General features: G+C 39.7%; 1 protein-coding gene across 4 annotated transcripts; it reads right to left on the reverse strand.

Moving 5' to 3' along the window:
* Positions 1 to 2,521: 2,521 nt before the first annotated feature.
* DMXL2 (Dmx like 2) lies at positions 2,522 to 107,150 on the reverse strand. 4 transcript variants are annotated; one of them, XM_037911706.2, is made up of 44 exons: positions 107,016 to 107,150; positions 93,970 to 94,095; positions 90,196 to 90,267; positions 89,255 to 89,333; positions 84,895 to 85,054; positions 81,074 to 81,140; positions 78,710 to 78,888; positions 76,763 to 76,946; positions 74,853 to 75,027; positions 72,576 to 72,812; positions 66,354 to 66,631; positions 65,450 to 66,146; positions 62,765 to 62,886; positions 59,804 to 59,893; positions 57,881 to 57,998; positions 52,759 to 52,878; positions 51,801 to 52,028; positions 49,501 to 51,183; positions 49,038 to 49,148; positions 47,146 to 47,315; positions 40,841 to 40,938; positions 39,438 to 39,603; positions 38,602 to 38,866; positions 36,234 to 37,342; positions 35,294 to 35,485; positions 33,298 to 33,374; positions 32,294 to 32,424; positions 30,748 to 30,996; positions 27,111 to 27,292; positions 26,480 to 26,613; positions 25,266 to 25,351; positions 24,628 to 24,829; positions 20,613 to 20,730; positions 19,699 to 19,761; positions 19,212 to 19,298; positions 18,983 to 19,104; positions 17,507 to 17,645; positions 16,314 to 16,374; positions 16,061 to 16,188; positions 10,828 to 10,905; positions 10,026 to 10,117; positions 8,502 to 8,554; positions 6,151 to 6,368; positions 2,522 to 4,016 (listed from the first exon to the last, which is right to left on the reverse strand). In XM_037911706.2, the coding sequence occupies exons 1-44, from the start codon at positions 107,100 to 107,102 to the stop codon at positions 3,807 to 3,809; spliced, it is 9,243 nt and encodes a 3,080-aa protein (XP_037767634.1). In that variant the 5' UTR covers positions 107,103 to 107,150; the 3' UTR covers positions 2,522 to 3,806. The 4 variants fall into 4 exon arrangements, with proteins under 4 accessions (XP_037767634.1, XP_037767635.1, XP_037767636.1 ...); XM_037911707.2 differs by lacking the exon at positions 19,699 to 19,761; XM_037911708.2 differs by lacking the exon at positions 10,828 to 10,905.
* Between the last annotated feature and the right edge of the window lie 37,029 nt (positions 107,151 to 144,179).

Here is a 144,179-nt window from a genome sequence, read left to right on the forward strand (position 1 = left end):
GTGCTTAAGGCAAATAGGCCAGAGTTTCAATTTCCATGTGTTCGGCAGCACTGTGTGAAGGAATTTAATTAACTTCAGATCCATTGGTATCTTTACAAGCGGATAAAAACAAATCAACAGTTCCCAGGAACTGCTGTACCGGCCAGCTGCTAGAGCATATCTCATTAAAAAAAAGCAAAGCACACTGAATATGATTATCAGACCTATACTATGTTAAACTGAGAATTTGGCCTAAAATGCATTACAGGATGGAAACCTCCCCCAGCAATGCAGCCACCTGCGCAGGCAGGTGACCCTCACTAGCAATTTGCCCCTGCCCATCTCAACTCCCACACACTGAAAAGAAGTCAGCACCAACCTTTCAAATTAAATACCAGGCAAAGGAACATTGTTGAATGGGTTATGTTGTCAGTATCACTCATATTTTTAGAGTCATCACAAAATAGGGATATGCCATCTACAATATCTCTTACTCTCTACAGTAGGGTATTTATTCGCGACAGCTTTCTGTGATGATTTGGGGAAATTTTCTGTGGACAACAAATGAATTCTGTTGAAATTATGAACATCTGTTTGTATCAGCCTGCAGACACTATTTTGAATGTGGGGGTTGGGTGCTTTCTTTCTCTGATGTCCTTTTACCACCATGTTTTCCAAGGGGGGGGTAGTAGCACAGGGCTAACAATGTACGGATGTTAAATATTGATAGTTCTCGTTAAATAGGAGGATCCTAGACAAAAGGCTGACTTCTACCAGAAGTTAGTTTATCAGGGGCATCACCTGGTAGAGGTCTATGCTCACCTGTTGAGAGTGATCAGGAAGTCACATGACACAGGAGACTGGTAGTTTATAAAAGGACAGGAGGGCGGTCCTCTGGGTTTTTTTGTTGGTCATTTTTCACCACCTCAAGCTGTTGGAAGCTGTTTCAGGAGCTTAAGGAGGCCAGAGCTCACTGACACAGTTGGACCCCACCAAAGACTTCCAAGGTAAAGGTGAACTAGAGTGAAGGGCACTGTAGCTGGAGTACTTGTTCTCTCTGTGTACTCCTGTACTTTCTCTCTTAAGAATTGAATTGTGACTATGTAAACAACTAACTTTTTTTTAAAAAGGGAGCACAAAAATTAAATACAAGTGGGCAGAGTAATGAGCATTTCTACTCACGAATAACACCCTATGAATTGCTGGCTATCTCAATTCCATATAAGTACATTCTTCCCCTGTTTCTAATCTATTATATCAGCATAGCTACCACAATGTTTCCTCCTTAACTGCATCAATGACTGATTTCCAAATGGTGGGAGGAACAGATCTCTATAGTTTAAAGCACATTTTAATCTTTCTGAATGAAGACTATATATAATCTGTTGTTAAACTTCACTCAAAGTTCCTTCGTCTTTATGGGTTTCAGCTGAAAGTTCATCTTCACATAACCATAGTAAAAATAATTATCCAGAGACAGAGTGGGGGATCTTGCATATAACATTTTCCCCCTCCAACCCAACAAAAAGTGTGATCTTAATGGGAAGGTTGCTCAGTGTATTTGCTGTGAACATAATCACTAAACCATAGGCAGTGAAAACAAAGTAGGTGTACTAAGGATGCATTTCCACCTGAAGTTTGATTTTCTGATGATTGTAAGTTGAAGTCAGATGCTTTGATATCGTTTGAAAGTGTTGTGTGTAACTGGATACGTAACTAAACTGCTTTGAGTTATATTAACCCTTTTCAAAATATGTAGTGGTTAGATGAAGCAGGAACTGCTGCCAGTAACAATATCAGAAGCATTAAATATCATTGTCATTTGCTGCACTATATTTTAATTCATTTTTGTGAGTAACATCCTCCTTAAGTTGCAAGTTCAATATATTAAAAAGAATCACATATACTGAATCTACTTAATTTAGCTTTAGGCTGTTAAACTACAAATAATTTAGAACGTTTTTGTTTTGCTCATTTTGACTACATAAGATACTTATTTTAAATTTCACATTTTAGAGCTGGGATTTATTACCAGTACTACTGTAATTAAAAACTGACTGAGGAGACACTGGCTAGGAAAAATAGCAGTAGGATTAGGAAACCTTTCACCTTTAGGACAAATTTAATGCAGGCTGGAAAGGGAAACTTTTCTGATCTGAGGCATGTCAAATGAACTAGGGGGGTCTCAGACCAATTACTGTTTCCATCAAATTGACACCACTGTGGGCAACCTTATCAGAGAGCCCAAGGACTGAACAAGCAGGAAGGCGAATTAATTCACCCAAGTGACCGGATCCGTGCTGGCAGGATGATGTAAGAAGAGAGTGTAGTGCAGCTGCCTGTGCTGTAGAAAGTGAACTTCAGTTCTGTTAATCTTGCACCCCTTGGGAGCAGCGAAACCCAAGAGGAAGTCTGATGGCAAACCTCTTTTCTTGCCAATGACAATTTTGGCTCTAATGGTGACTACAGATCTAATCATGATACTGAAGTTTCAACAAGTCTGTTTAAGTGCAAGACAAAAGACTGCATAGGAACTAACCTGTTCCATGAAATAAAAGGAATTTATTTAACTTAAAGGTAAAACTAACAAATGACACTTCCTTTTCTTTCATATCCGTACTTCACAACCTGCAATTAAAATCCCCTTTGGAGAAAGGTACATTTTATCCCATTATATTTTACATTGCAGCACAGACACCAAAATTCTCATTGAAGAAGTAGGACAATTAGTTAACATTTAAATACACAGACATCCATTCCAATATCTTATTAAGAACATGGTTTTTGTTTACACAGAAAAATACATCTAAATATGACAACAGTGGCTAGTATATTACAAGCAAACAATACTGAACTCTGCATAGTTTATATAATATGCTGTGGTAATAACTTAAATTACCAGTTTTATCAACTATTTATTAGCTGGCCACATAAAGCCTGACATTTATCTGAAATGTGGCATTGTATGTTACATTGGTTTTCTCTTTTATAGCTTCATTTAAGGAAGTCTTTGTTTTCCCTGGACAAATATAAGAGTTTCAAAACTAAAAGCTAACTAAAAACATGTTTCTCTTCACTACAAACATTTAATGTTCACATTACATTTCTAATGTAAAGGCAGATCTCCAAAATATAAAACAGCCATCAAAGAAAAAGTAATGTGCAAATAAAGAAAACACTGCATTTTAAAAATGTGTTCATGTGCAATGTAGAGTATCAACTGTGTATTTAATACTACCTGGTAAAAATATCAGCATAAAACGATACATGTGTCTCATAGTACTTTCTTCATTGCACATTGTTCCACAGCTTTTGCATCTATTACACTTTCCTGGCCTACAAATTCTTCCATACTCTGAATACCCTTCATTACAACAGGCTATTTTTTAAATGAGTGGTTGTAGACATGCTTCAATTAGTGGCAAGAACTGGAAGAAAAATAAAACCTGAATCACATTACACACTGCTTATTGACTTTATTTAGCCACAGTGCTTGTATATGTCTGCGGCTACTGCTAGAATCTGTGTAAGATACTTACTAAGGGAGGCTTGCTGTAGGTTATTGAGCACTAACCTACCTATGACTTCAATGGGTTTTATTCTTTGTTTTTTACAATGCACAACATGCATTTCCATTCCCACCAACCTATGTATGCAGTGCTCAAGAACCCTGCTTTAAAAGTCAGTCTTTTTGTGTTTCATATAATATGTAATGCTGCAGTAATTGCTCTGAAAGCAATGTACGATAATTCCTTTCATTAATGCATATTACTGCATTGTAGCTATTTAACGGAACTGTATAGAAAACAGGCCTAAACAGCGTAAATCTACAGAACGTCAAAAATGCCTGCAGGGATGTTGAAAGCATTAGGTAGAACTCTCATTTTCAGTGTGCCATCTGCTCCACAGGAGAAGATGCGATTGTCTTGCACAGTTTCAATCTGCATGACTCCAGCACCAATATTCCTGAATATGGACTGTTTGGCATGTTCGTTTTTAAAGGAATGAATTAACCCATAGCCTGTGAGTCCCCAGACCTATATTGAGAGAATGACAGACAAGACAGAATGAGGTTAAAATGTGCCCTTTCTATTGAGAATCTGGATCAAAACCTTTGCTGCATCAAAACCCATTCAGCACAGAAGAAGGGAGAGAAAATATGGATGGTCAGAGAGGAAGTTGTACAGCTCCAGGATTCTCATGATGCTCTTTTACTGGCATAAATTAGAGCAGCCTAGGGGCTGCTTTAATGGATGACAGCTGTCCACAGTCTCTTTAAGCGACCATACACCAACTGTGAATTCATGTAGTGAAGCTGAGCTCCCCTCCACCTCATCCTGGCCTTCTCTGTTACCTGCATGCCCCACCCTATGCCCCCACTTCTGATTTATCCCATATGATGGGGGTGGAGATGGGAGGGGTGTCTGGCATACAAACTGCTTTTATGCCAGCTAAGAATGCCCCTCTGCTGGAATAGGGGCACAGAATCTGGCTCAAATTTCATTAACACTGGTGCATAATGAGTTTCCGACTTGGGACCCAGTTCTGCAAAGTGTGGAGAGTCCTCAAGCTCAGTGATGTAGGTTTAGGCCATTAGGAGGCACAGGTTCTCTTATCTGACTAAAAGAAAAGGAGTACTTGTGGCACCTTAGAGACTAACCAATTTATTTGAGCATAAGCTTTCGTGAGCTACAGCTTACTTCATCGGATGCATACTGTGGAAAGTACAGAAGATCTTTTTATACACACAAAGCATGAAAAAATGGGTGTTTACCACTACAAAAGGTTTTCTCTCCCCCCACCCCACTCTCCTGCTGGTAATAGCTTATCTAAAGTGATCACTCTCCTTAAAATGTGTATGATAATCAAGTTGGGCCATTTCCAGCACAAATCCAGGGTTTAACAAGAACGTCTGGGGGGTGGGGGTAGGAAAAAACAAGGGGAAATAGGCTTGAATAGAGACTGGGAGTGGCTAAGTCATTATGCAAGGTAACCTAAGTTAATTGTATCCAATTTGCAAATGAATTCCAATTCAACAGTCTCTCGCTGGAGTCTGGTTTTGAAGTTTTTTTTGTTGTAATATCGCAACTTTCATGTCTGTAATCGCGTGACCAGAGAGATTGAAGTGTTCTCCGACTGGTTTATGAATGTTATAATTCTTGACATCTGATTTGTGTCCATTTATTCTTTTACGTAGAGACTGTCCAGTTTGACCAATGTACATGGCAGAGGGGCATTGCTGGCACATGATGGCATATATCACATTGGTGGATGTGCAGGTGAACGAGCCTCTGATAGTGTGGCTGATGTTATTAGGCCCTGTAATGGTGTCCCCTGAATAGATATGTGGGCACAGTTGGCAACGGGCTTTGTTGCAAGGATAGGTTCCTGGGTTAGTGGTTCTGTTGTGTGGTATGTGGTTGCTGGTGAGTATTTGCTTCGGGTTGGGGGGCTGTCTGTAGGCAAGGACTGGCCTGTCTCCCAAGATTTGTGAGAGTGGGGTGGGGGGGAGAGAAAACCTTTTGTAGTGGTAAACACCCGTTTTTTTCATGCTTTGTGTGTATAAAAAGATCTTCTATACTCTCCACAGTATGCATCCGATGAAGTGAGCTGTAGCTCACGAAAGCTTATGCTCAAGTAAATTGGTTAGTCTCTAAGGTGCCACAAGTACTCCTTTTCTTTTTGCGAATACAGACTAACACGGCTGTTACTCTGAAACCTGTCTTATCTGACTATAAAACATACTGCACCTCTATAGCATGGTTTAGCTAAGGCAAAGCTTCTGCACGCTCTCTCTCTGTTGCATTCACCTATTGTCTTTCCTCTTGTATTCAGATTGCAAACACTGCGGGACAGGGAGTGTGCTTTTGCAGTGTCTAAGCAGAACTGGGTACTGGCCCACGACTGGAGTTCCTAGGCACTACCCCAATACAACTAGTTAAAATTCTTATTTAGAATTTGACGTTATACAGCTACCGTGACTACCCTATAGATCAAACTGGCTGTTTTTTAACAATTACTATAGCACTGTTGCAGGAAAAAGAAATCCAAAGGAAAACAAGAACATATTCAGAAAGGAAGACCATAATAAATTAAGATAAATCAGCATAATGCACTGTGCTTTCTCCATGTAAAATTCATATAAAAATTGAGCCACTTCAATAATCTTACCTTCATGTTACCTTCTGCTGAGCCTGTTGCAAAGTATTCTTCAGAAGGATCTAGCGAAAGAGCCTTAATAGCAGAGTCATGCGCTTGGAAGGTATGCAGGATTTGTCTCTGTCTGATGTCAAAGATGCAGACACATCCTTTTCTGCCTCCAGAAATCAACAGTTGCTGCTTAGGTGCATACTGAAGCACTGTGGCACCATGATCATGACAAGTGAAGGCTGAGACACATTGTAAGATTGTTACAGATCTGTAGTCTTGTGTAGTCTTCAATTTTGAAGTACAGTTCTATTCTGAAAGGTGACTGGCAGTTTTTTACTCCATAGATATGCTCCTTTTGAGGGTGTGTGTATACAGTCATATCTGCTACATGAATGACAATAACTCTTTACGCTCATTAGAGCTGCAGAGCCAGCAGAATTAAGAGTGAGATGGATTCTATTATTCCTTTAATCAGTTAATTTTGATTTATAGTTTAAACACACATCCCTGGTTGAAATTATAAAAATTGAGAAAATATAAAATTCATACTGTATGTTAAATTACATTAAAAAACTCTAATAAAAATATGGAAGTCGTAAAGCGGAGCACTCAATTAGAAAATGCCAAAAAAGGTTGTGCAAACTTAATTCGGCCATCTTGTGTGCATGCATTATGATAATCTTCAGTTATGGGATCAAACGCTATTTTCTCCACAGGACCTCTGCTTTGTTCATTTTCTCTTAAAACTGAGATCCAATACTTCTGTGACATCGTACAGAAACTAACTACATTTTACAGCCCATATTTTTTAAATATGCGTTAAAAAATTTGCCTGTAACTCGCATGTATAGCTGCTTGAGCAAATGCAGTGATTACTAGCTACATGCATACTTATTAAAAAATTATGTTTTAAGACAAGAAAATTTAAGCACAAGTTCAATTCTGAGTTGTTGAAGTAAAAGATGAAAGTACTCGACAGAGGCAAATACATTCATGAAACAAAAACATCTGTTAAAAAAACACCGGGTTAACCACAAACGCTAAATTAGATTTGCTTTGTTGTACCAATATACACTCATGGTATTCCAAGATGCGTCTATGAGCACAATACTCAGAGCTGTCCTTCACAATCAGAGCTGGCTTGCTAATGTGGCACCAGAAGACGGACTCTACAATGTCTGGCAGCCAATAACATAATTCCTTTCTAAACTTGGACCCAGCCTGGGTTATAAGATGGCTGGCAGGTGGCTAAGCACTCACCATATCAGGCACAGTCAAGTCTATCAGCCTCTTTCTACTGTATGTGGCATATAAAAAGACTCCAGCCCCAAAGGTCTTCATTCCCCAACAAGCAGAATAAAGAAAAGGGGGCAAGTCCAAGGCAGTTACCTTTACTGGTCATGTGGATAAGAACACCAATGGAGGAGCTGATGATGGTCTAAAACAAGGCCCCACTCTGAGCCCTTCACTCTTCAGCTGATCAACATCAAGTAGCACAGGGAGCAATATCCTGACATCAGAATCCCCTTTCAGACTATTACATTTTCTCTTTCTCTGCGTGTCCTTCCCTCATGCTGCTCCTTTCCCACAATCACAACTCCTCTGTTGCTGGACTTTCCCCCCTTTTCACCGTAATCACTCTATCTAATCTTTCCCATCCTTGCAGCTTCCCTCACTCCAAAGACCTCAAAAATACATCCTCTTCGGTCACAATTTATATTAACATGAAGAGGAAAAAATCCGTCACGGAACATTCTATACCATCAAGATAGATACACACACAACTTCCCAACCACACAATCTTTCCTGTAACTCTTGTGTCCATCCTTGACCTTGTTTGTTAAACTTAAGTGGGCATCATGCCTGAATTAGACTGTAAAGCTCTTTGGGACAGGCCCTGTAACTTCTTAGTCACAACCACCAACATACAGCTCCCCTGCTTCAAGGCAATGCTGAAAGCTATAATTAACTGCCAGTTTCAGGAGAGGTCTACATGCAGACTTATGGACCTGTTAATGATGACTAAAAAGTTTGAACATTTGGTGCCAAAACCAAACAGTTGCATTCAAATATTTAACCCTTTATAAACACCTTCACAAGATGGCCTTGCATGTGACCTTTTCTGATGCTCCTCTTTTTTTTTTTTTTTTTTTTTTTTACACACTTTGGTATGTACAAAAGTAGACTCATGTTGGAGGCCATAAAATCTACCGTTTCAAGACACTCAGCAGTATTGGTATTGCACTGATTAACTTGTAATACAGCTGTTTAGTCTAGCCCCATATGAAATTTTCCTCTCAAAATCCACGCACAAATCCCACTTGCTTCTTTAACCATTAAAAAACCAAAATATGTTTTACTGCAGTACTTACCGTGAATGAGACTGTTACCAGGGGATACCAAAGTGTCCCACAAGCACACATTTCTGGTGGAAAAACAAAACAAGTCATGATGGCAACTTGCTAAATGATCCCTGGGCTAGTATGGGTCACTTAGAAGATGAGGAGGACTTGTGCAGGACCTTTGCAGTCACAGGGGGAAAACATGCAAAAGCACAAATGACAGTTAAGAGCCTAACTCCAGTTGATTGAGTCATTCAAGTCTTTGAAAAACTTTGAAATCCCCACTGGGGACTATGCTTGACTCTGCCTTCCTTGAAGGCTAAGGGCTTCTCTACACAGTGCTTTGGTCTGCACTGGAGAGGTTTAAATTTTAGTCTGCATTACCGTGTTGTGCACTGACTGGCCCATGTGGACCCTGATCCTGCACACTACGAGTTCTCTAGTGCACATCAACATAGTACAATTTGAAACAGGACTACATTGATATGCAACAGGGAACTTTTAGTGTGCACCAGGTGTTAGTGCACAACACACTAGTGTGGACTAAAGCACATGTAGACAAGCCCTTGTTGTTAGTCTTACAGGAAGGCTGGGAAACGTACACGCCCTTCAATATCACAACAAGGACTGCCTCCTGCATTTACTAAATAAGCTCCTCCCCAACCCAGTACAAATGTACCCGTCAGAACGAGTTGCAGTTGGGATGTCTGGAGACCACTGAGTAATGATAAAGACAGCCACATTAGAAATGAAACCAGAAGAGATAATAAAATAAAACAAAAAGAGGTGCTCAGTCAAAAACCCTTGGATCCAGGCAGTAGATCTCAATAATATGTATTTAATTAAAGGAGGAAAAAGGATAATTTTAGCACTTAGTGATAAGGAACTTTGAGAAGCCAACAGAATAAGGGGAACCAGTCTGCAGAAGGAAAGTAACTGAAGGAGTGACACACAAGCAGGGTGCCATGCACATACAGCTGGTAAGGGAATTCAACAGCGTTTAGAACACTGGGCTTCAAAATTCTGGCTTCAAGATCCAAAGATCTGTTACAGGTAGCTTTGCTGAAAGACTTTCACCTCTCAGCCTAGATATTTTTATCTATTTTTGACTGCATACCGTGGAAGCAAAAAAGTAAGAAAATAAGGTGGGTCTGAGGGTAGATGTTTTTACTAATTGAGAAATTAAGAAAGAAAAAAACCCTAACAACGCGAGAGTTGTAGAAGACGCTGTTTTCGCTTCTACTTTTAAATGCTGTTTTTGCCTCTACTTTTAGCTGATAAGGATGGAATACTGCTTTAGGCAGAAACCTTGAAATAAGGTAGCGTCCGGAGGGAGTTTGTATAAACAAACTGACAACCGTTAGCCATTGATGTACGTAACAGGAAGGTATAAATACTTGTCTTATACTGCTTGTAGGGGGAAGGTCTGTCTAAGTTCAGGGGAACCCCTGTCCGACCACAGTCTTCCCTGGCAATTGCTCATAATAAATGGCCTCTGGCTTGTTGCTAACAAATGCAGAGTAAGGACTTGTTTTCTTCCACAATTTACCACACCTGTTATCGTTGGACTGCCCGGATGTAGCCACTAGACTTGAAGAGGTAATGAACGCGAAGTCACTTGTGGTTTTACTGTGACACTGCCAACTCTATCAAATGAAACAAACTATTACCAAGATGCAATCTTATCACCTATACATCAAAGTTTCTAACAACTTAAAATATATTTAGTCATATGTATTTCTACTAATGGCATATCACTAGCAAGGACTTGAAATACAAACCCTGATTACTTTGATTCATTACTAAAATCCCTATAGGAAGCAACACTGAAAGTGCAGAGAACAAAAAGATAAATTTTTATTAGAAATTCTCGTATTAAGAAAAATTCAAAAATAATTCACTATGTAATTAAACTGTGACAAATACAGAGTACAGTATGTTTTATCAATTTGAATTCACAATTAAGTGCTGGCTTTGTGTGCTGTATAATTAACAGCAAAGAATTGAGAAGAGTGAAGTGTGGGTTTTTTTTTTTTTTTTTTTTTTTTAAAGCTTGATGTGCACTACAATAGATTTCAGTCTTAGTAAATTAAAGGACAATACTTAGGTTATATCTGTCATCACATTACAGCTTGTTGTTTACTCCTGAAATGAATTCTTCAAAGCTGTGTCCATCAAATGCTATACTTGTTTTGATGGTCTGCCAATTAGCACAGCAGAGAAAAACATTAATCAAGAATCTGAACATTATCTGAACCTGCTTTTGACCTGTTTGAAGCTTTGTAAAGTAAGAGACACTCAGTCTTGGTTCCTAAACATTTCTCCTATAAAAAGAAAGAATGATTTTATTACGTACCAGATATGGTTTAGGATTAGATACAATTTGGTTGACTTGCCAAATACTTAAATATCCCTCTCCATCCGCCACGCCACACTACAAGAAAAAAATTTCATTTATTCTATAAACCGCTGAAAAGGTCTCCAGTGGCCAGTCTTACCTTTTCATCACTTTTGTGATATTTAACAAGAAGCTGAAATAGCTGCATGTATATTTAAATACAGTGGGTAAAAATCTGAAAGGCACCTATGTGATTCAAGACTCTAAGTTTCATTTTCAAAAGTGACTTGGGCACTTAGGCACCTAAATCCTTTTGTGGCTTTAGGCCTAAGTCCAAAATTTAGAACCTCAAAAACTCTGCTCAGCCGGTGCCTAAACTTCTATCCGTGAGCGTGCAAAAAGCCAGCTACATCCTGATGCTGCTGAGTGGCTCAATGCTTAAACCCTAGAAGGATTCATAAACTAGGCCTTTCCCGCCGGCAACCCAAACCAGGTTCAAATCCCCACTCTGCCGGATTTGAAATAGGGACTTCAACTCAGATTTCCAATCGCTCAGGTGAATGCCCTGCCACTGAGCTAGAGGATATTCTGGGGTGCCTGTCCCACAATCTCTCCCGTTGAAGCTGTTCCTCTTTGTATAAATACTTAAATATTCATTGGGCCAGAGAGTGTGTGACAATAAAGCTATAGCCAAGTTGTTAGCACATTCACATGGGAGTCTGGTTCGAGTCCCAGCGCTAGGCCAAAGCACACTATGGAACTACTAGTGTGCGGTGGCAAGGTCCACACAGCCATTTAGTGCGCAGCAAGCTAGTGCTCTGTATGTCCAAACACCGGCTTGCCACACACCAACAGGCAAGCCCTAAGTCTCTTTGAAATGTTCCTATACGATGCAGCCGCCTTTTGAAACTGGGACTCTGGTACTTTTGAAAAAATTTTCCTATATGTTTGAAGTAGATTTTTAAATTTTTAATTTTGAATATCTCAGCATATGTTAGACCTGATACTCCAACATGCTAATGAGACCAGCTTAATTAAAAAAAACCAAACACACATGATGTCCTATAAAAATGATTTAGGAATGATTATACAATAACTGCATTGTACTATGTGTGGCAAAGCCACAGGGAGCTCTGCAGATCAACACAAATGAGTAGCAATTAACCTTTAGACCACACTTTGGTACACTGTATGTGCTTCACATAGTGTTTTAAAGAACATTTAAAATATTTCACTGATACTATTCAAATCCCTGTACCTGTAAAGTCAGGCTTCATTAGTTCCATGATGTGGTTTTATGTTTCTAGCTGTCCCTAAATGTGGGGCTTGTCCGGGATTCTGGGATGACCCTTTTTGTTGTCCTGTAACTGGCTTAGAGGGATGCCAAAACATCCCTAATTCACAGCAAGTCACTTTTATTCACTTAAGGTTGTAATAAGGTTAATCAAAGTCAAACAAAGTTAGTCTGTCTTCACATACACAGTAAAATATACAGAACCAGTCCTGAAAAATCAGAAGATATGGCTATTGCGGGAAACAAAAAAGAGGGTTGGCAAATGCCTCTTCACTGCTTGGCAACTTCTTTCTTATAACTGGGCATCTGTTTCCTGCTGAGTCACTTCCTCCCTCCTGAGCTTAATCCTCTGGAGTCCCTCCACCCCCACAGACTTGCTTCCAGGGGAGCTCCATTTACATTACTTTCCTCCTCCCATCCTCTCCCCTGTTCCACTGTGTACGGTGGGGCCAGACAGGACTCCTATTCTCTGAATGGCTCCACAGTGGGCTCAACCCCAAGCATCTTCCTCCTTTGAACAGGAGGGTTTAATATATTTGTTAGGTATTGTGAGGTGTTTCAAAGACTTAAGCTTATCCAGGAAGCAGAGCAGGAGATGCCAGCTGGCAATTACTCTAGTTTGAATCAATCCCACTTCTGCAAGATGGCCAGCAGGAAAGAATCAGTGAATGAACACTTACTCTTTTTTAATCTTATATTAAAACGATGGCGAAGAGGAATCCGCCTACTTCAGAACAGGGAAGCAGGCAGAAATTGGTGTGTGTAATAAACATAAATGGGTCAGATAAATGAAGGATTTTGGTTGAATTTGGAGGCTGTTCAAAAGAAATTGTTCAGGATACACAAGACTTCTAACCTAGCCCTATGTTTGTGGGGAGATCACACAAGCTGGAGGGACTCCAGTGAGTTCCATTTTCAGGCAGGGGATTCTTTGGCCAGACTTGGTCCAGGCTAAGGGGAAGGAGCTCTAGCTATTCACTAGCATCAACTTCTTTTCAGCTGTCCCTCTGCCATTCCAGCTGTCCAGCCAGGACCAAATATACATCTACAGCTCTCTCCATTAGCCTAAACCCCACACTGGGCACCCTTGTGGTCATTCACTCACAAAGCCCTTGTCCTAAAATCTGTCACCATCTGTCACTGGTCCAGATGGGCAGCAAGACTGAGTGCTGCCCATCTTGCATGTCAGCCCAATTAAATTTTAGAAGAATTTTGAGATGGAGAAGGAAATGTATAGTGGCTTAAAAGAGTGACAGCTTTTTGGAAGTTGCTTGCAGGTTGGCAATGGAATTGGTAGTCCCAGTGGCAATGGATTTGTGGGAAGAACATACAGATGAGGCAGTCAAGGGTGCACAACTATCTGACCTGCAAATCATTATCACTTCAGAGCAGAGCTGACTGTGACTTTGACCGACTTTTTTTTTTTTTTTTTTTTAAATGGAAAATGCTGAGTTTGTTGACACTTTTTTTGCAGGAACATGTCTCAGGTCCAGAATGGAATTTCTAGTCCGCACCAGAGAGACACCCACTCCAGAACAGCCAACAGAATGGTGTTTAGGACACTCACCTGGGTTGTGGGAGACCAGGTTCAAGTTGGGGCAAGTCTGATTCAGAGCAGGGACTTGCAACTGGGTCTCCCACATCCATGTTAAGTGCCCTAATCATGAGGCTCCCGGCTGTTCTGGGTTGGGTGTCACTCTGTTTTTTTGGGAAAAATGTTGAAAGTTCTCTGTTCTGTCCTAATGCACAATGGGAATTTTTTTGAAATCTCAAAACATTTCTGTGGGACATTTTCTCAAAGAGCTCTACTTAGGTGTATAATCAGTTACCATCACTTTGTAATTTCTATTAAATTATTCCTTAGGATCACTGTCACCTTACAGGAAAAACTTTCAAAACCAGTTCTGTTAGTCCAGTATATCTTCTGTTTTCTCTTCCTTTTTTTTTTTATCAGTACAGATATTTGAATGAAATCCAGAATATGTCTCCTGTCTAGAGGCTCCTCTGCTCTTGATGTTCTTTCCCTACCTGAAATACTAATCCTCAGTCTGTAACATCATCTCTTCCACAACAATCAACTGCAATGTCACAAAGAGGGGATTATTTCTTTGTGTGAGGACAAACAGGAGACACATTCTTCAATAAAATCCTGTTTTTATTCCTACCTGTGAAACACAGGGGAGGAGAGTACAGAACTGATTTCTGTTAATTTCTCTAGCTTTATGCCAGTATGATTCCACAGGAATCAATGGCATTACACAGGCAGAAACTGATAAACCAGAGGGGAGAGTTCATCTCAATGTTTATTCAAAGTCTTCCATAAACATCAAAAAATTAGTTGCTCTGGTAATGGTTAGGTCAGCAAAAGCACTTTGACTTGAAGCAGTAAGACACAGCAGATGAACACTTCAGAAATAAATCATGTACCAGATTCACTGGCACACTACAGCTACCTTGAACTGGAGATGCAAATCTATTTTAAATAAATAGCTAAGTAAGTGTGGTTTACACTGTCAGGGTGCCACAAAGCAAGTGGAGAGTATGAATGAATCTGGGCCCTAGTTTTCACAAAAATGTCTATTAGTAAGAATGAGGGGAAAATCCAGAAATAATAGTTTTGAAACTGAGAGCCAGATTTCTTGGTCCAGACACTTTGTGCAAGACGATTGTGAGTGACAAGGAAGTGGGGGAGAAGGAGACTTTAAAGCCACTGTTATGCTCCCCAATTCTTGGGCTGTCTGGGCAAGGACTGAGTCCACCAATACAAGTTACAGCAGCCCGAAGTCTGCTTTAAGTAATGTCTGGTGGCTCATGGGACCTCAGAGCCATTCTGGTAGCTGGGCATCCTAACAACATAGACCGGTACAGGAAGTGAAGTACGTGTCACAATGGTGGCTCTGTGCATTGTAGGATTCCCCAAGGTGGAGGAGAATTAAAGGATGTTTACAGCTTCTTTGTTCCAGTGGAGCAGCACAAAGCAGACAGACAGCACTACTGAATCAAGCCCAAATGATTTTTAAAGTTTGAGCCATCTGCATCTCTCTATATCACAGAAATAACAAAAATATATTTGTAATTATACTACAGCTTTTCTGCTGAGACTTTTTTGCAAAATGTGCTCACTATAAGAAGAAAATACAAATCTAGTAATTGTATTTATGCCACTCTCCTAAAAATCTTATGATTCTAAACTGAACACTTTAATACTAGTGCTAACATCTCTCTGCACTTAAACTGCAAGGTGGAATAGCCTCAATATTGAGCTTGACTGACTACAGTGGAGGTATAAATCAGAGGTGTGTGGGTTTTTTTTTTTTTTTTGGACGCGTTTCTGTACAGTACTATGAGGATATATGCTGCCATAATATTCCATATTTGTTTTGTAATACTCAATCATTGACAACGTGGCCATCTCCCAGGTTGGTTGCCCTTCATCAAAATCCTATTTAAGGTCAAAATGTTGAACCCATTACTCATATTTAGATGAGTAATTGTTCACCACTGAGAGCAAGGAGTTGACAGCTTGGCTCCTGCTAAATGAGGCTGTATGCATCTAAATAAGGGCCTGTTTCTACAAAAAATTACTACTAAGTGAGTAGCTCCAGTGACTTAAAGTTGGATTACTCATGGTAATAACTATTTCTAGGACTAGTCAAAGTAGTTAGTCTCTACAATGGTCATTAATATGAATAGTGAAAGTTGCTTATTCAATACAGCAGTAAATGTATATTTGAAGAGTGTCTGACCTTAAATATCCACATGTAGCTTTAACAATTTGTGTTTGCTAGATTGTATTCTGTGTTTTATATGTGTTGAACCAAATCTCTTCTACATTCTAACACATTCTAGACATTTTTGTGCTCCCCTAGTTTAAAAACTGGCTAAGGTGTCCACAGTACAATCAAATGTTCATTTAAAAAGAAGAGGCGGAAAAACCCATATTTGGGGAGGACTAACCTTATTGCCCTGGGAATTGAAATACATTCTAGTAACCCTTGCGTTGCCAGCTTGTCGGAAGCATAACAGCTGCTGTGGCCTTGTCCATTCAAACATTCGAACGCTACCATCTTGGGCTCCTGTGAGATCTGGGGAAAGGGAAATATAGTTGATTTATTAATCAACAGGAAAATATCATAACATTTATTCTGTATTATGTTTTGAAAAACAAATACATTTTTCACTTTCACATTGTTAAATAGAAATTACTTACAATACTGATGGACTGGATGTGAAGCCATTCTCTTGACATTATTCAGATTTCTTTTAATGAGCTTCATATAAAAGAAATATCACATTCAATTTGTGAACTTCAAAGATTAACTACTTTTGAACAAGTTTGGAAAACATAAATGAACTCAGGATATTGTATATATTACTACACAATGAACTGTCTCTTTGTCCTCTACCTATAGATTGTTAATTGTTAACCATACTCTGATCCAGTTACTTTTAGTTGCAACACAACAACTAAGGACTGAATTCAGCAAAGGATTCCTAGTCAGGACAGCACTTAAGCATGCACTCAACTTTAGGCATGTCCCATTGAAGGACCCTGTACTTAAATGCTTTTCAGATTTGAGGTCTGAAACAAAAGTTACGTATTACCTTTCAATTGGCATTTTAAAAACAAAGAAATCTGTCACGGAGAAAGATAATAATGGTAGGGTATTAATTTAAACCAGGGGTGGCCAGCCTGAGAAGGAGCCAGAATTTACCAATGTACATTGCCAAAGAGCCACAATAATACATCATCAGCCCCTCATGAGCTTTCCTGCCCCCTCCCACGCACTGGCAGCCCCACCAATCAGTGCCTCCCCCTTCATCCCCACACCTCCCAATCAGCTGTTTCATGGAATGCAGGAGGTGGGGAGGGGGAGGAGCGAGGGCACAGCGGGCTCAGGGAAGGGAACGGGAGGGGGTGGAGTGGGGGAAGAACCTGTGGCAGAGCCGGGGTTGAACAATGAGCACCCCCCAGCACATTGGAAAGTTGGCACCTGTAGCTCCAGCCCCAGAGTCGGTGCCTATACAAGGAGCTGCATATTAACTTCTGAAGAGCTGCATGTGGCTCTGAAGCCACAGGTTGGCCACCCCTGATTTAAACAATCAAAATACATGTAGGAATACAGTAGATTAATCTATTGTGCAAGAAAAAAAAACTTTTGGAGATTTTCTAAGAAGTGTGGCAACATAGTTTATACTATTCATTGATTGATGAAACAAGTAAGTTATAGGTATGCCAACCCAAAATTATTAATGTAAGAGAATATTTAATTAGTTTGGCATTATTTTGCCAGCTGATGATTATCCTATGACCATCCAATGAAATAAAATGAAAGCGTGCTTCTGAGTGTAGATCTTTCTATTAACTAACTATATACATAGCAAACAAAACAAACTGCATACCACACCAGCTCCAGTGCTAGTTTGTCCACTACCTAACCATGGCATAGGTGAAGATGGCTGCATCTGATTCACTCCAAATGATGGTGCACTTGACTGAGTGAGTGTTGTGGTAGAACCACGAAAGTCAAGGTCATCTGAACTGTAAAAAAAATACCATTGTAACACTTTATTACTGTTACATTTTGCTGTTCATCTTTTTTTTTTAAGTAATAGTGGCTGTGACAGATTGCAACTGCATGCTATGTCTTCAGAGATCATATTATATTAAGTTTACAAATGGTTTATGTATCATTGTGGGCCAGGGACTGTATGCAACTCCAGAGGGGAGGGCTACCACAGTGCCTCTAGGTGGTGGTGGTGGGGGGGGGATGGTAATTAATCATTCAGGTTGTAAACTCCTCCAGAGAGGTTTGCATATACTGGTTCAAATGGGATTTTCAGAGACCAGCAGTCAGAGAAAGTCTTTTGGTGTAAAAAGGTTGAGTTTAAATTGTCATGGGGCCTTCATTTTGATTCAGCAAATGGACAGACCTTCTGTCCAACGGGGGCCCCAAACCCATGTGGAAGGGTTGGAAGGACTTCAGCTTACTAAGACCCCCAAAGCCTGATGGGTGACTGTTGGTAAGCATTTAGCACGCGTACAGGAACTTTAGATGTTTTCTCTGTAACGCTTTTACCCTAAAAATAAATGTATTTTGCTTTAAGGGTGGTTGGTAATTGGTGTACACCATTGTAGCCCCTAGAAAAAAGTTAACCACAGATGCTGGACCCTAGTCAGACCTGCTGGGGAAATCACAAGGGACAAAAAGCCTCAATATTCTGTTTGCAGGGGAAAGATGCAGGTCACCACTACGTGGAGCTGTGACAGATGGGACCCTGAAATGGGTGGGTGAAAGCGGGTGCCCTCCAGGAAGACCAGGAAAGTCCAAAGGTGCAGTTAATCTTGACACTGTGACAGGTCTGCCGACAGCAATTCCAGGCTTCAGGGCCAGCGCCGTCCCTACAGGGATGCAGGGCCTGAGGCGGAAGTGACACATCTGTCACTTCCGGGACTGACTGTGCTGGCCAATCGCACCAGCCCTCGGGGGCCCCCCAAAGTGCGGGGCCCAGAGCAGTAGCGCGCACCTAGAAGCCCTGCGGCCTGCCTGCTATTTAAAAGGGCCCAGGGCTTCCAGCCACCATGGGCCCCTGGGCCTTTTTAAATTGCCTGCCCCCTTTGCCCCTGTCAGTGGGCCTGCTGTGAACAAACTGTGTGACCTTGGGCAAGTCACTCAAAACTTTGTGCCTCCATTTCCCCATCTGTAAAATGAGGATAATGGTACTTAGCTGCCTTTAAAGTGCTTTGAGATCTATGGAAGAAGTGTATATGTTTTATTATTGACGACAACAACAAAAATGTGAACTATCTGCACTTGTGTCTGTACTGTCAAAGTAAAAAGTTACCTTAAATACACTTGCAAAGAAAGAAAAACTAACCTTTTAGATTCTCTGTCATATTCTTCCCCAATCCATATAAATGACTGAGCAGCCAACAGAGCTGAAACATCAAGTTCTTGCACATCATGTGTAGATGCTAAAACAATTTCACTGCTGTTTGCCTGCAGAATACAAACAGATAACATACACTAATTTTAATTAAGAACTTAGAGCAACACAAACACAACGATTTAATAAAACAGTTAGTAGTAATGTTATTGGCTTTTACCTTATTAACTGCAAATGCCATTATCATATCAGACTCTTTGTGAATTATTTTTGCTTTTCCCCCTGGGTAGCCGAGATCTGCTTCAACCTACAAAACATTGACAGGTAATTTTAATTGGTGTATAACAATGTTTTGTAGTGGTATGGACAGACCGCAAAATCTATAGAAATTCATGCAAGAAAAGTTCAGTGGCCTCAGCATTGGTTAGGAAGCTAAACTTTAGACTTTTTGCACTCACTGGTGTTCTAAAAGCCAAAAATTGTGTATATTAAAGTTTAAAAACCCCCCACAAGTTGTGTGAGTAACACAATTTACAAGGGGTTCACTTATCCCAATCATAGGACATCCAAAGTTAATGCACTGATTAAGAGTCTGCCACACAGAGACTACATAGAACATTTAGCTTCTGTCAGTCATATTAGAAAAGAACAGCCAGTCCCACAGAACTTTTAAGAATGTGCTAAAGGTTTGGGAGAAGGGATACTACCTTGTTTTTGTGATCTTCTGCTACGCAGTTTTGTTTGACCTGCTCCACACGATCTTCTACAGACTACATAACACCACACAGTCACAAACACAAAACACATGCACAAACAAATATAAAAAAAGAATGAAACATTCCAAACTAGCTTTAAAAGGCCACCCCTCTCAGTAAATGATGACAAATGTGTTTGTAATTTTTTATAAAAGGCACAGAAACTAAGACAGGAATCTAAACAAACTCACTTAATGTAATGCCTCCTAGATGAACACAAAATGTATGGTATAAAAAGTACTTATCCCACAATTTTATTAGACTTGCAAATAAATTTATATCCTTTTCTTTTAAAAAATGTATGACAATAAATAAAAGGAGGAGCAACACACACAAACTTCATACTTACAGGAAGTTTTAAGACAGTAAGTAGTACACTTGTTTCCAGTTTGTTACACATCAAAGTTTTTAAATTTAATTGCAACTAATTTCAGTTGTAATTATGATAGTCATAAATATCAATATTATATATCACTATATAATATTATGTATATGTATATATTACACATGCATATATACATATATTATAATGAGAAATTATTTTGTTTAAATATATTATGACAAGCCATAGAGATTCAACAATATTCAATTAATTTATTACTGTTATCCTATAGCAAAATAAAATGTTTTTAAATATATATACTGCATTGTAAACTCAGCTATGCCTTGTCCAAGAATATACATTTTTAGTTAATTTGTACTTTTAAAATCACCATGATAGCATGCTGTTTATTAAACATTGCTGAAGTGAAAAACAGGAAACTGAAATGCCAACCAAAATGAAAATATTAAAACAAAAATTAGAATGGAGACACTTAAAGATTGAGGAAATGTAAAAAAGCCTTTTAATTATTAGTTTTGTTTACCTCACTTTGCTTTCTTTTCTTAGTGAATATATATCTTATGAAGGTCTCCTGAAGAAGTTCTTGTTTCACAAGAAAATGCCATAGTCTTTTAACTGGAAGTGATGAATAATCCCTTGATCTGAAAGAAAAAATGTTTTGTTTTTGTTTTTTTTTAAATATAATTTTCAATATAAAATTCATCATGGTCATAATATAATTAAATGTGGACAAAGAAATGTGAAGAGACTCCAAACCATTTTAGATGCAATTCAGTGTGAAACAAAATGATGGATTTGTATGCTCTGTGTTCTATCCAAGACAAGTCATAAGGAATAAAAACTTTCCTGGACTTCCTCTGTGATACCACATCACACAGAGTTACTGAATTCAAAGGGATTGTGGGCCAGAACTTGTTTCCTTGATTCACAAACACTAATATATTTACACTGTGCTGAAGTTACTCATATATTACAATTGTGGCACCAGGATGACATAAATAAATCATGTAAAATGCTTTTACATATTTCTTCTAATATTCAAAAGGTGTTTGGCAATTCTCCAAAATGGGCCATATTTTTGGAGTGTAATGTACGCGCCCTCCTCACGTGCACACACATCATATATCATTTGAAGCCTTATTTTATATACATTTAAATGAGGTACGATGTGGAGCTGTCAAATTCTGCTGCAAGACTGTAAATAAGCCTGTGAAACAACAGTATTCAAAATGAGTGTGTCCTTTTTTGCAGTTCCATAAACACTGCAAATTACTATGACTACAGTTTTTACTGTTTAAGTTAATTTAAACACTTTAATGTGGTGTTTATTGGTCAAAGCTATCAAATGGCAAAGTAAGATTTTTATTGCTTTTTCATGAGCAAATATTTTTTTCAGAAATGATGGAGCTATTTAGCTTGTGACAAAAATGGCAAATATCATTTGCAATATACTAAAATGAAATGTTTTCATATTGCATATTCTTAATTGTCAAAGTATCTCATAAGTGACTAATAGATATAAATAAGTATATGTGGATTCTTAATGTTTTTTTAATTTGTACGTTTTTGAATATATAATGTAGCATCTAATCTGCCTGGTAGAAGGTTTTAATTTGTAATTGCCTATGCATACAGTACTAGCCTTTGCTATATTCTAGAAACTAGCTTTTTAATTCAGTGACCCTATGCACAAGTCAGTATTAGAGATGGCAGTATACAGCTTCATATTGGGGGTTCAAGCAATCAAAATGCTCACTAAACAAAAATAGTATCAAAATTGCCAACGTATAGATCTAATTCATATCTATTTTAGCACAAGTCTATACACTTGTATAAACTGAAAAATAATGATGGTGGTGGTAATGCTAACAATATACTCTGGGAATTTTACCATTACCACTAAAGTTACAGTATGTGGGAGGATACAAGCCCCTTAAAGCTTACAGCAAAGAGACAGACTCAACACAAACACATTTTTCATAGTTTGGGAAAAGAAAATCAAAAATACAAAACTGTTAAAAACTACCAGTGCTGGACAGAATTCTGTGGTGTTTGCAGCAGAAGCCAGGAGAGATTAATTATATTGGCAGCTACTAGATGAGTTTTCTATTTTAGAAGAGGTGCCACCGATACTCTATCACAGGAATTGCTTCAGAAATATACAAGTTGAATTTGGGACATGTCAGAGTTGTATAGAACCCAGGAAAGAAAACAGACTCTGAATCTGATCGAAGTGCATCATGTTCACCTGCTTCTATAGCTATCAGAGGAAGCACATCTTCTAGAGACTAGTCCCATTGATATTATTTGCTTGAGAAAAACATAAGGAAGACTAGAAACTTCATAAAATAGAAACATTTGAGAGAGCAACCAATCTAAAGGAGGCAGCACTTCAAGGAGGAGATGACATGTTGCGCGGAATATTTGTGAAAAACTTCATCTTTAGGTATGTTGAATGATAGACTTGATTGCTTTCTTCCTACTTGAGTAAAATGAATTTTAAAGAAAAACCGCCTAGTTACACTGCAACAGTCACCTTATGACATTGCATTTTATCACCTGATTGAAGAGACAGACAACGATCTAATGCAAAGATATAAAGTCCTACTTAACTCAGATGTGGAAACTGTAAACTATTCCAGGCAAGATTAGAAAAACTCCATGACTCTGCAATTTCATTCCATGCGCAGCATGGACAAGGCAAGCCTACCATTGTTCTATGCAGTGCAATAATAGCTAATGCTATCCAAGCTGCAAGTAATCTGTAGTAGGAATTAAGTCATCTATAAATGTTTTTTGGATCTACTTCTCTTGAGTGAGCCTGTTTAACTGCTTTCAAATGAACAAGTGATTTTGTATAATGCCACTTCAATCCTTTGCCAAAATAAAAGCCTCAGATTATTATTCAAAGCAAGATGATTGTAGTTTACAGAGGTCAGCTACTTTTGTGCCCTAAATGGGGCAGGAGTTTGTCCTTTCCTTGATACATAAAGAAGCATACAATTCAGCCAGCAATGAGAATCCTCATTCAGAACAGATTCAAAGAAGGTGCCTCTCAACTGTGGAGTGAATAGTATTAAACAGTTCCAAAATGATCTTACCACCACACACAAGCTTTGCTGCACAGCTATACCTTGATTTTGTGTGTCTCAATTTAATTGACATACTACACCTTCATGGATTCTGCATCAATTTTGATGAGCTGAGGGGATTCATCCTAGTGCTGCAAAACCTGAAGTAGAAAGACTCCAGGAAGGTGTGTTCATTCCAGTTTTGAAGAGCATCTTGGCAAACAAAGATTTGGATGCCTTCACTCAAAGGTAAACAGGATATTGGATCACTATTGTAATATGGATGTAAAACTGTGCATGATGAACTACTTGCTTTAATTTTATAGGGTGCACAGTGTCATCTGAACTTCTACAAGACCTTATTTGTGCCTTTACCAGTAGAGATCACTGAACAATGCATCTGATGAAGTGAGCTGTAGCTCACGAAAGCTTATGCTCAAATAAATTGGTTAGTCTCTAAGGTGCCACAAGTACTCCTTTTCTATTTGCGAATACAGACTAACACGGCTGCTACTCTGAAACCTGAACAATCAACTGTCTGTAGTCAGAACTATCTTTCCTGCACAGAATTGTGTGTGCACCAAGGCAATGAAGACTGGTAACCCACACGCTCTCGACAAATATCATAATGATGAACAAGACTATGATAACGATGTTGACTAGAAATGTCATCAGTGCTACTACATTTTAGTGATTTTTTTTTTGTTGTGATGCTTTCAGGTCACAAAGAAACACAATTTTGTGTCTTGAAATACACAGAAATGTATGCATTTCCTAGTGGTCATTTTATCGTGTTGATGGTATCACTGTTTATCCCCATTGCTATGGTAGTGGCACCACTTGACAGTTCCACATCAAACTTTGTCTTAAAGTACACATAATAAGCCTTCAAATGAGCATGTGTGTAGAGAAGGTACATTAAGTCAACCAAATCGGTGGGTCCACTGCTGGCCTATAAGGGTTTAATCAGATCACATAAGAACCAAAATGAAATCCAATGCTTCACATTTTTGAATAAGTGGCCCTTAATGCATGTTTGTAACAGTAGAAAGGAAATTGTGAACAAAAATCTGTAGCAGTATCAACTACACAATTGTTCTATTAAATAGTGCATGAAAAAGCAGAAATAAATAAAGTATGTGTAGAATAAAAATGCAAGTAAAACAGTGGGAAGAAGTTATCCAAAGACTAATAAAAGGACTTAAGCACCTGAATACCACTGTATTTGTAACAGTATTTATAACAATTAAACATAATCATCAGTAAAGATAGGCACCGTATTATGCTGCATTCATTAAGGTACAACTGTAAAGCCACTGTAGGTTAGGTTTTATTTCGCTTAACCAACTCACCGTTTTCTTTTAACTAAAAAAATCCACTAGATAGTTATGACTGTTTCTGCACAAAAGGTGCATATATCAAGTTATAATAAAGTTTGGATAGCAGTTTATTGAAAGCTTTTCTTACTTGAATGGTGTGTTTTCAGGTTCAAGCATTGCTTTGTTGCGGAGAACAGCTGATCCAGCTCCCACTCCAGTGTCACTGGGATAGGTATTGATGTAGTTCGGTGGTGGGCCTTCAAACTGATCCACTCTCTCTTGAAGGATCTGTTCCCAGTTTTCCAAATTTTTAATCACAGCAATACCCAATGGTGATGTCACAGGCAGATCTAAAGTGAACACAAAGGTTTAATACCAATATAAAACCCCTATACTATTAATAGCAATAAATGAATCCTGAAGTAAAATGCAGACACAATATTATGAATTTTTTTTTTTTTTAAAGAATATAGCAGCCCAGGGCAGAATTTATTCAGATACCAAAAACAACTAAGTAAAACTAAAAACAAACAAAAAAAATTCACAACCATAATCTGACATCGTATTCTACTGCTTACGTTTAATAAGCATAAGGAAGATGTGTGTGCTTCCACAGAACTTACAGAAAAAGATAAAAAAAATTGGATGAGTGCATTTAAAAAACCTGAAATAAAACACAATTCCATCTGTTAGCAATTGTGCAAAACAACTTTTCATATATAAATGCCAATACTTTACTAACTCACATATAGAGCAAAGTAAAATAGAAGTCAGAATTTAACTCACCAAAGAATTCCAAACCAGCAATGGGAAAAAAGTTCTTTATGTTGTACAGAGCTAGTTTTACTATCACCAAATGTATGAGAGCCCAGCTGTAGAAAAAGAACAGTTTCCATTTTGTAAAGTACAATGTAAATTCAGTTATCTGCAGGACACAGTTTAGCTTCTCTCACCAAACCATGTAGATATATGAGAAAGGTATTTATAACAAATCACAGAAGATTAGGTTTGGAAGAGACCTCAGGAGGTCATCTAGTCCAACCACCTGCTAAAATAATGAATAGTGCTTACTGAGTGAGTTTTCCATACTGCAATGCAAGGTAAGATCCTTATATCTTAAACATGTTAAGTGTCTCTCCTTGGAGCCCAGAAGATTCCCCTCCCTCTTTTCCAAACCCCAGATCATCATCCTCTGCCCTCTAGCAGAGGGCACCTGGACATAGATCCCTTGGTGTGAAAGAGGGAAGCATATGTAAAGTCAGGAATCAAATATTAATCTCATGGCAATGCCAATGAAAGTCCACATTACAAAACTTTCCATGACATCAAAATGAATGAAAAGGAATCATTGTTATGATATAAATCAAAGATTTTTTTTTTCCACTCTCGTATAGTACAACGAAATAGTTCCATTTATAGTCTACTGGATTTGGAAAGACATGATACAATGTAGGTGGAAGACCTTTTGTTTTCATCCACTTTCATAATGGATGTGACTCATTAATTTATGCCATCCTATGCTTGTGACATTTTTTTAAAGTGTTCTTTCTAATCCACATAAAAAAGGAAATTAACACAGAAAATTCAAATTACACTTAAAATTGGTCTCTACTCTGAAAAGTAACGCTAAACCTGGCATCAAGGGATGTTCATTGTGTCTCAATGACTGAAATACAATTTGCTCAGTTTATTTGCTCAGGTGAATGCAAAAGGGAAAAAAACCTAGCTGCTACACTTGCAAACTCAATCGGAACTTAAAGTCAAGGTGAATTATTTCCTTTTTGCACATCAGTGTCAGTAATTTAAGATTATTCACGCCAGTTTCTTATCTCAGTAATGCCTCTGCAAACCCATAGCTGTTAAATAAATAGATACTGTAAAATGTACCTCACAGCAGAAAAGAGGCCCAATGATATCATCTTTTGCTTTGGACGAAAAGCTGAACACAAAACACGTTCATAAGTAAGTTTGTTTTTAACTATGGTATAGTCTCCACTAACCTGTAAGAATTGGCATTTTTGTGTTCCTGGATCTGTGTGTCAGAAAGGAAAGCACCATCATCGTCCTCTTCATCACTGTGAATGCTTTCATCAGAATCATATATAACACCACTATCTGATAAAGGAAGAAATGGCTGCAATGCAAGACAAAAACCTGTTATAACAACTCTTCAGAGTTGTCAATATTTTAAACATTTAAGATGTCACTTAAATAACTTAGTGAAACAGAGCAGCTTGATATGTAAATCTATAAATATACCTAAATTGTAAGTTAGATGTTCCCTTCAAAAATAAGTGTGTAGCAAGGATCAAAAAGCTTATTTCCACTATTTTTTGCTTGGCAGAAGAGTGCTAGATTGATAAGTAGATTGATATTTTGGAACTCATATAGCAGATATGTAACTGTTTCATCTTTTCTGGGGGGAAAGCAACCTGCAAACTTTTTTTTTTTTTTTTTTTTTACAGGTTGTGAGGCACATTCATGAAAACACTTCTTGAAATTTTATTTTTGTCCTTTAGAACAGGAAAAAAAAGTGCATGTGTTCTGTACAAAGTATTTAATTTTATATTTTCAAATTTTAGAAGTCAGACGTTCTTGTGATACCACTATGTTCAACCCAGAATGCCCTACCTTTGCCATAAAATAGTCCCACATGCTGAGTTCTGGAGGAATGAATTTTTCTTTGTAAGAAGGCCTTTCTGCAGGCACAGGTGGAGGTACAACACTATCTTTTACTGGTCTCCCTGGTACAAGCATTCTCATATTAAATCGACGACGATGCTTATCCATTTCTTCTGAAGGAACGGGAGGTGCTAAATTGAAAGAATTTAGATAGCTAAAACCATAGTAAGAAACAAATGCTATCCATAATTTATTTTTAGAAATGGATTAATTTTAGAATTTAAATGAAGTCACCAAAACCATGAATTTTGGTTAAGGTTTTTGGATAACAAAATCTGGTAGGTTTAAAACAAATTCAAAGCTAAACTACATTTCAGGTACTATTCCTTAAATGTGTCTGTAAATAAAGTAAGTGTAATCCTATAAATAGTCCAACTACAATAAATCCAAGTAGAGTTACTATTCTTTGCCACATGCATTAGGAAAACAAACTGTAATATCTTTTAAAACCTGTAGCTCCTGAAAACTTATAAGTTTTAGACCAATTCCTGCTTGAAACCATATTGAGAATGTTTTCTCCTTTAGAAAAATCCATGTTTTTGTTTGACATTTTCAGAAATGTAAACAAGGAAATCTAGACGATTTACCCTGGCATTTTAGGAAAATCTATGGGGGAGGACTGATTTTAACATTTTTTTAATGTAATCAAACACAATATGAATGTGGACTTTGAAAATGAGCTGTTCTGGATAGGCATAACTGAAGATTTACACTTACTTTATTATAAAGATAGAGATTTAAAAATACTGTCCTCTTTTAAAGCACACTAACATCCATCTACACTGCAAATCTTTACAAACCTTCATTACTGTCCTTTGAAACATCAGAAACTGCAGCAGCAGCTAGTAGGTTTAAAGAAAACAGAATCTATCTTGAATGAAAGCCTTTGACTGTACAACCAGGAATATTTTTCTAGCTATTGCAAAAGTTAAGCAGTATAAATAAGATCATTACCGCATTTCCCTACCCAACATAGACTTTTTATTATTTAATTCAATAAAAAAATCAATTTAAAATATGTAATCGCTGCAAAACTTGAAGAGTTATTAGCAAGCTTCAAAAACTAGTAGAGGATAAAAATACTGATCAGAAAAGTTTCACCCAAAATGTCTGAATTCAAATTACTTTTCAGAGTTACTTCTTCCACAATTTAATAGTAAATATGAAACTCAGTTACAAAGGAAAGACAATCCCAGTTAAAATAAAACCAGTTTTTAAAATTCATGCCTTATGCCAACATTTTTTTTAAACATTTCTACTGGAAAATACACAGCAATCCGCATATAAGCTGCTCACCAATCTTCTGGGGTAAATATTCTTTGTCACAGCCAGCAGCAACTGCAGTGCTATTTGGCAAGGTTATTTGGTGTGATGAGTAGCACCCACTTGTTAACAGTATTTTATTTTGTCTTGCTGTCTGAGCATTTTGTTTTACCAGAATTAGGTAGAGTAGGAGACTGATTATTCACTGACTGTTCCAGTGTAGTTTTAGAAAGAGAGAATGATTTTCAAGGAAAGGTGCATCTACTTGGGAGGATAATTACAAGTATGTATCCAAAGTGGCAGCCAAAGTCCATCATCAAAAGTGATCACCTTTAGAGTTCCAGTAGAGTCTAGCTCCAACTCTAGTAGTTCTTGTTATATTTTACCAATAGTAAAATATCTATCAGTTGACAAATGAAATTTTAAGTTACATGGTTGATTTCCATGATTTATTAAGAGCCTAACTTGTGCAATATAAAACATTTTTAAAATTCAATTACAAAAGCTTCAAAACTGAGGTTCTACCTTAATTAGTTAAAAGACTCTTCTTTTAAACAAACCCGTTTAATTCAGTACAGAATATAAATAAAAATAAAATGTGTAGACTGCTTGCCAATATCCTCAGACTGGGTCTATTTGCCGTATGTGTCCATTGTGCCATTAAAATTTTATAAAGCTAGATTTGTTTAACGTTTACATAATTTATATCAGAGCAGTTTTAAAATTGATGTCACACACATAAAATGACTTCCTGCTTAATTCAACTTCACTTAAATACATTTTTCATTCCTTTAATTTTCTCAAAATGAATTAGCAATTAATTAAAAGCTGGAGAAGAGTTTAGATGAGTAAGGGGCAGTGTTTGCCAAAATAAAATTAATGATATTTCCCCAATTACTAGCTGAGACACACAACCACAAATTCATCAGAATGGTATGCATACTGTAGCACGTATTACCTCATACCTGGGACTCATATCTACAATCTACTTAAACTGTATGATCTTTGAGGTAGGTACTGACTTTTCATGATAATTATGTGCAGTGTTTAGCACAATGTGGCCCCATGGTATTTCCACAACCCAGATATTAATAACTATCTTTTAGTGCTCCAACAAATGGAAACTATCCATGTTACAGCTCTGAGAGTACTCAGAACCTTTATGAACGACAAATTGTGTGTTCTCTTCTTGTTCAAAAATCAGATCAAGTGTCTGCTTCTGAATCCATCACGCATGCAGGGCAGAGGCTGGGGATGGGGGAGCTAGAGGATCCACTGCACTAGGACAAGGGTGGTGTCTGAGTTAATGCTAAGAGTGCATCTGCCATTTGTCACAAAACCAGTATCTCATACTCTATACAAGGATTTGGGACACTCCAAAAAGCAAAAGCGCTATGTAGAATAAAATTATATTCTACAGCTGAGAACTGCTTCATTCATGAGCATAAATAATTGCTTATTTGGCCCATTCTTGCTTAGCCTTTAATGAAGGAAAATTGGATGACTGTTTCAGTATGTTCCGTTTTAAATCAATGATCAGGTGTCCTTACTTAAGCCAAGCAGACACTCAAACCTCATATGTAATAGCTAGAAAACTGAACAGACTAGGACACACACCTGATGATCAGTAATGATGGTAAACAGAGCTGCAGATACTGGCGAGCCTTTAATATGACTTGGACTAGCAGTGATAACTGGCTGAAAACCATTAGCCACGAATGACTTTTCCCTAGAAGGCTGTATTAGGAGTCCTGTAAGTTTACAGATAAAATCAGCTAGAAGAGTTAAAATTAAGTTTTGGGAGATTTGAAACCCTGTCTCATCAAACTTACCATTTTTCATGCAGACAAAAGGATAACAAATATGCCAGAGAGCAGTAAAGAGTTTAGACTTTACTATGCCAATTGCTCAACTGCTTTTTTCACTAAGTCAATAACTCTAATATTTGTATCATATTTAACGACCCACTATGTGTTATGTGGAACATATGAAGACAATGCCGACCTCCAAGAGCTTTTTTCCCCCTCTTCTAAATTAAATAATCTTGGCTAAAAGTTGTATTCTTGCCAATACATACTGATCAAGAATTCTAAGATTCCCATTAATTCCTTCAGTATGATTATGCAAGTCCTAAAAATACCTTTACCCTGGAGGAGGTTAAGAACTGATGATATCAGACACATACTATCAAACATGATGAATTTAAAAGTTTATTTTTAAACAATGTTCCTGAACCTAAAAGAAGGAAATTAAATTCTTCTCTTTCCCCAAAATTATACAAATGCACATTATTGGTCTGAAATTGAATCAACACAAAAAGTACCTGGAATATTTTCAGATTGTCTTCGGGGTTTCACAACAAGTTTCACTCCTCCCCCAAAGACAGCAGCCCACATTCGACCGTTCAGGGGATGGGCTGCTAGCCGAAACAATTCATTGCAAGAATTAGTAGCAAGGGCATGTATCAGGAGACTTAGGTAAACAGCTACAACAGCTTCACAGAGTAAAATGTTTAACTTTGGTTGGTCCTCATCCTGGGCTGAATTTAAGAGATTTATAAGTGAGCTCACACCTGCAAGAAGAAAAAAGAAAAGATGTAACTTTAAGAAGTTTGCAGAAGTACGAAAAGCATTTTTCTTACATTCATTTCATGCTAAACAAAGAATTCTATGAGTGGCCATTTAGTACTTTGATCTAAATTAAGTTTATTACCCCTATTTCTGAATAGATTATAAAATTTGTTTCTTGATGATTTTCCTTTCCAAGACAGACCTTTCCCTGAGAGCATTCTCTGTCTCAGGTGTGTGGCTGAATGGGTCTTGCTTAGATGTTCAGGATGTGAGGTCAGGAAGAAATCTTTTCCCAGGTCAGGGTGGCATTGACCCTTGGTTTTTTTCATCTTCCTCTGTAGCATGTGCCTGTGGGTCACTTGCCAGGATTATCTGTGTATATCTCACTTAAGCATACCTCTGCTATTGCAGGGGCCTTGGGCACTGGTGCATCACGGTCCCTCCTCTCTGCTTGTGGCAGATAATGATCTAATCTCCAGTGGGCTGTAATACTTTGATCTAATTTAATTTTTTGGGTTTAGTGTGTGGGTGCTGGATGGTGTTGGTGGCCTGTGATATACAAGAGGTCAGACCAGGTGGATCTGGTGGTCCCTTCTGGCCTTAAACTCTCTGGCACTCTATAATGCCATCTAAGACTTTTTTGCAACTGTACCTCTTTTCCTGCAGTTACTACAGGCAGTTCAGATTTATCCATGAGGCTCTAGGAGTAGGTCTCATCTCCTTTACTCTTGCACCATATGAGTATTTCCAAGATTGTATGTAAACACCAAATTCTTATTAGATTATAATGCCTTGTGCAACTTTACAAAATACATATCTAAAACCTGAGGCGGCCATGGCCAAAATACTTGAAGAACTTCTCTTGGATGGGATAGATTAGGGGAATGGCCATTCCCAGAAAAGAAATAATCAGGTAACCAAGTGTACATTCTGGATCCTGATCTTTCTCTCATTAAAGATATCTGGGGCACGGTGAGCATCTCTCTGTTCGAATAGGTGAACCATAAGTTAAATGCAAATGGAGTTCACCCAAGAGTTAAAAAGAAGCAAGAATGCAAAATAGATTTTTCTATAAGGGAAGCATATCTGATAATATCTGCATCTTCAGCTGACTAACGTATGCTATCAATATTCTTGTTGGCTTGAACATTAAGCCCGGTGCGCATTTGTAGATGTCACTGCATGTTCTGAGTCACAAGAAAAAAATCAAGAAATTAAGTGAGAAACAGATTGTGTGGGGACATCTGAAAAAAGTGTTCTTGGCATGCTGTTGTGAAAAATAACTTAGTTTTTTCTCACCAGGCCATTGAGCAGGAGTTGAATTTGGTGTTGCATGTTCTTCAATGCTTTCTGTCCTCAGCCTGCGTCGATCACTCAAAAGCAGTCCTTGATAAACCATTCCTGTAAACTGATTTGTTTCTGTTTGACTGCTAAACACAAATCAATTTTTTTCTAATGAGAAAGGATTTTAGAATATTCTTGTAATGTAGTATATATGGCAAGTTATTTTCATTTGAGTCTTTAATTTTTCAGAAAATACATTTGAAATTCTGTATAGCATGTAGGAGCGGTTTTAGAAGAGTAAAGTCATTATATTTTTACAATGTAAAAAATAGTTAACTTTTAGTGCTAAAAATCTTAGTCTGCATGCAATGTTTTACATTCCAGTCTGTCTGTTTCTGGGCAAGAGAAAAAGATTCACTTTCAAAGATTTTAGTAATCAGAAAATGTGTTGTGAAAATTGCTAAATGCCCTCACATCTGTAGGCGTATTTATTCTCTACTCTTTTCAGAGATGGCCATATAACTATCAATCTGAAACTTGCTCATCTGTCAGGTACAAGAAGAAATTGCTCCTATATATCAATGTGTCCACTGTGGAAAATTGCCCTTTTAGTGTTTTCCTTCTATTAGAGCCTCACAGAGCCTCAATCATAGATTGAGTAACTAGAGATTTTTATTTTTTATTCTGTGCCGTAAAATCTACTAAACAATTTTTGGTATTAAATTTAATTCATGTAAAACTGTCTGGGCAAATGGAAGGCGCCCATATAGTTTTTGAAAATGTTACGAGAATGTAACTGTAGCTTCATTCACATTACAATTTCTTCATAGTGCATTAATTGCATTATATACATGAGTGCACATTGAACTTAGGCCTGGCTGTGTATACACACGAGTATATATGTGCTTATTTCAAAATGTTAGTTCTTTATGCATTTATTTAAAAATGTGAAAGTTTACTCTTACATGAAAACCAAAAACACATTTTAAACGTAACTGTAAGAAGAGCTCAATTTTTACCTGTAGCTGTGGCTGTCACATAAAGCTTGGTAAATAGACGCAGAAAGTGAAGCTGCTAATGAATGAAGTGTATGCACCTAAAACAAAACCAGCCAATATTAAATTTTATATGAAAAGTTGTAGGAAATTGCAATTTTTTCTTAAAATCACAGTGAACTAATTGAGACTGACTAGTGAGAAAATCTGAATGTTAAACACAAATGTTGAGTTAACTAGTTATACATCACATGAAGAAAGGAATTGTTAGTTGTGATTTATTTTATTCATGAAATATATTAGTTTAAAAATTATATCCCAATTGTTTTAACTAAATTAAAATTTAGCTATACACAGGATTCTGTTGCATTTACTATTGCAATCAAAACTCTTCTCCCCAACATGCCTAAGACTGATGGTCTAATTAAATAAATGTCAAAATAATTTAGATTACACTGAAATAGAATTACCACCATCAGTGAGTGCAAAGTAAATAACTGCAATTTTCTGTTATGCAATATGCTGACCATTCTGATTGGTTCTAGGCTTCTGATCTACATCATCAATGATATACAGTTATTTCTCAATATCTGTAAAATAAATCCCTATACTCTGACTGGCTAGTAATAGCTGTTAGCCAAGAGTACAAAGAGCTGCATAATCACTGTATGGTTATTTTGCAATTCTGCAATAACTGTACTGTGTGTATATGTACATCTCTACTCTCACAACTACAATCACCCTTCTCTAACAGTTTCCTCGCCTAATTTTCTAGCCGTCTGCCAGCAAGGACAATACTTCGGCTTCTCGTTGCCTTCAGTGGAGGCAGAAATCTTCGAATATTTACATAAAAGAATTAAAAATGGAGTCCAAAAAGCAAAGAAAATGGTGCTGTTAAAGTGCTGGAGGTTTTATTTTATTTAAAAAACCTTTAACTTATTTCCATCTCCCCTTCCATCATTCCTCTTGCCCTCAGAATAACTGTTATACTATTTATACTATTGGTTGGAAAATACCATCTTTTCTTTCTCAATTCAGTTTTGAAATAAAATGCATGCAAAAACTTCAGTTATTATGGGGGAAAAGACTGGCTGAGCTGTAGTGCAGAAAGGAAGGCATGAAGAAGGGAGCTAAACAGAGAGAAAGGAGGAAAATGATGGAGAGAATGAGAGATGATCGGCTGGAGAGGGAAATGCCAGAAAGGTGTGTTTGTTTTTTTTTAAATTGTCTTTCAACAATTTGACAACCCATTCGATTTTCCAGTGTTGTTTTTTTTTCATTTAAATGTCAATATTGAATTAAAATTTGCAGTATAAAAATCTGAAAGTAACTCCTGTTAACTCACCAGTAAACCACGTCTTTGTCTATTAAACACTTTGGGATTTTTGTCATCTGTGTTTACTTACTCTGAACACATTGGCCTTTAGCTTCAGAGTTTCTTCAGCTCAGAATATGGGGCCAGATTTTCAGTGTGTGTAAATCAACAATTCAATTTATGGCAATTTTATCAGGCCCAGGGTTTATACCTGAGCTAAGAGGATGCACTTTCAAGTCAGAATACATTTTAAGACTTACTACACTATATAATTGTCATTTAATTCCACCCCAGGCATTGTTGGTGGTCAGTTCTGCAACAATTTATTTTATTGATCAACATAAACACTGGGATTCAATGATGTAGCAAAGGTCCAGATTTAGGACTGGCTTTTTGGTCACTCATGCTCTGGGTTAAAAGGCTTTTGCACTAGTGAATGGATGGGAGGGAAACAGCCAAGTGTCAAGATATCAACATTTACCCAGATTACAGGAGAACACATATATCGCCACAAAGTTTAAAAGTGAGTTTGATTTTTTTCTTGAGTCCACCTGTATTGTTCAACTTAAGAGTCATCACTTATGAGTAACGTGGCCGTCTGAAATGCATATATCATGCTGTGTCACATTCCCTTCTCACCATGTACAAACATACAAATACCTATGACATCTCAATTTCAAATTCAGAGAGAACTTTTTGTCTTACCTTTACATCTTCGATATTAGGATGGGGTGGAAATTTCATCTGCACTATGGTGTAAAGAATGTCATGGATGTGGTTATTTAAGTACAGCACAGGGTTGGCTATTACAGTTTTTGTTGAAGCAATACTTGCAGAAAGCAGTGGTAGCGTTGTGGGTAATGGAAGGGGAGACTGAAGTTGCTTTACTGTAGTTTCCTGTTTAAAAGAAAATACAGTAGGTAAAATGGTCACATAACTGAGAACAGAAATAGAGCAAACATTTACAACCTTAATGATTAAACAGAATAATCTTTCTTCATTCTTTCTTCATTCATTCATTTTTTCATTCTAGCATGAAATAAATACAAAAAATACCAGACAGTGCACTATATTGTTTGATTTTGTCTTTTGGATGACACACAAATCAAGCCCAATCACTTGTAGTCTCATGGCATTATTTGCAAGAGTTGGGGGGTATTAGATCTTGTCAAATTCCAACTGGAACCACATAGGTGGACAAAATGTAATTACCAAAACTGGAATGTGCATAGAATACTGAGTCTTAACACTTGGATACCAGCTTAAATGCTATGCTGGTAGGTGCCTTAGTACACTCTAAACTTGAAAATAATGAAATAGGATCTTTAATAATCATAGATGGCCAGGATCCAGATTTAAGATTTATGCAAAAGCAGCATCCCAAAATACCAGACTGTGCCCCCTAATTCCACCTGAGAAGTTAAACTTTATAGTCTTAGAGAGAAGAGTACCATGTACTGACTTACCAACCCGACTGCAGTACCCTAGAAATGTCTGATCTAAGTACTACCCTGGCCCGACCTTGTTAGGGTGAGTGATTTGACAAAAATCAGTCTGATAAGCTGTGGTTGCAAGACTACTAAAATTCCTAAACTACTTAAAATGAACTAATCTCAATTTAAAGTCATTTAAAAGATTGTCTTACCTGCTGAGACTCTTGCAACAAAAACTTGAGCTCCATTCTTACAGATGCTAGACCACCACCTTGTGCCCCATGAAGGCTACAGTAACTTAGGAAAACTCTCAGGAGAGCTTGATTCTTTTGCAGCCACCACTTTCGTCTTTCAGCATGCTCTCGTTTCGCCTGCAACCTACGTCTTTCTATCTGGTGACGTTCATATGAGCCAATATCTGGCTTATCCACAATTTCTTCATGATCAAGTCGGTCACCATCTACTTTAGTATATGTTTCACAATAGTCTTTACTACCTGCTTCATGGTTACATATTTCATGCATAGCAGCAATTTCTTTTTCCAGCCAATTGTACAGTTGAAATCTAAGCTTCCCTCCGTCTACCTCATACCCTGTAGCCAAAGTCCTCAGTTCGGTCATTAGGATCTTCAAACAGGCTCTGAACTTCAGTTGTTCGGCAATTACATCAACCTCAGTGTCACCTGCATCAGAGTCCTCCCCTTGAGGTGTCTGTAGTATATTAGTGTGTGCATTCTTCTCATCTAGTTTTCCATTTTTAGAGTCCAATTTCGAACCTTTCATTGTTAAACCAACATCATCTTTCTCTTCCTCTGAGCCATCTTTGTCTTCACCCCAGTCAAGAGTAAGAGACTCCTCTTCGAATTTTACTGCTGGCTGACTCCAATCAAATTGTGCTGAAGAACTAGTGCTACTTTCCAAGGCAGATGAAGCTGAAAATGGCTTTGACCAGTCTATATTACTACTTTCAGCACCATCACTCTCAGTGTTTGACTCTAGAATCACATCAGTTTTTCTAGTAGGACTTGAACTGGATTGATCTCTCTCGGTAGAAATGCTGGACTTTTTACTTATTTTTGGAATTTTGGAAAGAACTTCAAGAGCTAAAACAGGGCATCCCACTTTAAAATGAGCATTTGCAGTGGTGAAGAATAATTTTCTCTCTATAAGATTAATTTTATCAACAAAACTTTTCTCAGTTTTTATGCCTAAAGTAGCCAGAGTCCCTTCTGGTGATCTGAAATATCTTCGGATGAGCAAAGGGTGGGTCCGAAGGTAATTGTAAAAACTAAACACCACAGGATTGCAGGACTTGATGATAACTAGAGGAATTAAACAAATATGACTTCTACGAAACATATCTACAAATGAGTATTATTTTAAGGTTGTTTTGCACCCCTGTAATTGCCACTTTACAAAACCTTACCAAAACAGTCTAGCATATTTGTAAAAATAAAAAGTAATCACATCCCACAAGAAAAGTGATAACATGAACTCATTATGGAAAGAATAAAAAGTTGCCTCTGTTTCTTCTGCTTTATGGCACTCAGGCAACTCAAATAAAGAGGAAAGCTGGCTTGGCTACAGAAACAGCTGCCTGAAGGTTACTATAGCTGGGCACAAATTAGAGCAGTCTCAAGGATGCTCTAACCGGCAATGCAGATTGAACCTGTCCCCAGGATAAGGGAAGGGGATGTAAAGTGTGGCACCTTTGTTTCCACCCTTTCTGGTCTTACAAAGATTGGCTGGTGGATCCTAGGAATGAGCCCAATGTTTACTGACAGAAAAAAAATTGTAAATTGAGTTACTCTTTAAAAAAAAAAAAAAAATCAGCTTTCTTTTTTTAAAAAGTGTGAATATTCCACTCCCCAAGCAACATGAGTTACACTGACATAGGCATTTGTGTGTACAGTGCTATGTTGGCGGGAGAGGTGGTATTTTTTTTATGCTGACAGGAGATCTCTCTCCACTTCACTGGACACACTGTAGCAGCACAGCTGTGCCACTGCAGCGCTGTCCGTGAGACGTGGCCTAAAGGTTCAGTTCTGCAGAGATCCAGAACAACAGTGCTCAGGTTGGGGAAATGGGATGCTGTACCCTGGAAGTCCAGTCAAAAGGTGGGTGAATCTCAGGATTCCATTCTGATTAGTGCAGGTGTAGGCCTATCACTTGAAGGAAGTGCCCACAGGGAGACAGAGATCACAGGTATCACTCATTCATGAACGGCAACAAGAAGCATTTGTAAAAATGAAATAACTATACTCTAATAAGCTTATGGTAACAGTACACTGTAGCTACTGCACACTTCATATAACTACAACACAATGGAGAATGAAGCAGATTTTTAACAGATATTAGCTTCTGTTTGTTGAAACCTTTTGTAAAGGTTTCTAACTGAGAATTATTGCATTAATGAATTACAACTACAGTACCAGCTACTTTAACTATTTTTACTGCCTTTTTCATATTTAAGGATCTGTTTTTACTTCTAAATGCTTAATTATTATATTTATTATGGAAGGATCTATAAATCCTAACGCTAAAATATATTTGAAAATTACAACACTGATATTTCCCCTACCTGGATTTTCATCATCTTCCTTAGGTGTTTGTTCCAATAAAGTGTCAAGTGCTCTAGTGTAGTTTTTCATTATCCAGTAGGCAAGACTTCGCAGGAAGGGATCAGGATGCAATTTAGTACATCTGAATCCAGTTCCATCTTTCTGGCAACCCAAAATTTTTTCATAAAGAATGGATGTATAAGTGAGGGAGGTCTCAAATTCCGATTCATATAAACGAGCAATAACAATGGCCAGCTGAATATCTTCCATTTTTTCAAGACACACCTGTGGCATAAAGCATGACAAGCAAGCTGCTGGATTAGGAAAGCCTCGCTCTCAGAGAATGAATGAATTAAATAACCACCCACATTTAGAATAAAGAGTAATTTTCCCATCATGTAAAAAGTTTAAAAGGTACATCAAATTTTGGGGTCAGAAACCTGTATCCAAGTATATTTTCTCCCTCTGTTTGGTCAGAAATGTGCTGATTTTTTTTCAGATTTATATAAAATTCTGGTTTATTTAGTAGTGTATCAATGTATCAATAATCGAATAGAAGATTTTTTTTTCTTCAGGCTTACGCACAAATTTTCAGCCTTAATTACACGAACATTAGTTTTTTGGATGTTTTTTGGTACTGAACCGTATGAAGAATTATATCTGATATCATGTACTAAAGACTCCTGTAATATGTACACACACACAGAGGCAGCAATAACGTTGCATAACCCTGACTTTTCGTTGCTCCACTGTACAACTTTCTTTGCCACAGCTTTTGTGAAATGATTAACAAACAACAATGTTCATCAGTGTAACTCTCAAGTTCAGTTCTGAAACTCCACAGTACTTTATATACCTCTATAGCATCTTTCAGGGAACCAGCCAGTAAGAAAAAAGCAGCAGACTGTTCAAAGCGTTGTTTTCCCAACAAAGCAAAAGCATTTTTCAAAGCTGCTTTGCGCCACCTATCTTCACTGAAATTGTGGCTGAAAAATGTGGTCATCTTTTCATCGTACTGAGACCTGTGTTAAAAAAACAAACAAAAAACTCACACAGAGTACTTAGTTATAACTTAAATTTTGGGCTGTCAAGTGATTACAAAAATTAATCATGATTAATCGCGCTGTTAACAATAGAATACCATTTTATTTTAAATATTTTTGGATGTTTCCAAATTTTCAAATATACTGATTTCAATTACAACACAGAATACAAAGTAAAGTGCTCACTTTACATTTTTTATTACAATACTTGCACTGTAAAAAACAAAATGGTATTTTTCAATTCACCTCATTACAAGTACTGTAGTGCAATCTCTTCATCATGAAAGTTGAACTGACAAATGTAGAATTCTGTACAAAAAACTGTATTCAAAAATAAAACTATGTAGAACTTTAGAGTCTATAAGTCCACTCAGCCCTACTTCTTGGTCAGCCAATCGCTCAGACAAATAAGGTTGGTACAATTTGCAGGAGATAATGCTGCCTGCTTCTCGTTTACAATGTCACCTGAAAGTGAGAACAGGTGTTCGCATGGAACTGTTGTAGCTGGCGTTACAAGATATTTACGTGCCAGATGAAATGCTATGAATGTTTAGCACATCTGGCACGTAAATACCTTGCAACGCCGGCTGCAAAAGTGCCATGCGAACGACTGTTCTCACTTTCAGGTAACACTGTAAATAAGAAGCAGGCAGCAGTATCCCCTGTCAATGTAAACAAACTTGTTTGTCTTTGACTGGCAGAATAAGACATAGGACTTAATGGACTTGTAGGAGCTAAAGTTTTACATAGTTTTGGTTTTGAGTGCAGTTATGTAACCAAAAAAAAAAATCTGCATTTGTTATACTTTCATGATAGAGATTGTACTTCAGTACTTGTATGAGGTGAACCGAAAAATACTATTTTTTTTGTTTATCATTTGTACAGCGCATATATTTGTAATCTAATAATATAAAGTCATGACTGTGCACTTTGTATTCTGTGTTGTAATTGAAATCAATATTGAAAAATGTAAAGAACTTCCAAAAATATTTAATAAATTTCAATTGGTATTCTATTGTTTAAGAGCGATTAATCATGATTAATTTTTTGAGTTAATCGTGTGAGTTAACTGCAATTAATTGACAACCCTACTTAAATTATATCTTTTAATCTTTTGATCCAAGATAAGTTGAAATGACAAGTTGAAAAAGAGTTCTTCTTTACACTATTAGTTTTATTCTTACTACTTTTAAAGTCAAAGGCTAACGGAACTCACCTAAACAGACCCCACACCACTGCTTTTTTCTTCATAGCCAGGTAAAAAATTGCAGCATCCAAGGCATCATTGTTCCTTTGAAATGAAGCTTTTGCAACCTACAGTAGTAAATGGAGAGCGAACAGAATTATTGCAAAAAAGCTGCCTTCAGTTAAAAAATACACAAACTCTGCTGGAAAGGACAGCATGGAGTTTTTGTGTGTGTGTTTCTATAAAGCTGTAAAAGTGCCTTCTGAATATTTTGCAAAAGACACTATTTATACAGTTTGGGAGCAGATAACACTGTAAATGTTAGTTTTTCTTAAGGCCTTTGGAAAATATAATACTGATGCATATATTTAAAAACATAACGTGAAGTTACAGAAAGGCAAATAAAAATCTTTCATCCCTCAATCTTGATGAGATACTTTTCATTTGGCAATGCATGTTGTGGTATCCTCTTCCACTGAGGATACCTCTCTGAGGGAGGGAACTCCAGTTATTAGGAAGAAACGATTAGTAATGGATGATTCTATCACTAGAAACATAGATAGCTGGGTTTGCGATGACCAGGAGAACTGCATGGTGACTTGCCTGCCTGGTGTGAAGGTTGCAGTTATCTTGAGACAGCTAGATAGACTTGTGTTGTGCTGGGCAGGAGATGGTGGTCGTGGTACATGTAGGTACCAATGACCTAGGGAAGGATAGGAGAGAGGTCCTGGAGGCCAAATTTAGGCTGCAAGGTAAGAGACTGAAGTCCAGGACCTTTATCGGAGCATTCTATGAAATGCTTCCAGTTCCACATGCAGGGCCAGTTAGACAGGCAGAACTGCAGGGTCTTAATGCGTGGATGAGACGATGGTATAGGGGGGAGGGGTTTAGATTTATTAGGAACTGGGGAAACTTTTGGGAAAGGGGGAGCCTATATAGGAAGGATGGGCTCCATCTAAACCAAAATGGAACCAGATTTCTGGCACTTTAAAAACTGCTCTATGACCTTTTAAATTTTAACTAAGGGCTGGGGGAAAGCCGACAGGTGCAGAGGAGCATGTGGTCTGGACAGAGACATCCCTTAGGGGAGGATCTATTAATGGAGATTCTCTATGTCACAGTAAGTAGGAGAAGATGGAAGATGATAAAATACAGGTAGGATCTGATGAGAAACAGTCAAATGAAAAAAAGTCCCATTCAATTACATCATGTAATGGCAGACAGCTTAAAAAGTGACAAGCTTTTAAAGTGCTTAAATATAAATGCTAGAAGTCTAAATAATAAGATGGGTGAACAAGAGTGCCTCATATTAAATATAACAGGCATCACAGAAATTTGGTGAATGAGGATAATCAATGTGACACAGTACTACCAAGCTACAAAATATATCGGAAGGACAGAACAGGTTGTGCTGGTGTGTGAGTGGCACTCTATGTGAAAGAAAGCGTAGAATCAAATGCAGTAAAAATCTTAAATGAACCAAACTGTACCACAGAATCTCTATGAATAGTAATTTCATGCTTGAATAATAAGAATATAGCAGTAGGGATATATTAATGACCACCTGACAAGGATGGTGATACTGTGAAATGCTCAGGAAGATTAGAGAGGCTATAAAAATAAAAAACTCAGTAATAATAGGGGATTTCAACTATCCCTATATTGACTGGGTACATGTCACCTCAGGACGGGATACAGAGATAAAGGTTCTTGACACCTTAAATGACTGCTTCTTGGAGCAGCTAGTCCTGAAACCCACAAGAGGAGAGGCAATTCTTGATTTGGTCCTAAGTGGAGCACAGGATCAGGTCCAAGAGGTGAATATAGCTGGACCGCTTGGTAATAGTGACCATAATATAACTAAATTTAACATCCCTGTGGTGGGGAAAACACTACAGCAGCCCAACTCTGTAGCATTTAATTGCAGAATGGGGGACTACACAAAAATGAGGTAGTTAGTGAAACAGAAATCAAAAGATACAGTGCCAAAAGTGAAATCCCTGAAAGCTGCATGGAAACTTTTTAAAGACCACATAATAGAGGCTCAACTTAAACATATAACCCAATTAAAAACATAGTAAGAGAACCAAAAAAGTGCCACCGTGGCTAAACAACAAAGTAAAAGAAGCAGTGAGGCAAAAAGGCATCCTTTAAAAAGTGGAAGTTAAATCCTAGTGAGGAAAATAGAAAGGAGCATAAACTCTGGCAAATGAAGTGTAAAAATATAATTAGGAAAGCCAAAAAAGAATTTGAAGAACAGCTATCCAAAGACAAAAAAAAATTGCTATTACTTTTGGAAAGCAGGAAGCCTGCTAAACAACCAGCGGGGCCACTGGACGATCGAGATGCTAAAGGAGCACTCAAGGAAAATAAGGCCATTGCAGAGAAACTAAATGAATTCTGTGCATCGGTCTCCATGGCTGAGGATGTGAGGGAGATTCCCAAAGCTGAGCCATTCTTTTTAGGTGACAAATCTGAGGAAAAAGAACAGGAGTACTTGTGGCACCTTAGAGATTAACAAATTTATTTGAGCATAAGCTTGCGTGGGCTAAAACCCACTTCATCCGGTGCACGCAGTGGAAAATACAGTAGGAAGAGATAGATACACACACACACACACTATAACAGGAGTGATCAGTTAAGGTGAGCTATTACCAGCAGGAGAGAAGAAAAAACCTTTTGTAGTGATAATCAATGCTTCCTCAGCTCTCGTCCCATAATGCCCCTACTCGCACTACACTGATGACATCTGCATCATCTGGAACCATGGAAAAGAAGCCCTTGAGGAATTCCATCATGATTTCAACAATTTCCATCCCACCATTAACCTCAGCCTGGACCAGTCCACACAAGAGATCCACTTCCTGGACACTACAGTGCTAATAAGTGATGGTCACATAACCACCACCCTATACCGGAAACCTACTGACCGCTATACTTACCTACATGCCTCTAGCTTTCATCCAGACCATACCACACGGTCCATTGTCTACAGCCAAGCTCTACGATAAAACCACATTTGCTCCAACCCCTCAGACAGAGACAAACACCTACAAGATCTCTATCAAGCACTCTTACAACTACAATAGCCACCTGCTGAAGTGAAGAAACAAATGGACAGAGCCAGGAGAGTGCCCAGAAGTCACCTACTACAGGACAGGCCCAACAAAGAAAGTAACAGAACGCCACTAGCCATCACCTTCAGCCCCCAACTAAAACCTCTCCAGTGCATCATCAAGGATCTACAACCTATCCTGAAGGACACACGCTCAGATCTTGGGAGACAGGCCAGTCCTTGTTTACAGACAGCCCCCCAGCCTGAAGCAAATACTCACCAGCAACAACATACCACACAACAGAACCACTAACCCAGGAACCTATCCTTGCAACAAAGCCCGTTACCAACTGTGTCCACTGATCTATTCAGGGGACACCATCACAGGGCTTAATCACATCAGCCACACTATCAGAGACTCATTCACCTGCACATCTACCAATGTGATATGCCATCATGTGCCAGCAATGCCCCTCTGCCACGTACATTGGCCATACTGGACAGTCTCTACGTAAAAGAATAAATGGACACAAATCAGACACCAAGAATAATAACATTTAAAAACCAGTTGGAGAACACTTCAATCGCCCTTGTCACTCGATTACAGACCTAAAAGTCACAATATTACAACAAAAAAAGTCTAAAACAGACTCCAGCGAGAGACTGCTGAATTGGAATTAATTTACAAACTGGACACCATTAAATTAGGCTTGAATAAAGACTGGGAGTGGATGTGTCATTACACAAAGTAAAACTATTTCCCCATGTTTATTTCCCCCCCTACTGTTCCTCACACGTTCTTGTCAACTGCTGGACATGGCCCATCTTGATTATCACTACAAAAGGTTTTTTTCCTCTCCTGCTGGTAATAGCTCACCTTAACTGATCATCTCCCCACTGTATTTTCCACTTCATGCATCCAATGAAGTGAGCTGTAGCTCACGAAAGCTTATGCTCAAATAAATTCGTTAGTCTCTAAGGTGCCACAAGTACTCCTGTTCTTTTTGCAGATACAGCCTAACATGGCTGCTACTCTGAAATCTGAGGAACTGTCCCAGATTGAGGTGTCATTAGAGGAGGTTTTGGAACAAACTGATAAACTAAACAGTAATAAATCACCAGTACCTCACCCAAGAGGCCTGAAAGAACTCAAATGTGAAATTGCAGAACTACTAACTGTAGTTTGTAACCTATCATTTAAATCATCTTCTGTACCAAATGACTGGAGGATAGCTAATGTGACACCAATTTTTAAAAAGGGCTCCATTGGTGATCCCCGCTATGACAGGCTGGTAAGCCTATCTTCAGTTAGGGGCAAACTGGTTGAAACTATAATAATGAACAAAACTGTCAGACACTTAGATGAACATAATTTGTTGGGGAAGAGTCAACATGGTTTTTGTAAAGGGAAATCATGCTTCACGAATCTACTAGAATTCTTTGAAGGGTTCAACGAACATGTGGATAAGGGAGATCCAGTGGATATAGTGTAATTAGATTTTCAGAAAGCATTTGACAAGCCTCATCAAAGGCTATTAAGCCAGGTAAGCTGTCATGGGATAAGAGAGAAGATCCTCTTATGGATTGGTAACCGGTGAAAAGATAGGAAACAAAGGGTAAGAATAAATGGTCAGTTTTCAGAATGGAGAGAGGTAAATAGTTGTGTCCCCCAGGGGTCTCTACTGGGCCCAGTCCTATTCAACATATTCATAAATGATCTGGAAAAAGGGGTAAAGAGTGAGACGGCAAAATTTGCAGATGATACAAAACTACTCAAGATAGTCAAGTCCCCGGTAGACTGCAAAGAGCTACAAAAGGATCTCTCAAAACTGGGTGACTGGGCAACAACATGGCAGATGAAATTCAATGCTGATAAATGCAAAGTAATGCACACTGGAAAACTGTAATCCCAACTATACATATAAAATGATGGGTTCTAAATTAGCTGTTACCACTTAAGAAAGCTATCTTGGAGTCATTGTGGATAGTTCTCTGAAAACATCCACTCAATGTGCAGTGGCAGTCAAAAAAGCAAACAATGTTGGGAATCATTAAGAAAGGGATAGATAATGAGACAGAAAATATCATATTGCCTCTATATAAATCCATGGTATGCCCACATCTTTAATACTGCATGCAGATGTGGTTGCCCCGTCTCAAAAAAGATATACTGAAATTGGAAAAGTTTCAGAAAAGACTGCCACCTGAGAGATTAATAAGACTGGGACTTTTCAGCTTGGAAAAGAGACGACAAACGTGGGATATGATAGAGGTCTATAAAATCATGACTGGTGTGGAGAAAGTAAATAAGGAAGTGTTTTTACTCCTTCTCTTAACACAAGAACTAGGGGTCACCAAATGAAATTAATAGGCAGCAGATTTAAAACAAACAAAAGGAAGTGTTTTTTCACACAATGCACAATCAACCTGTGGAACTCCTTGCCAGAGGATGTTGTGAAGGCCAAGACTGTAACAGGGGCTATAAAAGAACTAGGTAAGTTCATGGAGGATAGGTCCATCAATAGCTATTAGCAGGGATGGACAGGGATGGTGGCCCTAGCCTCTGTTTGCCAGAAGCTGGGATTGGGTGACAGGGCATGGATCACTTGATAACTTGTCTGTTCATTCCCTTTGGGGCACCTGCCATTGGCCACTGTCAGAAGACAGGATACTGGGCTAGATGGACCTTTGGTCTAACCCAATATGGCCATTCTTGTGTTTTTATTATTATGTCATGAGGTTCCTATCAGCCCTACGCTTCTGTGAATCTATGATCTTGGGCTCCACTGGTGCTCCATTAGAATTCACAACTATTTATTCACTACCATATCACATGCCATTTAATGTTGTGAGTGGGTTTTCATTTAGACCCAAGGATCTGTCCACATGGATCTAATTCTAGGATCAGGGACTTAAGTTACAAAGCTGGGAGATTCAATGGGTAAAATTCTGATCCCACTGAAGGCAATGCGAGTTTTGCCTTTTGTTTGAGATTAAAAAAATCACTGGTTTATAGATTTAAGAAAAAGATTAAGAAAAAAGTATTTTCTAAAGAGAAAAATCAGCAACTTCTTTTAACTTATTGTTGACCTTAGAGTACTTTTTCAATACATCTTTTCAGTTACTGACAAAAGATGTAACACATGCTGAAGATCTTAACACTAACCTTCATCATGGATTTCTGTTCTGAATGGCGTATCTAATACATATCTTGCTATAATTTATTTCTTAAATTATATAAAACATAGCATAAAGTTTTAACGTAAGTGATTCAAACTACCTTCTCAATGCACCTTCGGAGTGTGTTAATATTCCTGACCCACCAACCTATACCCATTGCTCTTAGTTCCGACCACTGTGGATCTCCTCTCTGGATAGCAGGAATCATGTTGATCAACTCTTCCTCAGCCTCAGAATGAAAAGCCCAGGCAAAATGGCAGGTAGATACACCTAAATAGTGACATGGGACAATTAATATTCAGCAAATAAAAGGTTGTTAATAAACAAATGAAAAATAGGAGGGAGACTGCATATGGGCCACATCACATGAATTTATCATTGAGTCTAAATTTTTACTTATGATAAAGTGTTTACAATATTGCATCCTGGGGCAAATTTTTTTCTTTTTTTAAATCATGAATGCAAATTAGCAAAACAGAGGTGGGATTCCCAGCTGAGGAGTGGGGTGCTCTTAGACAGGTCATTCCCAACAGGAGGAAGTGGTGTTGCTGACCAGGTTACTAATGGTGGTGCACACTCCAGATAGAGAGGGTCCTGCTTTGAACACACATTGCTATGCATGTACAAAATTGTATTATGTCAGTAAATGTAGTGATTGTAGACTGCAATTATTTCAGTAAATCCCCAAAAGATTCTAACAAGTATCTTTCTTTTTCTTTAAAGCATTTAATTCATAATCCAATTCTTATTTTCCAGACTTTGCCTGAACTTTCTGGTTGCAGCAGGGCTTTGAAGGGTAGTAGTGTGATGGAGGACTGCAAAGCAATGCCCAGGGAGCAAACAGGCAGTGAACTCAGCTCTGCTGGGAACTCACCTGAGATAAGGCTTTTTTTCTGCCCCTCTTTCTCCCCCCACAAGGTCCTAATTTGGGAGGCAACTGCAATGGGCAGAGTCTAAAGGCTATTGCGTGTACACCGCAAAGCTTACAAGCAGCTGTGAGGGCAGGTGTGATACAAGGAAGAAGACACATGCTTGCTGCTTTAAGAGTCAAAAGGAATAGCGTGTCCTAACCCAAGAGGCCTAAATTCCTTCCTCCTGCTGACTCTCCCTCAGTAGCAGCTCCCCTTGATCACTGGCTCCACTTGCTACATTTCTCTTAACGTATCTGCCAAGTCTGCGGAGAGAAGTGAGCATACACATGCCACTGTCGGGACCGAAAAGCCAGGAAGGGATATGTGCGGTACAGCAACACAGCCAAAGGATATTGGGAAAAACAATATGCTGCCTGACCCACTTCTCAAGCTCTTGAAATGACTGATGGCAAACTGTGTACGAAACACCATTACTTCCTGCTCCTGACTCCAACTGCAGCCTGAAGATTTTGGTGCTCAATGCAGCAGCCTTAGTGCTTTCAACATTCCTTTCCCACACATGCTGGAATACTAGGGTGAGAAGCAGAGACAAAGGGAAAATACCCTGTTGTCACATGTCCCTTCAGAGGCTGGGAATCTGTCTGCTCCTCAGGTGCTGCCTGCTCTCCTACCCCAGATTCAGAACAGCATCGCTCAGCCCCTGCTTCAACCAGAAAGCAGATAGCTGGGATGAAAATTACAAATTATAGCTTAGGAAAAATAAACAGTCTTATTTTTATTTCTTCTGCAAAGGAGATTTAAAAAAAACAACTTAATTTTGTTGGGGAAAATACCCAAACTTCAACAGACAAGCCATAATCTCTTTACCACACTTTCCAACTCATGACTTTTCTATAGCTCTCCTTCCATTACCCTGGTCATAGACTGTATCAAAGAACTTATGAAGTCAATGGTCCTATTCACAGTGGATGAAGGTAAACATATGCGTAAGTCTTTGCAGGATCATGACTTAAGTGAACACACATCATAAAAATTCCTAAATGGGATAATACAGATATTGAAGATAATGCTGAAACATTTTCTGTCTGCTCATACGAACATAAAACATTGCAAGGCTTACCTTGATGAAGCAGCTGACCTCGATATAAAGGTGGGAGTGATGTCAGAAGGCATGTATGCAAGCGCATAGCCAACAAATACCGCAAGCCACATTCATCTAATGTGTCTCTGCCTGCAAAATAAAAAAATTGATTTGAGTACTTGTGAATACATACAATTTACACCCCACTGATATTTTCATAAGGGGGTCAAGAACTGAATAGATATGGAGATTGACTTCATCCCTCTACTTACTAACAGATCAGGATTGAGGCACACTGAGCAAGAGCATGAGGGGAAAGCCTACCCTACCCTTGCTTCTGCTGTATCTTGTCGAATCGATGGTTTTAGATACCAGCTCTGTCAATTCAACACCTTTTTATGAGTACTAAGTTCCCCTAAACACTATGATTAGTCATTATGCATAATTCTATTTTTCAGTTGAAATACATGGGAGTTAATTAGAATTCACACTCACTACTAACCTGAGTAAGTCTTATCTCTGTTCTCATCAAGTTCAGTGCTTGTTGTAGCCACAGTGTCTGCCAAAGCAACCAGAAACATCTGCTCCAAGCGAGTGAGGCCTGGCAAACTTGAGTGCATCAGATGACTTGAGAGGACACTAGCGTGTTCTCGGCCAAAGTAAGATGGCCCGTATTGAGAGAGGTTAATTACTTTGGATTTACTCTCTCTCTTTTCCATCTCAAAATCAATGAAGTCATCAGTTGTAACAGGCTGCATCTGGAATAAATTTGAGTATTGATCCTCTGTTTTTCTTTTAGTGTGATCTTCAAATCCTTTAGGTACTTTAGAAGTTTCTTCAGAAATTTTGTATGTGGTATCTTGATCAGCAGCAAGCAATGCATACAATGGCAGTGGTGGAATAGAATCTATCTCAGTATAGTCTCGAGTACCATCTTTTCCAGCAGCGATTGTGTCCTTTGCAGTACTACCGCTTACGCTAATGGTACGAGAAAGATGACGTTTAGGTCCACCACCTTCCCCAGCTTCTGCATCTCTAACTATTGCAACTTCTCCTGCAATACATTTAACTAAATGGGACAGAATGGCTTTAGCTCGGCGAACTTTACCTAAGTCCATCAATTCTAACAGCTGGGTTGGATGATACTGTGGAAGTGTAGGGGAAAGGACATGAGCAGCTTCAAAAAGGCCTCCATCTTGAATTACAGTTGGAGTGCCAAAGACATCATCTACAACACCTGCTCCATCAATTACACTGGTCTTCTTTGCTAGCAAACTTGTTTTTAATGGATCTTGAGTTGCTGAGTCTTCAGCAGTAAAAACATCACTTTCGCCATCACCAAATTTGACAGCATGTTTCCATTGTGCATACACATGCATTTCACAGTCCATTCCCACTACCAGTATACCATCTCGTACCCAAGAGAGAGAAACTGGCAATGAAGGAGTGCCATCTACAGAGGACACCAAGTCAATAGATCTCAGCAGTACCCATTTGGACTTTATACCTTGTTTTATGCTACCACCTAGTGGTAAAGTAATAATAGCTACTCCATCCTTACTGTTTGTTTGCTCGGTCACAATTCCTGAAAGTCGTCCATACATAAATATATTGGCACCCACCCCAACTGTAAGTATATGTGAGCCATCTTCTTTTGATACCCAATCCAAATGTACCAAATGCTTGATATTGGGCATAAGGTATTTGTCCTTGTTTAAAAATACATCTGATTTACTATATACAAACAAATTACTATCTACACTGACCCTTGAATCAAGTACACTCCCAACCTTAACTAAGTCATCCAGATGAACTGTCTGTTCCAAAACCCATTCTGATCCTCCTGTAGACTCACATTCAAATATACAAACATGCATAGAAAATTCTTTGGAAACAAAACCGTTATGCTGTAAAGGTTGTTTGTATGCCACAGCAAGACGTCCTGTGTAAGAACAGCTAACAGCAACTGGCCTTCCTATTATGCGTACTGTACTGCTGTTGTCTTCCCCCTCATCGTTCATTAAAGGCCATTTTCTCCAATGATATGTCTCCCTCACTTCTTTTCCACTATTTAGATCCATCTCTACAGTGCATCTCCAGAACCGCACTTTGTTGTCTGAACAGGATGTTACTACCAAATAAGGCGCAAGGCATACTGGGTATATTGATGATGAGCTCAGGTGACCTAAAGTAAGATCAAACAGAATTCACTATTAGTAATATAAAATATAATAGATGCATGAATAAAATATACCATTACTATTTGCTGTGGTTTAGATTAGGAATATTAGGACAGATTTTCAAATTATTGGGATTTTCTTAATTTGGTTACATATGGGGTGAAATGATACCAAAGCAATTATGGGACTTAAACATTATGCTAGACCACTAGACGGAGCTTTCCTCGTTCTTTCAGACATACACACAGCATGTACTATTCCAGTCTTCTGAAGGTGCTGGGGAACATTTGAAACTATCGGGGGGAAAACAGTATTTGGGTAAAGCTGGAAATTTGATCTATTGACTAACCCAACTTTAACAAACAGTTTTATAAATTAGTATTAAAGGGGTCATAAAAACTAGTGTAGTCTTTTGAAAAGGTCAACTGCCACTCTCTCTAGTCTACTGGGGTACCAAGAGTGCAGATCCTCAAATTCAGAACATAGTTTATCGTGGAAGGACATATATGTCAGTTAGCCAGAAGTTCGGCAAAATGAGGTTGTACAACACAGTACTTACTACTAACTAGAAGTCAATTTGTTGCCAAAACTTGGAAGACTGCATAGAACAATATGGTTTTACCTGCTGAAGGGGTTGCTCTTATTACTTCTACACCAGTTGGAAGATCAAGTGGATAGCTATATACAAGTCTAGAACTCAGAATGAGTTTACTGGCAGTCTGAAGATTAGCAATTGATGAAGAACGTGGCATAGGAGTTGAGCCAGGTGAGGTATCTGGAGAAGACTCCACAGTCTTTTGTTCAGGTACACAAAGTTGATTCTCTGATGAAGTAACTTCAGGTTTTTTTGCTTGAAAGAAGCATTAGAAACGGTATTATAAATAATTGTGTGTACAGCCAACTTTTAGATATCCTATAGACAAAGTATTGTTTTCTTAGGAGTGCATTAGTCACATAGAACAGGCACATAGCATACTTCTGGGTTGCTCTTGTTCTACTTGGAAATAGTTTAGATTATTAGTCCTTGTTTTCACATGATCATAACTTTCTCAAACGTTCACATTTTTAAGATAAAACATGCTTGAAAATGTCACTTGTCCCTGTAACAAAAATACTATTTTATGACTGGCACAGAGTGGATTTAATTTTCCTTAAAACTTCGGTAAGCAGCAGTCATTCAGCTGCATCAAACTTTTCCATTGATCTTACAAGTTAGTCTAAAATTTCCAGTGCTTTATTTGTAGTAAAATTCAACCATCTGACCAACACTGTGATATAACTGAAATTGAGCTGTGCAAGTATAGTGGTCTTCTATGTTTTATACATATAAATATACTATAAAAATTGAAGTTATTGTGTAACAAAGTCATGTGATAAATTCCACTAACGTTACTTAAATGTCCTCCAGAATTTAAAGTGAAAATCTAAAAATTTAGTAAAACTGAACTGATTGCTTGGATGCTGCTCATCTGTTTACTAATGAGGAAATCTGTTTTTTAAAAAACTAACTAGCTTAAAATCAATTGTGCAACGTTTAAGGTAAATACATGTCCATCTCTGAGAAAATACAAATCACTCACCTAAACATGCTTGCACAGATTTAAGATGAAGATGCCACATGTGAAGAACTGAGCAGCCATTCCTGTCTTTTTCAATTACTACAAGATAGAATTTTTCTGAGAAAGGTGGTGGACGATACCCTGTTATTTAAACCGAACACATAATTATGAAGTTAATGGTTCAATAAAAATGGTTTAAATAATAAACAATTTTTGTGAAAACCTCTGATACCTAAAGAACTATGTGGCTGGGGGAGAGGGTGTCTTTTTAAGTTTTCCAAAATGTTGCTTTGGTTGATTATTAAGTTATAAGAATACAAAAACTAAATATATACACCACAAAAAAAAAAGTGGTTTTTAGCAAGGTTATATATTGTACCCTCATTTTATGTAAGAAATACGTTCTTCTTGGTTTGAAGTGTATGTCAGGATGACAATATCAAAGATTACCGAAAAACATTAAAGCTGATGCCACTCAAGTTGGGAGAGGAGCGGGAAGTGATGAACAAGAGGGAGGGATAGCTCAGTTGTTTAAGCATTGTCCTGCTAAACCCAGGGTTGTGAGTTCAATCTTTGAGGGGGCCATTTAGGGATCTGGGGCAAAAATTGAGGATTGGTCCTGCTTTGAGCATGGGGTTGGACTAGATGACCTCCTGAGGTCCCTTCCAACTCTGATATTCTATGAGTTCTTCCCAAAGGGTCTTCTGATTCTCTGCCCAAGCCCCAACCAAACACAAATTAAAGAAGCCTGGGGGTTACTCTAACTTTCACCAGCTGGTTATGTTCACCAAAGGTCCATATCCCAGTTGGGGAAAGGAGGAACAGAATGCATCCATTTCTACTCCCCACTCCTTCTCCTGCATCATGGTTAGCGACAAGGGAGACATAGGAGGTAGATGTGCCAACTGTTCACCACCAGGGGACTCTCCAGCAGGGCTTGCACATAGCTTCTGCTCCATTTGTGCTACTTGAGAGGCACAAAGGGAACAAAACAAGGCACAGAGCTCCCCAATGTACTGATTGCGGCCTCCTGACCTTTTTGAAACATTGAGTGAAACCCTGCTCCATTGGAGTTAACAGCAAAACCCCCCTTGACTTCAGTGGGGCTTCCAGGAGGACACTGATGTCAAGGTTGAACACCACTGTTTGCTTAACCACAAAACTGGAATGATCAAAAAGTCTGACTGCAGGAGAATTTTATTTTCATTGAGGAAATTAATGCTCTGCAATGTAAATTTTCCTGCAGTTTTATTTTTGTGTCCTTGTGGCAAAACAAGTGTTGCACCACACCCACAACTGTTTGTGGCATTGTAATAGCCGTACCTGAGCTTCCCGCAGGCCTCCTTTGGCCTGTTTCAGCCTCCAGCCATGCCAGGTAACAGAGTCCCAACATTTTGCAGAACCTCACAGTCCTGCTCTTAAAGTCCAGCGGAAAATAACAAAACAAAAGAATTTTCAGGCCGGATGGGCTCAGCTGGTAGCAGCTGCCTTTGCAGGCTAGCCCCAGCTTCAAACCATCCCAACACCAACCCAAGCTCCTAAGTTTCTCTCCCACTGCTTGGTGGCTGTCCTATTCCCCCTAACCAGGCTTTCAGGCCAGCTGCAGTCTCTGGATAGCCCATCTCTAGTCAGACTTCCAACTCAAGGCTCAGACTCCCAGACTTCTTTTAGCCCTCAGCCCAAGAAAGCAAGCTCCAAGCTACCTCTTTCCTGGGCATCTTCCCGAGGTCCTCTCACAGCAGCCCTTTGCTCCTTCCTTAATGAAGACCTAGCCCCCTCCCTAGCTGGATTTGATCACAGTTATGCCGAACAGCCCTCTAGGAGCAGCCCAATAGGTTAACTGGCTTCTCAAGCCACTTTAGCCCTTCCATCACCTTTGGGGGGTATATACCCCATCACCTACCCTCCCACTCAGGACAGCATCCCACCCAGTTGCTAGGGTCTTGCCATAGTAGGGGCAGGAAGGTGTTGACCTTGTCCAGCTTCTCACCCTTGTTATACCATAATGTCAATAAATAATCTCTTTCCCCAGCCCAGAGGGCTTCCAGCCAGCTGTCCAATGAACCTCTCATATCCTCTACGTCAGGAGCTCCATCTGGAATTCTACCCCACTTTTTCCTTTTCTAGGTTTGCCTATTCTCAATAGGCCTCCTGCAAAGCCTGATCCACCTTCACCAGCTTTTCTTGCAGCCTTGCTGCTGTTACCATTTACTCCATCTGCTGCCCCTCTACTGTAGAGGGGGTTTTGATGGCTTCTACCGGAGGAAGGGAGGGGATGGGTCTGCATCTCCACAGTATATTGTTCTGGCTCAACTTTGGGCCCTTGCTTTGTGGCATTTTTTGCCACCTGAAGCAGAGACAGTTCTGTTGCTTTTTGTCCTCCAACTCCACTTTTATCTGGACCCTGTCCTGTTCTAATTTTTCTACCCATCTTATAATTTTCTACTGGGACGTACATACTTCAGCCAAGTCCCATTGAGCTTCCTGTAATTATTCCTGCAAGCTGTGAAGATGTCTCAGTTTCCTCTTTAGTTCTCTCAGTGGTCTCCAGATGATCTAACAAGTCCTTCCAATCCTCTTATGTGTGCCCAAAAGGCCCAAGTAACCCTGAGCGTAGTTCCGGAACATGGGTAGGTTTCTCCGCGGCTGGCTCAGGTACCATTCCATACTCCATCAGGGCTGTGAAACTTTGTCAGTCTCTGCCCAGGATCACAGGCCACAGAAGGCACCTCAACATTCCGATTCTCACTTGGCCACACTGGCTCTGTATCTCCAACTCCACCAATGCCATTGGGTATACTCTACTCTCGCCACGCACATGAGATATGTGGACTGGAATGTGCTGGTCTATCTTGCCAGGTAGAAGACAGTTTCCCCTAATAAGAATTTGCCTGGAAGCCTGAGTCTATCAGGCCCTTCTCTCCCTATTTCCCCTACTTGATGGACACCACATATGGTGGCATCTCATCCCGCCTAAGGAGCCACCCAAACCACAAACTTTTATATCATCATCATCATCTCGGGTTATCACACTCTATCAGGGATGGCCACACCTGAAACACCTGTCCGGGTTTCCCTGGCTATCGCCCAGGGTACTCCTGTTGATCTGAAGAAATGACTGGAAAGGGGGTCGAATGTGAACGTAGGTCTGCCCATTACTCTTCCTCCTAGTGTGTTTTCTCCAGCCTCTGAAGATCAGGGTTTGACTTCTTCCTACCTTTTTCAGGGTGGTGATCTTGATCTGGCCCACCATTCAGCTCATCTGCTTCCAAAGAGGCCTCTCTTCTTTCCACTACAGTGCTGCTGTAAACTAGATGAAACTGCCAGCCCCAACTTTGGGCCCCAGCTTGTAGTACCTGCAGACATTGTTATAAGATGATGTGTTCCAAAATTTTCTCTAGAGAACTCATCTCTGGGCACACCATGATGCCATGTCTCAGAACTACTGAACACCCCCTCCCTGGACCATGCTTCTTGGGGGGAACTGTTCCATTGTAAAACAGCGTCAATAGGCTTCAGGTGTCAGCCCCATAAGATATGATTTTGCTCGTTCATTAGATAGGGCCCTGTGTGCCGTTTGGGCCTCTCATGACAGAAATGAGACCACCCGGGCCACCCAGAATGATTGTCCATCCTGCTGCACTAGCCACCTGTTTAGAAGTACATAAAAGAACCTCTGGTTCATTGTCCAGCCCCCAGTTTCGAAAGCCTGGGACTGACCTGCTGGGACCTTCTTCCCCAAGAGATGCTTGATTTCCTGAGGTTCATTTCTCCACACACTGCAGCAAATGCTCCTGCTGCAGCTGAAGGATTTCCCACTGATTTTGCTGTTCTTGCAGTAGCTGAAGGAAGAGAGACTGGGTCTGATCCTGCTGTTCCCACCAACATGTGAACTACTTCCTCCATTTTGCAGCTTTTCTGTTATTCTTCCCTTTTCAGAGGGAGTAGCTGTAGATTCCGGATGAGCTCCCACGTGGCAAACCCCTGGTAGCTGATGCAGCACCACAAAGCCGTGCTTCAGTTTTCCCGTGCCTTCTTTGGCCATTGGCATGACCTGACTCTCCAGCCAAGCCAGGTAACAGAGTCCTATCAGGTATAGCTCAATAAGTTAACTGGATTTTCAGGCCACTTTATTCCTTTCAGGGCCAGTGTGGGGTACATATGCCATCACAGTGCTCTATTCTGAATCTGTGTCAAACACTGTTCCCCATATTCAGGTTTTGGTAGCTTGAAAGTTATTTTCCACTAAAATTCTCTTTGTCAATCCAAAGGACAAAAACACTTGGCCTTTCTGTGCTTTATTAAACTGCTTGAAAGATGGACATGTACGTAGTACCTACGCCATCTCCACCAAACAACAGAGGCTATAATTTTTAAAATTTCACAGTCAATTCTTTTCAGGATTTTATAACTTTTTGTACCTTACAGAGGTTATAGAGAATTGATTTTTACTGAGAATATCGTTAGGTGTTGAACATCCAAAGGGGATTTTCAGAATATTTCAATATTGTACTTGTTTTACTTCTCCTATACCTGGGTGCAAGGAGATGGAATGATCTTAATGCATCCCAAAACACAACCAGTAAATCTAATTTTCAGGCTTTTTTGCCTTCACAGTACCCTCTTTAAACATCTCTGCTGGGTCTTATAGTCTATTCCCCCCCTCCCTTTTTATTTTTTACTAGCAAACTCTTCAGTCATGTTCTAGAGAAATAGCTGGCAAGTCAGAAACACTCATCCTATGAGCCAGAACTAATTATTGCTAATTCTTAGCTTTTTACCATTCCCCTTTCCAAATTAAATACAAAATGTACCCTTAAAATATTCTATATAAACAAGTTCATGTATGACATCAGAACCGGTTCTATTTTCATACAAATGATAAAAAATTGAACAAATGAACTGGAGTGTACAACTCTTATTATGCAAATTGGAAATGGTTCTACTTTGTGCAAATTAGAACACATTTAATGTTACTATAGTATAAATAATTGTTTAAAATACATGCTACCTATGTTGTATTGCACCTTAAAGAGCCTATATTTAAAAATAAATCTGTTCAATTTATGCATGAGAGGTTTCAGTGTTCTTCATGAACACTTTAGACACCTACTTCATATTGCTTACTATTTTTATACTGTACCTTGTGACGGTTTGAAAAATGTTTCTGTTTCCTTCCCTTCCACATCTTCCTTATGTGGTTTGTATCCCAAAATGAAATCTTCTTGAAAGACATGAAGCAACTGTGTATTTGAGCCACACTGGAAACATTGTAGAACAGTAGTTACAATTTCAAAATAGTCATACAAAACATCTTTCAATACTAGTATAATTCCTTTTTCGTTAGTATTGTTATAGACCAAAGTCACCCACTGCCATTCTTTAATAAGTAATGGCAGGACATTTATATACTTAAAAGATGTGGAAAAACAAATAATCATTGTGAGATCTACTATGCTAGACTAATTTTCTAGCCCAAATGACATTTGTGAAAGTTAAGTGGCAAATTAGCACTACCAGAAAGATCCTTTATGCGCGGGCAAATTTTTAATGGATGCCAATTGACTGGTGGAGACCTAAGATTATTTTCTTTAAGACGTTAAATTTCTAGCTCTCTCTTCCTTGGGAAGACAGCCTCCAGAATGTAGTAAACAAATTGTTAGGAAAGGCTGTTAAGACAGGAAGAAATCAGAATTTCCTCCTTCCAGATACATTCAATGCTATGCTCTCCAACCAGCTATAGATGCTTCTGCAATACCACCCCAGAGAAGGAAGGTCACTGGCAAGTCACAGAAAATTCTCAAACCCTCCCCCCACACAACTGAAGTTCAAGTTACAGATCAGTAATAACGACAAAAACTACAAAACCCCTGCGAAGATATGGAATCTTACTAAAGAGTTCCAAAAGACTTCCTTCATTACGCTGTACGTCTAATCAGGAATTGGTAAAATACATCTTTTTTGCTGGATGGGACACTGCTGTAAAGAGCACAGGAGTTGGTGCAATCATGATAAAAAGTACAATTAAGACCAAGGCATTCTAATGATTATACTCAGGATAAGATAAAATTTATGGATAGACAGTTTGTTTGGTCTGTTCTATAAAGGCAGAGTTAATCATATGGGTACCCTTTGCTATGCATGTCTACAATTTTGAATGTCTGGGTTAATTTTAAGTTAAGGTTAAACTCTGAATTCCCTGGTATTCTAACGGTGGTTGGTTTTTTTTTTGTTTGTTCTTAATCTTAATTCCATTTTTACTAAAATGTATGTCTAGGAATAAATGTTACAGGATGAGTTTAATTACACAGTTCCCATTAACTAAGGACAGTTGAATGGCTAAAGTGTTCAACATACTGCTAAATTAGCAAACAGTCATTAATGGGGAAAAATGAAACCCAATTAGCCCAGGTTAATTCCTTGAAATTCTGTTACAAATTCTCTACAAAAACAGACAGATTTTCAGATTTCCTTTAATTACACAGGCAAAGAAAAAAACAACATTTGATTGATTAGTCTCATTAGGGATTGGCACCACCCCAGCTAGAACATTATAGCTGTAAGTAAATTATCTCAAAGGGTGGTATTCTTAAAAGATTTTGGAGTAGCAGTAATAGAAAATCCTTCTCAATTTTTTTTAAAAGCGTCAAGGAAATAAGCATTCGGTTATTACTAAAAACTTAGAAAAATTCAAAAATTACATTGAGGTATTACTTTTATTTTAAACATAAGCTATTTTAGAGCTACATAAAACACTGTAGCTACATAATCAATATACACGAAAAATGTAGTATACCTTTAACTTTTCTTGGAAATGTGGTATATTCACGTTAACATGTTAAGATTAAAAGGAGACATTCTCTCAAGATAATTTAATCATGTGGAAACAGAAAGAAAGTAATCTTTAATGGGCTTATTAGGATTGGAGAGAAAGGTCCTCTGTTTTACCTGTTAACTAGCATTACTTTGAAAAAATATTTTATCTTTTCAGTAGATTAGGTTAATTATCAGCCAAAACCATTAAACACTTCTATATGCCACCATTAATGGTCAGCCAGTTATTTACTTGGTTTGTTATTGCATCAAGTTCAATAATGCATCCTGGTCGAGCAGTAGATTGTTGGCTCACAATGTTAAACACTTCCCCAATGAGTTTCTGAAACAGAGCAAAAGGAGATAATAATTAGTACATTATTCATTCAAAGAGCAGCAATCCCAATTAGCTGAAAATATAATCATGTACAGTAGTTGGATGCTTCTAATTTTCCTTGTTGGCGTAAACAGTCATGCTTTTCTTACTGGTTTCATTTTGATATTTATGAACAATGCAGCATTAAGCATGAAATTAACATTGTTGTACTAGATCTATCCATGTGTATGCCTTAACACTTCTTGGTACATTAATTTTTATGGACACTTTGTGTTCATTGTTCAAGGATTTCTTCTTTGATTATGCCCATTTTTATAATGAGTCGTCATGTTTTTTAAACACAATGCTGTCCAATCCATTGCTTCATTCCTGCTTAATTTCAAATTTTGTCACGGTGTAGAAAAACAGTAATCTACTGCAAGGCCTGTTTTTCATAAATGACTCTGTTCTATGCACAACCTAAACTTGGGTAGGTGGAAAGGAGGGATCTACATTAGAGGCATGTAAAGAGAAGAAAAGGCTGTGAATGGTGGTTCACAGGTTGCCGGGTTTACTGTTTTCAGATCTAACCTGTCTTATACCTCTCAAAGGCAAGGAGAGATATGCAGTTAGGACAAGTATCACAGAAATTGTGTTAGCATGCAGTCCAGGGGTGGCCAACCTGAGCCTGAGAAGGAGCCAGAATTTACCAATGTACACTGCCAAAGAGCCACAGTAATACATCAGCAGCCTCCCCTCAGCTCCCCCCCCTCAGCGCCTCCCACCCACCAGCAGCCAATCAGTTGTTTCGTGGCATGCAGGAGGCTCGGGGAGGGGGAGGAGTGAGGGCATGGCAGGCTCAGGGGAGGGCATGGGAGGGGGTGGAGTGGGGTAGAGCTGGTGGCAGAGCTGGGGGTTGAGCAATGAGCACCCCCCAGCACACTGGAAAGTTGGAGCCTGTAGCTCCAGCCCCGGAGTCAGTGCCGCATATTAACTTCTGAAGAGCCGCATGTGGCTCTGGAGCCACAGGCTGGCCACCCCTGGTGTAGTCTGTGTAACTGAGGCTAAACAGAGGGTTTGGCAAGCAGGATAGGGAAGAGCCTGTTTATGGTATTAAAGTTGGGGGATGTGACTCGGATAGAGATGAGGATGTTCATTCTTTGGGGTTTGAACCAAACACCAGAGAACATTCTGGAGTCCAGCGTCTCTGCAGAAAAGTTAGAGAAGCCAGGGGATAGGTATATGTTGATGCAGCAGCAACCCCAGTGTAGCAATGAGACATCCAGTGAATCTTGTAGGTGGTGAGACTGTTTGGGGAGAGACCCAGTGAATCCTTTTTCAGAGTAACAGCCGTGTTAGTCTGTATTCGCAAAAAGAAAAGGAGTACTTGTGGCACCTTAGAGACTAACCAATTTATTTGAGCATAAGCTTTCGTGAGCTACAGCTCACTTCATCGGTTGCATCCGATGAAGTGAGCTGTAGCTCACGAAAGCTTATGCTCAAATAAATTGGTTAGTCTCTAACGTGCCACAAGTACTCCTTTTCTTCTAGTGAATCCTGCAGGTGGCAGTACGGTTGCCAGTTTTGGCTAGATATATTCCTGGAGATTTCATTTTATGACCATCTTAATTAAAGATTAGTCTTTAATTCCTGGAGACTCTAGGACAATCCTGGACGGTTGGCAACTCTAAGTGGTAGGACTGTATGTGCTGGGGTGGGAGACCGCTAACCCACTCCCTTAATATTTAGGCTTCAAATCCTGAAAATAGGCACATTAGTATGGACCACTGACCATGCACAGAACCCCAGTCAATGGTATGTGAGGTGGAACCAATTGTCCATACTAGCACATCGATTGGAAAACCGGGGTGCAGTTTGTAAAGTTTTTCTGATTTTGGGCAGGGGATTTTAGTCTTGGAGTTTCAATACACCACCCTTCTCCCTCACGCCCCTCCCCCACAATTACAACTTACAAGAGTGTCCATATCCTCCTTTGTATATCAATAGGGAAAAAGTTTTCATTGCCACATAGGATTTCAATAAAACGAACTGTTCAAGCATGCAGGGTGCCCCTTCTGCATTCCCACAGCCAAGTCGCAATATTACACATCCAGTAGAGCTCCAGGAAAGGACAGGGCTTTGTCTACAGTGCAGGTTGACCGCCATACAGCCTCTCTCCCTGCCATTCCCAGGCACGTGGCATGCAGCAGAAAGAAGGCAGTGGGTGCTATGGCAGTGTCAATGCCCCAGCAGGGGAGGTTCGGGGGATAGTGGGGAATCGAGCTATAGAAAGGGAAGCAGGAGTGAAGAGAAGGGGTGCAATGAGCTAGTGGGAAAAGAGGGGAAGTGGGGACAGGACTACCAGAGGAAGCTAAAGAGGAGCAGGAGCTAAGGGAAGGACAAGGGCTAATACGGGGACAGAATGGGGATGACAGAAGCCAGTGGAAGTGCAGGATAGGTCAGGAGCTGGAGGTGCGGGGGGGCTAGGGAAGCCAGTGGTGACCCTTAGCACTCCCTCTTCCACCTTTCAGGTTCTGTCCTGCCCAACAACCCCACTCTGCTCTCCTCTGAAAGCTCATTTTCCCTTAGATTCTCCCAAGTTGCTGGCTTGCCACATGCCTTTGCCTCTCTCTTTAGGCATAAGGCACATCTGCTGCTACTGTTTGGGGAACCCGGTCGCAGAAATCTAGTCTTAGCCTTTCACTAATACTAAATCCAGTGTTTTCAAAACTAATGATTATGGACACATGCAAACTAAGTAAAAATTACATGACATCACATGGACCTGCACAAAATTTGGCAGCTATGAGAAAAGTGAAGCTTTTGGAACAAAAATAATATGTTAAACTTTTGCCTTTTACATTTCAAGTCTCTCAAATAAACTGTATGTAAACTTACAGAACATTCAGGGTCAGACAATTCATCTAGAAGTTTTCGTGCATCTACCACTGCTTGATAAAGCCTCAGATTTTTGCCATCAGATGCTACAAAGCAAGCACTAGCAGAATTGCAGTATGTACCTGAATCAAAACACCAAATACAAATTTTAGCATATAAACAGATTATGATACCATTTTCCTCTCAATTATTGGCTGAAGTGACATTACGTAGCCAATTAGAATCTATTTTATTGCATGAAACTATATTTAATTATCAGACTAGTATTGTCGAAATATTGGCAAATGTCATGAAAATGTGTAAGTTAAATATAATAATGTAATATTGAAGTAATGTCTTAATTTACATTTTATGATAAATTTTAGTTATACAAAACAATCTAAGTAGACACAAAATCCAGGAGCAGAATTAACATATAAATGAATGTTTATAAACAAACAAATCTTTGCAAGTGAGCAAAGACCAACAGGTACCATATCCAGCTGAATAATATCCTTCCTATTATGTCCATGACCTGGAAAATATAAACTCCTAATGTTAAAAGTAGCAATACAGGGGAAGAGGACAAATTTTTGTATTATGTGTACAGATGTATACATTCAAGTGACCTGTAATGGTTTGCGTCCTTTTGGCTTCTCTAAGATGTATAAAATAGGTCTGATGCAATGGATTTAGTTTTTGTTTTTGAATTATTTTTCTGCTTAGCTTCCTACATTAGAAATATCAGGTCATGACTCAGCTCTTTTTGGCTGCAGAATGCCTTAAAAGGACTGAAGAACTTAATGAGATTATGGCAGCACAGAAGACTGAAACTTGATCAGGAAGGGATATTTAATCAGAGCATTAAACATTTGGGGAGGGGCTTGTTGTTTTTGTTAAAATCTATTTAACTCCAAGTCTTGAAAAACTCTTTTTCTTGACTCCTCTAGCAAAAATATGGAGGAAGCTTTTGTTGTTTGCTTTGCAGTTCATTTTTAAGGTCTGGGAAGATGAGAAGAAAAAAAAAAAAAAAAAAACCTCAGCTACCAAAAGAGCCAATATTCCTTAATTACAGTTTTAAGAAATATGCCTATGCATATCAGTGTTGTGATTCAGTAATTTAATTTATCTTTAATTAGTGTTTAGCATTTTCAAGCTTAGTCTGAACACGGTTATTGAATTTAATAAGTATATAGTTAAATACTATACATTTGCTATGCAGATGAAACTTTCCAGCACAGTACGCAAAGACTACAGATATGGCATGGTAAAGCTGTTTATGGTATTTTGGAAGGTAAAAATTGAGTGACTGAAAAGGCTTAAAAAATTTTATACGGAAGATTTTCTTGGTAGTAATATTAGAAAACACTAAAATTAAATCCAAGAATTAAAGAATTTATTAAACCTGATGCTCTAGTGTCATAGCACAAAACTATGACCTACCATAATGGTGTCCCCTCCCACATCAATCCTCTGCCCCTCCAAAACCTTATGTCTTCAGCATTAAAAAGTCAATGTACCTGATTATTAAAACTTATTCAGCTTTAGAAACAGGCTTCTTTAAAACAGAAAAAGGTGGAAAGAAGTCTGTTATATATGAAAGCTCCCAACATAGAGGGCATTAAGCAGTTTATGGAAGGGTTGAGCAGGTTTAAGTGTCAGTTTAAAAATATTCCCTATATAAAAGGATACAATTATAACACAGATGTTGCCACTGTCAGAGACATTTTGCCATTTATACAGACCCTGTCACAGCACATTCATAGTTTGTTAGTTCGCTTTGATCTAGTCCCATTTCAGAAGGCTATATCTGAGCAAACTAATGAACTGTTAATGCACAGCAGCTGATCAAATCCAACAAATTCTTTAAAAAAGAAAAGGAGTACTTGTGGCACCTTCTTTTTGCAACTACAGACTAACACAGCTGCTACTCTGAAACAAATTCTTTGTGAGAATCCTGTGCATGTTAACAGTTTGTTATTTAGTTCTCTTTGAAATGCGACTAGATCAAAGCAAAAGAACAAACTGTTAATGCGTGGTAGCTGACAATTTTTTGTTGCTGTGACCACAGTGTGAAATTATCTATATTTTACCTTGGCTGTGCCATGAATTATGCATAATTTTACCATGACAAAAATCCTATCCATACCTATATATTAAAGTGATGATTTAAAACAAATTGATTGCTGGAGTATATAGTAAATCAATTTTGCAACTATATTCTTAAATCAAAAAAGTTAGTGTTATTTTTCTTCCATAATAGGTTAGTTGAAGTCAGCTCTTTGAAGGAAGCTCCCAGAAGCTGGACAGATCAGGTCTCATCTCTTTCATGAATTCATTCCACTCAAAGCCCAAAGTTTTGAGCTATTTCACAATAAAGATAACCTTTTTCCAAAGGACAGTGGAAGATGTAACACATTGTTAGAACAGTTGGTGTAATTACCTATACAACATTTTAAGTTTCCTATTTTAGTACAAGGTATGCTTCGATAATACAAGTCAAAAAATTAACCAAAAAAATTAGTTTTCATTTAATGAGGTGTTCAAAGCAATGGGAGTTTCTTGAAAAAAACTAGGAAGGATAATGAAATTATATAATGTATAACAAAACAGATAATTACGATACACGACTAAAATAAATTATAAATATTTTGTTTGAACAGATTACATGCAATTGTTATGTAAAAAAAAGTACAACACACTCACCAAGACAATAGCTGGGAATAAGAGTTGGAAGCCAGGCCACATTAGAGAAGGCAGACGTATGAAGCGAGTTAATTCGAGCCAATTCAGATACTCCTCCAGTGTATGACAAAGGTCCAATGGGGTCTACACGCCACAGAATCAGCTCACTGTATATTGCATTTGGGTCATGGAATGTACAAGTTGCTGCATTTCTAAGATGTTGCCTAGAAGAACCTTTTAAATGTTTAATAGGATCCATTATTTTGCTTAATCTATCAGCGTCCCATGGATGATCTGATTCAGGAGTTAACAGAGCATTATGATGAGAAGATGTTAATAACAAAGGTAAAACAGAATGGCAAGCCAGGTCATTGAGATGAAATCGGTGACCACAGTACCTAAATTTATGTGATACAGTAAGCACTGTGGTAAAAGCAGATTTATCAGCAAAAGTAACTGCCCACTGATTTAGGGATCCATCTATATGTTTGGAAACCATCATCACGATAGGAGCCATTATATTCACATTTGGGCTACCCTGGGAAGAGCTTGGTCCATTAATTCCTAGAGTGCTATCTGGAATGTTAGTTGTCTTCTGATGCACAGCACTACTGACATCTTTTGTAGAGGTAGTGCAAGCGTACATCATGATGTTTTTACTAAGGGAGCTGGCATCTCCTGATGGAAATGCAACAGGAATCCGAGAAGAAAATGAAATCTAAAAAAAAAAAAAAAGCCCAAAATAATGAAAAGTTTAGTTAAAATATAACATTTTAAACACAAGCCCACCATAAATGTTTATGTTTTTGCTGTTTTAGATTATATTTGTTTTACAGATTAAATTAATATTTACATATGTTTCAATAACAAGTATACAGCGAATATCTGTTAAAATAAGAAATAATTACGTTTTCCAGCATCGTACCTGAACTTGTCTAAATATTCCTGGATTGTACTCATCCAAATATTTCACATGCCACACTAAAAAGGTACCATCAATGGGGTGGATAGTAAAAAGCATATCTGGATTCCTGTTCCATTCAGTAAGAAGCATTTCAATTTTCCGATCTAACAAAACTGTAGGAAGTGGCATACGTGGGCTGGCTGATGGAGATGTTTTGGGGCTCCCCTCTCTTTCTCCATCTTCATGTTCTGAAGAGCCTGTAGCTGTTCCTGTCTCAGATTCTCTATCGATAGATAATTCTGAAACAGATAAACACAAACCGTCTTATACTACAGCAGAAATTTCCTTGCCATAATTTATAAGCAAAACAAAAAAGATCAATTAAGGTGCTAAATAACAATGTTTATCACACTAAGCCTTTTGGGGGTAGAAACTATCTTTTTGCTCTTTGTTTGTACAATGCCTAGCACAACAGGGTAATGGTTTATGACTGAGTTTCCTAGGCACTAATGACAAATCATCATCTACAAAACCCACACACACACACACAGGTCCCAAATTAATACAATCCTTTCAGATAAGGTGATTGTCATGAAATGTGTGGTGTTTTACAGTTGATAGGGAAAAGGTATTGTGTGCATACTGTAAGAATTGTGATGCCCTTAACTACTTATTTCCTTGTGTTTAAGGACCTGGGGTGTTTTTTTTTTTTTTTTTTTTTTTTTTTTTTATAAATCACGTGATAGGTCAGGCTGTTGTCATGAATTAACCTTACTTGGTTTTTGAAACAAAGATTTTTGGTTTTAGAGTTTCCCAGGTGATTTTTCCCCTTTAGCTTGTGTAGCTAAAAAAATATACTTTTTTTGAAATTTTAAATAAATGGAAGTAGCACCAGAGAACTAATTAAAGGTACTGACCAAACTAATAATGGCTCCTGCCTTAAATCACAGTGCACCTGACAAAATACACATTCTTATTATGTATCTAAGTTAACTACAGTATAAATGCACAGTGCAGTCTTCATTCATTTAGAATAGTGATGAAAAGCATAAGAAGTCTAAAGACTTTAACTGGTAAATGTCAGTAAACATCAATTTCACCATTCCCCCCCAAACCAATGAAAAAATATCTCCACTGAAACTAACAGAAATTTCGATAGGCAAAAAAAGAAAAATGCTGCTTGAGAACTTATGAGAGTCCCACCTTAATGTGCATAAAACATATTGTAACACGAGCATTAACAGACCTGGAACAGTGACACCATTTAGGTAGCTTTAATTTTTTGAATCTCAACCTGTCTCTTATGTCTCTATTCCATGTGGAACACAGGGTCTTCACCACAGCCTTCCACCCTTGCCGGTCTCCTGCTGCAGTCTTAGCTTCTTCCCATATCATTTTAATAGCTTTCAATTCTGCTATCATGTCTTTCCACGTGATCCTGGATCTACCTTGTTGCCTCTTGCCCTGGGAGTTGCAGTCCAATGTCTCTCTTGTTATATTATTCAGGTCTTTCCTCTGTGTGTGCCCTGGACATCTCCATTTTCACTCCATAATTTCCTATCCTGTCAGTTTGTTTTGTCCTCCCCCAGAGTTCTTCATTTGTGATTTTTATTGGCCATCTGATCATGAGGATTTATCTAAGACAGGTGTTTGTGAAAATTTAAAAGTTTAGATAGCAAGGTCAAGTCTCCTAGTTTCAGTGTCACATAGTAAGACCGAGTTTATAATGGTGTTAAATATTTCAAGTTTAGTTTGGAGGGCAAGATTTCTGTTTCCAGACTGGCTTTAGAGTCACAAAGGCACATCTGGCTTTTGATATTTTGGCTTTAATGTCTTTGTCTGTTCCACCTGTTGTACTTACAGTGCTGTGAAGTGTAATAAAAGCTTCTGATGTGAAATATCAGACCTTTTCTATGTCCGTCCCAGATAGGTATGTTATTGGTATGTTCTGTTGTGTGTTGAACATCTGTCATTAAATAATTTTCTGGCACAAAAACACATAATTTCCCACAACCGTGAACACATAAATTCAGATAAATCTAAAAAACACCTTAAAATAAACACTGATATTATCAATTGAAATCATATATAAAAAGGCAAAATCAAATTCTGCCAACCCTAAAGACAGGGCACCAGGCAGCTCCCAAGTGAAAGTGGGGGGCAAAAGATGGCAGAGACCAATTTAATGCTACTCTGAGCGGCTTTAAAAACAATCCGATAGATTTTTTCCACTAGAAAATCCTCTGGTTTGACAGTGGCAATTGGTGTCTAAAGGGTGGTGCCCAATCTCAACCCCATACTCCAGAAATTATGCAAAACCTCAACTGTACATAACCTGAGTGTAAGGGCTTTCATTGTCTTGGGGAAAACAATGCCGTATGCTTGAAATGGCTCAGGACTTGAACTCGAAAAAAGAAACTGGCACTCGGCTAAATTCTGCTCACGAGACGCTTCTCACAGTAGAGTGTGCAGATACTCAAGATATGACCATGCCTTCTCTGCTGGGTTCCTCAAGCTCGATGTCCCCTCAGTGAGGTTCAAAAATGTATCCACAGACAGGGCCATATTAAAACCCAGGTCATGAGCATAGGGTCCTGTCATAAATATAAAGGGAAGGGTAAACCCCTTTAAAATCCCTCCTGGACAGAGGAAAAATCCTCTCACCTGTAAAGGGTTAAGAAGCTAAAGGTAACTTCGCTGGCACCTGACCAAAATGACCAATGAGGAGACAAGATACTTTCAAAAGCTGGGAGGAGGGAGAGAAACAAAGGGTCTGTGTCTGTGTCTGTCTGTATGCTGCTTTTGCCAGGGACAGAACAGGAATGGAGTCTTAGAACTTTTAATAAGTAATCTAGCTAGGTATGTGTTAGATTATGATTTCTTTAAATGGCTGAGAAAAGAACTGTGCTGAATAGAATGACTATCCCTGTCTGTGTGTCTTTTTTGTAACTTAGAGAATCCCTCTAGGCAAAACCTTATGTTTTGAATCTAATTACCCTGTAAGGTATCTACCATCCTGATCTTACAGAGGTGATTCCTTTACTTCTATTAAAAGTCTTCTTGTAAGAAAACTGAATGCTTTTTCATTGTTCTCAGATCCAAAGGTTTGGGTCTGTGGTCACCTATGCAAATTGGTGAGGATTTTTACCAAACCTTCCCCAGGAAGTGGGGTGGAAGGGTTGGGAGGATTTTGGGGGGAAAGATGTGTCCAAACTACGTTTCCAAGTAAACCCAGTTAAAGTTTGGTGGTGGCAGTGGAAATTCCAAGGGCAAAGGGTAAAATTAATTTGTACCTTGGGGAAGTTTTAACCTAAGCTGGTAAAAGTAAGCTTAGGAGGTTTTCATGCAGGTCCCCACATGTGTACCCTAGAGTTCAGAGTGGGGGAGGAACCTTGACAGGTCCCAGCTAGCTGACTCATGTGATGTCATCAGAATCTCAGGGTTTGTTTGTTTTTTTAAAATATGTTTCAAGCCTTCATTGTTGCAAAGAATGGCTGAAAAAGTGAACTGTGTATAACTGACCTAGTGATGTCTGCCTGAGCCTGCATATGACCTACAACAAATGGAAGAGCCAAGAAGTCAACTGACCCTCCCAGCTCTGAGTGGGTTGGTCTGAATGGGGTGTGTGGCTTGCATGCACTGCTGGGTCTGACAGAATTGGCTGCATGTGATGGGGTGTATCAACTTCAAATGCCAAAAAGATGTTAATTGACGCCTGAGAGCTTATTAGCCCCACCTTGTTACACCTAACAGCTGTGCCAGGTTCAGGGAGCAGTTAAAACGAAGCAGTTCAGTGCAATTTGGGTGGAAGGGAGAATTTAGGAAAGATGTGGTTTGGAGTCCCCTCTCTGCAGGAAGGGCCTGACAAAAAACAGGTAGAAGAACTACTGTGAGATAAGCTAAAGAGCAGAGTTATCTAGTGTGGTGGGCCTTGAAAAAGGGGCAAGATGCTGGGTAGGGAGCCCTGTTGCTTGGTGTTTTGCAGAAGGACAGAGAACTGGGGAGAACCTAAAGCTATGTCTACACTACAGCTTATGCCAGCATAATTTTTGTCACTCAGGGGTGGATATAAACCAAGCCCAAGTGACAAATTATGCCGACATAAGCACTTGTGCGCAGCGCTATGTTAGCAGGAGACCTTCTCCCACTGATGTAGCTTTTGCCACTCGCAGAGTTTGCTCTCCCTTCAGCACAGAGAGCGTCTACACCACACGCGCTGCAGCTGCGCAGATGTATCAGTACAGCTACGCTGCTGTACATACAGACATGGCTGAAAACTGACTAAAAGCTCAACTGGGAGGGGCAGAAGTTGCTTAGTTTGTATTTTCATTTCATTGTTTGTTTTAATTTTGCTGAGAGACTCCAGGAAAAGCCCTGTAAGCCACTACTGTTCTGGAAGAGGAGAAACTGAAGAGGAGCCTAGGAGGGGTGTAAGACATTGTGCTGATTGCCATTATTTTGTTGGACACTATTTGTTTTGGACACTGAAACCCCCAAAGACGTGCAACTATAGTGTGGCGTGGCTGGAGGGCCCACTCACCCTGGTACCCAACCACTGAAGCCTTGAAGAGGATAGCAAGAGAGTTGCGGAAATGCTATGCCATTTAACAAGGGGGTGCTCTGGAATGGTAAGTTGATGATGTGCCCCCTCAGTGGGGCTCAGATGAACCGCTGCGCTTCGTTCCTTTCCTAGGTGACCTTTTAGCTCCATGGGGGGAAAGTAGTAGTGGTGTTCTCAAGCATCATTCATTCATGGTAGCAAAATGAAATGTTACTTTCCAAACAGGCAGAAATTCATAATATGCTTGTCCCTGTCCTCTCTGACAGTGGTGAAACCTTCTTCTTCTTCCCCTTTCCCAGCTAATTGGGGTTAGGTCACTAGATCAGTCTTTTCCTTACTTGCCAGTCCAACGCTCACTCCATATCCACTCCGTCCTGCTGTACACAGTCTATCCACTATTTTCTTGGCTGTCCTTCTCTGCCCACAAACTTAAATCTCAAGTGCCTCCTGTACAGAATTCCCTTCATTCATCCTTCACACGTCTATACCATCTCAGCTTCCTCTCTTGCAGCTTCTCACTGATACCACAAACCTTCATCTCACTTCTGATAACATCATTCTGCATTTGGTCCAGCAACATCACCCACTCACACATCTCATTTCCATGGCTACAAGTTTTCTCAGGTGCCTCTCTTTGGTTGCCCATCTCTCTGATCCCTCTTCCATGGCTTTGTATAATTGTCCCTTTAAGTAGTCTGGGCATCCATTTATCATAAATCATTCCACATATCTTGTGCCATTACATCAGTGGTGGACAATGAACAATATTAACATATGAAATACCACTGGGCATCGGAGTTAACGCCAGTGGTGTTAACATGGGTCAGTTCACACCTCCCAGAGATACTCTTACAGGCTGTGCGCATCTGGTAGACATCACTGCACTGCACTTACTTCACATTTTCAAGATTGTCTTCACAACTATATGGGGGATAGCCTTAGTATTTTATTTATGAAAGCTGAGATTCCGAGAAACTAGATGGGATGGCCCTAATGACCCAATGTGAAGCAGTCCAGTTCAGATTTTGGATACCACTACCAACTTCCTTCCATTTGTGCTTGCCTGCTACAGGTCAATGACCCGATGTGAAGCAGTCCAGTTCATATCTTGGTTACCACTACCAACTTCCTTTCATTTGTGCTTGCCTGCCACATTTGGCTATAATTTGTACTTATCTTCTCCTTTGCATATAGTAAAGGGAATGACCCAAAATTAGCAACCTTTTATTATTGTGTGCAAATGTCACTTTCTCTAGGCTAAGGAAAGAGATAATTATGCATTAATATCCAGTAGACATTTTAACAGAAAAGCATACTTGAAGTTAAATATATAGTTTCCTCAATGAGAATCTAAATGAATGTAAGAGAATAATCAACCACCGATATGCAAACAGACATACAACAATATTCAGTATAAACCCCTTTAAATATAAAACCTAGGTTTTCACTATAATCTATAAAAAAAAAAAAAAATGGAGAGAGAGTCTTCACAACCTTCCGAAAGAAAGACTGTTAAACCTGTTTCATGCAGGAGATTATTGTGCCCACTAGCGGTTGCAGCCTACAGCACATGAAACCTAAACTATAAATGCCTATATTTGTGATGTGTGACATCATATGTACTATGTTCGCCAGAGTAATTTTAATATAGACATTATAAAATAATAACCTGGATTACCAACCATGATCTAGTTTCATATGTAAGCCTCTCTCTTTCTCCTCCATTTCCTCCTCCTCTTCACCATCAGCATCATCAGCATCTTGTTCTGGTTGCTGTTCAGCAAGTTTTCTTAGATGCTTCATAAATACTTCAATTGAGGATGTAAAATTAAATTCTTTATTATTCAGCCAATGAACCACAAAGCCTCCATTTCCTTCATCTACATTAAAAGCTGTTCCAGCTAACACTGATGGAATATCTGTGGAAATAAAATTTAATTTGAAAAATCGCCACCAAAACCACAACATAAATATATGCAAATTAACTACCTAAAATACAGAACTTCGTAAATTTATACCTGTAAGCTAAAACAAGTTATACACACACGAGACAGTGGATAATTTACAGATACTAATGGAAATGGGTTGTTATAAGGTGAAGAAAGAAAATTAGTTTTGTTCCATAAACAAAAACCAGTTACAATAACAAAAGTTATGGTTCTCTACATGAAAAACATTGTAGTTATGTATAAAAGTATTCATAAAACCAAACCATTTAAAGACAAGTGTAATAAATCTTATGCTGCCCACAAACACTCTTACCAAATATTAATCATAACATAGCCCTAACTCTGATAATAAGTTATTCTTAAAACTTATTCTTTGTTTTCATATCTATATGTTTCTTTTAGGGACAGTGTCAAATGGAAAATAGTCAGTTAATATATTTATCAACTGTTAATTTTTCAGTATAATACTTATGTGCGCTTTCAAATTAATAGAATAAAGCTGTACATGTAGTTTAATAAAAAAGTGTAGATTAATTGGTAAAATTATACACGTATTGCTGACTTGCACTTGAGACTCAATGTGCTACATTAATGTATAAATATAAACTTTTATAATTTCTTTCTTTTTCAAAAGTATTTTGTTTTGTATTTATAGTTTGAGATTATGGGTGTAAGAATATAATGTATTTTGGGTCAGAGTTAAGATTGTTGTGTTGCGATCAAATGTGCATTTCTTTATACTTGACAAGAACAACCTATTTGTTTATTATGTGGACAGGGTATAATTTATGTCCTTAACTATTTATACCCTTTAAGTGCCAGGGTTTTGTAAATATGATAAGTGACTACATTGCTATTGGTTAACAACTTCTTTAATTAAAAGAAGGTTTTTTTTAATTTAAAAAAAAGAAGCTTGTTTTGGGAATTTCACAAGGTTTTGTTAATGCTTTATTTTTAAAATTATGTATAGTTAAAGAGACTCTTATTTAACAAATAGGATAAGACATATCACCAGATGGAAGGAGGGAGTGGTGGCTGGCTAAAGACTTGTACAGAATTCTCTCATTCAACGTACACCACGGAGGATGCATATGTTCCATGGGTACCTATATTAGGCTGCGTTTGTAAGTGGACATGACTATCTTCAGAAGTGCTCAAAAACTATAGTAAATTGAAGTAAAACTAAAGACCAGAACCAATGTAACTTGATTCCACTGCTAAAGACAAACCCGACAGGCCACAGTGCCTCCCAGGCATGTCCCTGAACCTTTGTGCACATTTCTCCCAAAGCACCTATCGTTATCGTACCTAAAGGTATGTCTACACTGGAGCTGGAGGTGAAATTCCCAGCTTGGGTAGGCATACCTGCACTAGCTCTGATTGAACAAGGGTGCTAAACATCGCAGTGTAGCCGTGGGTGCACAGGCAGCAGGACAGGTTTGCCACCCCCAAGTATGTACCTAGGGTTGCAGACAGGATTGTGCACAGCGCGGCTAGTCTGTCCTGCTGCCCATATGGCTGTATCTACCCTGCTATTTTTAGCATGCTAGCTCAATCACAGCTAGCAAACATACATCTACCTGAGCTGGAAATTATACTCCAGTGTCAGTGTGGACATACTTTAAGTGCCACTTATTGCCCCCAAAACATTAAGAGATCCGCAAAGGACCTTCCCCGTCAAACCCAAGAACAAACCAAACTTGAGTTTGTGCCTTTTTTGCTTCTTTATTATGTACAAAGATGACCCAAACGTTTTGTTTTTCATCCAAAAAAAAAAAAAAAAAAAATGGGGGGAGAGTTTTAGTTTTTACATTGGAAATTCAGGTGCTGTCTGTCCTGCAAGACTCTATGATAATTAGAGACTACTGAAATGACATCTTTGCTATGGACAGTACTCAAGAAAGCAGATCAAACCATGAGCACTACACCAATACCATCTCCCTAACATTTCTATTTTGGATAAATTATTATTGGGCATTTAAAGGGGAAAAAAAAGAAGAGTATTTTCACCTGTGGTAGGGTTGATGCTTGCTGCTATATGAAAGTGACAGAGTGCATTAGCATGATGTGAAATATGACGCTGAACTTCATGCGAGCCCTGTTGATCAGGCAATAATTCTGTGTGAGTAATAAGAACTGAAGATCTTCTTTGTCCTTTTCTCATATTTTTCAAGTGATGAAGTGTCTGAAGTAAAGAGAAAAATCATATTTAAATCTAAAAGAAAACAACGCATTGTGAAGTTGATCATGAGAATATATCTATGCAAATCCTAATACCTAAGATGTGAAGACCCTGCATGCAGATTGTTTGAGGTTGTTAAACTGTGCACATTTTTTCTGATCAAAGCCACGTTTCAAAGTCTTCAAGTCTCTGCTCTAATCAAAAAAATATTATTTTGTGATAGCATTTGTATAGAGACAGAGCAGTCACAACTTTTGTCTACCAGCAGGGTAAGCATGTCTTAGTATGAAAGCTGACATTCCAAAAGTTGTCACAGCTATTAGTCTGATAAAGCAATGGATCTCAGCCTTTCCAGATTACTGTACCCCTTTTGGGAGTCTGATTTGTCTTATGTACCCCAAGTTTCACCTCACTTAAAAACTCATGTTTTGGCTTCAGCCCCACACGGCCTGGCAACCCATTAAAACGAACTCTCAACCCTCTTTGGGGGCGCAACCCACTGTTTGAGAACCGCTGAAAATGTAGAATAGCAAACAAGTCACTGGCTGAATGAAATTTTAGTTTGTACTTACTTTGCTAGTGCTTTTTATGCAGCCTATTGTAAAACTAGGCAAATTTCTGGATGAGTTGATGTACCCCTTGGAAGACCTCTGAGTACCGCTATGGGTACGTGTACCCCTGGTTGAGAACCACTGTGATAAAGGATCCTTGAGCCAATGACCTTCCAGGGGTATCATACTTTGTAACACACTTTGGATTTGTATTATTTTTATATTACTGTATATAATCTTCACACTTGTCTTGATTAATTCATAAAAGTCTTCAGCTTTCAGGAGTGGCACAAATATAACTGAGGCCATAATTTAAAAACAATGGCTTCTAAAAGCTCAACTGAGGGCATAATTTGTCCTGCTACATATTTGTTACTGGTGATATGCCAGAAGGGAAGAGCCCAGTATGATTTTCGTACACCAGGATGAGTTTTCAAAACTGGCAGTTTCTTCCCTCTAAACTAAAAATTTGATACAGATACCACCGAGACTCAAACATGAAATACCACAATGCCATCTTTGCAAAGACATTTTTCAAAGCGGAACAGCCCTTTAAAGACATTAACCAGACCAAACCACTTAGAGATGGAAAGAAAAGGTTTGTATTGATAGCATACATTTTACCTGGAGGGAGCTGAAAAACCTCCCCTGTACTGAAACTGTCTTCTTAGTAAACAATGCAATGAAAACCAAATGAACAGGAAATTTGATATTTTAAGAATAAGTCTCAGTTATATGCTAATATCTAATCTTCTTAAGGGGTAAGAATATTTTCCTTACATACGTCCAAGAGAATGTTTCAATTCTTGGTTTCCATGGATGTTGTCACAAGTATGGAATCTCATTCGCCAACCAGAATGAAATTACCACTTACTGTGCAGTATTTAACATCATGTGCTCCTAACAACTCTACACTCAGCTGAGGAGGAAGCAGATTCATTCCATTTTTCATCTAAGTCTTAAGGGTTTTATTCTCAAGTCTGCAAAAATAAATTCTCTTTTTCTTCTTGAATGATTTGTTGTAAACTGAGTATGTGAAACAACTCAGACTGCTACACTCTGATCTACTGTATACTAGAGGCTAGACAGCATGTGGTTTCAGTTTTCCAAATCCCTTAAATTTTACCTACCCAAAATTTTAACTACTGAAATAAAAAATAATTAGCAACATAAATATTTAACAGTACCTCTAGAGCATGCTGTATTCTGTCTTTTTGCCTTCCAGAATGCAACAGGCTGCTGCTACTGCTGGAAGTGCTAGTCTCACAGATCTGCTCACCCAGAAGACTATCTTCTGGTAATAAAGTCTCTGCCCACAGCCGACAGATACCATCATGGCATGAAGTAAGTAACACGTTACAGACAGACCCCCTGAAAATAAACATGTCAGGATTACCTCAGGTAACTAAATGAAGTACAGTTACACAACTGAAAATACAAAAACATACAAGTGTTACGCAGTTATGATCTGCTTCTTGGAAGGTTTTTGGAACTGAAACATGTTTATAATAGTCGTAACAATTTAAATATGCTAGCTAATGGCAAATTGTAGATTACTAACAAAAGTGCATCTGATAGTAACATCAATTCAGATGAATTAACTGAACACTACTATAAGCAAGTTTATAGTTACAGTTATAATTATCTGGTTTGCTGGGTTGTGTAAAGTATGAGCATGTATACTGCATCACTACAGGAGTGAAAATGAAATCGTAAGCTACTACATCTATCATGTCTGCTTGAGAAAGGAGTTTGTTAATTATTAACAATTTACACAGATTTTCCTTCCAATGCCTGAAGAATTCCTTCCATTTCCTGAAGAAAAGATTTATACTTGTGCTTCCTACACTTAATTTACTAAAGTTTAGATCAGATTTTATAGCACTACTGATGTCAATAGGTAAACTGAGTAAATGTTCACCAATGTAATAAGCGTTGCATAACTTCACCCTTCAAAATACAGTGCTCCCTCTGTAATAGCTGATGACATTACTAACACATACAGTAGTTACCATAAAAAAAAAAAAGCAACCCTTTTAATGGTGACCACTCTAAAACAAGCCAAGGAGCTATATTCCCCAGCGCTCTTGGGTGCAATGTCAACTTAATATTTAGGGCCCTGAATTCAGGTCCTAGAAAGTAAGTGAAAAAAATCATTCTAAAATATTTTGAAATGTAATTTAAGATCTACATTTAAAATCTATATATAGTTTCTTATAATTTTATAAGGGTTCCAAAAAAAAAAAAAAAAAAAAAAAAAGTAGCTCTGGCTACTTCGTGCCCTTTTGGTCCCCAGGTGGCCCAGGACTGGTGGAGCAAAAGGTGGCTTGAACGTCTTCGCAACACCCTCCTTTCCCCACACAAACATTAGGTGCAGCTAAGAAACTGGCCTGACAGCTTTTCAGCTCCCTTTATTAGATCTTCTTATATTTGTATGGAATTCTGTGACTGACAGTGGTTGTCTAAACATTCGGAAACCTACAATCATGGTTCGCTACTATTTGAAATGTATAGAAAAGTTGATACTTTTCAAATAGTAGTAAGGGATTGCTAAAGGGTGACCTATGCTCCAGTCCTGCCATTACTTATACACATGCTTACCTTGAAGCATACAAGTAGTCCCAATGAAGTCAATGGGACTAGGCACATGTTTAAAGTGCAGAGAGAGCACAGTATCTTGAACTCAGGTCTTGTCACCTTTTAATAAATTATAGATGTATATGTATATAAGTATTTGCAGAACTGGGGCCCTACAATTCAATGAAAATGCGTGTTAGTTCCAAAAGAAGTAGGGAAAATACTAGATTATTGGATTAAATAACCATCATAACAAACAGAAGCTTAAATTATATGTGCACATCCTTAAGCATTACATCTTCAGTATAATACGTAAGTGTATTTAAACTATCATGAAGACAAGGGCCAAAATTATTAAATTTGGATGTCTAAAATTAAGGTGCCTAAATTTAGATGTAGGTACGATAATGGACGTGGTCTAATTTAGAAATGGCCCAAAAAGTGAATGAGAAACTGCTGAAAATGAAGTTTTTTATTCATGTACCTATTTAAGAGCCTAAGTTTAAGCACCCACACTTGAAAATTTTGATCAAAATTTCTTACAGGAACTTTCTAACCTGGGCATGTACTTGCTAGTTTTACGCCATGAAAATCCTGTCACCGCTCGAGGATGTGCCAAATAAACAAAGGAAAAGTGAACAATTGCTGAGCTTTTTTTCTTTTCTTCACTCTCTCTAGGTAGAAGAGATGACTTCCATCCAGTCATTGGATACCACACCTTTAAGAGACAATCATCCTGGGCAAAGAAACAAACATATATACAAATGTCACAAAAAGGAAACCCAAAAGTATGGATGAAGTTAGCTTGGTGGTATACATCTAGTGACGTAGTTAATTAAAATCAAGTTGAAATGTTGATATAGCATCACCACCAATACCAAGAGGTAACTTATTAAAAATGTATATTTTTAATGTGTGTGGAGAATTAATTTACAGTAGCAGATTAAAGTTCATGTTTTAAAATTGCCAAAAGTTATATAACAGTACAACTATATGGTGGACAGCAAATATCAAAACTGCATGAGCAAAAAAAATGACTGACAGCTTTTATTTGTGATCAAGCATTTGTGAGAGTGCAGGAAACTGATGTAATGTCTGGCAGAAAGAAAGATCTAGCTGGTGTAATTCACCAATTTACACCAACTATGAATCTGGCCCCACATACATAGCACCATAAATGTAGAGCTCATTTCCTAGTAAGAAATACTCCCTAAGTCAGACAAAATAAGATGCGGCACACTATTAAGCTAAGAGGGAGAGAGAACAAAGGAAAAAATTTCTATTAGATGTTAATTTTATAAAGGGATTTGGAGGACAGTGAAAGCAGTTGTAGCACAAACAGAAGACCACCGCCACATATAGGAATAGTATGAATGAAGGCCTGAAAATGACAACGGAAGAAACATGAAGAGAGCAGTAAAGAGATGATTACAGAGAATGAAGGAAAAAGTGTGGAAGCCAGAAGAAAGACTACTTATGCATGGTCTGGGAAAACACAGATAAGCTTGCATAGTGTCTTTAAGGTAAGGACATGGTGGATGAATTGGAAGGGATAAGAAACTGGAAGCCAGTGAAGAGGCAAGCATGGAAATGTGTTAAAAGTAGCATGAGAGAGAATTTTAGCAGTAGTCTTTTTGGCCTTTTGAATAGATGGAAGAACATTATTCTTCCATGCTACCTTACTCTTTGTCCAAATCTTAAATTCTCCTAGGAATTCTTTCTATCTCATTCTCTTCATTAATCTGTCCTCGCCGCTGTTTAGAATCTCTGGCTTCATGACTCAAGCAGATAGTACCAGAAATAAAACTACAAGCCAATTTCTTCCTTTGCTCCCCTTTTGACCCTTTTCAGGTTCTTTTCACCAGATTTTCAGTAGGTTAGATTGACATACACCTGCATTAGTGTGCGCTAAGAGATGCCTAGGTGCCCAGTAATTATCAGTGTAAATACCATTATACAACGGTAGGAAAATAGCTCTCGGAGTTGCAGGACTGACTGAGATAGGGAGTAGAAAATGGAAGGAAATCAAGTTTAAAAAAAAAAAAAATCTATTACAGACCTCTCACAGCCCAGCTAAAAGATAAAATTCCCACAAAGAGATCACAAGATTTGCTTGACCACAGATCCTACAAGCAGGACTAACAAAAATGCTCAGCAGGCAGCAGTGTTAAGAGTTATGATTACAGCTATACATCTGATAGAGCTATATGTTGCAACCTAAATGGAAGCCTCTTCTGACACAGAGACAGAGAATGGGCTTCTGGTACCATTTGCTACAATTATCTAGTCAGGGAATCTTATCTGTATAAATGTATATGCACAGAAGATGGAGATATGCAAAGAATAAGACTTTCAAAGCCTAGCTTTTGGTCACTTTCTAACCACAAGGATCTTAAGATGTAGTACCTAGCCACAATACTACAGTGGGCACATTCCTAGTGAATCTAACACACACACACACACGTCTGTAACAGCAACATAAGCACCATGCCGGTGACTCAAGGTAACCATTAAGGAGAAGAGTTGCGGTAAATAAAAAAATTAGTTCCTCAAACTCATCTTTTCCCTTAGTGGAATTAGTGGTATGACTAACAAAAGCTGAACTATCGGAATGTAAACTCAAGATCACTCAAGTGACAGGACTTTAGATGAAATAAAAACGTATTGTTACATGAAAATTTAATCCCAAAAGCAGTTTGAGAAAGATACGAGAAACTGAAATGGAGGTAAGAATGGAAGTTGAAACTCAGTCTTCAGTATACATTTGAAACTGTTTGGTAATTATTTAGATATTGGGATTAGTTTTGCTTAACTATGGCTACATAATTGCACACAGTCCATAATTTTTGCATATTAATTATCATCAAAAGCTTGTGATGAATCCACATCCGAAGACTTAGCTAGCTATTATTTGTCCTTACCTTTCCAGCTGTTGCAAAGTATTCACCATCAGGAGACCACTCCATCATATGTACAGATACTGCAGTCCTAGGGAAGAAAGACAGTTCAGCTTTAAACCTTGATTGACTACTGTGTATGTATTTTTATAATATTATTGCTCCAAAATATACAATTAATCAAGTATCATTATGTAATATTTAAGTGAAGCATGTTGATAATTTATAGTCATTCCAATGTGTCTCAGCTATTATGTGCTGCATCCAGCTAAAAACAGCGATAGCAGTTTAGGATTATTTTTGCACAAAAATATCTGACACATTGAGAAAAGAGAATGGGCAGAAAATAACTTGTTTTTTTGCAGAGCAAAGGCACATAAGCTCTTGATCCAAGTGCAAAAGAAAAACATCTCCTAGTTAGTCTGGGACTCTTTCTCAACAAAATGTGAGGCACTTGGCATTGCCTGAAGAAGCAAAGACATCTAATTTCAAGGAACCTCCATCTGGAAAGGAGAGGGCTTAGCACAGCATTTTTCAAGAATCAACTGTGCTGGTCCTAAAACTGGTAGAATAAGTCACCCACCTGGAAAATTTCCTTGTCTGCCAAGTAGAGAACAGAAGCATATATTGTTCTGGTTGTATTAGTCCCTCAGAGTACCTTATAACTTGGGACTGAAGAACAGGTCAGTTCTCATTTAATCTAGAACATGGCAGCCACTCAGTCCATGATAGTTTGAATGACCTCTCATGGCAGGAAAGTTCAGATGGCAATTTTATGGCCCAAAATTCCAAGTTACTGTGCTTAGGCTGGCTTCTTTTCGCTTTCAGAGCCAAGACGCACTGAGGTGCATAAATGAACACTCCTATCTAGAACAACATTTATCTGTTATCACACAAGTTAGAGACATCTGTGTGAATGGTGACCCTCTGAAAACTTTCTGGGGTAGTAACTACCAAATCACTGATTTTTCTGACAATGCCAGAGAACCATAACAGTAAGCTGAGAATATTCAAGCCTGAGTGATATAAAATGCTCAGCCAGGACGGAAGGGGCTTCCATCCACAGCTTGGTTGAGTTCACAGAATCATAGAATATCAGGTTTGGAAGGGACCTCATGAGGTCATCTAGTCCAACCCCCTACTCAAAGCAGGACCAATCCCCAACTAAATTGAATGAGCTGAGCTCATTCAAACAACACAAGAATGCACGGTCACACATAAGAACAAAGAATGTCAGTCACATTTTCAGAACGGTGGGCTGTATCCCAGCAGATAGAGACTCTGAAAAGGACTTACAGGTCATAGTGGATAACCATCTTAACATGTGTTCCCAGTGGATACTGTGATTAAGAAGACTAAATGCAATCTTTGGATGTATAATATCAATTAAGCGTACAGAGGGGATACGTCTATATATATGGCATTGATCCATTACTGGAATACGGCAGACCAGCTCTGGTGTCCACACTTTAAAAAAGGATGTTGAGAAACTGGAGGGGGTGGGGGGGGTCAGAAAAGTGCCACAAGAATGATTTGAGGTCTGGAAAACCTGTTTTACAATGATTTAATAAGGTCAGTCTATTTAGTTTACCCAAGAAAAGGTTAATAGTTGACTTGATTGCAATCTAACTCTAATCTAGGAGAAAGGCTTAACAAGACCCAATGGCTGGAAGTAGAAGTTTGAATTTATCTAACTGGAAATAAGGTGCAAATTTTTCACAGTGAGGTAATTAACTGTTGTAATTTACCAAAGAACATGGTGAATTCTCCATCACTTGAAGTCCATAAAGTAAGATTGGATGTCTTTCTAAAAACATACTCTAGCTCAACCATAAGATATGGACTGGATGCAGTAATTACTGAGTGAAAGTCTATGGCCTTTGTTATACAACAGGTCAGACTACATGATAATTATAGTTCCTTCTGGTCTTAAAAATCTATGTAACAAATACAATAATAATTAAAACAGAAATGTAAATTACACTAAATGAACAGTCGAGATGAGAGCAAAGGCAAAAGTAGAATAACAGGAACTGAGGGTATGGAGGGAACCTTGTTAAATGCAGTTGGAATATTAGACCTGCAGGCTGACACGCACATCCTTCCTAACAGACTTTGGAATGCTTAAGGGAAAGTGTAGCGGGGTGGCTACCCCACTCCTAAAATAGAAGGGGTTAAAAGTAGCCCTGGAGAGGGCTGTGGCTGGGGATGGCTGATTGGGGAAGCAGCTGCAGTTGGGCCACGCCCCAATCAGGCCTCAGCTGGCTTGTATAAAAGGCTGTGACAGAGGCCCAAGGAGTCTCTCTCCAAGCTGGGAGAGAGCAGGGCCTGCCTGCCAGGGTACTGAGGGGGGTGCTGTGCTGTGGAAGGAGCAGGCTGAGCAGGGGTGCTTGAAGCTGGCAACTCCCCAGGCTGTAGGACCTGGTCCGAGGCCCATAAAGGTACTGGGAGGTAGAGGAAGGCAACAGGTCCAAACCCCCTTGCCTATGATGAGTGGCCTTTACACTGCAGTCTGCTCCAGGGAGCTGGGGCTTGGTGATGACTGGCAGTAGACTGAGGCAAGGTGGGGATAGAGGGTTGGGGGTACCCCAGGAAGGGGAACCCCAGAGGGAGAGTGTGGGAGTACTGTCGGGGGCAGAACCCCAAAGAAAGGGGCCTGGGGTCTGTGAGGGACACAGGGGGCCAGAGCTGTGCGGGTCACTGGCCTGCAAAGAGCGCTCCAGGCTGGAAAAGCTAATTCCCAATGACCAGCAGGAGGCGCTGCAGGGGTGAGTCCAGCAACACAAAGTACTGCTAGAATGGGAGCTGAAGAGGAAATATCATACAGCTACTTGTTCTTTAAAGGAAAAAAAAATTCTCAACATTATTCAAATAAACAATTCGACTGGTTGAAAGTGTCTTTAAAGGTAAATCTCTCTTCAGTTGGGTGACTGTCATCTGATAGGGTGGGGCTCACATGGAAAGAATACTTGTCTGATTATACCTCAAAATTATAAATCAGGAAAAGTTACTAGGTTATAATGATGCATTTCTTTTAACACACTAAAATTCTGATGATAATTCTCCCCTCTAATTGCATTAAATGATTCAGTCAATATATAATATTTTTTCTGGGTATTTGAACGTGTATATCCTTCTGAAATATATATCTGAAACTCCTTTGTAATTCTGTAAACTCTGAAGAAAATTCCATTGCTCAGTGGTTCCCTGCCCTTTTTTGGTTAGTCCCCTTCACCTTAAATTACCATATTAGCATCCTACCTAGGTCCCCTTGCACCATATCTTGGCTTAAGTGCCTCTCTACTTTTTTGTCCCCCACACACCCTTTCCTTCTAACTCCATTCTTTTTCCCCTTCCTGTTTTTCTTCTTTCAATTCTTGGGTTTTTTTGCTCTCCTCACTTATTCCATCATGATATTCAAAACTAGCATTATTATTATTAATCACACAGTGGTGTGCGTCTCCTGTCTGGGGGCGTGCAAGCCGCTTGCACACACTAGCATGACCAGGGACAGCTGCCAGTGAGCCTGGTGCTCGCCCCAGTGGGCAGAGCTGGGGGCGGTTCAGCCACATTGGAGGAGCTGCCTGGCTGGGCGCTGGCTCCTGCAACCTGACATGCTGCTGCTTTTGCCGCTGCAGTTCCTGACCCAGTTGCTGGCCATGGCCCTGCTGGTCTCGCTTGTTGTTGCTAGAGCCCTGCGACACCACAGATATCTGCTTTATAGCCACAGATAAAAATTTTGTATCTGCGCAGGGCTCTAAATATTGAAATGCTTTTAATTGCACACATTTAAAATGCAGTCTTTTACATCTAGTTAACACATCTTAGATTACAGATTCACTTACTTGCACTGCCAGACACATTTCCAGTCATTTAGAACAGGGAGAACTTTATCATCTTTGATCTGACTGTCAGGATCATCCTCTTCTTCCTCTTCTTCTAGAATGTCACTACATGGAGGGGCCCACAACTGCAAGTTGTCAGTTGCTGTCAGGAGCCTGTTACCTAAAAGTGAGTAATATTAATTGAGGTTGTAGAACAGAATGAGGAACTCTGGATGCATTTATATTGGAAGATTATGTAGAGTATCCGATCTTGACAAGTAATTAAAAATAGCCTAGGAACACAACTTTATGAAGTCCATTTTGATTACAGTAGATTATTCAGACATGGCACACTCAGCTCCAGTTGGTTTTATTAAATTTTTTAGATTTTATTTTAAGCAAGAGTGCTTTATTCCTGCTATTATGAATACAGTAATATCCAAAACAATATCAATTATTTTCATATTAAACCATCTGAATTAAAAATAAACCCCAATAATTTTATAACTATACTGATTGCATATTTCCAAAAGACACAGCTACTGATTCATACTACATTTAAACTTGCAAACATTTACTTAAACATTTGTAATGGCAGATGATAAACATTTTTTCTTCCAATGCCCAGATTTATTTCCCTGTATATCAGTAAGCCAACCCACTATTAAAACATGTTTTGTTACTGTCTGTGATAAGGCCTTGTTATTCAGTCCATCCAGTAGAAAATTTTGTAGGCTATGGGGAATTTTTTCTGCCAAAAACTCTAATTCCACTACCAGAAGTAGATGAAAGACGTGCAGAATTTCACAAATATCACCATTGTATTAGAAACAAAGAAACTTACAAATCTCCCTCTTAAATTTTTCAGTGTGCAAGTTGAAGAAAACAAAAAAGGGAGATTAAACAGACAAGTTTAGTCTCAAATAAGGGTAGTTCTTGGATTTTTCCAGAATGTCAGAGAATCAAACTTCTCTTTAAAACTTAACTTCAAAAGGAACTTCTGCCTTCCTGTAAAATGGGTTTCTATTAGAGTATGAAATAGAGTATAAATATTAGTTAGTTGTCCTTTCTCCACAGGTAATTTGTCCATTTGACAGTCAAAGAACTGCAAGGGGGAAAAAAATCTCCCAGTACAAGAAGTCATTGCTTATAGGCATACACAGGCAACAGGAAAGTGACTGTCCAAGAATTAACATGCTAACAGACTGGTTAATATCAATAACCAGCCAGGCATATCAATTACTAGAGGTACTCTCACAGAACCCATTTTACAGGGAAAGAAGAAACTCTTTTCCAGCAATCCATTCTAATGTGTTGTGCACATCCATACCAACAAGCCCAATTGTGAAGGAGAAAACTAGACCTCTTGATTTTTTTAAAAACTTACTACATTACTAAATTACAGCCCATAGAAAATGTCTGTTGAAAGCTGGAAGGGCTGAAGTACTCACATCTGCTGTCTCCTATTTAGTCTTCCAGATGACCACTTTGCAATTTTTTTTCTCTATACAGAAGCCACTGGAATTTGCCCCATTTAAAATAATCATATCTGGCCACAAGAACCTGGTAATTAGCTACTTTCATTTGTAGAGATAATGAGAAAATAAGCCTCCTAACTGAGAAGATCCACTCGCCATGAAAAGGACATAAGGAAGTTGTATTTGTAGTTGTATTATGTGTGTCTATATGCCTATTTTCTGACTAGGTACACTCTGGTGGCTGGAAGGAACTGAGGGATAGAGTCATTGTGTCTTATATACCCTCAAGTCTGAATGTTCAAGTACCATAAGGAAGCATGTGCCCAACCTCAAAGGTCTAAGCTTTCTAGATGGCTCCTGCTAAGATGTGGAGTGAAAAATGTGGAGCTGTGTAGGCAATGCTTGAAGAAAAGACTTGAGTTCACAGGTACTGATATGGTCTCTTGGACCCGCATTCTTAGCTTCAATTGTTTGCTGCACTTCATAGGGTGAAAGAGTCCTTGCAAGAGTGTTAGATACACTTCAAATATTTTGTTTAACATTGGTATTTTTAAGATACTTAACGCCTGGGTATCTAAGCATAATTTGGTGGGGGTTCATGTCTTCTCATGCTGATGTAGTTGAGAAAGGAAGAAAAAAGGGTGATTCCTGACTCCCCAAAGCTATCATCAAGCCAACCAGCAAGGATTCATAAATGTCTGGCTGGAATGGGACTTATTTTCTCAGGGAGAGATACAGACTGTTTTCACACTGATAGGCTTGTAAGGGGTGTCTGTCTCAACCCATACACTAGTGGGTTTTTGAGTGCCCCAATGTGGTATGCCAGGGCAGGACTTTGGGCTTCCTTGTTAATAGCCTATGGAGGGGATTAGAGGCATAACCCAATCCTAAATTTAGTTTAGGAGGACTGCCTGGTCTTGGGCACAACTGATTTTGCCAGTTCCCTGGAAATTGTTCATGTCTTTCTTCTATTACGAACATGCTGATCACCCCTTAATCCATTTTCCACTCACTCTCCTGTTCTTAGTCACTTTAGAGCAAACTTGTACTTCATCAACCCGACACACTAATCTGTATCTTTGTACAAATGAACTTAAGTTTCTTTGATCACTATAAAATCAGATGGTACACATCTCCTCTGCAGTTCACAGCTGTAGCACAGATCCATAGTAGAAATATTTTTAACCTTGTGAAGTCATACTTTCCATTTATTTAACTATTTCCCATCAATAGCTTTTCTTTTTGCCACTCAAAACATTTGGCACTTACAACATCCTTCAGGAGGAAAATGGTAATGTCTTGCTTTGAGACGTGGAACTGACAAAACAGGAAAATGTACCCCTTTGTTAAGATGGACATTTTAAAAATAGTTTTCTCAAGTAATTGTGACGCTCTGTACCTTGAGGGAGCATCCAGCACCCCCATGTTCATCCTTGTAAAATGATTGTGTGGTATCCAATGCAAAGTTTGTCATGTCGGGTGTCTTTGGAAGGCTCATGATGCACTGAGCATTGTTGTTACAGTAAAGTTATAGGTTATAATTTCATGTACGTAGTTATGAGGCTGAAAATGTAGACTCATGGCTTATGGCTTAAAATAAGCCCAGGCACAAACTCTCCAAGAGCTAAAAGGAAGTTCACACCTCATCAGGGCATGTATGGGACAAACCCAGTCTCACAGGAACAAAGGACGCTGGCCTAGGCAGCAACAAAAGAATCTGTTGGACTCTCGAGGGGGTCACGCCCCTTCCTTTGGTCAGTTTGGAACTACAATGAGGTAATCACCAGACTCTGAAAGGGAGGAGGGGCAAAGCCAAGAGGGAAGAAAGAACAAGATAAAAGGGAAAGATATTTGCCATGCTCCCTCTTCCACCTACATCTACGGACACTACACCAAGCAACTGAAGCACTGATCAAAGGGAAGAGCCTGGCTGAAGAGCAACCACCTGGCCTGTGGTGAGAAGCATTTAAGTTTGTAAGGGCACTGACAGTGTTAAGAGCAGCTTAGAATGTGTTTTGCTTTTATTTCATTTAACCGGTTATTTTTTGACTTATCACTTAAAATTGATCTTTGTTGTTAATCTGTTTGTTTATTCTACCTGAAGCAGTGTGTTTGGTTTGAAGCATATCAGAGACTCCCTTTGGGAGAACAAGCCTGGTACATATCAATTTTTGTTGAGTTGATGAACTCATAAGCTTGCAGCATCCAGCAGGAATAACTGGACACTGCAAGAAGGAGGTTCCTAGGGTTGTGTCTGGGACCAGGGGTATTGGCTAGTGTCATTTGGTTGCACAATCCAAGGAGCAGCTTACATGCCAGAGGCTGTGTGTGAACAGCCCAGGAGTGGGGTTTCTCACAGCAGAGCAGGGTAAGGCTGGCTCCCAGAGTCAAGGATTTGAGTGACCTAGCAGATCACTGGTCCAGATAACACCAGAGGGGAAATGTCACAGTAATGCACTATGTTTAAGAGTGAATACTATACACAGTTCAATAACCGGTCAAATTCCAAGTGTGACATAATGTTAGAAGTTTTAAAACATAACAGTTTTCCTATCAGAATATATGCTAATCATAACAGTCTAACTATCTTAGCATTAGTGATATTTATATCAGTTAGCTACCTAAGAGTGCAGTTCCTCAACTAAGACCTAGCATACTACATCTAAAACTCAAAAGTACTTGGCATAGCATCTTCATAAATGGTAACTGCAGTAGATTTTTAGTGTGATACTCAAGTTTATATCAACCTATGTACCACATGTAGTGTCCCTACCACAGTTTGAGAATTGCTTATCTAATACATATATATTCACACTCCAATTTCATTTAAATAAAAATTATTTGAAACTAGAATCATTCTACAGTTATAAATTTTGAACAAACACTAATCAATTTCACATTACCTTGAGGATCCCATGCTAAATTGTAAGTCATAGAACTAAGGAAAAACTGCCCCGATTTAAGCCACTGACACTTCAGTTGCTGTGGTATAAAAACATTAGGAATAAAGGGTTAGTTCTTAACAGCAACAAAGCAATAAAGTAACAGCATTTTTTACTTTCTATATGAAGTTACAAATGTAAATTTCAGATTCGTATTCAATTGAAAATAAATTTAGATTGCTGAATCAAATATTTAATAACTTCAGAGGGGTAGCCATGTTAGTGTATAAGGTGCCACAGGACTCTTTGCCGCTTTTACAGATCCAGACTAACAGACGTATTGGAGCATGAGCTTTCGTGGGTGAATACCCACTTGCATCCGACGAAGTGGGTATTCACCCACGAAAGCTCATGCTCCAATACGTTTGTTAGTCTATAAGGTGCCACAGGACTCTTTGCCGAAGTATTTAATAATTGCATTCAACTGATTTATAATTAAATGCAGCACTAAAATTCTTTTATCAGCAGAAAACTGAACATTCACCATTTTGGTATGACGTTCCAAACAAATACGTACTAGCATTATCCAAAATACTATGGACTCGCTAAATACCATATCCCTGGTTAGGGAAGGAGGAATATAAACAAAAAAATCAGCCATGTTTCACTAAATAAAATACTCCTACAGAATAGGTGAAAACTAAGGAAAATTATATTTTCTAACCTTCATTTTCAAATGAGAGCTTTTTATTTTAAGGAATATTTGCTAGACAGCATTGTTTAGAATAAAATTAATTCTGATTTCTCACTATACAATTTTTTGAACTATATGTGTGTCTAACAAACATATTTCTCAGTTAATCTCCCCTGTTCCATTCTAATGGGGCTTTAACAAGTGGTATGCATATTTTTATCTGCTCCAACAAAACAAGACATAGTTTAATCATGTAATACATACTTACACAGTTTCTTTTGTGAGAATTTATACCAAGAGGTTCAAAAATACAAATAGCATTTCCATATGATGCTGCAATCTGGAACAGATTGAATGAGTAAAATGTTAAACTCAGGAAAACAGCATAATAGAACTCTCTAGAATTCAGATACTCACTGAATTTTCAATAACTTATAAGTGTAGGTGCTAAAGGAAAGCAAAATTCACACAAACATTACTTAGTGGTGTTGTATGTAGAATTGATTGCTTTTAAAAAAACATTGAAAAATACATAATTTGTTTGTTTTGAGTAATCCCATGTTAAAGATCTAAAGTAAACAAGAGACTCCGAGTACAAAAGGACATGTGCTAACTCCTGTTAATCTGCTATTACTTCAGGGTAGCTACTGTTAATGCACAATGGAAAGCTGCTGCCTTTGCTCTTTCTGCTCTTGCTCTACTTCACAGAAAACTAGTAAATTAATAATCAGTGTTTGGGTCCTCGGTGTGATTCCAAGTTCCATTTCCTATCACTAAATATTAAGTACAAGAATACAGGAGCAAATGTTATTCTGTTGCTGCTGGGTTCAGTCAATTTTGAGGAAAAGCCTGGTATATGGAAACGGAATACTGAACATACTATTGGAAACTTATTAGCATACTTCAAGTAGGACTCCCTAGTTTCTCCAATCTATTTCTTTCACAGAAAAACCACATCTGCAAAAGACTTTTTGGTTGGGAATATGTCTGATCATTGTGCTTATCTGCACTTCAAAAATGGCTGGACTGTTTTTTTAAAGTCTAAATTTTACTTAAGAAGATACATTAGGAGTTGTTTAAATACTTCCAATTTAGGACTCTAGTCTCTCCTGCGCAGAAATAATCTGCAAGTTTTAACCCATTTTCCTAAAAACTCCTATCAAACCCCGAAGTTTCATCTCACTTAAACTACAAAATCAGACATAAAAATACAAAAATGTCACAGCACACTATTACTGAAAAATCGCATACTTTCTCATTTTTTCCATACAACTATAAAATAAATCAGTTGGAATATAAATATTGTACTTATATTTCAGTGTATACTACATAGAGCAGTATACACAAGTCTGTCTGTCTGTATGAAATTTTAGTTTGTACTGACTGTTAGTGCTTTTTATGTAGCCTATTGTAAAACTAGGCAAATATCTAGATAAGTTAATATACCCCCTGAAAGATCTGTGTACCCCCAGAGGTACAGGTACCCCAGTTGAGAACCACTGCCTCAAAGCACACAGAAGAAGAGGCAAGGAGTTCAAACCCCATGGACCTAGAATACTGCAGGATCCACATGGATTTCAGGGCCACCAGAAAAACATTCTTAATCTTTCCTTCCCCTGGGTACTGTGGCTCTAGTGGAGCTGCAATGTCAGGGACTCCATAACAGTAACTGTCCTGCAAAACTGCCTAAGGCAGGGGTGGCAACGGCCCGCGGGTCACATCTGACTTGCCAGGCAATTTAATCTGGCCCTCGAGCTTCCGCTGGGGAGCAGGGTCTGGGGCTTGCCCCGCTCCCGTGTTCCATCCAGGAGCTAGGGTCGGGGGCCGCTCTGTGCAGCTCCACGCAGCTGCTACTTCTGAGAGCATGTCCTTCCTCTGGCTCCTACACTAAGGGGCAGCCAGGGGGATCTGCACGCTGCCCGTGCAGCTCCCATTGCCTGGGAACTGAGGCCAATGGGAGCTGCAGGGGCGGCACATGTGGACAGGGCAGCGCCCAGAGCCGCCTGGCCACGCCTCTGCATAGGAGCTGGAGAGGGGACATGCTGCTGCTTCTGGGAACTGCTTGAGGTAAGCACTGCCCAGAGCCTGCACCCGAGCCCCTCCTGTGCCCCAACGACCTGCCCCAGCCTGATCCTCCGAACCCCTTGATCCCAACCCCGGAGCACCCTCCTGCACCCAAACACCTCATCCCCAGCGCCATCCCAGAGCCAGAACCCCCAGCTGGCACCCCCAACTCTCCCATTGCACCCCAACCCCATACCCCATCCCAGAGCCCCCTCCCACAACCTGAACTCCTCATTTCTGGCCCCACCCCAGAGTCCGCACTCCCAGCCAGAGCCCTCACTCCCTCCTGCACCCCAACCCCAATTTTGGGAGCATTCATGGCCCACCATACAATTTCCATATCCAGATGTGGCCCTCGGACCAAAAAGTTTGCCCACCCCTGGCCTAAGGCCTTGTCTGTCTATATTACAACCAAATTTGTAATATGGTCAGTTGTGTCCACATAAAACTTGGTCAATACTCAGTTGTAACTCTGTTGGAAATCACATTGGGTCTGCACATTTATCAGGATTCACTACGCTAGTACACATATTGAGCATTTCTAGGTACTTTTAAAAAACACACACTTGCACCACTTCCCAGAACACTGGCGTAAATGGTTTCATTGTTCCTTGACTAGAAATGTGGCTTTTCTTTTAGCCACTTTAGACAGTACAGGAGGCATGGCCAGTAATAATACACAGTTTATAATCAGTTGTACTACATTTAAACTATGCCATTAAAAGGGAACCTAAGCCATGGTGATTCTTTTAATGTTTCAAAGCATATGCTATTTTAACTGCACACTTCCAAGAGAAGTGCTTCTGATCTCTTGTATTAGATTTCTAAACTTTTACTAGAATGTGCTTTTTTTGGCAGTAGTCTGTCATAAGCAGTGGCTCACATACACATATCTGGTGCACTGCAACCACATTTATTGAAATTATTTATAAAAGTTCTTTTTTTCAGTGTTGTTTGAGAAATGAATGTGATTATATACGCTGAAATAAATGAAACTGTATTCAATGCAAATGAATAGTAATGGAAAAATTACTTGCATACACAGTATTCTACTTTTAATCGTTTTCAATTCCTTGAGCCACATGGTCTCATGATTTGAGCACCAAAAAAATACAGCCACTTTTGACAAAAACTTACATTCAAATTGTGTACACAAGCTAAAACCATCTACTGACATGCCAATTTACAGCATCAAGTTGGTTCTATGGAGAAAATCTGCAAACTCCAAAAAGGGGCATAATCAGAATAATAAAGTGTTGGGAAGGTAGGAGAGGAGGAATACTATATATGTTACCCTGCAAAACAAAGTAGTATAAATTACCACAGAAAACTAGAATCCATTTAATTCTGTTTTAAGTAACATTTAACTTGCTGTTGAAAGAAACACACATTTTGATGCAGCAAAATATAAAGTTTTTAGTTAATGTCTAAAGTATCCAAGAACCATCTGCAAACAAATGAGAGTATGGTCTTCATCCCAGAATATATTATGTTCAGAAAAGTTTGCTATACTTTTTCACATTTTATGAGACCCCTTACAAAATGGGGTCTGAACCTTTTTGCTACAAAGAAAAGCATGTGGCTTTCAGAATTTACTTTCAGAATTAGCTGTTGATGCATCCCTTGCTGATATTCAGACACATACAAATCAAAGTTTTTAAAAGTGGCATAAATTATCTGAACATGAAGAGCTTTTTCTACTTTTAAATAGTGGAAAAAAAATTTAAAAATAAACATTTTCAGGTAGCTGAAAATGGGCCAAATTCAGTTTTATCAAACTTTCAAAAAATGAAACACATTGGGCTAAAACAAGAATCATTACTTTTAACCAAAAAAGAGTTATTTAGAAAGTTGTAAGTATCCAAAAATAGGTCCTTAGCATGAAATTACCATCTCAGCAACAGCATCAACATGTCAAACAGTGTCTGTTTATACATTTCGTTTTTAAAACTTTATTCAGACTCATTAAAGACCTTACCCTGCCTTGTTGCTGGGAGCACTCCACACAGCTGACTTGGATGTTTCCATGCTTAGCACCAGGAATAATCTGCACACATTCAAAGTCGTTTGCCAGAATAACAATATCACAGCCTGAGCCATATGCCTGTAATAGTTTTAAATAAATAAATATATAATCTAATGTTAATCCACAATGGTTACATTTTAGTAAATTAGTTTTAGAATTATTACATTTTTTTCAAAGTGCATTATGATCATGAATACACACTTAAATCTCTACCTCTATTCACACTGGTAAAGTACATTAGCTTAACATACACAGTTTACTCCTGAGAGCATTCTGTGCCAAAAAGTTAAAAAATTCTGCACACAATATTTTAAAATTCTAAAAATTTTATTTGTAAAATAAATGGGGAGGCTCCAGCATGGCATTGGGGAGCACAGGCCACTGGTTGCAGAGAGGTGGGAGATCACTGTGCAGCTCCCCCTGGGACACGGATTCAGCGGTGAGGCTTCACCCAACCCTGACACAGTGCAAGGGCCGGGCCTGCCCCGGAAACACACCAGGGCTCTTCCTCTCTGTGCCAGGTGCAGCATGTGTGGGCAGGCAGGCTCAGCAAGGCAGGATCCAAATGTGGAAGAGAGATCCAGGTGTGGGTTGAGAGAGTTCTATGTAGGGCAATCTTGGTGCGGGAGGCTCAGTGGGGGATCTGGATGCACAGGGGCTTGTTCGAGGGTTCTGGGTGCAACAGTAATGGGACTCTGCAGGGGGGTCCAGGTGAAGGTGGTTGGGACTCAATGGGGGGGGTCGGGGTATGGAGGAATAGAACTTGGCAGGCAGGTCTGGCTGTAGGGGGCTCAGTAGGGTGGGGATCCAGGTGCGGGTGGCTCACTGGGGTGGTCCAGGTGCAGGGAGAGTGGGGCTCATCGGGGGCGGGGGGGTTCTGGGTGCGAGGGGGAGTGATACTCGGCAGGAGGGCATGACAGGGTCTGGATGCATGGGGGTTAGGTAGATGGGGGAGCAGCTCCCTGTACAGGGATCCCTCCCCCTGCAGCTAAGTGATGGGTGCAGTAAGCATGGGAAGGAGGGGGGAGGAAGTTTGCAGAGCTTCCTACAGCTGGGGGAGAAATCTGGGGGTGGGTCTGACATGGCCCTGGATGCTATGCAGTCCTGCCAGTTCCCCAGTCCCACCCCCTGACCCACAGCTATTTACCTCTCTGCCAGCTGCCCTGGCCACCTGAAACATGCTGGTGGGGAGGGTCGCATGACCACTCTCGTGGCTTCCCCTTGCTTCCCCATCAGAAAGTCATTTTTCTGCAGGAAAACAAAAATCTGTGGGGGACATAAATTCTGCACGTGCGCAGTGGTGCGGAATTCGCCCAGGAGTAACAGTTTGCTCCTCACCCCTACTACAGCTGCTTTGTGCTGATCCAGCTGGCTCAACCAGCCCCCTGAATATTCTCTCAGCCAAAGTTGTGTACAGCCACAGTAACTTATTATGCAATCCCTTCACACTGGTGCAGAAATCATGGAAGAGGAAAGGGAGGTGGTTGAGGTATGCCTACACCTCAGTAATCCTCAACTGCAGGAATGTCCAGTAGGTTGTGGGCAAAAAAAGCCAGATGTAAATCAGAGCCATCAGACCTACAATTGAGTACAGCTCAGTAGGATGGGATCATCTGGGATGGCTCAATTAGGCTCCGATTCTGCACCACATAATTCAATGGGAGTTTTGCCACTGACTTCAATGGAAGCAGTATCAAGTCCTGCAGACTTTTAAAACAGTACTTTCTCAGACCCAACCAATGAAGTCACACTATATGATAAAAGTAAATTAAACTAATAGTATACCACATCTTTCTTGCTTTCTTCCTGTTTACTATCTAAACATGCATCTGAATAAAATATTAGAACTGAACATAGTATAGAAACCTCTTAATTCCTTTCTCACTGCAACTATAGTAACAAGCAACAGTAATATATTTTTAGTTTCTAAACAGGGACATACATACACCACTTCCTGTCTGGCAATTATGCCAATGATTTTGCATCTTCTATACTAAAGATGTAAAAAAAAAAAAAAAAAAAAAGTGCAAGAATACTGAACTATAATATCCTGTACCTTGCTACATCATTTCATAACCAATGTTCATTGTTTTATAAACAGATTACATTGTATAAGTAGAACTGGCAAAATAGACAAGTGATTTGCATTCAACAATCTAATATGGTCCCTTTATAGGCTATGCATGATCATAAACAACTAATTGTGAATTATATAATTGCAATTCTATCAAGGGATTTGGTGATGTCAAACGACAAACAGCCACTCAAGTTTTTCTTCTTGTGTGGTCACCAAACTCCTTACGATGAAATTACAAACCGTCCCACATTCTCTCAATTCAAAATGTGTCTTTTATTTTACATCAGTCTTTTACTTCTCCAGCAGGACTAGCTCAGAATGCTTCTTATCAGCAGAATGTGCCTGATATCATGCCTGTGAATTATCAGAATGTGTCAGTAAGAGGAATGGAAGTGCCTTCTCACCTGTGAATTATATAGCTTTGTATTGTATGTGTGAAATACAGATACCTGTGTATAAATTAAGTCTAATATAAAATGGATAAAGTTCATCTTATTAAATGGAGAATTTTCTATTCTGTTTTCAAGGGAAAATAATGATATTCTTCTCCTGCATGATTTTTTAAAAGAAGCTTCCATTAATTGTTTACCATTTCCCTCTAAGACCATATTCAAATATTTGTGCTCTGTTTCTAAAATGGCAATGTGGTCACTGTAGATAGGATTTCCCACAGTTCTTTTTAGAAATGAAAGTAGTGCCTAAAGACAGGCATAAAATGTACCCTTCATTACATAATTCTACTGCTGCTGATTTTTAAACAAAAACAGACAAACAAAAAGTACAGCTGATCTCCATTCTTTTCAGAAAGTTACAGTTATGAGGGGGGGAAAACAGACAAAAGGATAGCTAATTGAAAAGCTGTAAATTTCCTTAGATTAAAAAAAATGGAGTAAAAACAAATACTGCAAAATAATTACCTCAAGAATTAAATTCTGAATTGATTTCTCCCTTTAATTTTTTTTAATGTATAAGGATTCTCAGGCCAACAATTGTTTTTTATTCAGATTTATTTATTATTGAATAGATTATTTTCTTTTACTATTTAAAAAGTGAAGTTTCTATTGATTACATACTCCAAATATCTCACATTTGGGATTTTCTGGGTTCTAATAAGTATACTTTATTAGCAGAGTGTAAAACAACAAACAAAAGCTTACTTCAGGGATCATGTATAATATATTGCATCTTCCACAGTACAAAACGCACATACGATATGGTCTGTCCAAGAAAACGTTATCAGACAATGGCTTGCTTGTCTCTGGTAGGAAATGACTATATTTATGTCTGCCAGCTTTTTACCTGTTATGGTGTTCCGGTGAGCCCTAGTCACTCTGAATGATCTGTTATACTTAACACCATATCGTAGCATCTGTGTCACACAATTTCAGTTCTTCATATCCACTTAAACTAAATAGCTTTTATAAACATGAACTAACCACAAGTTCCATTTTCTGAAAATAAAAAAGTTTGCTATTGACTCCACGACAGTATCCAGCCAATTTGTTTAAAATTAGCAATGCCCTAGCCCTTATCAATTATTTTCTAACCATTTGTCTGTATTTACACATGTATCTTTTGAAGTTGTATCTTTATAAACATAGCTCATTTTACAGCCCAGATTTAAACTGTTTTATCAAGTTAACTTTCCTCTTGTTTCTTTCATATTAGAATTCAACAACTGATGAATTTCAAGTTAGTTCTCACGGTGTACAAAGCAGATTAAATTATGGCCCCACTGCCACCAATGGGACTGCAAAGAATGTGAAGATTCTGGAGTTCATCTCATGTCTGCAGAAACGCAGACAATGGCCATAGATAACTTGACCACCAGTACTTAAGGGGACAATACAGATGTCAAGGCCAGTAACCAGGCTGGAAGAGAGTCTTCAGATGGGGAAATCTGAAACAAAAGACTTGGAAACTGTTAAAAGCACAGTCCCTAATGAACATGAACAGAGGTAATGTCTGCATGGAAGCAGACTCAAACTCTGGCCCCAAGAAGTAAAAGTATTTGGGATGTGTTGGGTCAGCCGAACTTCGAGGTATATGTTAAGGTAAGACATATGCATGAAGGCCTTTTGTTGTTTAACCATCTTCTCTGAAATTATGTTCCCGTTAACTACAATTTACTTTTGTTTTGAAGAAGCTGTAACAAGTCACTACATTTACCTCCTGGTTACAGCACCTGAAAGGAAAATTCTTGAAAAGACGTGAAGATGCCAAACCCAGTTGAACCTGCTGAGTAAAAATAGATGTTAAATAGAGGTACCGTACCCTGGGGATCAGGTCTGCAAGTGGGAGAATTGTGCGCTTCCACCCCAGCGAGGTAAAGGTTTAAGACCTTAGATCTCACCAAAAAGAGACTTAAGAGGGGTCACTGGTGTAGCTAACACTAACCATGAAAGGAAGTTTTGCCACTAACTTCCATGAAGCCAAGATTTGACCCAGTGTCTGTAAAAGACACTCTGCTACCAAAATACAAGGACATATATTCCCCATTGTCTCTATTTCAAACAAACAAAGAATACTCCTGCGTCCCTCCTCCTTTTCCTTCAAGTTGCCAGATAGTGCATCTGCAACTTGTTATATCAATGGATGGCCAATGGCACATTAGATAACCAAGAAAATTACCTAATACATTTGAAGAGCCAGAAATGGTAATGAGTAGGTTTTGCTAGCCTAAATACAAAGCTAGACTCTTAATTAGCTAAGAAATTTGGACCCTTAAAAATTGTATTAATTATTCAAAATGTCATGAGTGAAGCTACAGGAAACTTAGAACCAAGGTCTGCATACATTTTTGTGCATGCAACTTCTCTCCTGCTTTGTAAGTATATCTGTTGCAACTGTGTACACAAACTAGAGATGTGGTTACATACATGGCGCTAAATATCCACTGGTGCACAAAAATGTCCAATTTGCATCCTTTTGCAATAATTAGATATGCAAAGTAGGCATACAATTACATGCACAAAAAGTAGATTTTCAAAACTTTACAAAGTAATTGTTGCACGTAAGCCTGTCTCCTTTAAAGGGAAAGTGGTGCAGCCTGTGACTAATTAGTCACCACCTCATCAGGCCCAATGAGGGATAGCTGGCCTCTCTAAAGGCCAGCAGCAAAGTTCAATAGAGAGGAAACGCTAGTAGTGATCCTGCAAAGACTCTGGCAGGAACCCAGGAAAGGCTAGAGAGAAGAAACCACAGGGAGAGCAAAGGCTCCTGCAGGAGTCCCTGAAAGACAGGATGGAGAAGGAATTGCAGGAGATAGTGAAGACTCCTGCAAGGGTTCCATGGAAGAGAGGTAAGAACAAAGATGAAAGACTGACTGGGGTCCTGAATAACACAGTAGCAAGCCCAAGTGGGCAAAAGGCTGTTTGTTTTGAGAGCATATAAAGCTGTACAAAGCCCAACATGTGGGGAGAATGTTCTGTGTCCCATACCTCTGACTGGAAAAAATAAAAGGCCAAGTTGGGAAGATTTGGAGTTAGACCATACCTTGGTTGGGAAAGAACAGACCAGTGGCCAGAGAAGCTGCTTGGGAGGTGGTGACCCCATGACAACAACCTTCCAAATAAAAGGAGTACTTGTGGCACCTTAGAGACTAACCAATTTATTTGAGCATAAGCTTTCGTGAGGTACAGCTCACTTCATCGGATGCATACTGTGGAAAATACAGAAAATGTTTTTATACACATAAACCATGAAAAAAAAAAATGGGTGTTTATCACTACAAAAGGTTTTCTCTCCCCCCACCCCACTCTCCTGCTGGTAATAGCTTATCTAAAGTGATCACTCGCCTTACAGTGTGTATGATAATCAAGGTGGGCCATTTCCAGCACATTTCCAGCATTTCCCCCCCACTCTCCTGGAAGTGTGCTGGAAATGGCCCACCTTGATTATCATACACACTGTAAGGCGAGTGATCACTTTAGATAAGCTATTACCAGCAGGAGAGTGGGGTAGGGGGAGAGAGAACCTTTTGTAGTGATAAACACCCATTTTTTTTTTCATGGTTTATGTGTATAAAAACATTTTCTGTATTTTCCACAGTATGCATCCGATGAAGTGAGCTGTACTCACAAAAGCTTATGCTCAAATAAATTGGTTAGTCTCTAAGGTGCCAAAAGTACTCCTTTTCTTTTTGCGAATACAGACTAACACGGCTGTTACTCTGAAACCTTCCAAATGTAAACTTATAGTGTTGTGTTCCTGAGTCAATAGCGCACAACTCGTGTGCGTCTACTGCAGTTCTACCAAAGCTATAAGGAGCAGAAAGTAGTGACACTGGAGCTATTTATTGAGAGGATATCACAAAAAGAGGCTGGACAGGGCTAGATGGTAAGACATACCCTTACCCAAAACAGCAGTAAGAAGGATGGAGAAAAAACAGAGTAGAACATTTCCTGTTAGGAGGCTTATGTGTAGGAAGAATAAAAGAAGCACCACCTCTTCTAGTGCTTTTTCCAATACAGTTTTGATCTTTTCAAGTAAGTGGTAGAAGCCTCATTGCTTGGAAGTGCTGGTACATTACTAGACAACAAAAATATTGAGAGAGGCTTGTCCATGCTCAGTTAGAATTCATTCCAGTGGTCAACCTTTAAATTATGTCTTCAGGGAATTTGTCTTAAACTGCTGTTTGAGTCTGTAAAATTGGCATTGAAGAGTTCCCAGGCAGTACTCCCAATGCCCTTCATCTCAAATCTGCCATTTACATGTACAAGGATGTTTGTTTTTTCTAACTGCCAGCCCTGCTAATTTAACCTGGGATCTGAAAGTCAAGCTGTGTTCTGATGTATCACTAACAGCAACCCTAACCAAGTGAAGAGTATTATACAAACCATGTTCCTGTGCATCTTTAGGTAAAGATTTCTCAATTTTAACTTAACTATGCTTATTGTTGCTCTAACAGCATTTATACACTTTAAGATTTTCTGGCTCTTGTATTATCTCGCACTCCCATCATGCTACTGGCTCTGTAATTCTAACCAAAGTAAATACCTCCTTTTTTTAAATGCCTTCCTCTCTCACTATTTCCTGTGCCAACAAGCTATACTTTTGGGCTAGATGTATTGTATTTCATCATGCTTTGACAAAGTAGGGAGAAAGGGGAAGATAAGCAAAAACAGTTTTTGAACAGAACTGTCAAGTTGAAGACCTCTTACTGAGATGTGTGCACATTTTACTAAGTTACTTATCTTCTCACCCCTTTTCTCTCCTTCCCTTCTTCGGCAACAGTACTACAAATGACTGTATGGATGGACACCTGCATCTGCAGAGGGCCCTTGGTTTTAAAATGACCCTGTTGAACTTGGGCTTTAAACTGCAGGATCAGGGCCTTATACTGTAAACTCTTTAGGGGCCAGTACTTTGTTTTTCTTGGTTTTGATGAGGTGCATTTTTACTTGATTTGCGGCAATTTTTGGCTTTTGAAAAACACTTTTTCTTAAAGCACATGTAAACTTAACACCAATTGTTATTAAAATCCCAGCATCAAGCAAATCTGCCTTTGCTTTTAAAGCAATCTTCCCTTCTTAGCAGGTGTACCTGCAAAATTAAAAAGCTTTCACTCAAATAAGCGTTACATACTTTTCTGGACTGCAAGACACATTCCATATACCTGAGCACAAGTATATCTGAATTTTGTGCTACATTCAATACATTGACTGTTAGAAATTCCTAAAATATAGTCTAGTTATACTTAATACAACCCCCCAAAAAATCCATCAATCAACTGAGATTTTAACTAATTCTGGCCTTTTGCTCCTTGAGTTGGATTACTCAGAAGCAGCTCACTCTGCAGAAGAGGAAGCGTCCTGTAATATTTAATAGTACCCTCTCCCTCTTATTTAGGAGCACAGTTGACTGTCTCTCCTTTGAGTCAGTCATGTTCAAGCCTCCTTGGCTCAGAGTGGTGGCAACAACACAGGAGCTCGAATACAGTAGTATATTGCTATTGGGAACAGGATAAAAATACACTAGGGTGGCATCAAGGACAGAGGAGAAATCTATAAAGGATACAAAAATGAAAAACAAACACTGGGGAAAACAAGGTGCTCGGATCCACAATGATGAGAGCAGTAAAGAAACCTCAAACAGTGTCAGAAGACACAAAAGGAAACTAACATCAGTTTTATTTCTAGTCTCACTGATATCTTCCAAAGAAAACTCTGGCAGTTGCTACTCCATTTAGAAGCAAGGATGACTTTCAAGATCCACAAGCCACTAACAAGCTGCAGTTTGCCAATGTTCTTGCTAAAGGCCAAGACCTGAATCTACGGAAGTGAATGATGACAGAGATGTAATTGAGTTCAATGGCGGCAAACTTGACCCTGGCAGAGCAGGATTTCTGATCCAAATTAAGAGTTAATTACTTAAAAACAGTTAATCCATTACCTCCATCCTTAGATATTAGGAAGGGAATAGGGTATGTGTGTTCATTCATAAACAGCTTCCTCTCAGCTGCCTTACTGCTAGATTCTGCAATTTAAATATCCAGAGTTGATAAACTATTATTTTTTTCAGAAGTGTCCTCATCTCATTGTTTCTTTTATTATGAAAGATTATCCTCTCGACAATATAGCTAGCCAGAAAACAAATTCTGTTTTACAAATATTTTCTAGGTTTTGAAATCTGTTTTTCATTCTGAGGAATGAAAATTAGACCTTTTAAAATTTCTTGTGAAGAAATATGAGCTAGAGAGACACCTACCCCAGAAAAGCCAGCAGCCCATTGGTGAGGGTACTCACCTGAGCTGTGAAATACCCAAGTTCAAGTAACTGCTCCAAATAAGGTCCAGCAGGGACTTGAACCTGAATTTTTCACATCTCAGGAGTGTTTCCTAACTACCTTCCTATAGTGTCAGAGTCTTGTTTGCTCTGACCCAATGAATATTTATCTATACAGAGTGAAACAGCGTCAACAGGAGAGTGACTATAGTCTGAATCAGACAGAGTGCCCATGATATATATCTCTCTCATTTTTTATCAAATTCCAATCTGAACTTGACAAAAGTTGTATTAAAACGTACGTTTCTGAAAAATTTAAATTTCAGTGAATTGTTTTTGACATGATGTTTGGGCTCATATCTTGGTCTAGAAGTGACGGTTTCTGGAAAGTTAAAATAAGTCACCATGGCCTGATGAAATACATCCTAGAATACTTAAGGAGCTGACTGAGGAGACATCTGAGCCATTAGCGATTATCTTTGAAAACTCATGGAAGACAAGAGATTCCAGAGGAATGGGAAAGAGCAAATATAGTGCCATTTTATAAAAGGGAAACAAGGATAACCCGGGGAATTATAGACCAGTTAGACAGCAGCCAGAAGATTTAATCTACTTGCCAACAGTGCCTGAAGCTTGTGCAAAATTGAGGGTGCAAATTAATGGGACACTTTCCCAGTATTTTGAAGCCTGGTTTACACTTAAAAGCTTTGCTGGCATAGCTATGTTGGATTAGAGTCATGTTTTTCCCCCCCACATTCCTAATTGACAACCTATGCCAGTAAAAGCCCTGGTGAAGATACAGTTATACTGGAAAAAGTCCATGTTTGGGAAATTGATACAAGCTATACAAGTAAAAGGACTCTTGGTACAAGCTGCATCTCCACTTGGAGGGTTTGCTGGTATAGCTATACACTACAAAGGATTAGCGGGTAAACAGGCCTCATACATATAGAAGTTTGAGGAGTAAGAGACAGACTTCAGAATTCACAACCCAGTGAGATGAATAGAAGAGTTCACACAAATATGAGAGCCCCTTTTTTCATGGGAAGTGTGGATGGGGGAAGCCTCTTGTAGCAGGACCACCGCAGTTGTACTGTGCATGGTGTGAAGCAGGATTTCAGCAGGCTATGCAAGGAAGCCACTACCCCAGCACCTGTTGAGCTCAGCTGCACTGGGACTCTCTGAATACCACTATACAACAGGTATTTGGGGACAAGGGTTCCACTAGCCAACTCCCCTCCTAATTGGACTGATCACAAGCAGAGTAAAGGCTACTCTTATCTCCACGAGTGGAGTAGGAGTACCAAGCATGTTGGGGTTGGTCAAGGGACAGGAGGGGAGACATTCTTTCCCGTAACCCAGGACTAATTTTCAGTGCACTGCTTGATCTGTATGCTCTGGTGGGGGGACAAGTTGTGGGCCAGCAGGCTGTTCCCACCTCTCCTCTGTTTCAGACTGTCTGCAGAAATCTTTAAATGAAAACATTTCATTTAAACAAAGTCATTACACAAAAGTATTGTAATGACTTGGCTTAAGAGGGCACTAGTGTCCTTAAGGACTGTTTTTGTGTCTGTCTGCCATGTCTTATCCAAGTTCAATCTTCTGTGTGTATTGTAAGATTTTTGGGTCACGCCACTGTAGCAGAAGGGGAGTTGGTGAGTTAGCGGTAGTTTAGCTGTAGGGTAGAGGGTGGTTAGCATGGGGAAGGGAAACCCAGGGTACAGTGTAGTATGGGTTTGTGTGGGTTGGGTTGTGTACATGGTTCACCAGCCAACACTCCTTCTCTGGAAGTCATATGCACGCACCCATGCAAGGGGCGGGTGAGAGTGCTGGGAAAGGGCTGCAGCAATAGATGAAAGTGGAGAGGGTTGGTTTCAGGCTGGCAGGAAATATAAGAGAGGGCAGTGCCACTAGGGTCAGACACTCACAGAGTGGAATTCAGGGTGAAGAGTACTCGTGTGTGCGCAAAGACATTACATGTATACCTAACTAATACATTTGAAACACAGAAAACCAGAAAAGAAGCATTTTGGTGGAAATCACAAATTGTGTACGGAAAAATAAAATTCTGTGGAACATGAATTCTGAACAAATTCTGCATTGCACAGTGGCACAGAATTCCAGCAGGAGTAACTGTCCAACCTCTCCTGTTACCTCATCTGTTACTAGCTCCTGATGAAGGAGCTGTGAGGTACATAGAATTATTAGAACCAGCCAGCAGAGGAGCTAAAATGGGAACTTATGGGTCATGTCTATGCTACAAAATTATGTCGACCTAATTTACGGGAATAGCAGCTGGAGCCCTGTACAGGGTAGGAGCCCATGACTGCATGCCAGATTTCATGGGGGAGATCAGATTTCATGGTCCGTGATGCATTTTTCACAGCTGTGAATTTGGTAAGGCCCTACCTATAATAATACAGCACTATAGGTGTGTATGGTGCTTAACAAAAGAAATCAACATTAACAGGTCTGCCATAGGCCCTGAGCCTGGAATGAGTTCTGCACAGGAAGACCTTTACGCTTGCACAAAGCTTATTGCAGGCTCGGGGCTTAAAACAACAAGAAATAATACGCCAAGAGTGAAATAAGACAGAATGGGAAGCAGAGAGTTACAACAGAGCAAGATCATGAGATATGTTTTCTCTTACATATCACTTGCTAGTTCCTTTTTATTTTAATTTAACATAATAAAGTTGCAGACAATAGCCAGAGGAGAGGCTCAGGTTCTTTACATGTAATTCTACAATTAAAGTGAACCATATAATTTTGCATTTGTCTAAAACATGACTTTGGTATTCTTGGAAAATTGACATAACCTAATACTGTATTGCTTAATCTGCAAAAGGATATAATTCGTTGTGAGTGTTGTAAAACTAACAAGTATTACCAAAAATAAATTTTAGTATCACGACAGCATATTATAAACTGACTCTCCAGGACATTATAATAGAAAGAACACTACAATATGATTTTATGACTATCAAAAGTAACAGCAGCCATACAGTGCCCTTAGATGTCAGTAGCCCTGCATAGCAGCACAAGAGGGAAAATGTTCAGTCTTAGTTCCCTTTGTATCTTGTAGCTTTTTAACCATCTGTTATAACTGTTTTTAACAAGACCAAGCAGGGTTTAAAATGTCCTATTAGTCTGCCCACAGTTATTTTAGAATAAAAATGCTTTATATCACTTAGCTAAGAACTAGTTCAGGCCTGGAATGATGGCTGGTAAAGGTTATCATAAAACCTAGTAAGACAATTCCTCCTCAAATAGTAAAACACTGATTTAAATTATATTGTGCTAAACACTGCAGAAGCTGATCGCTCATTGAAATCAGATAGAGTCACATCATAACCCAAATCAGTGACAATTATGTTTACATTAAAATGGGGGAAAGAGAGGCCCATGGATGGTAAATAAATCAACTCAAAATATAAATTACTAGGCTCTAACAAACTGTTTCAAATGTGTCTTATCTGTTTTCACTTATATTAAGGGAAGCTTTTGGTAAAGGAATAAATATTTAAATTTTCAACTCCTCATTGTAACAGAAGACCAATTGCTCTCCAACAACAGATTGGGTATTTAAGAAGATTGTTCCAACTGAATCTTTCATCGCAAATAGCCATACTATTAGCTATTTTATTCCTTGAACACAAAAAAAATCAGGGACATGTAGTTGATTGGTCTCCCTCCCTCTTTCATCTTCACAATGTCAGGTGGGCCCTCAACACTAGCTAGAGGTGACAAGTGCATCCTTGAATCCCAGCCCCACTCTGCTGCTGTGTTCTGGGAGCGTAAAACAGCAGATCCCTCCCTCCCTCGCTTCCCCAAGTGGGCGCTAGGGGATTGTTGCACGGGAAACAGACACCAAAGGACTGAATGGATGGGTTATTTCCCCTCTCTCCCCACTCAATTTCTGTACTGGAGCATCTCAATATGAATTTCCCAGCCTACCATGAGAGCATAACTACCCACTACCATGCACCTAGTCAGCACCACTGCCCCCGCTATAATTACCCGCCCACTTCATTACCCCCAGCTAATTACCTCACCCTTCATTATCCCATCCCACTGCCCCAGCTATAATTACCCGCACCCTTCATTACCCCCAGCTAATTACCTCACCCTTCATTATCCCATCCCACTGCCCCACCCTTCATTACCCCCACCCACTATCCCCGCGCCGCCCTCACCGTGAAGGGGGTGTCCCCGACGCTGCCCACCGAGTAGCAGTTGTCCCCGGGGTTGACGGCCCCGGTGAGCACCTGGTGCAGATGCATGGCGGCCCCGCAGACCTACAGGCTGCGGCGGGGCCGGCCGGCCAAGCTCCCCGGGGCCGGCAGTGCGGCGCGGCGCAGCGGCTGCCACCACCGAGCAGGACCCGGATGGCTCCGTGTTCCCTCCCTCCCGCCGCACCGAACGGGAAGACACCGGCTCGCGCGAGCGCAGCCAATGGTGATCGGTGGGGCGCGCGAACCAGGTGAGCTGGCGCGCGCGCGGTGCACTCGCCGGTGGGCGTGGGCATACAGGGCCGCGGCGCGCGTGCGCGTGCGCGTGCGCGCTGGGGGGGGGGGAGCGGCAGAGTGCGTGGGACCGCACCCCAGGTGTGTGCGTGGCACTGCGCGCGGCGTGTGCACCGGGCCCTCTGCTGGCCGTGTGCCGGGGATCTCCCCTCTTCAGCGTGGCGCGGCCTGGGATCCCGAGCGAGTTCCGCAGGGTGTCGGAGCGCGTGCGCGCGCGCACACTCGCACGCACGCACCAGCCCCCAGGGCTTGGAGTGGAGGCTCTGCTGGCTCCCAGGGCAGATGGAGCGGCTCTCGCCAGGGACCCTAAAGTAGGGCTGCAAAGCGCAGTGGCAGAGTTAGGGAGCAACATCTGTGCAACCATGGGCTGAGAGGAGATATTTAATGAGATACAGCCTGAGCTCCCCGCCCCCACCCCAGTGTTCAAAATAGTAGGAAGTAGTGGTAGAAAAATATTTTTGCAAATTATCAGAAGTGCTGAGACTCCATTAAAAGGAAAAACTGCATGAGCCTAGAAGAAAAGTGAGACAATCTGCTGCTGAATTAGTAAAGGGGGTTTTAACAAAGGGGCATGAGCTAAAACCTCAAACGCACTGTGATGCCCTGTCCTGGGCAGAGCTTTGATTTTAAGGTGCTTGTGGTCTCTTGTTTATTTGCACTACTGTAAGTCTTATATAGCTTTTGATGCCCCCAAAATATATTGTGCATAGTGCCTTGGGGAATTTGCTTCCACCAAGCACCACCCCATCCTTCTCAGCTTCCCCCACAGGTGTATGCAGTCCTCTGGAAACTGAGCGCATGGGACGTGAGTGCCTGCACTGTCCCTTGGAATCTATGCATTGGCACTCGTTTGTGCTCAACCCCTGGGGTGGGAATACCTACACAGAGTGTGTGGAAAAACTGAGCAGCAGTTTCAGATTTCCAATACTTATGTGCAGCATGCATTTAATCCTTCAGTGGTTTAATTGTAACTAGCTATTATTGACCTCAAGAATGGGGCCCGTGGTAGTAGGAAAGATTATCATTGCTTTCTGTGTCAGTGAGAAACATGTAAAATGGTGTAGCTATAGCGGGGGATAGAGGGTTCCATGATTCACTTTTAAGTGTTCAAATTGTATAGTTCTATTAACTGGAACTAGGGAGGAAAATGTTTTGGGGAGGCATTTTTTTGAGTATCAGAGGGGAATCAATTTGTATTAAACAAGAAAGAATAGTTTTGCGTTAATTTCAGCGAGATATCGGAGACAAGAATTCCACTGGTATCTTAGGCTCTTGTAGGTATGTTTCTATTCAGTGTATTTGTAATGACTGAGAGGATGGTCTTTTTTACAAAAGACTTTGCAGAGTAGTCAATGTTGAAACCACTGTAAGAATGTCAAGAATGCTGTATCTTTGAAGAAGAAAAATAACCACCGAAGATCTATAAACTGTTTAGGGAAATAACCATTACATAATCCACCAAGATTTAAGGAAACTCTGCAAGGTTGTCTTTACACTCAACAAAAATAGATCTGCACTACACTGCCAGTACTACTCAACCGTTGATAACAACAGTGGGAGCTGTAGTGTAGTCAAGGCTCAAACATTTTTTACCACCATATTATTGTTCAATCCTGAGGTGCTTATAAAATTCCTATATAAGTAAATGTGCGTTTTCCTGAGTAAGGACTTCAGGATTGCACCCTTGCACTTCGTTGCTTCCTCTAAAAAGATTTTATTTGCCGTAATTGAACATATAACCTTAATCATGTTAATATATAGATAAATCAAGCTCATGTTTCCAGTGACTTTCTAGCAAAGCAAATTCAGATTGAAAAATATTGTCATTAATCACTCTTGGCACTTCAAGTACTCAGGACCCAAGTCTACTGCTAGTGAAGTGAAGGAAAGTTCTGTCAGATTTCAAAGGAAATGGGATCATGCCCTTATCCATGCTGGAGACATTTGGTGTGATAACTACTCTGGCTCTCCTAGCATGCTATCCAAATGTAACATTGCTACCAGTGGTGCAGAGATGATTCGATCACTGTTGTATTTGCACTTCCTCTGATCAAGGCTCTTTCCCACTGTATATATGCCATTAACATTGATGCACTTTATTTTAGGTAAGTGCTAATCAGACTTGACAAAGCTCTGGCTGGGATGATTTAGTCGGGGATTGGTCCTGCTTTGAGCAGGGGGTTGGACTAGATGACCTCCTGAGGTCCCTTCCAACCCTGATATTCTATGATACTATGAAATAAATTAGATATTTGGGGCCAGATTCTCAGGTGGTGTTTCTACCCGTTAGTCAATGGAACTATGTCATCTGACACCGATGAGGATCTGTCCCTTGAATGGATAATTACCACTTTAGCCATGGCATTAAGTGGAATTATATGTAAACAGTATAACCTATAGAAAACACTAGAAATTCAGTAAAGCCAGAAGTTGCAGCTTTTGATGGAAAACATCCTTCAATTTAAGAGAGCACTTCCAGAGTTAGTCATACTATCCTATCCAATTGGATGCAAGCAGTGAGAGTTTTGGTTTGGAGCCCAGTCTTCTATTAGTCAACTTACTTATTAATTTATTTATTATTATACTAAGGCTGCCAGTAATTCTTGCTCGCAAGCCAAATGTGAGAGAGACATCAGGGTACTAGGCTAGATGGATTTTTGGTCTGACCCAGTATGGCCGTTCTTATGTAACTTTTGCGTCATCGTCTCTCAAAATGTTATATTGGCCAACATGGTGAGAAACAGACTCTTGAGAATGTTTGATCTTTTTGAAGTTTTCACATATCCTTTTAGATGACATCTTTTTGAAAGGCACTTTAAAAAAAAAAAAAACCCATTCTGATTCCTGACCCTTCCTCTGCTTTCTAAAGAAGTTTCTATTATCTCAAAAGTCAAGGTAAAATAAGCCTGACTCTAGAACCCCTTTGAATCTTTGCCTTCCTGGGAACTTTACTCTGTAATTTCTGTCATATACAAGACTTTGATAGATGATTCAAAACTATCCTCCACCAAGTTGGATAAAGATAAGGCTGAAATAATCCACAAAATATGTCCTGCCAGATTGAAAAGATAACTAGTGGTTTCTCCAAGCCAATCCAAAGAGAAAAAAACACTAGACTTTCAGCTACTTTAAGGTATTTCTCCTCTGGAATCCTGATTTGAGGCTTTGTTCAGGTCAGTCCTTTTTAGACGTGATAAACTAGGTGAGGTCAATCACAGATGGGAGTATAGTGCTGTTTTCAACTAGGTTACCTCGCAGTAAAACAAAAATGCATGTAACTGTGGAAGACTACAGATGTGGTCAGTTTCTTCTATGAACAAGAAATCTTTCACAAGTATCTAGGGACAAAAACATTCAGATCCTGACTGAAAACCAGTCTCTTTCGGCTAGTATTCTGCCACTAGCCTAAACTCTGAGCAGTGTCCTTTGCCACTCCACTGCTGCCAATTTATATATAGTAACTCAAATGATTATTTTTGTGCTTTTAGGGTTACAATAAAACATCTAAATAATGCATACTTGCATCTTTCTGAAGATCTTTATTCTTCCCAACTTGATCAATTTCTCCCCCACTCCCTAATCAGCTCTAATCTAATCTACTCATTGTGGAACAGATTCTCTGCCTTGTGCCATTCCCACGAGTGGTACAAAGTGAATGGAAACTGCCAGTAAGATCCCTGCAGGGGCGTCATATCCTTCAGCACAGTGTCAACTGTACACCTCCCACCTTGCAGCTCCTGGAGTTGGAGGGGAGGGGCTGGAGTATGATGCACTCTGGCAGCCACCAGCTGACAAATGTCCCTAAGGTTTCAGTTAGTTCATGTTAGAGCAGCCCCCGAGTTTAGCATCTTAATGTTCTTGGGGATAATGGATATTGCTGTCCACTCCTAAACAAAAATCTTTGAGGCTCCATTAATCTATTTATGGCTCCCAAACGTCTTGCATCTTTATTGAGAAAGAATACACAAGCCCAACACTCTGTGTTATAAATAGGTTTAAACCTAATATCCTAAGAACATTTATGCTTAATACTTTTGGAAATCTGGAAGGGGTTGATTCTGGTCAATCTCTGTAGGTGTCCTTCTGTTGTGTCTGTTTGTGTTTTGTAGGATTTATCTTTAATCTTGGAGGATCCTGGCCTAATTACCAGTTGGAAGAAAAAAGAACTGTAGCTGACAGTTAAAATCCTATTCAGGAAGAAACCAAAATATACTGCAGAGGCTTCAGCACTGCATTGAGTTTTACTATACTTCAAAGGCTTATGCAAGGATTAGGGTGACTTATATAGTACTGTACTCTGAACTATTCTAGAAATATAGTGAATGTGTCTCTATGGAATGTTTAGATTCTTTAGTATGTCTATCTAGATTGTTGACTGCTCTGTATCTTCTCTTGCAAATAAAATGTTCTCTTCTCCTCAGCCCATTCCACCCTTCGGTCACAGTTTAAATGCTTTTGAGCATTACATGCCTGTCCTTCACTAAACAGTCAGGTCCCAGTTTTACAGTCTGGATTAAGACTATTTTAACGTCAGTAGGAGCAGAGTTAGGCCAACAGTGAGTGCTTTTGAAATCTTGCTGCTACCTTTACTCGGGTGATAAGATTTCTTGCATGAGTAAATATTAATCACCCGAGTAAAGGTAGCAGCAAGATTTCAGAAGCACTCACTGTTGGCCTAACTCTGCTCCTTTTGAAGCCAAGCCCATGTTTAAAGGAAAACCATTTGTCAATTGATTTTGGTAGGAACAGAGGGCAATGTTGATGCTTTTGAAAATCCTTCCCTTAGTGAATACATGATTCTAGTTGCCAATAGTAGTTTCCAAGAGTATATTTTGTTACAATTCCCAGTCAAACTCCTCCTTTTTGAGTTATTACTAGTCCAGTGTTGCTTATCTTTTATCAGGATTCAGAAGATAATCTTCTCTCACTTCTAGAGAAGAAATAGAGGCTATCGGCCTTTTGTGCTGTTTCCTCTGGAACTCCACTTAATCCCCAAAAAGTTTATTTTTTAAAAATGTGAACTTACTTTGTTAACCATGAAAGTATTCTGTCCCATCATGCATTCAAATGACAGCTGCATTCACTGTGTCCTACAGTACATCACTAGTCCTGAGCTTCTGGGAAGTATCCCTTAAACAGAAGCTTTCACAAAGAGAGCAATCATCACTACAGTAAGAAGACAGTGAAGCAGTGACAGGTATTTCCATAACCTGTTTAGAAAAAATCTAGAAACTATGGACACACTCTTTAGCAAATATGTATTTAATTAACTGAGGTATTATACTACAGTTTTTCTTTCCATGTAAAAATAGAATATGCCTCTGTTCTAAAATGCGTAGATCTGTTATTTTAAAGAGGTAAATGACAGACTGCTTAGGATTCTACAGGTTTGTTGTGGTTCACAACTCTTCCAAGATATTGTCATGTTTTAAATTATTCACAAGTATTCTGTGCCACATTCATTACTGCTGTTACCCAGCTGACTTCAATGAAGATACACCAGTAATTACTTTAGCCCTTTTTCTCTAAATGTGCAGGGAATGAAACAAACATTGATTTCAGTGATATTCTTCTAATTAATTATTTGCATTGTGGTAGTACCGAGGACCCCAAATCATGAACCGGGATCCCGTTGTGCAAGACATTGTACAAACAGAGAACCAAAGATGGCCATCAAAACAACCTTTTAAGGTTATTTTATAATTGCTCTGTGTTGCCAGTGTTCTCTGTTCACCAAGGAAGACCCAGTCCCTGATCTTAGGAGGATACACACCTGCAGGGACAGTTATTTCTTTCACACTCCTGAAAACTTTGCTATTCAGGTTATTTCCAACCTTTCATGCATTTTTTTTTCAGTAGTCTGTATTGTGTATTTGGTGAAGTACTTCTGATCACTTGAAACAAATGTAGTATAATGTAAACAGCCTTAGATGTTCGTTTCCTCATTTCAAAGCAAGAAAGCTAATTGTTATGAGAATTTAAAAAATTATGTTGGGTTTTGATGTCATGCTCAATTCTTAGAGGCAGATACTTGTTTTTTATTAAATAAGCTGAGGAGGGTGGGAACATTGGTTCTATGAGATCTATGTTAAAACAAAGGAATCTGGGTGGGCATTCATCCTTATCTCACCCTCTTTTATTACATATAGTTAAACATCACTGAAGGATGGTGTGGGTGCTTAGATCTTTAGCACTAACTGGTTGTTCTCCTCTCTCAAAGGATTTAAGGCACTTAATCCAAAGAATGTTTGCATAATGTGCTTTAATTACTATTTCATTTACTAAAGTGTTTTCCCTTCTGTGCGGTTAAGGAGGGACCTGTAGGTTGCCACCAGTGCCACTTGTTTTCTCCACACATCAACCTCACCATAGAACTTGAGGCTTTCATTTTCTTGGGCAGAAGATGATATTCTTTCATTCTCATAAATGCACATGGAACATCTCACCACTTGGCCACCCCACAATGGAGTGTTTTCAAGGAATGACATCACTAATTAGTATGCAGTGATGTAACCATGTCAGTCTCAAGATATTAGAGAGACAAGGTGGGTGAGGTAATATCTTTGGCTGGACCAACTTCGGTTGGTGGACGAGACAGAAGTTGGTCCAGCCAAAGATATTACCTCACCCACCTTGTCTCTCTCACATCACTAACATTTAGTGATGTTTAGTGATTCCCCAGCTGTAACTATATCTGGGTGGTAAGAGAGCAAGGCCAAAGTAAACCTAATTCTGGAGTCTTAGTGTTATGCAGCAAGACCTTGGACCTTGATAGGACTAGTTAATTTTTAATCCTATGCTACTGCCTGGGTTGATCCTGTGTGTTCTTTATCTGGATCGCATGCTTGTGTTGCACATAAATGTAGTGAAACTGAAAGAATGTGCACTTTTAAACAAACCGATTCTGAGAGAGCCATGGGCAATAGCAAGAGCCACTGTTTTAATACCAGTGTTCATTTTATGTCCCCTGTGTCTAACCACAAATGGAAGAATCCTACTTTGTACTTGTTGGGACCACTGTTCATCTCATCTTATCCAACTTTGTCAAGCACTTTGAACCTGGAAATACATGCATGTGATAGAGTGGATGTATAAGTGAAGAGATTCGGAGTAAAATTGCTTTTATGTTTTTCTTGACTGGCTATTCTGAATTATGACTTAATGGAATGACATTGTTATAAATAGTAATAATTCACTGACAAATGAATCTCTGCATATAATTTAATTTCATATGGGACTCCGTGACTTGGAGACATTAGACATACAGGGGGAAATGTTTCAAGAATTGACCCTAAAAAGATCTTTTAAAAAGAAATACTGAATGTATGTTTTTAAAAGGGGTAAAATGAAACTGTCTCATCATTGCTGTAGTAAGGATTTAAATGCTACAGCTCTGAAAGGCAGGCATCTTCTGTCCTTAGGAGATAAAGAAACTGTTACACAGGTTTATTTATAGCTTAGGCTTATGTCCAAGGACTAAAGGAGACCAGAAGGAGCCTCCCTGTCATCAACTTACTATGACAGCGTTTTCAGGCCTAGGCTAGATATTCAATCCCGATAGCCCTATTATAAGCGTAACTGTAGCAACACTGTAGTGATTGTTGAGAAAGCAGTTGTGTCACAAGCCCCGATTTTCAAAGACTTATAAGAAGCCAGATACTCCGGGCTAACATTTCAGCTGAGGACAAACACTAGAAAGGTGAAATTGATGAATAAACTTGTTTTTGCTTTTCAAATAGCTCTCAAATTACTTGGTTTTAAAACTTTGTTTGCCACAGAATTGTTAGATCCTGATCTCATTTGCACTGGTGTAAATGTGGAATATCTCCATTACAGTCCAGTGAATTTGCACTGGAGTATATGAAATTCTAGTCTGCAGTGAGGGAGGTCCCCTATGATATGTCTGAAGAAATTGGATTTGGAAGTAACCAATCCCGTATTGCTTCTTCTGGAGCTCAGAGTTTTTTCACATTAGCCAGAGCATGTCATGAGAGGAAAAGGAATGCAAAGTGCACCACTCCCAGAGTAGCACATATTCAGCTTGGTCTCCTTGCCTTGTACCTACTATGGATGTACACCAGTGCATGGTGGGTCAGAACAAAATATCATCTTTACTCCTCCTTTGCACAGGTGTAAATGACTGCACAAAGCACAAGGCTTTGGAGAATTAGCCCTGTAGGCTGAGTGGAATCCTAGCAAGTATGCCATGGAGACTATGCTCATATGCAGTACAGACACTTTATTTTACAGGAGGAGCAGGGATTTGCCTGGTGCCAGCCTCCAAACACTAATTGTTACAAAGAGAGGGCAATGCCCTAGGCCAGAGGTTCTCAAACTGTTGTCCGTGGACCACCAGTGGTCTGTGAGTTCCATTCAGGTGGTCTGTGGATAATTCCCTCTAGGGTGCATGCCTGGGTGGCTGCACATGAGCAAATGAAGGGCCACCCACCTAATTAGTGATGCTGCACAGTTGTGGCTCCACTAATTAGGTGCCTGGACCCTGGAGAAGATGCACATGTAAGGTGGGGTGGTGGCCTTGGGAGTGGGAATAAGGGGTAGGTGGGAGGGGGCAGGGGGGTGAGAAGAGGGGGTGGGGGGAATTTGGGACATGCAGGGCTGCAGCAGCCAGAGAAAGAGACAATGTTCCCCAGCTCCAGGGCTGCAGCTGCCGGGGAGAGACAGCCCTCCTTCCCAGCCTCAGCTCTGTGGTGGGGAAGAGACCCCCCATACCCGCCTTCCCAGACCCAGCCTGGGGACTGCCGTGGCGGGGGAGAGAGGGCACATCAATCGCATTAGAAAGGTAAGACACTGATATTAAAATATGAGTTGTGTGCTTTTATTTCTAGAACAAAATTTTTTTTATTATTATTAGGGTTTTTTTTATATAGCACTTTTATCCAAAGCGCTTTACAATAGTTAGCTAACGGTACAGACAACATTTGGAAAAATCATTAAATCGTCCGCCGAGACCCTCAGCAATTTTCAAGTGGTCCACGGGGAAAAAAAGTTTGAGTACCACTGCCCTATGCAATCTTGAAATTCAGCTGACTTTTTGGGTGCTGAATGCCTTGGACTGCACTAATCAACCTGTATTGCCAGCTCAATGATTTTATCAAGTCTTGCAATATTTGGTGTTTTTCCTGTAGCTCATGAGGTCCTGTGATTACATGAGAATCTCTGCTTTCATTTAAAGAAAAAAGTTTTTATTTCTCATGGTTGCAGAGAAAAGTTTGAAAATGTGAACCCTCCAAGTTCAAAACCCCAAAAGGCTGAAAAGACCCAAAAAAAACACATTTATTTTTATCTCCTGACTTTAACTCTCTGTCTAATGACTTTTTTTTTTTTAAGGAACCCTGACTCTCTATTTTTCAACACTTGGAGTTGGCAATGCTACTCTGCATTCGGGAAGCAGAACTAGTGGCATTTTCCTTTGGAGGAGGTATCCCAGAGGGAAAGGGCTCCTCTAGCCCATAATGTAGATCTTCGTCACAGGTGATTTATCATGACTAGCGTAACTGCATCCCCCTTCCCTTGTTTTTTATCTAATTTTAACTAGATATACAGGTACCACTTGCATGAAATTATACCATGAATAAATTAGCTAAACAGTCAATGGGCACCCAGCAAACACTAGGACTTGTATAAGGAAATTAGGACCTGCAATTCATCACTGTTGGAGATCTGCTGATGATGGCAACTGCGGAATTTGTACCTTAGACAAAAACTAGGCATTTTAAATCTGGGTGTAGAACTTTCAAAAGTAGCTATGGGCCCATTTTTGAAGGTATTTAGGTGTCGAAGATGTAGATAGTTCCTTAGAGGCACTTTCAAAAGTTTTTAGGTGCCTAACTTCTTAGGCACCTAGACACTTTAAAAATCACGCAAAGCAACTAATGACTTTGGAGGCTTAACCACTTTCAAAAGTGATTTTAGTCATCTAGGAGCCTAAATCTCATTGAAAGTCAATGAGACTTAGGGCTTGTCTCCCCTTACCTTATGCTTCACCTGTCGATCCCCCAGTAAGTCGATCAGAGAGTTTCTCCCGTCAACCCAGAGTAGTATAGACACCACAATAAGTCAACCTAAGGTACATCTACTCCAGCTACGTTATTCACATAGCTGGAGTTGCGTAACTTAGGTAGACTTAGCCCCATAGTGTAAACCTGCCCTAAGTGACTTACTTTCAAAAGTGACTTAGCCCCCTAAGGGCAAGGTTGACAGGACAAACTCTCCGATCAACTTACCTTGTGCATCTCATTCTGGTGAAGTACCGGCATCGACGGGAGAGCGATCGGCAGTCAATTTAGTGGGTCTTCACTAGACCTGCTAAATCAACCCCCAGGGGATCAATCGACATGTGTTGATCCCCTGGTAAGTAAAGACAAGCCCTAAGAGTGTGCAGTTACTTAGCCACTTCTGAAAACTTTGCCCTGTGCTCATTAAGCTGTTGTCAGTGTATTTAAAAAAAAAAAAAGGAAGTCTGAGCCCTGTTTTATGCTCTAGCTTTAATTTTTGCTACCACTTTGTGAGCTACAGATGTAGATCCAGTATGAAAGTATTTATGGATTGAGTCTATTATTTTCATTTCCAAAAAATGGATCATTATGTGTTCTTCAACATTTACCAAATATTTACATTTGTTTCTCACATGCTTTGCAACTCTTCAAAAAATTTGCTCTCATTAAAAAAAACTTCTACAATACTGTTTAACTCGTGTAATATTCTTTCCTCCTCCTCCTCTCCCTTTCTCTTTGTTCTTCAGTCATCATGTTTGAAGTAGGATTTTAAAAAAACAGCAAAGGCTGGAAAGTCAGACGACACACAATCTTGCACTTGTGAGGATTTGTGTGTGTGTCAAACAAATGCCCTTTCCTATCCCTACCTGGGTATAACCTTACTCCGGCAGCTGGCTCAGAATCATCTCCTGGACAGTGGAACATAGGAATTGCCAGACTGGATCAGACCTGGGATCTGTCTGTCAGAGAGAGGATTGTGGAGTAGAGGCCGGTGCTAGTAGCTTCAGAAGTACAAGAAATCCCCCCAGTAAACATATGGGGGATAATTGTATCCCCCACCCCCTTCAGTCCTCCCAACAAAGGCTTCCTCCTAATCCCTAGTACTGTAGTTAGTTTGGTTTAAACCCCGAAGCATTAGGTTTTATATTCTTTCCAATACTTTTTTTTGTGTTCACTATTATAACTCTGGATATTCTTGTTCATATAAACATCCAATTTCTATTTAAATCTTGGTAAATTCTTGACCCTCAAGGATGTCTTGTAACAATGAGTTCCATGGTCTAGTTATTCATTGTGTGAAAGTGTTGTGGTTTGTTTGTTTGTTTTCAATTCATTTTGAATTTACTGCCTTTTTGGTTTCATTGAATTTCCCTCACACCACGTGTAAGGGGACAGCAGATGTTCCTGATCTACCTTCTGCAGATCAATCATTAGTTTATATGCTTCTCTCATGTTCCCTAAGCAATGTAAATTGTTTCAATCCCTCTTTTTTATGAGTTTTTTTTCCCCATCCCCTCAACTCATTCTCCTTGCCCTTCTCTGAACCCTCTCTGATTCTTCAGTATTGTTTCTGAGTTGGGGTGACCAGTAATGCACACAGGATGCGTAGTATACATCGATATCTTTTAACTGACCAGTAATGCGGTGTGCCAACTGCTGAGCCAGAAGATTGATTCATTTTGGTAATTCTTTGAGGGACTAATTGTTAACTCTGCTAATGTGACAGTACTGAAGTGCTAACCCTCCGGCCCTGCCAACATTCAAGAATCGAACCATCGGTAGCCCCAGTGTAGAAAACGGTTAATCATGCTGTGCGGCTTCAGTGGTATTTGAGGGGTCAGTTCTTTGCTTCTGTGGAAGAAGCAGACTGCCTTTCTGCGAGGGAGGATAACTTTAGCAAGTTAATAACTAATGAATTCCTGATGAAACAAACACTTTACATGTACAGGTCCAGTGGGTCTGTCAGTGCAAATATGAATAATTTGACTATTCTGTTAATCCATTTCAATGTCCCCTCTCACAAATATGCCTCTGTACGAGAAATCAATATGAACCCATTACTAATGCTAGCTAATGACCGAATAGATGTATTTTTAAAAGTATGATGGAAGCTCTTTTTTTTTTTTTTTTTTAAATGGAACTGTGCATAAATTTAGAAAGAACTAGAGCTGTGCATGAACCAGAGTTTTCCTCCCACAGAAAATGTGCATTTCTGAGAATATTCATTCCAAACTGGAAAGAAAAGTCAGAAATGCAAAACTTTGAGCTTAATGGAAAATTGCAAAAAAAAAAAAAAAAACCCAAACCCATTTCAGAGGAACTAGAATGGAATTTTTCTAAAACTTCTGGGTCAGGTGCCCAGTAAACCAGGCTGCCAAGGAGATGGGGATCTCAGGGAGTCGGGCTGGCTGGCCAGGTTTCAGTTGAAAGTTTCAATGGAATCAACTTGTTTCCAAGGAAAATGTCAGTTGTCAGCATTTTCTGATGGGAAAACTGTTCCACTGGAAAATTTTTGACCAGCTCTAGTAATAACCTTTATTACAACAAACACTGGCAATATGTGGATGACCACCAACCAACTTTTAGAGTAATGAGCTATGTTTGTATTTAATGCAAGTACTGGAAAGTTAGCTTGAGCTGCATCTCATTTTATAAATTTTTGGAGGCTTTGAAATCACCAGGAATACTTCAGTAGTGAAATTACACAGTGCAGAGATAAGTAGTTGATATAAGTTGCTCCTCCGGGAATGGATAGTTCTTTTGTATAGGACAGGGGTGGGCAAACTTTTTGGCCTGAGGACCACATCTGGGTATGGAAATTGTATGGCGGGCCATGAATGCTCACGAAATTGGGGGTTGGGGTGCAGGAGGGGATGAGGACACCTGCTGGGGGTGCGGGCTCTGGGGTGGAACAGGAGGTTGGGGTGCAGGAGGGGGTCAGAAATGCAGGCTCTGGGGGGCACTTTTCTCAAGCATCTCCCAGAAGCAGCGGCATGTCCTCCCTCTGGCTCCTATGCGGAGGCGCACTGCCCTGTCTTTAGGCACTGCCCCTGCAGCTCCCATTGGCCACAGTTCCCGGCCAGTGGGAGCTGCGGGGTGGTGCTTGGGGCAGGGGCAGTGTGTGGAGCTCCCTGGCTGCCCCTATGCATAGGAGCTAGAGGGGGGACATGCCACTGCTTTTGGGAGCCACGCAGAATGGGGAAAACCCGCTACCCCGCTCCCCGGCTGGAGCACCAGCCTGTGCCAAGCTCCCCAGCGGGAGCTTGAGGGCAGAATTAAAATGTCTGGAGGGCCGGATGCAGCCCCCGTAGTTTGCCCACCCCTAGTATAGGACCTAGCACAATGGCCCCAGTCTGTAATTGGGGGTTCCTAGGTGCAACTGCAATATGTATAATGATTAATAATAGCTTAAGTAATAAAGGGAGAGTCTTACTTTTTCAAATGTGAGTGTACAAGGGAAGGAAACAGTGTGCCCATCTTCGCTTTTTTTTATTGCTATGAATGGGCTGAGTCACCACCCCATCCTGTAGCGGTCTCAGTCTGAGTTAGTGTTCAGACTTGCATTCTTCCTGGAGTCTGGCTTTATTGGTAACTTGTTAACAGTAGCATAGCATAACCCTCAGCTTATGCTTCCTCCATCATGTCAGCTGTACCCCATCCAGGACTGCCCCCATCCTACCTCCTGCTCATCTCTGGGAGAGGAACTTCCACTTGTCCTAGACCACCAGGGAGGGTTAGTGAGCCCCACCTGTCACAGTGAGCCTGCAGGAGACTTTGTGCTTTATGTTCTAATATCCGCTCAACAGAAGAGCTTTTCAGCCAGTTGCAACAATGGACAAAGAGGGACATTAATTGGCTGTTTTAGAGTTCCTATGCACCGGTCATTTGCCTACCTTTGCCTGAAGCTGATGTATCAGGAACATATTTGATGAGCGAAGTGTTGTCCATATATTCATTTGCTAGACTAAACCGTGCATGAGAGGTTCCTCAGAAGTAAGGTCAAGGATGCTGTCCCGCTGCTTGTGATATTCTCCAGGAGCTTTCAGTTCCTCAGTCAATTAATAGAATGTGTTCTCTGTCTCATGCATAGTTTATTAATTTGTGACATTTATTGTTATGTATGTAATAAGTAATCAGAGTTCTAGACCATGAAAGTGACTATTACACAATACATTAAAACATTGTTTTTCATATCTAACGGTCTCAGAACACTACACATCGGAGAGTGCAACTGACTGGGAATTCCTTAAACAAAATGTGAGAGGTCTGCAGCATTTGATGACATGTGGAGCCTCCTAGTGTAATGAAAGGTATGGCATGCTGATTCCCAAGCCAAGCATTTTGGTGAGATGCATGTTAGATGTTATCAAATTCTGCCAGCCTAACTGAAATTCTGCACTGCAAGATGAAGTGAAATTTTGTGTGCATCTTTCTAGTATTGCAAAGACACAATTGTTCTGCAGGATTATTCAGGGATGGTAGAGAACTCTTTGTTCTCATCTGGCTCCCAGTTTTGAGATTGTAATAAAGATACAGTTAAAAGAAACATGCACTTGCTACATGCACAAACAGGATATGAGAAATGGAGCAAATATTGCCCTTATTCATGTTAAACATATTGGATTATTGAAAATGCACACTGGCTAATCTATTTAAAATCTTTAATTTGAACCAGAAATTGAGGGTGACATCCTGGCCCTATTGAAGTCAAAGGGAGTTCTAGCTATTGAGTTCAGTGGGGCCAGAATTTCACTCTCTGAGTGCTATTGGCTTGCTGAATGACCACAGGCAAGTCACTTGACTTTTCTGAGATTCAGTTTTCCATCTGTTAAATTGGGATGATAATGATACTTGGTGTCCACATGGAGACTTAATGTGTGTTGTGAATCCTGACTGCCTGTGTGGACCCTGTTATTGCACACTAAAAGTTCTGTGTATACAGGTCCACACAACCAGTCATTGTGTGGCTAGCTGGCTGTAGATTGACACCACAGCTTGAGGCACATTAAATCTCTGTTTAGACACCCTCTAAGTACCACATCCCAATTTAACAGATGGAAAACAGAAGCCAAAGTCTCCATGTAGGTAAACCCTTACTCTCCTATGTAAAGTGCCTTGAGATCTGTGGATGAAAAGTATTGCATAAGAGCTATTGTTTTATACTTATTTCTGCTATAATAAAGGAAAAGTTCGGAAGCCAGTTGGACAGTGTGTAGTCAAGAAGAGGCATACTATGAATATATGTGGCCAGATTTTCAGACGTACCAAGCACTCACAACTAAAGTTGAATTAATTGGAGCGGTGTGCGCTTAGCATCTCTGAAAATCAGACCAGTAATACCGAAATGCATAGGGGTGTACATATAGAGTGTGTGTGTGTGTGTGTGTGTGTAATATGAGTTAAACACTGATCATATTTGCCAGAAACATGATATGGAAACCCTGCCCACTGCATCACACAGATCTGCCACCATCTGTTCACAAAGAACTGCTGCACTGAAAAGGGAAGCTTGTAGTGTGATTCTGTTTCCATTAAAGCTTGCAGAGAATTTGGTTTATTCTAGATATTTATTTCTTTTGAACAAAGACTTGATCAGAGTCCATTATTTTGAAATTCTCATGAATATTAACACCTTTTAAGTGAAGGTGCCCATTTCTGTGTAAACATCCAGTTACCCTCTAGCTGCTGAGAAAGCAGGCTTTTGTTTGTTGTTTTTTATTAAAGATTATATTCCCAGAGAGTATATCTAGTAACACCAGTAATTAAAACAGCAGGGCAAGCTGTCTCTCTTTTTGGACCATACAGCAGTGCCATAATTAAATGATTACCTAGCAAAATGGCCTTGTTTCAGCATAACCATTTAGTCCTGATTGACAAAAAGTCTATCTCTTGATTCTTGTGGGAACACACAGGAATTATCAGATTAAGTAATACAATCAAAACAACTACACTTTGTCATTCATGGGTCTTTGCCATAATTTTTATCTAGCCAAATAACTTGGTTTTTTTAAAAGCACTTATTAATTCCAGAGCTGCCTGAGCTTACTAATTAAAACCAAGGTTATGTGACAATCTAGCTACACTGGGGCCATCAGTCTCAAGGTACTCAGCTATCAGTATGTTGGATGCTGTGGATTTGAAAAGATATGGGAAATTGACCTTAAACATGAACTATCCCCAAAACAATGACATTTGATCCAATGTGCAGAGAGTCTCATGTTCAGCATCCACGACACAACCCTTTATTCTATCTATTGCAAAGATACTGCATCACTGAACCATATTAAAAGGTAACATTTGTGTTGGATCTGTAGTCAATCATGGCACTCTGCTGCTCAAAACACCTCCCATTTTGTCTGTTCCCAACATGACTTGTGATCTGTGAATTTAATAATGCTTTAAATCCTCAACTCTCCACTTGGCAAGGAGATAGTTGTGATGTTACACCTCATATTCTTCCTAGAAATATTGTTATGATATGAATATGGCATAACTAAGATATATTTTATGCAAAGTGGGTTGTGAGGTATGATTGGAAAGGTTATGATTTACTGAATGTGATTATCATATTTGTATGCATGTATCATTGCTGTATCTTAAGTTGGGAATATAAACTCTCTCAATTGCAAAAGTGTTTGTATCTGGGAAACGCCCATCAGACAGTAGGCAATCAGCCTCAATGGGCCCCTAGAGAGAATAATAAAACTTTAAAGATACTAATCTCCTGCCTTCCTGAGAAACTTCCTAGGATGTTGCTTTGACCCTGCAGGGTCAGGTGATGTCACCTGGTATGGAGTACCACCTTGGACACTGCTGGTATTTTTCCACGGGAAAAAGGATTCCTGCCTTATATACATTCTATTTAAGGCTGGGAAGTAAGTCAAATAGTGCTCTTCTCCATTGCCTCCCTGCCCAAGAAGGAAGACTCTGAAAGCACCTGAAGAGACAGAGGAACTAAACTGGGGAAAAGGCCAGGGCTCAGTCCAGGCTAAGAAAGGGGTCTACTCTGTAAAGAAAAGTAACTGGAATTCTAAGCTGCAGAAACTCTGCAACCTGCCTAAAACAATATTTAGGGTGAGAAATTACATTTTGTAACCTGTTTAATGAATTAAGCTTAGGTTGCATGTTTTATTTTATTTGCTCAGTAATCTGCTTTGTTCTGTTTACTATCCCTTATAATCACTTAACATTTACCTTTTGTAGTTAATAAACTTTTCTAGTTTGTTCTAAAACCCAGTTTGTGCAATTCATACTGGCCGGCGGTGGGGAAGAGAAGCTGTGCATATCATCCTCCCCATTGAGGGAGGGAGTGTGTTTTGTTTTGGTTTTTTTTATGAGCTTGTTTTGAACAGATCTCTCTGTACAGTGCAAGACAATATTATTTTGGGATTTACACTATGGATGATGTGTGCACCAGAGTGCTGGTCTTTCCCCAGCTGAATCCTCCTACACAGAGCTGATTTCAGTCTGTCTGCAGCTGGGTATGGCCTTGCCTGGGTGTGTGCTGGAAAGGGGCTTGAGAGCCTGGCACAGCAACCCAGTGCAAGGGAAAACCAGGCTGGTAGGACCGATGGGCTCAGTGGAGGCTTTGGAGGGGAGCCCAGAGCTGCAGCAGCTCCGGAGCAGTGGAGCTGCAGGTTTTTGCCTGGAGCTGGAGTGGAGCCGGAGCACACCTCCAAAGCCCTGGACACCAGCACATCCAGAGGCACTCCAAAAGGGGGGTCTAACCCAACACAATAGTGATGACAAATGTTCTATGTTGCTGGCTGGTGTAGTTGATACTACAACAGCCCCTAGTAGCTCTGGGAGGAGGGGAACGTGCTGGGGACTGGCAGATGTGTGGCTGCATTGTTCCCACGCTTCGCCAGTAGCACGATGGAGCACTGGAGCTGTTGGAGCCAGGGTGAAGATTAGGCCGGTTCTTGCTTGGAAGAAATGCTCCTGCATTACAAATTCCTAAATGCAGTGTAGCTATAGAATCACTTATTGCAGTATATATAAATTCAAGTTGATACATAGTTACTCATACATCTAGGATAGAAACTCCATCTGTGCAACTGTTGTGATAATATGAGCCACCCAAGTTCATTTCTAGAGCTGGCAAGAAACTGAAATTCCGGGGGAATGTGATGGGAATGGTGATATTTCACTTCAACCTTTTGGAAATGTTTCTGAGATTCTCTGAGCTGCCTGGAGCCCTGGTGGCCTACCAGGTAGGGAGCTTGGGGACTCTGAAGGCTGGAACTGCTGAAGAGCTGGGAACTCTGGCTCCTGGGCAGTCTGCCTAGAAGGCTGCTGAGGGACCAAGGAAGCCCGGGGGCCTGGAAGTCCAGGCTCCCAAGCAGCCAGGGACCCAGGTAGGCAAGCTGGCAGGTAATCATGCACGTTTCTGCCAGAACCCGGCCTACTTTCCATCAGAATTCCCCTAAAATCACCACATTCCCACAGAGTGCTTTGATTTTTGGCAAGTTGGCATTTTCCAACCCCCCAAAAAAATCCATTTGGAAAATTTCTAACCAGCTTTATTTCCCTCTTTGAGGGATAAAAGTTGCAACCTTTATCCAATATAGAACAAAGCGTGGTAAGAGAATTATAATTCACGGTCAACACAATGTACTAATACTGGAGAAAAATGTGGCTTAAATTTGGCAAGTCAAGTTTATCAACATACATCTCCAGCCCGTTGAGAAAAGCCTGGACTCCATACGACACCAGTTCCAAAATCAGAGTGAGTCTGTTGACCCAAAGCAGCCCCCAGAGGGTGGAGTGGTTGTATTGTGTTGGTTGTCCTTGTTTCCAGCTGAGATAAAGAACAGATGGGAGTGGGCGATGAAATTATGAGCCAATGCAGACTGTGACTATTTTTTTCAGAAAGGGCAAAACACTTACTGTACTAAAGGCAGCTAAAAATACAGAAATACATTTCTAGTGTTACTTGTGCATGTGTAAGCAATGGCTGCAGTTGCCCTACGGGTCTCACGTGAATGCGATCGGGGAAGAGGTGGTCTCTGTGTTTGCAGATAGGAGGAGTGGTGTCCATGGAATAATATCATCAAGATGCTGTTCACACAATGAAGAAGTTTGAGAGCCCCTCCCATAAGGTTTTAACTACATGGAAGTCCTATGACTCATGATATAAAAAGATGATCAGGGCAGTTAAGACACCTTAATCCTTCATGCAGAGTGGTCAGTGGTAAAATTACTGTTGGCTGCAAGGCTAGATGTAAAGAAAATTGGAACCTCTAATGGCCTGATTTTCTGCCTCTGCATTTGTTCCCCAAGTGCAAAGTTGGTGTGCAGGTTTATCTCAGGGAGGTAGGAAAGTCCGATTTTCCCTTTTCATTAGAATTGGTCAACATTTTCTGAAACTTCAAAATTTTTACATGGGAGAAAGAAAACTTTTCATATTTTTTTAAGCTCATTTTCTCTCTCTCTCCCCCCCCCCCCATCCCTATATTGGTCAAAAAGTTAAATAAAAACCTTTCACAAGACTCTTCTCCCCCACTCCCTTTTTGTTGTTGTTGGGGGGAGAAAACAACAAGCTCTACATTTTACAGAGGGTCAAAATAAGTCAAAGAGGTGAGATCCTTACCCTCTCTGGCCCCTTTATACCAGGTGCTATGAAGGCCTTGGATCCCACTGTGGGGATGATTCCTCTGGAGCAGAAACTGCTGAAGAAAGCCAGGCTGTGTTCCAAAGCTCTCCTCCTATAGTGCCCGAGGTAATGTGAATTTAACATCGTTTTATTCCCTCATTCTCACCATTTCTTAACTATAAACACCAATTTACTATTCAGTTTCAATTTCCATTTAGTGCCCCCAAGTTCACATCTGTCTCCCATGGCCAGTTAGAAGGAATATCCTCAAATCCTTTGTTATCCTTCCTCATGGAATATTCTTCTAGAAGCCAGGAAGGGGCGGGGGAATGACTAAGCATCCTCAAGGTATGTTGCATGCCACAAAAGACACATACTGCCAGAATAGATGTCCAAAGAGGCACAACTGGAGTTTTTCAGATGTAAAAATCTATTACAGACCAAAGAAAATATCTTCAGAGAGAAGTTGAGGGGGAAAAACCAACAAATTGAAAAACTGCAGGGCAACCTTAACATCACTCTGGCTAGTGTCAAATTATCTGCTTCTATAATCAAAGGAACCCATTCAGGAATATTTTCAGAAGTCATTCACTTCCCCCATGATCACAAGAGCTGGTTAAAACCTCTAGCTTCCTCAACATGAGATTTATGTATCCAAATCTAAACCATCACTGTAAATGAAACCTTAGAGCTTCAGATTCTCAGTGTCACTACCACACCTTTCTATGGAACAGTTCAAGCCTTGCTTCTGTGGATGCTTGTTACTGAAATCTTTGCCTATTGTTTTGGGGGAGTTGATAGACTCCAAAGCGCTGTCAGCTATAAGGATCCTTAATGTGATCCCAGAACACCTTTCTTTAGAACAGTCATTATTAGTATATTTAGAAAGGCCCCTATCCTGGAGGTATGTTGGGCCAGATCTCGGCTGGTATAAATAAGTATAGATTCAGTGACTTTAACGAAGCTACATCAATTTGCATCAGCAGAGGATCTGGCCCATCCCCTTGTTACAAGGTTATAGTCACATGAGGTAGTATCCCACTTTAGGAGAAAACTCATCAGACAATTTTGCTTGTATTTCTGTACTATTTTGACCTGATTGTAGTTGTTGGTTTCTCTCTGTCAACTCTCCTCGGCTGAATGCATGCCAAGTGGTGCTTGCTGATAAAGCAAAGTCATAGAGCAACAGGGGAAAGAAAAGCAGCAACTCATGCATACATGAGTGACCCTATATAAATGCACACCACGTGATAGCTGATGCTAAAATTAGATTAGTGGTAGAGGAAAGGAAAACAGGGACTTAATTATCTCTGGGGTGGAACAAGCAATGAAGAAAATCCCCTATTTTAAATTTAACAAAGTTTGGGACTTTATCAACAAATGCTGTACCAGTGTTGGTATGAAACAAGGACTTTGCAATCAGATTTTACTGTAATTTAAATAGTGTCATTACATTGGCTGTATTCTATCCTTGAAAACCGTATCCGAGCAAGACTGTGAAAAAGGAACAAAATTGTCAAAGAACAAGAGAACAGAGTCTTCTCCCTCTCACCAATTAGAATATCAAACAGAAAAAAATTGCATTTCTTATCAGTAATTCTAAAAGTATTTGAGACCCTAAATTGCCGAGCTAATTTTGATCTCAATGATATTTTTTTAGATTAAAATGGTGTTTTTTGCAATTACTCCTTCAATACTGAATTAAAGGAGTTGGTTAGGTCTTGCACCTAGAAAGTTGCCAACCTGCGCACATGAATGTCACTTCACCATAGCAGATGCTGCATCTTATATGTCATAATGGAATACCGGAAAGGCCACCTGCAGCTTCTGATTTTAGTAATTGAAAATGCAGCACTAAAATACGTTTTGGAAAAAATCTAGAATCTACCTTGGCCCTGCCTTCACCCCTCCTAGCTCGGTTCTGCAATGTATTTGGGACTGCCACATGCTTCTGAGTTCCCTAATGGGGCATGGTAACCGACCTCTTAGTCACTAGTCTCCATTACATTTCTTGAAAATTGGTTCTAGCTTCCCAGAAAATCATCTTGTTGACAACTTCTGCTTTATGTGCGTATATAGAAAGGAACCTAATCGGCAGTTAAGCAATATCTGCAAGAGGATTTGCACTAGCAGCCTGTTTGTTTGGTACATATCTTGGGGTCAGTGTGAGTCATGAGGCCAAAGGACCAGTGGCTTCACTCACTCTGACGTGGCTTCTTGCTAAATAAAACAGATTCTTAAAGAGTGCACAAAGTCACTGTGGAGCAATGACTAAATAACTTTTGTCCATATTACTGTGCTTGAAAAACTAATTCATAGAGAAAGAAAGCAACTTAGAACTTTTAAGGATGGGGAGCAGTTGCTGTGGCATACAGTAGATGGTAAGAAACTGCTACTCACTTTCTCGTAATTGTCGTTCTTCGAGATGTGTTGTTCACATCCATTCCAATCAGGTGTGCGTTCACCGCATGCACGATCGTCAGAAAGTTTTCCCCTACCAGCTCCTGTGGGGTCGGCTGTGGAGTCCCCTGGAGTGGCTCCTTCATGACGCTCAGTATAGGACCCTGCTGACCTGACCCCCCTTCAGTTTCTTCTTGCTGGCTACTCCGACAGAGGGGAAGGCGGGAGGGTATTGGAATGGATGTGAATGACACATCTCGAAGAACAACAGTTACGAGAAGGTGAATAACCATTTCTTCCTCTTTGAGTGCTTGTTCACGTCTATTTCAACCAGGTGACTCCCAAGCTCCACCCTGGAGGTGGGGTCGGAGTTAAGGAATAGCTGATTGGAGCACTGCTCTACCGAAATCTGCATCATCTCAGCATGGGCAGTGAGTTCTATGGGCCCGTGGTGCCTTGCCCATAGAATATTCCTGGCCCGGGGCCTGGCTCCAGCAACGTTTGAGGCCAGGTCTCTCCCTCGGCCCTGCCTTCCGCCCCTGGCACTCCCCCCACCACTGGCAGCGTAGCAGAGTTGAGCGGCTTCCTGCCTGCTCGCTCCATGTGGCTGCTGGCCCCTCCCTGCAGCGCCTGGGTGGGGTGGGTCTGTGTCTGTGTCTACGCGTGCTGCTCCCTCCTCAAGTGCTCCTGCGGCCAATAGGAAGCTGCGGGGGCAGTGCCTAGGGGTAGCAGTGCACGGAGAACCCTGGCCCGCCCTGCCTCGGAGCCCAGGTAAGCTCTGCACCCTCCCACCCTCTCCCAGAGCCTGCACCCCCACCCCTTTCCCACTCCACCCCCACTTGCTGCATCTGCTAGAAGTTTACAATCTGAAAGCAGAATAGGGCAGAAACTGTATTGGTACCCAGAGCTGTCTGATGTGGTAGCTGAAAAAGAGAAGAAGGAAGAAAAAGCAAATGCATAGTTTGTGCCCATCTATGTTGCCCAACTAAACTGGAATGAGGGCAGACTCCAGGCTAAAACAAGCTCTACTCATTGGTAGGACAAAGTTGCAGCTGTGTGGACTGACTGTCGCTAGCTGAGATGCCTACAGGTGACCAAATCCGCTGTAGTCCATGACAGAGGGCTATTTATGTATGTAAGGTTTATAATACGAGAATAATTAAAAGGTATAGTCTGCATAGGAAAATATAGGTAGGGTGTGACGCAGAAAGAGTGACGCATCCTGCAGGATATAATACTTAAATTCAACCCTTAAAAACACATGGGTAGATAATGTTTGTGCTTTTGTGTATTTACATATATATTGGTAGAGGTCAACAATATAATCAAACGGTTCCTGCCTATGCTGTATTCTGTTAATTCAGAGATCAAAGGGACATTTTAACATTTAAATGAACTCTAAACATAGGATATCACTGTATTCATCTCTCTTTGAAATGTATAGCAATTCATCTGCGACTGGTGGAAAAACAGGCAATTGCCTTATGTTGATCTGTGTGAATAATTACCGGTGATGCTTAGGAAATGGGTCCACTTCAAGTTCCCATGAGTGTCTATTGTTCACCAAGGGACTCTGAGCTGTCAAAGAAGGCCTGAAACTGTATAAAAAATGGCTTGGTTCCTGATCCTGTCATCTCAGATCCGCTTGAGGTTTCATGCAGGGGAAGCCTAAGCCACAAAGACTGAGATCCCAGTTCTGACTGGACCACCCTGAATACAACCATTGGACTATAACCTATGAACTATTTCTGAAAGAACTCTTTGCATCTACAAAGCTCACCATCTCTGCTATGAATCTGAAGCTCAAGATTGTACTTATGTCTGTATGTATACTGATCTTTTAACTTATACTCTGTCTCTCTTCCTTTTTAATACATTTTATTTTGGTTAATAAGAATTGGCTGTAAGCTTGTATTTGGGTAAGATCTGGAATATCATTAACCTGTAATATGTCTGATCCTTTGGGATTGGTAGAACTTTTTTATATGATGAATAAGATTTTTCACTAATCCTCATCATAAATGACTTGGGTATCTGGGTGGAGGCCTGAGGCGGGGTTACTTTATATCTGTTTGCTTATATTTATATCTGTTATATACACACACACATATATATATATACACACACACATATATATATAAAAATTTATATTATATATATATTATATAACATTTATTTATATATATAAAATTTAGGTTGTGCTTTAATAGTTTAGTTTTAGAAGAATTGGATATTGTTTGTAAACCTCCTTTTAAGCAGTCATGTGACGACTGTCGTTGTTGACAATACCCTGCCCAAAACCTGAGGAAAGAAAATCCTTTTCAGCCATTTGAGTTACCCAAGCTGAAGTAGAACATTGTTCACAAGAAGTTAATTTACTGGAGAAAGAAAGAACTGGTTTATCGCCTCCTGCCTCTAAATTCTACTTACATATCAACCAGATGCATAGACAAAGCACATTGAAAAGTTCTTGTCAATGTTTTGGATTTTAGTATCACTGGCAAAAATGATAACAAAGATTCTCTTGATTTTTATCACAAGAGCATATTGGTTTTTTGTTCCATTTGACACCAGTTAATTAGGTTAGTCTGTTCTCAGAATGACTGCATGGAAACAGTTGCTTTCATGTATTGTTACTCTTTGGCAAGACTTCCTTGAATGCCAAATTGAATCCCATTCAGTCAGAACTGGGGCAGACATGGTATTGATTCTTGGGGAAACACAGTGAGCTCTTGACATTCAGGACTCACATTTATTAATCTGTTTACATTTCATACTGGCCTTAAATTAGGGGGACATTTATTGTAAACTTTGAGAGTGCCAAAAACATACAGAAATGCTTTCATCTGAAAATATAAAGAAAAGAATTAATAACCTGCTGCTAGGGTTGCATCTTTTGTGTGGAACAGCAGTGACATCCAGTGGCCACCTTGGGTTATGGTCAGAGATACATTTTCCTGGAATTTATTCTAGGATTTATATTCTTATTAAAATTGGAGATGAAAGAACACATTGGGAAACCCTGCATGAGGTCAAACTGGCTTTGTAAGGCACATATTCTCCTAGTTCTTTAGACTCACAAGTCAGAACAAGCTTAATTAAAGTGAGTGAAGAAAAATGTACTTTAAAATACTGTTTTGGAACAGCTCCCGCTTCCTCTGTTTGTCTTAGAATTAATGACAATGGGGAAAGTGCTTTTCTTGTGATCTAATTGATGTTCTTCATTTCTTTGTTGATGTTCTTCATTTGTTCTCTTGATTTTTCTCTTACACTGTAGCATTTTAAAATGTGAATTGGCATATAATTTATTTTTTTCTGCTCTGGCTCAGATAGTTCTAGAGAAAAGGCTGGTTGTAGTATTTTGATTTCTTTTGCAATTTCCTTCCTTTCCCCTCTCCTCCCTCTTTTCTCCCCCAGATCTCTCTCTCTCTCTCATTAATACCAGTTTGGCTACAATATTGACTCCCTGGTCTTGTAAACAAATAATTAAGTGAATTAGTTCCTTATTTTGAACAAATTTCATGTTAATTAGTTAACGTTTGCAAATTACTTTGAAGATAAGTGCTAAATGTTGTTTTATAATTTTATCAGGTCAAACCCTGCAGTCCTTATTCATTCCTTAGTCAGATCTCCCTGTGAAGTCAATGGGAGTTTTGTCTGGATACGGACTGCAAGATTTGGCTCTTCGTTATTTTGTTGTTGTTTAGATTATTGGATGGAATTCATCAAATCACAGGGCTTACTCAAGGCTCTCTGGCCACACCACTTGAGCCCCGATGTTTTACTGTGCAGAGGACTGTGTGCAGAGCAGCCATAATAGGCTGTTTGCACTCCATATGAACCAGGTGTGAGAATGCAGGACTAAGGGGTAAGTCACTGGATCCACGTTCCCACAGATCTAGGAACCCCCTTGCAACAGATATTCTATTCAACACTTCCTTCGTTTCCCCCAAGAAGCCCTTGCTCCAGCTTCATGCAGGGAGGGCTGAATTTCACCCTTGGTTAATAGTTCTGTTGTACAGTGTATTTTCTTCTGATTTGTGCTTCCTTGCAAGCCTGACAGAGGCTTGTTGAGAACGCCAAGTCCTACCACCCACCTAGCGGTAAGTTTATGAGCATTAGATAAGTTGTTGCCTGAGTGGCTGGTGCTGGTATAATGGATCAGCATAAATCATAAGAATGTGGGGTTAACATTTCACAAGACTGGGCACTCCCATGGTTATCTAGGGACTCTGGAATTGTATGATCCCCCTTCCCCCCCCCCCCAGTGGCTGACTGCCTAACGTTGGGCAAGTCACTTAGGCTGGGATCCACGAAGGGTCTTAGATGTTGAAATGCTTAGCATCACGGTGCCTAGCTTTTGGGTACCTAGAAAATCACAGGAACAATGTGATTTTTTGATAATTGTGCTTTTAAGAGTTGTTTGGCCAGAAGCTTGAGCAACGTGCATGTGTCAGAAGAATACATGGTCAAATTCTTCAGTCTGATTCAGGGCCAAATCCTATCTCCATCTCCAGCAAGTGTGCATAAGGCCCTAAGTGCAAGTGCATGGCTGGCAGGCTGTGAAAAGGATATGCAGGGGCAATCCGTATCCCATCTGCAGCATGGTGTTGTGCTCTGTAGTGACCTTCTGTGGCAAATAAGAGGAGAAGGAAGGGAGAGCTGGGACAGGGCATGGAGTGGCCAGTGGATCTAGCATTACATTATGTGCGGGAGAATGGTCCAGGAGTTAGGGTGCTAGATTTGGATTCAGGTTCAGTTCCCTGCTTTGTTACAGACGTCCTGTGTAACATTGGGCAAATCACATATGGTGGGATCCACGACAGGTCTTAGATGTTGAAATGCTTAGCATCATGGCACTGGAAAATCACAGGAACAGCATTGTGATCCACAAAGCTGTTAGGTGCCGAGGTTCCCTGTACAATGACTGGGGAGAGAGAGGCACCTAAGAATGTGATCACAAAGACAGCATGTCTAAGTTAGCCAGTGGGAGGTGCTGACAAGAGCGGGGTTGATAGACCCCTAAATCCTGGCTCCTGGGAGGAGCCAGCTCTGCTTAGCAGTCCATGAACTGGAGCTGCCTGGAGTCAACCACTGTTGCTTTGTGGATAATTACTTAAACAATTTTTGGTCCGGAGAGAGAGGAAAAAGGGAATGACTCTGTAGTCCCATGATTAGGGCACCCACCTGCTGGCATGGGAGCCCCTGGGTCCACTCCTCCTGCTCCAATCCAGAGTGCAACTGCTTCATTAGGCGAGACTGATGGAGCCCCACTGAGCTATGGGATAATCTAAAGGTGGGAAACCCCCTCTTCAAATCCGTTCTTCCCTCAGTCAAGGGGGAATTGAACCTGCATCTTCCACATCTCAGGTGAGTGCTCTAACCACTAACGTAACAGTTGTAAGGTGGGCACCACCAACACCTCTTCTTCCTCCTTTGTCCAGATTCTGAATGGGACTCAATCTGGTAGGTGCCCTCTGAGCACGCCTACTGGATCAGGCCCTGCATGCAACTTAGGCGGCCAAATGCCTGTCTTCCCCTGGTTTGTGAATCACTCTGGGACTTAGACAGGAGGTGGGCATCCGGCTGCCTAGAACGAGGGAGTTGTGCGTGTGCTCAGAGGCAGGAACATAGGCACTGAGGAAACTTTTACTCTGGAGAAACTCAGGGGCCCAGTGAGTTTAGGCACCTACAGGGGGTCAGCAGAAGTTCTGTGGATCATGATGGAGCCAAGACAGGGACTTAAACACCTTAGATGCCTAAGTCTGGGGTTTGGGTGCCTCAGTACCTTCATGGATCCCACCCTTAATCTCTGTGTCTGTTCCCATCTGTAGAATGGGCATAATAGCACTTCCCTATCTCACAGGGTGTTGTGAAGACAAATATGTTAAAAATTCTGAGATGCTCAGATACTACAGTGATAAGAACCAAAGAGATATACATGTATTGAAAGCCTGAACACTGCCCTTCCCCCTAGAAATCTTTCTCTCATACACTTACACATGATCTCCTATGCCCCCTGCCAATCCTCTCTTCAGTCTTCTGCATAAAACCCACTTGCTAGGGCTTTGTGCAGAGAAAACGTGGCTCTCAGTCCTTGCTTGGGAAAAATTCCTACTGATGTCATTTGCCTGTGGAAAGACTATAGGGCTTCACTCAAAGATGTAACTTAACTTAAAACCCAGCAATTCCTGGCAGCCCTTTCACTGGAAGCAAAGCATAAAGGGTGTGTGTGTGATTTTTGTGATCTTGTTTCAATGTCCCATGTAGAGGCCTGCTCAGAGAATTGCCCAACCTCCCAAAATATTAGTTTAGTTCAATGAATTAAAGCATTTCCATGTTTCTGGTCTTAGACAAGATTGCTGTAATTTCAAATGTTCAGGGTAATTTGGCAGGGTATGGTTGCCCTTATATCAATCACAGCTTCACAGTAGATGGCGTTGTTAACTCCAGTCTGTGCCTTGGAATTGAACAGCAAGTGAAATGGCAAACCAGTGCATAAACCTGAAAATAAGCACTCTGCCCTCGAAGTTTGTTGCATCAGCAAGTAGTCATTACAATCTGCACTGTCCGTTTCTGGGTAATACTAATCAATTTAGGACAGGCAGTATTTCCAATCAGATTGCCTGTGCCCCTCACTTATGAATGCAGAAGAGAATCCATGAAATCAGAATGAGGCTGGTGTGGGATTGATTTTCTTATATCTGTCCTATTTTGTCACAGCATGAGCTGAAATATTCAGATACCATGTTTTTTTCAGATGCATCCCTTTAACTAAGGAATATATCTATCATATCTGCCAGTGAAATGAATAACACCACAAGGGAGGTATTTAATCATGAGCATGGAGATTGCACTGCAGATTGCTATACCCTGACAGTGCCAGTCAAGATTGAATAAGAAAAATAATGCTGAGAAACAAGGTGTCCGACTGATAGTTACTTATGGAGGAGTAAACAGAGTCTGCATTTTTAATTTGTGTTAAGGGCAACATGTTCAAGGAATGCAACAGGATCTGTTCTTATTAACTTAGCTCAGCAATTTATAGAGTTTTGTGATTGTCCAATGATCTGTCAGCATATATGACAGCTTCTTGTAATACACTTTTGGGGAGGGAGTTCTGTTCAGGGGTTTATTAGTTCAGTGAAAGTATCCCTTAAGCAAGAGTGGCTTGTGTAACACTTGTAATTTAAAGTACAAAGCGTATCAAGCATTTATGTTGGGTGAAGCTGTAAAGCTGGATAAACAAACAGGAGTAGGAGCCCATTGTGTTAGGTGTTAGAGTAGGGCGAGGATTTTTCTGACAAAACAGGTTTTCCATTGGAAAATTGTGCTTCATCCAAATCAAAACTTTTTGCAGGGAAGGATCCATTTCAATGCATTTGTTGACTCAAGAAAACTTTGAAAAGTAAGTTTTGAAATTATGTAAATGTTTTTAAAACAATGCTATTTTTCCAGTTCCAAATGACTCTTCATTTCAAAATGTAAGCATATCATAAAGGGGAAATATTAAGAGGGCTAAAATCAAAATGTAACATTTCAATTGACCCAAACAAATCTTTTCACGTTGCGAAAATTTTGGAGGTTTTGACTCTTTTTTTCATTCTCTCTGAATTGAATAATGTTCATGGGATAGGAAAACCATGTCCTGCCCAGCCCTATAATAAACAGTAGTACAGTAGTACCCTACTGCCTAGAAGCCCCATTCACAGACCAGGTCCCATTGTGCTAGCGCTGTGCAAACACAGAACAAAAAGACACTCTAACACACAGGGCTAGATTCACAAAAGGACTGATTTTAGGTGCCTAAATCCTAGAATCAGGCTCCCACTCTGATCTACAACATCCCTGCTTAGCTGCTGCCAAACCTGGTTGGAGTCTGCATTTTTGCAGTAAAGTTCCCTTGGTGCCCATGTTTCTGCCTCCGCACATGCACACTGCAGCCCCATGCCTGGACTCATGAGCCCAGGAGCAGTACAGTAACTGGGGCAGATAGGTGTTCCTCCACCTAACTCACCTTTATATACTGAAACACTTTTCAGCAGCTGTTGGTGTGGAGTTCATGGGAACCTAATAAGGTCACCAAGACTCATAAGACTCCATTAAAAATCTTAACAGATGCCTAATGAAAATTCAGAACTTATTCTTTTTTTTAAAAAAAACTATTTTTTACTATGAACTAAGCAAAGGCACTAGCCCTCAGTGAGGACCGTGCTGCACTAACACGTATTCAGTTTCCAAGTACCCATTTTTGCTGCAGCCCTGCTTAGAAAAATAAGAAATTAAAGTATAGTTGGAATTTCTTTGCACTGGAAAAAATGACATAAGCTATTTTAATCTTACTTTTCAAAAGGTGAAGCCTGGAAAATTTCAGTCGCGGAGTGACTGTTTCAGAAAGTTGTAAACATGTGAAAATGAGGTTGTAAATAAAGCCAGCTGAACACTGTGTAACACCACATTCATCAATAGGACCAAACCCAATGCACCACACTAGTTGTGAAAGTTCATTTGAATTCTGAACAGTTTTTTATTTGTTATCCACAAACAACTCACACGAGCTTTGGTTCATATAGATGTTTGGGGAATGGCTATTTGAATATTGCTATTTGCATATGAAAAAGGGAATTTGTGCACCAGGCTCATTTTGGTTATTTGCTATTTATCATTCTCCTATTTAAAAATGATCCATTTGTCCAGTCAGGGAATGTAAACATAATATGTGATTTATGTGACCAATCACGCCACTGAAAAACAAAAGTGAAAAATGAAAAGCATGCAGTTCTTGAGAAACCTGTGCTGAAGTATATTTGTATCAACTGTTTATTGAACAATTATGAATTGGAAATACATTCATAAAGATCAGGAAGAACAATTCATGAACAGAAGAAAGGATTCAATTAATCAGAACATTTGTTCCAAATAATACCAGCTCTAGATGAATGGAAGCTGCAAACGTAACAGTCACTTTTAGGGATGGTGATATTTCTTTTCACCGATCTCTCTCTCAAAATCCACATGCAACATAATGTAAAGCGTGGAGGTGGGAGAGTTGTGAGCAAATGTTCAAATTTACAAAATACCGTATTAAATTCCAAACTGCATATGAGTGGGATAGTTGTTTTTTTTAAATGTTAAACTCAGGATTATAGGACCAAGTAGTAGAAAAAGTATTCATATATATGAAATCTCCTACTGGAACTAATGTCCAAAATGTCTCAACAAATCAGCCCTCCCTCTAGGCTCTAGTCTTCAGTCTCCTTTTTCTAATACTCCAGAATCCTCTCCTCTCCCCGACCCGTATTGAACACTGATTCCTTGGGCATCTGTTCTCTTGCAGACTTCTTCTGCTCTCCATGGTTCCTCCCTTCAAGCTGAAGTCTCTCCCCTTTCATGAGGTCCAGGTGTTCATTATATTATCACCTGATGCCTCCCTCCCTTCTATCTGAGAAGCAACATCTGTTGCACCTGTGCTATAAATAATTGGCTATTAACTCTTTCCAGCCCATGATGGGATTTCACCCCATCACACTCCAATGGTGACTTCAATGCAAATTGTAACTTGACATAAGATATTTGCATCAAGTATTAATTACTGGAAGGGCAGGCTTATTAATGAGATCTGCTATTAAAAGGAATCTCACGTGTCCAGAATAAAGAGCCTAGATACAGCTTAAAAGTGGTCAGGAAAGAGTTAGTTAATAACTGATGGCCTCTGAGAAATAGAGATATTGCTCTAGGGAACCGCTATCCAGGAGACACTAGTGGTCTCTCTTCTTGGCAGTCTCAGCAGAGGCCAACCACCACAACTGAGCATGGAGACTGAGGTGCCCTCCTCCCACTCATGCCTAGAGGTAATACCTTCAGGTCAGGATGAAACACAATACAGAATCTCACAGGGGCCAGACTCTGCTTCTCCCCGAACGTTCCACTGAAGCTAGATGGCCTTTCTTAAAGAATGGCATTGAAATGAAAGAATGTAAGACTTAACATGTAAAGGCAAAGAGCCCAATACTGATAGTTTGAAGAAGTTTGCTTTTCCTTGTGAAAAATGGATTGATCAATATTGCTGAGAGACTTTTTCTATTAAACTTTTTTTAACTGGGGAGTCTAGACACCTCTTAGAAATCAGCTCCTTTGTCACAAATACTGCAGTGAGATTCCTTGTTTGTTCTCACATTGGATTTTATTTGCTTTCTAGCCAGAAATGTACAGTAGTTCTCTGATTCATAGCACCAAGGTACTTAAAATGTTTAATGAGTTCTGATTCCCTACACAATATCTTAAATTGAACAAAGCTGCAATAATTCTAATAGTTCGTTAGTAAAATGTGATGGCTTTGAAAAGAAACTTCAGCAAAGATTTGGGATTACATCAGGCAACAGAAAATATCCAACTTTCTTTTTTTTTATTTCAAAAATATAAGTAAAAATTTTAAAAAAAAACAAACTAAACCCGAGCACAGTTACACAGGAGTACCCTGTGGCCAGTACAATAGGTCATCATTGTCTGATGATTTGCCTTCCTATTGGTTGGGCTGCTGATCATAGTACTCAGATGGCATTCATGCAAGACCACATGGACAATACTATACTTTGAATTTACATCCTCCTTGACTTGGCTTCTCCAGCCCATTTCTGTTGACGTCATCCCCATTATATATATATGTAACTTTAAAGTCTTCTCCAGCATTTAAGTTAGCATGATACCAGACTGGGTTTTTCTGCTGGATCAGGTAAATCCTTGAATCCATGTATTTGTTGTCATTAAGTAACAAAGACATCATTAAACTTTACTCTTAAGCGTTTGAGCAGCTTCAATAAGCAGCTATGGCAAAGACATTGTTTCACTTTTCTTTCAACTTCAGAAGAATTTATATTCTATCCAGTATATTTGGTACCTAAATGATATTGGGTGAAATTGGCCACTGGACAAAGGGCCCATACAAGTCCCGTTCACCACCTATCTCCAACTAAAGCCTACAAAAATAGAATTTAAGTGGGACTTACATGGTGAATTGTCCTTGCGTGGGCCAGCTTTCTTTACAGGGATGACTTTCACTCACTATGAACTGATACTGCTTTACAAAAAAATCATTTGACATTATCAGCATGTTGCAAGAATAGGCTAACGTTATCATGCAGTGGTCTTTATGTGGACAGGTGTCCTCATACAAACTGCCATGCTTAGCACTAAACGGCTTTCAGCAGAGAGGTCAATGGGCGACTATGCATGGAGGCTGCACTGTACAGGTGGTCCTTCCAGGTTTGTGGTGCAAGCCTTCCCACACAGCTCCACCAATGTCCATGCTGTAACTTTTTAGTGTGCAAAGAGAGGACTTCACTTCCTAGAGCTGTCAATTTGGTTCCTTGCTGCTAGCACTGAAGTCACGTAAAAAATGTAAATGGCTATGTTAAAAAAACAACTAAAATTCAAAGCCCTTCAATAGGTGGAGAGCTGGCAGCAACCTGAAGTGCTTACGTGCAACCAATCACGTTACTGATGTTGCTCTCACTTAGAACCAAATTCACCTCTGCCATAAACTCTGAAACTCTATTGATACCAATAGATTGGCTGGTTTTGATGTCAATAGAGTTGAGCCGACTTAGGTCAGCAGTGCAATTGGTCCTCAAAGTACATTTGACCTGGATTAGCATTTCTGAGTGGGTAGCATTGTTCAAGATATATACTGTTTGGACCTTAAAGAACACTTGTGCTTTATCCTGCTTGAATTCTTTACCAGTTCCCAACAAAGACCTGTGACCTCCACAGTGAAAAATTGACTCTGGAATATATGTTTGTATCGTTCCAGAAAGACTTCTGCTCTCAGGGCCACAGGAGTGGAAAAGTTGCAGCAAAAAGTGCTCCTGGCCTTTTAACCTCCCAGCAACAAGCTTGACAGATGGTGCCCTTTTTCTCAGTTGGCTGAATAGCAGTCACATACAGGTGGCAAATGACAGAACTTAAATAAAGTACTGTAGAGTTGCAAAGATAATGTATAATTTCCCCAGCAAGGGACACAGTGCAAGAGATCCCTGATTTGAGCCTCTTTAATTCAGATAGCAATTCTCTGGATTTTTTACAGTGCTGCCATTCTATTTCATAACACTTTAAATTATTGTATAATTTTCAAGTAACAGTTCCCATTTTTTTGCCACAATCAATTACAGTTTGAATCTCTTTCTGAAGAGAACAGTGATGATGTCTTTCAATCAAAATGACTGAAGTAAAAAACCAAAACTATCACCCCCCCAACCCATAATGTGGCCATTGTGTGCTGGTCACTGAGTGTAAGAAAATGTTTGCTGTCAGATTTATGTTTTGCTTTTGAAATGTGCTTGGCATAAGATGAGCATACTTGGTTTGGTGTGCAAGCAGGAATTAAAGAAAAGATAGTTGGAGTGTGGTGCTGTGTCTTGGTCCATAGAAGCACTGGGTAGATGTCAAAGTCATAATCAGCATCCAACCCAAATTCATCAGTCGATAATTTCACAGTCTATTAGTTTTAAGAAGTAAACATGTCCGGCACCATAGTCCATGTGGCTAAAAACTCTCCTTTCTCTCTGGATCGGTATATGCCCAACCTTTTCATACTCTCAAATGTGTCATTTCTTTGCAATGTTACTGATAGATTTATACTGTCTATGTGTTTTATTAGTGTGCTCCCCAAACTGTGCAATATTGCTAGAAAGCAACTAATTCCACCAGTTATTGCCCTTAATCCTATCATATAGCTCGCTCAATATTAGCTCCATCATTCAATGTACTCACGACTAGCTCTAGCTATCAGCGCACCCCTGAACATTAATTTCAGTATCTCTGATAGCATTAACTGCATTCAGGTATCAAAAGAAATCAGAATTGGTCATCTAAACTGGGAAGTTCTTACAAAGCAATTGCAGATAATCCCTTTCCCCCGACCCCCTTTTCCCTTCTCCCCCTGTTTAGGAAACAGGAGATCTTTTAGAATTGCATCCATAATAAAGTGGAGGGAAATATGTGGCACTCCGTGGAAAACGTATCTGAAGCATACACATTCGAAACTGACTTTTTTAGAAAATTGGGATCAATTCAGAGATTTCAACTTGTAACCGTTATAATCCCTTGACTTCATTTTGTAAGTCACCTGCAAAAATGAAGCTCCAATCCAACGAGCAATTTAATAAACTGTTGAGACAGTGCAACATTCATTATAAAAGCATTCAACTATGGTTAGGTTAAAAAGTCCTGACCTCACAGCAGGAGCAGTCAGGAAAGTGTGTTGCAATCATACTTCATCATCTTTATGCATCTTTGAATTGTGTAGTATGAGAGATTCTCCAACAGAGGGAGAAATGTAATGAGCTACAAGTTTGCAGCACTAGGTGGTGCAAGGCTATGTGCAAAAGGCTATGTGAAGATTATTTTGAATGACTTAAATTAAAAGATATATTACTCCTCACTGATGCTCATATGAAATGGCAATATATATCTCTGCCACTTTTGTTACCAGTAATCATTGTTTTGGTAATTTTCTTTGAACCTTAATCAAATAGTTGAGAGGTTGTTTTATAGTTTTTTGTTGTTCTTTTTTAACATCCATAATAATCTGGTCTAATGAGTTGCACTTTTCATCGATTGCAGTGATAGCTGTTCCTTAATTCAAATTAAGCTACAATGAAATAAGCTTTAAGGGAGATATGTGATAACATTGCATGTCTAGTTATTATCACAATAATCCTTACATAAAAGCTGTAAAATAAAAACCGTACACATTGCTAAAACAAGGCAGTCTTTGATAAGAACTCTGATAAGAATGCAGAATACAGTGTACTGCATATGGAGAAAAATGTCTCAGTGAGCTGAACTTCATAAACTATATGGCATGGAGACACATTTTGGCATAACTGCTGTTCTTTTGTAAGGGCCCAGCTCAGTTTTCCATACCTATTTACCAAAGTGCTTAAACATATGCTTAACTTTAGGCATCAATGGAACTTGAGTTTTAACACATGCTTAAGTGATTTGTTAATTTAGGGATGGACTTAAGCATGTTCTTAAGTGCTTGGCTGAATTGGGACTACAGTGCAGTGGTTTTCAGGTGCTCTCGGATGAAAATGTCATGTCAACCCAAAGACTTTTGAGCAGTAGAACTCTCACTGCAGAACTCCATAAAGTCAATCACTGCTGTGTCAGCAGTTTGTTTCATTTTTAAGAGTCCCTGCCTAAGGGAGAGAGACTCTTTAAAGTTTGGTGAGGCCACTTTTACTCTCAGCAGCAAAATTAACCAATATGGAAACAATTATTGTACAATAACCAAATCCTCTGTCCAGCTAGTTGCAAATGGCTGTGCTCAGCAGTGAAACTAACTGCACTGGGAATATTACAAAATGACTCTCCCTGAGAGAGCAATTCATGTAACATTGTCAGATTACACAATGTCAGAGCAAGGTACTGAAGAACATATTGCAATGACAAATACACATGCAAAGTCCTGTGACTAATGTAGTTGGTGAAAGTGAAGACTTGTATTTCAGAGCAACTTGTGGGACATTTGACTTCACAGGCTATCTGGGGCTATGAATGCTGCAGGTGTTAAGCTGTTCACTTCCCATCTCAGAGGTGGAAAGCATGAGTTGGGCTCTTGTACCTTATTTACTGGCAATGAGCCAATTGTGGGTACTGTAGAGGTAGTTATATTTCTAAACTCATAGAAATAGGATAGAAAAAGTGTTTTCACATCAGAATTGTATTGGTTCCTGGAACTGAGTTTCAGGGGGGAAAAGGCCAGATTACCACATGGGCCATTAGTCAGGATGTGAGCAACACTATCTGGGGAGCAGTGGC

The sequence above is a fragment of the Chelonia mydas genome, chromosome 10, assembly GCF_015237465.2.
Source record: "Chelonia mydas isolate rCheMyd1 chromosome 10, rCheMyd1.pri.v2, whole genome shotgun sequence".
Taxonomy (NCBI): Eukaryota; Metazoa; Chordata; order Testudines; family Cheloniidae; genus Chelonia; species Chelonia mydas.

Coding starts and splice junctions, on each gene's coding strand:
- DMXL2 (XM_037911706.2), bottom strand. CDS start 107,102: ATGCATCTGCACCAGGTGCTCACCGGGGCCGTCAACCCCGGGGACAAC. Junction 30,997..32,293: donor AACTCCTGCTCAATGGCCTG/GTGAGAAAAAAC, acceptor TTCTTCTTGCAG/GTGTGAGCTCACTTATAAAT. Junction 20,731..24,627: donor CCTGAAAACACACCATTCAA/GTAAGAAAAGCT, acceptor TTTTTCTTTCAG/ATCAAGGGATTATTCATCAC.